This window comes from Mya arenaria, chromosome 17 (assembly GCF_026914265.1).
Source record: "Mya arenaria isolate MELC-2E11 chromosome 17, ASM2691426v1".
Lineage (NCBI taxonomy): Eukaryota > Metazoa > Mollusca > Bivalvia > Myida > Myidae > Mya > Mya arenaria.
In genome coordinates, this window is record NC_069138.1 from 1,756,504 (window position 1) to 1,897,500 (window position 140,997).

The 140,997-nt window shown below is 34.0% G+C and overlaps 6 protein-coding genes and 1 long non-coding RNA gene across 16 annotated transcripts in view; 5 read left to right on the forward strand and 2 right to left on the reverse strand.

Annotated features, from left to right (window-relative positions):
- Positions 1–3,055: 3,055 nt before the first annotated feature.
- Positions 3,056–11,986, reverse strand: LOC128223753 (uncharacterized). The gene is made up of 3 exons (XR_008259346.1): positions 11,847–11,986; positions 4,049–4,155; positions 3,056–3,155 (listed from the first exon to the last, which is right to left on the reverse strand). It is a non-coding gene; the product is annotated as an uncharacterized LOC128223753 (long non-coding RNA).
- A 26,274-nt stretch (positions 11,987–38,260) lies between these two features.
- Positions 38,261–40,812, forward strand: LOC128223744 (heavy metal-binding protein HIP-like). Its single transcript, XM_052933107.1, has 3 exons — positions 38,261–38,506; positions 38,921–39,108; positions 40,218–40,812. Exons 1-3 carry the CDS (start codon positions 38,326–38,328, stop codon positions 40,431–40,433), a joined length of 585 nt encoding a protein of 194 aa, XP_052789067.1. The 5' UTR covers positions 38,261–38,325; the 3' UTR covers positions 40,434–40,812.
- A 19,652-nt stretch (positions 40,813–60,464) lies between these two features.
- On the forward strand, positions 60,465–73,601 carry LOC128224316 (monocarboxylate transporter 14-like). The gene is made up of 7 exons (XM_052934129.1): positions 60,465–60,535; positions 63,451–63,611; positions 63,877–64,020; positions 64,470–64,617; positions 64,839–65,596; positions 66,194–66,335; positions 73,493–73,601. Exons 1-7 carry the CDS (start codon positions 60,519–60,521, stop codon positions 73,599–73,601), a joined length of 1,479 nt encoding a protein of 492 aa, XP_052790089.1. The 5' UTR covers positions 60,465–60,518.
- A 3,542-nt stretch (positions 73,602–77,143) lies between these two features.
- On the forward strand, positions 77,144–85,798 carry LOC128224317 (coadhesin-like). The gene is made up of 10 exons (XM_052934130.1): positions 77,144–77,165; positions 78,175–78,207; positions 78,708–78,743; positions 79,417–79,452; positions 80,377–80,490; positions 80,777–80,947; positions 81,277–81,447; positions 81,768–82,259; positions 84,423–84,481; positions 85,640–85,798. Exons 1-10 carry the CDS (start codon positions 77,144–77,146, stop codon positions 85,796–85,798), a joined length of 1,293 nt encoding a protein of 430 aa, XP_052790090.1.
- Positions 85,799–98,551: 12,753 nt separating this feature from the next.
- On the forward strand, positions 98,552–104,253 carry LOC128223738 (monocarboxylate transporter 14-like). Its single transcript, XM_052933102.1, has 6 exons — positions 98,552–98,805; positions 101,216–101,421; positions 101,639–101,782; positions 102,263–102,410; positions 102,600–103,279; positions 103,654–104,253. Exons 1-6 carry the CDS (start codon positions 98,789–98,791, stop codon positions 103,809–103,811), a joined length of 1,353 nt encoding a protein of 450 aa, XP_052789062.1. The 5' UTR covers positions 98,552–98,788; the 3' UTR covers positions 103,812–104,253.
- A 1,419-nt stretch (positions 104,254–105,672) lies between these two features.
- LOC128223737 (monocarboxylate transporter 12-like) lies at positions 105,673–121,143 on the forward strand. 10 transcript variants are annotated; one of them, XM_052933098.1, is made up of 11 exons: positions 105,673–107,088; positions 107,729–107,809; positions 108,245–108,405; positions 108,703–108,846; positions 109,269–109,416; positions 109,616–109,702; positions 117,474–117,634; positions 117,931–118,074; positions 118,498–118,645; positions 118,869–119,644; positions 120,750–121,143. In XM_052933098.1, exons 7-11 carry the CDS (start codon positions 117,535–117,537, stop codon positions 120,911–120,913), a joined length of 1,332 nt encoding a protein of 443 aa, XP_052789058.1. In that variant the 5' UTR covers positions 105,673–107,088; positions 107,729–107,809; positions 108,245–108,405; positions 108,703–108,846; positions 109,269–109,416; positions 109,616–109,702; positions 117,474–117,534; the 3' UTR covers positions 120,914–121,143. The 10 variants fall into 10 exon arrangements, with proteins under 10 accessions (XP_052789058.1, XP_052789057.1, XP_052789059.1 ...); XM_052933097.1 differs by having other exon boundaries at positions 105,673–106,814; XM_052933099.1 differs by having other exon boundaries at positions 105,673–106,814; positions 108,286–108,405.
- Positions 121,144–138,517: 17,374 nt separating this feature from the next.
- Positions 138,518–140,997, reverse strand: part of LOC128223746 (thrombospondin-2-like) — a gene marked incomplete at its 5' end in the record, with an annotated part of 6,941 nt that continues 4,461 nt past the window's right edge. Inside the window, 2 exons of the mRNA XM_052933112.1 lie at positions 138,518–138,591; positions 139,186–139,356. Of these exons, the coding sequence (XP_052789072.1) occupies positions 138,578–138,591; positions 139,186–139,356 (185 nt within the window). The remainder of the gene's footprint in view (positions 138,592–139,185; positions 139,357–140,997) is intronic.

The window sequence follows — 140,997 nt, forward strand, 5'->3', positions numbered from 1 at the left end:
GCTGGGGAGTTCGGGGGCATGACCCCTCAGAAAAATTTGAAAACCATGGTGTAATCTAGTGCATTCTGTGCGTTTCGATGTGCATTATTTTGTACTTGAAAATAACCAGTTTTTGGATCATGAAGTCAAGTTCGCAAACTGCTACTTCGGTTTTTTTTTTTCAGAACCATGTTTTTTTCAGCAGCGTATTCACGTATAGGCGGCTACACGCCTGTATGTTGTGCATATGAATGTATAATTTGGTTTATATGATGCATCCTTAATGTAACACCTCCTTGCTGCTACACCAATAGAAACGTCATTAGATATTAGCAGTAAAAGAACTAGCACTGACGTTCCCAATTTTCGTCTGGGTCATTTAAATAATAGAAAACAAATTACATGATAAACAAATTTGTTTTGACTTCTTTAATGAATTATATAAACACATTGTACAAACATATCATGACACTTTTAAACAAAAAGTATGGCTGTCAATTAAACAGTATGCTAGCTTTAAAGATTGAGGCAAACCATTAGAATTTTACAGCGGTCTTAAAAAGGTGTATTTAAAGCTGCAATCTCACTAATTGATCGTTTTGACTACCGGCACTCTTTTATTGTTGGTTTATAAATATACCATTTTTTTGCATAGAACCAATTTTAAGTGATATAAGACTACTGAAATAAGATCAGATTGCATTTTGTCATATTTATGGCTAAAATGATGTTTTATGGGTATAGTAGCAGTACGACCAATTTAATGTAAATGAACTTTTCGGCAGTCTTACCAAACATGTTTGATTGGTTCTGTTGTGAATTATCTAATATGACTGAATTAGAGGAATGATAACCAAATCAGCTTTTGAGACAATTTTTTTAAAGTGTCTAAAATGACAATCTGTGAAAGTGCAGCTTTAAGTTTTGATCTAAAGCTTCATTTACACATTGTTATATTATAAATAACTGTTAAAAGGTCTCATGTACAAAATAAGATATTAATTTTCATACAAATATCTAAAATTGATTAAAATAATAAAGTACCATTAACATATTTCTTAATAGTGCTGTTTCTCAACTGACAAAACCATTGAAAGCAATGATTTCAACTATGAAGTTAGTTTTAACTTTCAACTTTTTTATAGCATATATGCAACAAAATATACCAAAAATACAAGCCATAAACAATATGATTGTTCAACTTACATTGTCCTTGACCTTTTAAAATGACCATTTTCCTGTTCTGTCTATTTGTAAGTTGTGCCCTGAGGAATGAAGTATGACTGTATGAATCACAAAAAGCAATAAAAACACTAAAAAAATCCCCCATTACCCCTGTAATTTCTAATACAACAGTAAAATCAAGCAATTTTCAAGATTGATTGTGCTGCCAAATCAAAAACATGTTTGCCAAAACATTTAGAGCTGCATTCTTACAGATATACCGTTTTAACATCTTTTGTTTTGTCTTGGAATGAGCAAATTTTTGCGTAAATATCAGCAAACCAATGGTAAAAGATTGCTGACAAAACATCAAATCCCAGATTTCATATTTCCTTCGAAGATTAATGTTACTAACGGTTTAAGAAAAGTGCATAAAACATCAATGTTTTAACTTAAATAGAAAAGTCTGCGATTGAATATTTTGTCAGTAGTCTTATATTACTGGTTTCCATGCATTTTTCGCAACGATTGGATGGTACCCATCCAAAACAAACAAGAGGCCCAAAAGGGCCTATGCTCTACTGGCTGGGTTTGTGTGTTCAACATCACTGTTTTCGAAAAGAACCAACCCCTTATGGGTATCTGAATACTCAAAACTGAAGACTGTATCATATTCGCAAGCATTTATTACAAAACAGCATTTTTTTATACTATCAAGGCCTATCATCTAATAATTTCAAGGCCAATAATCCAGGAAACATGGGCAGATCAGGTTTTTGGAAGGAACTGAACTCTAATGGATATACTCCAAGACAAGGTTCATTAAGATACAATCAAAACTGAAGACTGTATCGTGTTACCGAGCAATTGTTTACTGACACACTATTTTTTTATTATCAAGGCCCATAATCTTGGCATTCATGGGCGGATCTGGCTGGAACCGAGCTCTAATGGATATGTAGATACTGTACAGGTTTCATCAAGTTACAATCAAAACTGAAGGATGTATCATGTTAACGAGGATTGTTTACTGACGCACATACTACGTACACATTACCATCGCATAAGCTCTTCTGGCCTTTGGCCAGTAGAGCTAAAAATGAAAAAAAGTTGTCAAAACCTCCCAAGTGTGAGAGTGCATCTTTAACATTTGAAAGTAACTCTGTTTGCCTCATGCCCCTAAACAAGGTTTAATTATATTCTATGAGCAGTGGGCTTGTCCCTGTATTTTTTATTGTATGATTGCAGTAATGGATACTGGTCTCATTACCTTCTGACAATTTTTCATCAATTTTAAGGAAACAGAAAACACATATTAAGCTCATATAACGCTGTACAAATTTAATCTATTTCATTACGTTGAGAAATAGTTTCTAAAAATATTAATTGTGGAAACATATCTTATTTAAATACATACAGGAAATGGCGACATCATTTACCCTTTAGTATGAAAAATGTAGTTTCCTGATATTTGAATAGCGGTTGTTTATTTAAGCATCTCAATTCATTCAACATACACATATAGTATGTATCAAGTTTCAAAGGAAACCAAATCATTGTAACAATTGTTTTCAAAGCAAATATTCACACTCTTGACAAACTTCTTTTCCTATTTTCAACTTTGAGACTTTTTGATGAGCCTGCACCTTCCCTCCTCTTATGCAGTGGCTTCAAGCAATAAAGCTAAAAGCTCAAGTTGCGCACTGGTGAACAAGACTGCTGTGTTGATAGTTAGTTGACAAACTGCACACTTGATGCCATAAATCATGTCCATCAACCTCCAGAATGAAGAAATGATGCAGCACAGAATTGATTTCAATTGGACCTCTCTGTACTTTCATCCCTTAAGGCCTTGTTGTAGTCAAAGACTATGTCTTAGTGTGCAGTGCGTGATCTTGAGAAGCCTAATCTGCTCGTCTGAGGAAGTAAGTCTGGCAGAATGTGAAACTCCTGTCTACTCATATGGCTAGACGCCTGTGATCTATGTCTTCTTGTGTGTGCCCAACCATCACCTGAAGAAAATTTAGAGGAAGTTAGTGCTTGATTACAAGTTAATGTGACAAAACAAGGTCTTTTATTTATGCCACCAAGATCTAGTATTCCAAGTGTCATATCTTGTATGTTAACTCAAAGCAATTGAGCATAAACTGTTTGGTAATTTATTTTAAGTCACTGCTTCCACTTATACTATCAGTAATATTGAACATGAACCGACTGACCCAAATATTATTCTAAATATTTTTATGTGCAGAAACCTTAATCCTATTAACCCAAAAGTAATCCAATTGTATGTCTTAACAAAACATTTTACAACAATATTTGTCAATTTAACTCAAATATTGATTATTGTTTTTTTGTCATACAAACAAAGAGATGGCCCTATATATATTGCTCACCAGATTTGAGAAAGGATTCTAAATAAGTTATTGTTTGAACACTTACTGGACACTTTTGGTCTGACTTTATAATGCAGCTGGTGAAAATATTAAATGTCCCTTTATAATGGACTTACAAAAACATTAAAAAATGTATTTGTTTAAAAATTACAAAGGGCCATAATTCTTACAAAATAAGTTTGTATTGAGCAGAAAAAAAGGCTTTGCCTAAAATACAACCTCAGAACTATATTTACAAGTAAAACAAAAAAATCTACAACTTGAAATATGTTTGCTATAATTCTGGTTTTGAGAGAGAATGATCAGAACATCTCACATTCACAATCATACTAAAAAATAATTTAGTTTTTTTTTTAATAAATTCTATTTCAAAAACACTGCAAAAGACAAGACACTTACATTTCAATTTCTTGATTTAATACATTGATGATTATCAATTCTCATGAAGCGAGATGGGTCTTACACTCTAACCAGTGCAACTTGCATGTTCTTAGTTGCTCATGTATTACCTTTTTTAAATTTCTCCTCTTGATCTGAGCCACGCCAAAATGATGGGAGATGCTTTTGTTGTCTTTTCCATCAGAATGTATAGTACCTCTGTGTTTCTGTTTATCTCCTGAAACAGTAATAGTTTATTAATAATAATAACAATAATAATAATTAGTGACTTTTATTGGAATTATTTTCACCGCTTGTGCCTTGCACATTGGGGAACAAAATTGACTTTCGGAAAAATACAAATTCAGGCCAACATCGATAATATATTGGTAAAATATACATATTTTATTTATAACAGTATGCAGTTGTTGTTTTTTCAAATACTACATAATTATATTATCAATGATGTTTCATAATACAATATAATTTATATAAAAATTGAAATAACACGGCATAGTTGTTGACAGAACATGAACAAATAAATGTGTAAGACTACTACTTTATGGGGTGTAAATAACTCAGGGCTTTCACTTTAGGGACATTTGAACACTTTTGATGAAGATCCACTACCACATCCACTAATCCCCCCCTTCTGAAACCATATTTTTTATTGATCAACATATGGTAAAGAAATTTGACAGATGGTAACCTTAGGAACATTTCTGTGACATTATTTTGAAAACAGGCCAGCAGGATCTGAGGAGAAGATTTTTCCATTTAGACATATAGCGAAAAGTAGCTCCGCACCCTACAGCAAGTTTTTTTATGAATCAATATCCGGTGAAGAAAATTCATAGAGGGTATTGAAACATTTTTTTGCTTCATATGAAGATAACTTAACTAGCTCTTCATCATATTAAATAAAAATTAGCACAGTCTATGCCGCACACACAGAGCCCCGCATTTGATCTTTTATCAAAGTTTGATTGAGAGTTTAGTTTCTTGGCACACTATGACAAGTCTTTACAGGTCTATTAAAGCTGCACTCTCACAGATTAATCGTTTTGAAAAAGTTTTTTTTTTTTTATCTTGGAATGAGCCAATTTATGCAAAAATGAATGGACACCAGTGATTTAAGAGTGCTGACAAAAAATCAGATCACCGATTTTAATTTAAAAAATGGATACTTGTGCATTTTTCTTAAACTGTTAGTAATGCTTTATGCCATTAAAATAAGTTTATTAAGATCTTATGTCAGCAGTCTTATATCACTTCTTTGCAGATATTTTGGCAGAAATTGGCTCATTCAAAGACAAAAAATAAAAGATTTGTCAAAATGGTAAATCTGTGAGAGTGCAGCTTTAAAGTGTTTGAGAAAAGTAATCACCTTATCAACACCAGTAAGAAAACAAATACAGGGCTCTTTGCAGCTGTATAGTCTGTCCTTAAGTTAATTCAAAACGGTGAAAAAAAATAAACGTTGTCTTCTGTTTTAACTTTTAAGTCATTCAAAGGAATATTGCCTACTGTTGCAGCATTTGTGACTGCACATATTAATGTGGTATACATGCACACACTGATATATAACAGTATTTGCCAACTTTGGGCTTTCACTTCTTGAACATGTTTTGAGTTTTAGTGATCTGAATAGGCTAATGTTTTTTATGACAATGATGCAGGTGATCTAAAACACATTTGTTTCATCAAAAGATCCAGGAATGAACAAATATTTTTTGTGTGAAAAAACAACAGTTCAATTCATTTTTTTTATGTAATTTAGTTAAAAACAAAATTTATTTAAGTTAACTATATATATCTCTATATAATTATATTATTTATTCCACAAAATATATTCCAACAGCAAATTTTAATGATATGCTTTTTTCAACCATTCCAATTTATTTTGTCAATAAGATCATTTAAACTATTAGCAGGCAATAACCACCCTTTAGTTGACTATATTTAATAAATATCAGTAGGAAAATGACCAACTAAGATCTTAATTATACACAGTAAAGAAAGTTACCATGACAATACTTGGTGCTTTTAGATGAAGGCAAAGATAACAGTCAGAGAGTTGCTACTGAAATATTTCTTATCAAAATTTGATCAGGGTCAGTAGCCTTCAATGATATATTATGTCATGGACCTATAAACTATGGTTTATAGGTCCGTGATTTATGTATATTGAATTAAAAATAAATAAAAATGTACATTAATTTTACTATATTCTTCTTTATATCTTAAATTCGGAACAATACAATTTTATTGTTTTATGTCACTGAATGCATGACTTGTGTTCTTTTTTAGTTGCTAAACTTTTAATACTAACATGCCACACATATATATATTAATGTTTTATGCAGTTTTCTCAAATCGTTAGTAAGGCTTAAGCCATTAATCATTAATTTCCGAACGAAATATGCCAATCTTTGATGTTAGCTTTTGTCAGCAATCTTCAATCATTGATTTGCAGATATTTACCAAAAATTTGCTTTTTCCAAGACAAAAATAAAAAAAGTTGTAATATTGGTAAATCTGTGAGAGTGCAGCTTTAATTTATTATAATTTGGCGATTAATTCACGTTTACATATCATATATGTATTTCAAGAAATGGAACTTGATTGGATATTTTAAATATCAAAATATATATTTGATAATCCTATGTGAGTGTCAACAATTATTAAAGTGTGTCAACGTTAATATACCATCCTCCACAGCTCCAACCCTGAAGAACACTCGCACAATATTGTCCCCCACCGCCACATTTTATAAGGAAAGTCCCAATAAAATTTAAAACATATGGACCTTAAAACTACTTGTGAATAATAATTTATAATTAATATACTGTCATTTAAACCTTAAAGTTTTTGAAATTATAATAGCTGCATTTTCCACATACTAATAAGTCATTTAAATAGCATAATTCTAGGCACCACCATACTTGTAAGTTTTCTTTTTCTAAGTCTAAATTTAAGTTACTATGAAACGGCCTTATTGTTTTTATGATCCTGGTGGGAAACAGTGACACCATTATGTGTATATCATAAACTTGTCAGACACTTTTAAATGTCCCCACAGTAGGACTGCAGGAAAAACCTTGACACTACCTAGTACAGAAAAGATGCTACACTAAATATTAAAAGTAGTAAGATTTCTGGTTCTCAAGCTCTTCAAATTTGTTTAAATTATTACATATAGCTCGATATTTTTAGAATCATTCAATTTTTAAATTATTATCAAAGTGAAGAGTTTGATAAAGATTTAATTTAATACTTTCAATCAATAGCCTTTTTGATACTATAAAATCTATTACTTTAATTATTTTTCCTCCAGAAACCATTCCCTTATATTATAACAAATTGTTCAATAAGTGTATGATTAAGTAAAATCTCCTATTATAAAGAGTACCATATATATTCATAAAAGAAACACAACTTTCACTGCACTACAATTAAAAAGACAAAGCATTTGCAAAGCAAAGCAGAACATTAGGTCTCTAGCTAACTGATATATTCACTTAATCATATGACTGAAAATTTTCTTTCTAAAATTTCTTTTTCTTCAACTTTCTTTAAAAATTCTAAAATGGAAAATATGACATATATATCTCTACTTCAAGAATAAAAAAAATATTTTTCAGGTAAAGAGTATGATTTAGATTTGAATTTTAACAACTTTTTTATGTAAAATCTAATATTTTTCATTGCCTTTATTCTTAAAGCAAACCCCTTAAATTTCCATTTCCAAAATCTCCAATTATAAAGAATTCCATATTCATTACAGAAACACTGTCTGTTTCACTATTAACTAGTCTAATAAATAAGCAAAGCAATTATTTAAACATAAAATGATATGATGATGTAATAAGAAATGCTAACAGCAATACCGGATTTTATTTACATTTAGAAATGGGATCAAAGATGAGACTTGACATTCTAAATGAATGAGAATGCTTGGAAAATGTACAGAAATATGGAAGATAGTTTTGTTTCTTAATGACACAAATTCAAAGTAATGTTCCTTTCTTGATAGGGTGGGACTAATTTAGCTCCGCCTAAAAATTGTTTTGTCATCAGATTAGGTATAACAAACAATCTGATTGGATCAAAATCTTGACCAGTATAATAAACTCTGAATGGAGGCATCCAATCAAAATCTAGTAATATTTCCATTTGTTTCCAATTGATTGCACCATCAGTGATTTACACAATCAGTGATTTATGGCCTTTTAACTTGTAATGGTCTAGTGGCAAGTGCATATATGTCTTATGTTAAATCATGTTTTAAGAGCTAATTAGAATTTTAAAGTCTAAGCTATGTGACAGAAAATTAAAACCAAAATCTTTTTTTGAATTGTAGTAACTGATTCTTATGCATTTGATGAGGTCAGACATTTTAAGATATATAATATTCTGTGGATATGTGTTGATCAAGCATTTAATAACATGCCACAAAGCAGAATATTTATTAGGTTATTTTTTTTTACTTCAGACCCTGGGGCAAGTTTGGAGAGTTGCACATAATGCTTAAAGAACTAAAGTGTTGGGAATCAGTTCCTGTTTGTAGTGTGTGTATACCACGTGATAAATTGCGTCATAAATGCTACGTCAGAAGGCAATATTTTGATTTGAAAAAATACTTTAAACGAAGATAACTTTACTATTTCTTCACCATTTTACATGAAACAAAGCGCAGTCTACGCCACCTACAGAGCCTTGCTTTCGGCCATTTACCAGAGTTTGATTGCGAGTTTAATTTCTTTAAACACTTCGACAAACCTTTTCACAATAAGGCCGTCTGACGGAGCACTGTCAAAACATGATTTTGAAAACGGGTTTGTCGAAGTGTTTGATGAAACTAATGACTTTATCAAATGTCGGTAATAAAACAAATGCGGGTATCTTTAAGCGGCATAGATTGCCCTTTTTTATTTAAAATGGTGGTGTAAAAAAAAAGGTATCTTTGATTTAAGTGTTCATTTTAAGCAAAATGTTGCCTTCCGACGTAGCATATATGACGTAATTTGTCACATGGTATACACACACTGGTTTGACTATTGGTAATCGGTTCCACTCACGTTGCTGTTTATTAATAGAAGAAATGTTTTTTGACAATACCTGGTACCGTACTTGTAATTTTATTCTTGTACAAAAACTCATCATCCTTTACTCTACTTATGTTAGGTAAAGGATTGAAAATGTCTAGTTATTGTATTTTATGGAATTACTTTTTTCCACCTGTACAATATAATTTGGGAAAAAAAGTTGACATTGGGAAAAATACAAAATCAGGCTTAAATATCTAATTTAGATTTTAATGGCAAAATATATCATCGAAATTAGAGTTCGGGATGAACAAGCCTGAATTATTACTCTATTGCTTGGCATATTTTTGCCCTGCTATATTACATTCAGAATTAGAACAAGCCCGGATGACATAATTTTCACCAGTGCAGGGTTGTGGGCTTGTGCTAATTCGATATACTACATGTTTTAAATATTTTTATGCATATATTATCAATTCTGGAAAACATAAAATATGGTGAAAACTGGACTAGTATTCTCTAGGGAAGAAGGCAGTAAGACAGTAAATTTCACCAAAAAAAACACACTATTAATGTTGTTGTTGCTTTAGCCATATTGTTAATGATTACAACCAAACAAAATTGACAAGATGAAAGAAGAAAAACTGATTTCAGGAACATACCAGTTATTTTTTCATTATAATTGATCATCAGAACATCACTAATTACTAATTAGTATAGTCTATCTATATCATTATTAAAAAAAGAACATGGAAATTATATTGATATAGTATATGAAACATATTACTTGAAACTTAATGAAATCTCAAAACACTGAAGTATAAGCAATAGTGTTGTGCCGATGATCAGTTATAATCGACAATTGATCGGAAAGGCCTTCATCGGCGACAATCGATAGTGAAATTTGAACAATCGATTATAGAAACAAGAGACGTAACCACTACCGACTACCAGTTAAAAGATTGTCTTGAAAATATATTTTGTTTCTGGTCAATACATGTTAATGTTGAAATGTTCATGTGGTACTATGTTGTGTTATCTAGTCATATTATCATGTCAGTAGCTCACTACAGTAGCTTATTACAAATTTTCTTTGTAATTTAACTGCAAAAGGATTGGTTCTCAACATCACACTTTTGTGGTTTTAAAATGTTATTGTTTACTTCTTATATCATGTAAGAATTTAGTTTTCTCAGTTTTCTGAAAGAAAATGTTCTTGTAAAACATACAGAATATTCAACTGCTTGTTTTACTTGTTACTGACTGATTATCAAAACGAAATTGATATTTTTCTTTGTGTTTACTTTACACATGTATTCAATACCGTACACAAAATTTAGAGCCTGCGGTCTCATGATCTGTAATAGTAACTTGTAAACACTAAAGTATAGTTGCATTCTGAATAAATAATGTAATTTATACAAATAAATGTACAAATAATATTGTAAGGGAACATTTTTTCTTAAACTGGTTCATGTAGTTTATCTATATGCCTTATATATGATGACCAAAGATAGTTAAATAATGATTAAAGCGATTAATAATCGATCATTGATTGTTTTCATAAACCGATTATCTAACGTAATATTTCAGTCTGATTCCCAACACTAATAAGCAATAAAAAAAGTCAATTGTATATATAATATATATCAACATCTACAGATACTTAGCCATAAGTTTTCAATTTTGGATAAAATTAACAAAATTAGAATTGCGTACCTTCCTGTGCACATCTGTTTAATGAAATGAATAAATTTCCTTTATCATTAAGTAAAACAGTTTTTAAAATAACAATTGAAGGATTAAAGTTTTGAGCTACTAATTGCATTACCATAGATCGACTCAAATTTTGACACTTTTGAAAGAATAACCAATAATAATTTCCAAATCTTCAAATGTAAAAGATCTACAGCATTCTTCCAAAATGGAAATATTTCATACTTGACTGAGTTCTTATTGAAAAATTGTCCCGAGGTAAAATGGTATTATTAAAAGTTTTAAAGGTGGGGGGGGGATTATTTTTTTGTGCGGGGGGGGGGGTTGTCGCCGGGTCCGGACCAATTAAGGTTCCAAAGTTTTAGAAGCCCTGATTAAAACATGTGCTTAACAATATTCCCAAATAATTTGGTACAGTATGACAAACAAATAAGCTCATGATTGTGACGAATTATTGTTTCTATGTCTGCATAAGCTCACGATTGTGACGAATCACTGTTTCTATGTCTGCAATCAATTTTTTGAAAAAAAGGTAAAAAAGTGTTATTGTTTATCCTTCAAACTAAATTCAATTGACACAAGTCTATTGCTAACTATTGCACCAGTCAATTGTAACCATGGCCTCCCCAGGTTCGGGGAATATTGGGGATTTTCGGTCCAGCCAACCCCGGCTTTAAAAAGCTACAATAATTAGCGATCAGGGATACTTTTTTATTATTTTGACATTTGTTATTAAAGTAAACCTGGGAGGAAAAGTGCGCCCCGTGTGGGGCTCGAACCCACGACCGCCGGAACACTAGCACGGCGCTCTAACCAACTGGGGTACCCGGGAGGCTGGTTCTAACCGACACTAACTACATTATGTATCCCTGTCTCGTGTCTGCCATAGTCTAAAAATCTTCAAAAGACTCGTTGAAGGCCATTTAGGTGGACTAACGCCTGCTTAAATTCCTTCCTTGCAGGGATGAACTGATGGTAAAATGTCCTCGCACCAAAGGGAACCTAGGTTACGCCCATTCCCGGGGAAATTTTGAGGGGAAAAAGCAGACAAAGCTTTGCGGAGGAATGTCACTATGTGGGGGGGCGCATACCTGTGCGTGATAGAAAATAACAAACAATTCTTATCATTTAAACCATCATGAAAACAAACGGCATTTAGACCTACCATACAGTTGTCTTCAATAAGTCCATAGCCCAAAATTTTATGATTGTCCATTTCAATCCATTTTTTACACGAATGTTCGTCTGAGGTCACCGGAGTAGGTCCTACTTGATTTGATGCTAAACCGGTTTAAGAAAATGTTCGTCTCCTACGCAGTAACCTCTATTGTACAGTAGCAAATATAATTTCCATCACAAAATCTTCGCCTAACTCTCATAAATGTGATTTAAAAATATGTTAATATTTAATCAACGTGTTTAACGATCTAGCATTCATCTTTGAAACATTATTATAGTATCTTTATCCTCCATTCACAAACACGTGGACATGATAAGAAAAGTACATGCGTATATTTGATAAACGAACAAAAACATGCAAACAGGTAGCAGGATGAAACAATATGAACAATATCATTCCTAATGCTTAGAACGTATACTTGATCAAAGATAATGACATTCAAGGCATGAGTTTTTAAACTACATGAATTGCGTGAAGGGCTATACACTTTTGCAAAAAAATACCCCTTGCAATAGTATTTGGATATATTTACTTCTTATTTATCAATGTAAAGCTATCATTCAGTTACGGCAGGTGTTCAATGTAACTGAGCACAATTTAAGAGTGTAAACGAATTTCGTCACTGCTTTTAGCTACAGCTCCTAAACCCTGACAATAAGTGAACCGAGAAAATGGCTCCTTTTCAAAGAATCATTTGAAATGGATGAATTCTGAAACAAAGAATGTTTGTTGAGCTTATTTTTTACAAAGTATTAAGTCAATACACAATATTAGAGAACATTTATAAATAATATCACTGACATAACAAATAATTGTTTAACCTATAATATGTTCGTGATAGTGCTATCATACATATAATTTTATATATGTACCCATTTGATATGGCAAGAAAAATAACATACCGTGAGTGATGGAAACGAAATAATAAAAAGAAGCCACTTTTGCATAGGATAAAAGACACACATCGAAAGGTTTTTTCTTTAAATTGGAGTGATCAAATTAAGTTTGTCACTAAGTCAACATAGTTTAATGTACCTACTGACAATATAAGATGGTGTTCTCTAACCTATTCGATTAAATGAAAGACACAAATTGAGCCCACCAGGAAATGAAAATTAGTAAGTTATTCTTTTTAAAAGTATTTAATATTTTCGAGCATCTAGGACCACAAGGTTTCAGAAAAGGATAAATAATTCGCAAATCTGACGCAGTTGTATATGAGATCACTGTTTTAGATTGCACACAACGTCACAAGTGAAAACACCGATGTAATACTCGAAATCAGGTAACATCTTGCAATGTTATTTTCTTGAATAATATACAATATTAAATTAATGAGCAATAATGTCATGACATGTATATATCCCCACTTTATTTCTCCCCAGCAGATGTTATACAGTGGAAGTCTCCAACTGGTGATTCCTCCAACTTCTGTGATCACCAACTTCTGTGATCTCCAATTGGTGGCTTTTATCAATAGAAATTGACTGTGGAATTCTCCAATTGGAATTTTCCCCAATTGGAGAGCCGTTTTTACAAAACCATAATTTTTTTATTATTTATTAGATTTTAATTATGTTTATGAATCTAGTACTACAGACATACATAGAAATGTAATTTTCTGTTACAAATTGTAATATTTGATTTTTTTCAAATTGCTGATTTTTTCCCCCGTTTCGGCTCATATGGAAAATTCTCCAATTGGAGTTTGACAAAAACCCGCGGGGGACCTAAAATCCAATTGGTGGCCAACGGGAGAAATCAATTTTGGAATTAAATTTTCATATTTCTTAAAACTTTTTTTTTAATTTTACTTAAAATATTTCTTATTTAATGGGCAAACTTTCTATGTGTCGCTTTTGAAGTTGATATCTAAGATAATAAAAAAACTAAGTTTGCAAGTAAACCGGATTTGCAAACTTATACCGGATGCTGTTATAAATAGACTGCACGGCATTCTATTACTAGTCACTTCAACACACTTGAAATGGTAAACGGGTTGATGGATGAAACTCTACTTTAATGTGAATAGTCCTTGTAATAATTCAATCCATTCTCATTTGTAATCTTAAATGTATATAAATTGCTAAGTTCCGAGGATAGTTGTTAATTTCAGTTAAGATCGTATTTTATTTTTTGAGCTTCACAGAAAAATATATGTTTATGTCATACACAAGTAGGTGTTTTAAGAGGTTTCTCAAGAATGCACATACTTCCGAAACATTTTAAAACTAGATCGATACTTTCCGTCCTTTTTTCACTGAAAACATATCGACTAAGATAGAACCACATCTTATTGCATTACAGCTGCTCAACTATTTATTACTCCTTCACCTGTTGCAACAACTGTTCGTATTATGCATTCTAAATATTGAACTACAATACTAAATAAAAGATGGAATTACATGCTCTGGTCCTTCTGTGCCGCAGTTAGGAATACGTTTATTAAATTCATAGCTTTGTAGGTCGCTAACGAGTACGATTCGTTGTAATAATGATAGCAGAATGGTCTTGTTTTGGGTTTTGATTTGCTGGAAGCAGCGAGAGCTCCGGGCGAAAATTAATTTAGTCAGTAAATGAGGTGCGAGTGAAGAGAAATGAATTAATGTTTAGTTGTTGTTGTTAAATAAATCGAAATACGTACCAATGTTTAGTAAGTTATATTTTATTACATTTTTGGTTTCTTGTAAATGAAGTTAATCTACAATATAAAAGAAAGGTTAATTAAGGCAATTGTTGATGGCTAGAGAACTTTAGAGTATATTTTTAACTTTAAGAATTTTAAATGTGATGAAAATAATTGCATTATTTTGATTGTTACTGTGTATATGATGTATGTGTCTTGATTATTGTGTTTGGGTTACTTTAGATAACCGTTCTTACGTTCCTACGTTCCAATTCGTTCTGTTACGTTCAATAGCGTTACTATGTGTTCCATATCGTTATGTTATGCTGACTGATTGGTTGTTTGATTGTATGGAATAAATGTGAACGAGTATATTAAAACGAGTTACGGTTTATTATGTGAAAAGAAGGTCAAGCGGTTTAGTGACTTCAAACCGCGATACCTTCAAACTTTTTTTTGCATAAGGCAGCCCTTAAATGTTCAGTTTTTCGATCTGTAAAGATTATGGAATCTACATTTCAAAACATGGTGAAAGACATACAAGTCTCGACGTTTGTTGTTTTTAGATTTTGATATTGTTTTTTTGCAAATAAAACCAAGTTTATGTGAAAAAAAATCTGGAATATTAACATCAAATATCGTATTTTAATTCTATTTTCAAGAACATCGAATCTTTAATACTTATTCCACAACGAACTATCGGCTTGACTTACTGATGTATCATATATTATAATTCTGATACGGGTATAAGTCTGCTCATTCTATGTAATGGGGCTACATTCCTAACTATACATTGTAACTATATATGTATATATCTATATTTTTTGTTCGCTCATCTTTGACAAGGATAAAAAATATAAGCTATTGCTAAAAATGAGACTTTTAAGGTTTTGTTTGGTCAAACCCTTTGCTTTGCGACAAGCAATATTCAAGTCTCCCAGATCGTAATAATATTTCTATTTCAAATGACCACGAACCGGGAAACCTCTTACGACATGAGCAATGTTTGTTACATCGCAGGTTAAATTAAGAAAAAAACATATATTTGAATGAATCTTCGTTTTGTTTTGAAGCTCATTTACCAATACGTTTGCATTTGATGAAAGTCTGGTGCTCTGTTACGTCAAATAATATTGGTTATTTTTGACAGTATTTGCGGGATCAAAACAACTTTATTGATAAAGCACTTAAAAGAGAAAAAGGCAAATGTGATTTTATCAGCAAATTGCTCAGATGCGGGGTAACAGACACCCGTCTCTGAGACGTTCTGAATAAGGATAAAACATATTTCAAGTTTATTGATAAATGACCTCATAAAGTTTTGTCAAAACACTGCAATTATTCAATATTATCAGTCTGACATAATACGACCAGCCTGGTAACGATTTGTTCAAATTCAGTCGACTCGTCAACAGAGCAGATGCAAACTTGTGTTAGTGGATGAGAGTCGAAATGGGGATAACTTTACTATATGGTAAATATTTATACTTTATAACATCAGCTGTTTAGTATATTGATAAGACTTTGTGGCACAAACTTTGAATTCATTTATAAGATAAGGAATGCAAACTGTTAACAAAATACGTATAAATCCGTTGTGTGGACATTGTACATGACGTATAATTTATCTATAAAATTTGTAACACGGAATTTCATGACAATTATTTATATTGTGATGTTTGTCCAGAGTAAAAGTATGTTAACATTAATAAATCATAGGCTTAATCATTTGTCAACGAATTGAAAGTACACAACAAATGTCCTTGGTGTTGTCCTAGGGGGAAAAGGTGAATAGTATAGGGATATTTATAAACAATAGTTTCATAATTATTGTTTTGTATTCAAAGAGTTAACTATAATTATCAATAACATATTTCAAGGTGTCTAATCTTGTTTTTGTTTCAGGATGCTTTGTTGTCTTGATGATTCATCAATGTCAAGGTATTCGACAAAAACATCTTGAAGAATTCAAAGAATATGATTGTAATTCTAACAAATCATGCTCTTGTAATTGTTGTGTTTTTTGCGAATATTGTTATCAAAACACGGTTAATATTGGCTGCATGTTATAACGATATCAAATTGTAAGATGAACACAAACATATACATTCTTTTTGTATTATTATCGAATGTTAGTCAATTGTGGATATTACCACATCTTAGCTTTCAATAATTTATGTATAATATATTGATATTATATATATACATATAACATGTGTTTTATTTATAATCTGCAAAACTAGGCTTTGATTTAAAATCAATCATCTTTTCAGTTTGAATATCGATTTTTTTTCCAGGGTTTATCGTAGACAACACGCCAAGTTCACACAACGGTATAATTCTTTGTTCACTTTAAACTTGATAGTGTTAAGCAGTTTGAAATATAAACATCCAAAGTTATTAATATTTATCCAAAATTGATGGTTTTTATGATTTACTTTATTTAAAAAACTTTTTTCAGCAAGCTGTTTCGACAGCAAGAACGATTGCGATTTTCTGAACATGACATACAGTATATGCAGCAATACACAACTAGCTAAGGAACATTGCCAACTCTTCTGTAATCTGTGTTATGCGGTTAAGGCCGAACAAAGCTTTATTATTTCTAAACATGACTTACAGTGTCTGCACAAATACTAGCTGACTAACATTGCCGACTTCTCTATAAACTATGTGACAACGTTTTTTTAACAGGCAGCAAATAAGCAAGACATTTGCGTAGCGAGTATTTTGGTAAGATGTCCTATTTAAAAAATTGATATACGGAGTTATTAAAGACAGTATTTCACTGATGCATAAGGTAAATCGTTTTGATATGTGAGCTTAAAAAATAAAATCATCTTTAATACGAGAAATTATGGTGTGTCTATCTTGGTTCAAAAAGGTGTTATTTTATTTTTAAAAATGGTCGCATTGTTATTTCAATCAAAGCTAAACGTTATCGTGTAAATCTTTTCGTAACGAATATCGTAAGCTTGCTGTTATATGACATTGAGCTTAAATAATCCAACAAATCCACTTCATTAAGTTTTGCACTTAAAAGTACTTTTCTTGTACCGCTTAAGTCGATTCTATTACGTCCGTTGTATTTTGTGTTCACCGCAGTTTTTTTTCTGTTTAAAATGCTTTGTTCGGTTTAGTGGTTATCTTGAGAAAATAGAAGTCGTATTTACGGTGTAGTTTGATGTGCAAAATTGAACGACTAATTATTATCAAAACGTTTGAAATTAAATTTCAGTCGACGGTCATTGGTCAGATTGGGGTCCATGGAGTGAATGCACCGTATCGTGTGGGAGTGGACCTAGGTCACGTGTAAGATCATGTGACAATCCTCCGCCAGTGCGGGGTGGAGTGGATTGTTTTGGTTCTGATAATGATCAAGATGTTTGCGTATTGGAGACCTGTCCGGGTATGTGAACAAAGTTCATGTTTACTTTTATAAATTAAAATCAAATATAATCTACCAATGTTTATGAAACAACCTCATTGTAGCAAGAGTTCGTTTATTTAACTTTCATATAAACTAACTCTAATTTGTGAAGTACACGGTGGTTGGAGTGGATGGACTGACTGGGGATCCTGTAGCGCCTCCTGCGAGGTCGGCCTACAGAAAAGAGACCGCAGTTGTAACAATCCCTTGCCTTCCAAGGACGGCAATCACTGTAACGGAGACAATATCGACTACAGGGTATGCAACGAAGCTCTATGCAAAGGTATGTACATTTAAGTGTGCAAGACATTCTAAAAGAGTATCATATACATTTCTGAATGAATACATAGGCTTATCGCACTTGTACGTACATGATTGCTCTTATTTTAACAGGTCCTTATAATCACAGCTGTATATATCGATCAAAATCATTTTGCAACACTAAAGGTGAGGCGGACTGCCGATCATTTGTAATACAAGTGTGTTTATGCCAGAGCATTATATTTGATTAAATATTCATAAGTCTGTTTATTGTAGCATAGTAAATTTGCACCCGAATCAGTATTCTAACCTCCAGATTTGGTTAAAGTTGTGAAACATGACTCGACGCGCGGGTATTATTCATATTAAATATTATTAAAATACAAAACAAATTTCAATATATATGTTTTTCATTCGTTTAGTACATGGAGGCTGGAGTGGATGGTCGGCTTGGGGATCCTGTAGCGCATCATGCGGTGTTGGCCTGCAGAGACGGGACCGCAGTTGTGACAACCCCTGGCCCTCGAAAGACGGCAATCAGTGTAATGGGGACAACATCAACTACAGGATGCGCACCGATGCGCTATGTACAGGTATGTCAACATATGGGTTTCAATGATGCAAAAGCATTACATGTCAGAGAGGATGATCCAGGGCATGTTCCATCTGCATTTAGTACACGGTAACATGTGCTTTTAAACTGGATTTAGTTTTCGTCATTTTATAAAGAGAACTGTGCTTTTAATCATTTAGTATTTGCGGAATTAAATGTTTGACAGTCTCTTGCAAAGCCAACTTATCGGTCAGAATTACTCGCACAATGTTTTGTAGATGGATGGGATAGTTGGTCCGATTGGAGTACTTGCAGTGAAACATGTGGAACGGGGCTTAAACGCAGGCAACGGACGTGTACCGATACGAAGGGCACGCAATTTGGCGGAGGATGCATCGGCAATGATCAGGAACAGAAGGAGTGTAACATTAAATCCTGTGACACCGTCGTTCTATTCTATTCGCATGGTCCTAGAGACATGAATATTTCGAGAAATGAAAAAATAATATATGGTAACGTTACAATTAATCGGGGTGGGGGTTATAATTCGTCAACCGGTCAGTTTACCGCTTCACACGAGGGTTTGTATTTGTTTACATCGCAGGCTTGTATATCTCCTGGAAAAAGCGCCTTTACGGGAATAACAAAAAAGGGGGTTGTACTTCAGACATCATTGTTAAATAATAAATATGACTACACATGCAACAGTATGCAAGCTGCCATAGAAATGCGTGTTGGTGAAATAGTCTGGGGCAAGGGGATAGATTCAGCTATTTTCTACGAAGATAATCATTTGCAATGTAGTTTTAGTGGGATGCTGATATAATACAACCATCAGTCATGCGGCTTTAAGTGGCCATCTTCTATCTTAGTGCATAGAAAATATATATTATAATATGTACAGTAGAAGCTCGCTGGTTCGTTATCGCTTGGCTCGATTTTCTTGTTTGCTTAAACGCAATGTTAAGGGCCGATTATATTTTTCTGTTTGTTAGCATTCCCGCTTGGCTCGATATTCGCGAGGCTCGATTAATTTTGGTCGGTCCCTTTGATATTGAGCCGACGGGTTTTAACTGTCGCTGCATTCTCGGTGAGCAGTAGGATAATGCAGTTTAAGTTAGCACGAATAGTTTCAAAGAATACGTCGTGTTACATAAGCCATGAAGGTATAGACACATGTAAACATTGATGATCTGTCGTTTGTGATAGGTTTAACCTGTGTATACCCTTTTGAATGGTTTTACTGGAATCAATACATAAGTAATATGTCCCCAAATGTATATAATGGACATAACTCGTTAGAATTTATTGCATTTTATATTTGTGGAACAATCACGTACATAATGCATTCATGTATAAACATATTAGTCGGCAGTATTACTTGCATTGTATGCATTCAAATGATTAATGATGAGTTATATTTACACTATTTAAACAGGTACATTTATAAAATTGCGTTCTTAATGAAATACTTCTTGTTGTGCTTCAACATTGTTCAATTTCAGAAGTCACATAAATATTTAGACCTCAAACAGTTATGGTGAAAAGACCGTTCTCTATGTTGATGCGGTCATATTGACAGATAACATCTGCATCTCTTCAATCATTTATAAAGCGCAACATTAACCTATATTAATGCTTTCTTACCAGAATTAATAAAATGAATATGAAACCACTGACAGATAGGCTTGACAGAGTATAAGAATATACTGTAGGTTGAAAGCGTTATGAATTTATTTTTAATATTATAGCTACACATAACAACGCAGCACCTATTTCGTACAAACTTGTTTAATTCAGCATTGTCATCAATAATTGAAACAAACGATTCTATAATTATTTTGCACGATTGTATGACAACATTTATTATGAAGGCAAAGGAAAAAGCAATCACAGTCCAGGCAATTTGTAAGTCCATTTTGGACAGCGTTTGACTGTTTCAAAACAACTTAATATCATTTTTATATTTATTGTATTCATATATACAGTATTTGTTATTTCGAAACAAAGACCGCCACGTTAACATATGTACCTATACCATGGTGCGCGTTTCCGATTCTATCTTAAACATTTACCATCTTATATATATGTACATCAATTCGTTGGTACATGGTGTCAAAGTAGTATAAGAACTGCAATGATGGAATATGCCTAAGTTTGGAAGAGTGCAATGTCCTTATTATTCAATTATTATATTAGTGCGGAAAAAGCAAAGCAATATAGTAAATTAATATCGTCGTAAACACCATGCATCATTAATAAAATTTAAGCTTATTGATATGTCAGGACTAATATTTATCTCTTCATCGTGTCTAAAGATGTGGATAAAACACATGATATATCACTGCTGTACAATGTAGCTATTTCAGGAATGCATGTACAATCACTAAGACACTTACATTCCATGCACGGCGCATTCAAATATATTCATTTGTCTTCCACATCAGCATCACTTTCCATCTCAAGGTTGATGAACATCATCACTTCTATAATTTACTATTGAACTGAGTTTCCTCTTTACACATTTACGCCACTACACATACAAATAATTCACATTTATTTCATTTTTAAATAACTATCAACTCACAAATGCCACTTTAATAAAATGTGTCCATCATGAAAAGTACTAAGGTCCAAACTAAAGATACAACCTTAACAATTCATTCGTATACACTAGCACCTAGCAATGTCATTGACAAACTAATATGAAGGTCGATCTGCCGTCATGATGAACTATTTCTGTCTAGAGAGTAGCATGGCCACCCGTTGTAACATTACTTGCATATACTCACGTGCACTGGACTATTTGCAATATTCGGTAAAATAAAGGTTTTTACATCATTTCTCATCCCGCTGCAATAGTTCCACCATATAATTGACCTTTACCATGAATGCTCGTCATTTCTTACATATGTGGGATGATATTCATCTAAACCGTTTGATTGTTTACTTCTGACACACAGCAATCTACACATTTCTGAACTATCTCTTTCTTTTACATTCACATTAAAATTGGTCGTAGAGAAGCTGCGTTTAGTTAGGCTTATTGTTTCTTATGTCTGGTAGCGAACTGGACAGAACATAAGTTTATAGAAACATGTTAATCCTTAAGTAAGTACATGATAAAATTAGCCCATACACCTTCTTAAAGGTAAGCCTTCAATTAAAATATTCATTATAACACTGAATCATTTCCCTCTACTACTACATCCGTTCTTTATTTTTTTCCTCTCGCTATTTCTTTACGGCACAGGCAATTTCTTATGTAGATACTTCTCTTTCATAGAGCAATTTGATCCCGGGATAACATGCTTTTAAATATCTACTGAATATACACATATCAAGCGAGGATCGGCTTGTTCTGATATTATCAGCACACCACTCGCCAAAACAAACGCTCGAAATCTCCTCAACATAAATTAGAGCGAACTTGGTTCTACCAATGACTTGACTCCAAGCACCCTACCACCGACCTCCCTGCTCCCCGTTTCTTCCTTTGTGTCAACGCCCATACTTCCTACGCATATACCCAAGTACTGATGGATAAATGTTGCATACACCTACCAACCTATCCATCGCATTGAAAAAGGCAAAACTATTCTACCGATCGTAACAGTCTTGATACCAGCATAAGCAGCTTGACAAAGTGACAAATGCAAGGCAAAGTATAAGTTCCAAGGCTTCCTTCACAATTTTGTCGTAATTATTTTGTTTTGTGCACAAATCGCTTGTTTATTGTTCATGTGTTATTTCCGCGTATAATTATGCTGAAACTTTGTGTATCTGTAAATGTTTTATAGAAGTACACATTGTTTAAATCATATAACTGGGTGACGGTGTCCTAAGCATGGAGTTTGAAAAAAAGCAATAACATAACTCTCAGCAACAGAACAATTCTAAAAAGTTATTGACTATTTATTTACACATTGCAATAAATGATAACTACATCATAGAAGAGCACATTTTAACAGTGATTTGACTAAATAGAATAATGATAATGATACGTGATCGTGTGATGAAGAAGTTCATCATTGATTATGTTAAAATTATATCAGATGTTTAAGCCAAGCCTGAGGTACGTTTCAGAGACGCCGTTAAGGCGATCTTAAGCTGATATTGATAGTACGACCAAAATCAACGATCGGCAACGTTTCAGAGACGCAACGTGCACCTGTGTTATCGTTAATTCTGATCGTAAACCTACGACCGGCTAGAGGCACGCGTAAACCTAACGATCAAGATGGCGGATAAACATTTATTCCATATCAAAGTATATGTTTACCTTTTTATAAACATTTGAGAGTTTAATATTGCGTGTAGCACGTTCGCTAGTGTGAAATTTGCATACTATGTCTGAAAATAGCTCAAAACGGAACGGAACTGTAGACGATGTAATATGTGTTAATTAGCTAATTCGCTGATATTGTGTTCATCTTTAACATGGGATACGATGTAAAAGTTGATTGGTTTCCATTGCTGTTTAACATGTCCTGTAAAACCACTTCTTGATTTTTACATGTTTCGGATGTTTTTTAAATTCTAATAAATAAATGCATGTACAAAAACAAATTTCGATGTAATATTTCCGGTCTTTGTGGCATGTAGTCAGCGAATTGTTGATCAATGTTACCATTTAATAATGTCATGATATAACATTCAATTATTTTTCTTACTGTTACACATCTTAATCAGATGCTTAGTCTTTAAATGTACTGTAATGTAAACAATACTGTCACAACCAATTAGTTGGTTTATGGGATAGTTTAATACTATGCACAATATCAGGTCACAATGTAATCATTTTAATGCATCACCACTTGTAACGGCTATTTGGTTTTACAAAGGTAGCATGTGTTCTTTGTAGAACGTTGCAGTTTATGTACATATACACATGTGAGCATTCACATGACAGAATACATCTTTGCTGCTTCAGTCATACCATTTGATGCAGTATGTGCAATAAAAAAACTTAAGATGAAAGATTGACATCAAAGTGTCATGGTGTTGATGGAATATGCTGTGCGCCTTTTTGACATATGGTGAATGATGGTATGGAAAGGGGAATTAAAATTTAATGCTTGTTTTATGGATGGTAATATAGGAATAATTAACATATGAACACATTGTCTTAAGGACGTTTATAGTAATTAAACTGCCAAACCATATTATGTATTTGCAATAAATGCACACTGTGTACAGATGCTAATTTATATTCTATGTATTCATTTTTCTTTTGCTTTGTAAATATCTGTTTTGTTGGTTATTTATAAAAATGCTATATTTTACAATTGTATTTTATATATTTTTTAACATAATTTATGTTGTTGTTGTTGTTTTAAAAATTAGATCTAAGAAGCATTTGAAATATATGTAATTATCATTGACAAATAGTTTGTAAACAACAAAAAAACAAAAAATCTTTCACCAAATCCATGTTTTTTTTAACTTGCACATAACTGTAAACCGATAAATTGAAAATTTAGACGACTTTTGTAAGATATTGAATAATGAAAGTTTATAAGAGTTTAGCAATTTTATTCCAAACAATGTTCAGGAGATGTTTCGATTCCCCAAATCTGTATATCACTTGCTTCGGTTTCTGATGCCTTACTACTTTTTGTCATCACATCAAATAAAAGCCATTGTTTAACATATTTTTGATTATGTGTTGATAATTGTTCCAACATGTTATTTCTACAAGGAATAGTTTTATAAATAAGGATCCATATTTCGAAAACATTAGTGTTTTCTTTTCAAAGTATTATTAGGGGAAAACAAACTTCATTTATCTGCAAATATTTTCGATGCTGTGTAACCGACACACGGTAAGGTATTCGGAGTTTGTTCTCCTTATGTACAAAGCAATTTAGATAACACAAAAACGAAGTGAAATTACTGCTGACTTCATACCACTTATGGGCAAGATATTAATGCCGTCTCATTAATTGAAGAGGAAACACAAAACAGTTTTATCGTTAAGTCCTTTAGATACAAGGCAACCGACGAAATAATAAATTACTCAGACCAATGTCGTTCTGTTGAAAGATGAAACAAATATACCCATTAAGTTGTAAAATTACAACTTCATTTTGTAAATTTAATATTGAGGCGGTTTGCCAAAATAGAGTCATTTGTCATCATTAACATACATAAATACAGATTACTGCTAAACTGATAACGTCATGTACAAGTATCATTCAAGTCTTCATCAGAACAGATGCAGAAGTGCGTTAGTGGATGAGAGTCAAAATGGGGATAACTTTACTACATGGTTAGTTTATCTTACGCTTTTATTGTATTCATTAAAATATATGAAAACATATCAAAGCATTTTGCATATAACACATTTAAATTTGTACGTATAAGCCGCTTTGTGGACGTTTATACTCCCGAAATTATTCAACAGTTGACGATGAAATTTCGTAATAAAAATTAAATTGTGGTATTGCTTAAAAACAAGCAGTAAGTTGATTTAAACATTAGTTTATCAAACGCTTAACATGAATCAATTATTTATTGTTTTAACTAAAGACGCTTTAAAAGCGAGATAAGGTTACTTACGATACAATTATGATAATCGCGAAACAGTTTTTTTTATCATCAACTAGTTATTACCATTATATAAAATCGAGCGTCATATAACAACGTGTGTAATCCTGTATTTGTTTCAGGAATCTTGGTTGCCTTCATGGTTCATCAATGTCGAGGTATGTTGAACAATACATAAGGGTAATGGAGCAGAACTTACATTAATTTCTTCATTTTAACTCGTCCATTTTGCTTTACTGGATTTTGATATATAGCAATATGTAAATTTTGTTGCAGTTCCCTTCCATAGGAACATAATTTTATTTGACCATTCCAACTTTATAAACAATGTTTGTGATATCAAGAAAAACTGCCGTGAGTTCTAGTGGTGTGATTTGGCAAAACAATGAAAAAATTCAGCTATGTAATTACTGTATTTTTAATAACTGTTTTCTTTAATACAGCTCAATGACTCAAATTTGAAGATATTTGTTTCAGTGTTTGTATAGCATCAATATATTTTCTTTCAGGTTTTATTGTAGGCAATTCACCAGTTGCACAGAACGGTAAGATTTTTTTTAATGAGATGTCATCTTTAAATGTGATAGTAAAATGCAGATGTAAGTATAAAAACGCATCGTTAATAATAATTATCTATATTTGCCCATTTTTATCATAAAAAGGGCATACGCATTCAAACAAAAACATCCTTTATTCGTTTCAGCAACCTGTTCTGACAGCAAGGACGTGTGCGATTTTCTGAACATGACGTACAGTATCTGCAACAATACACAACTAGCTAGAGAGCATTGCCAACTCTTCTGTAATCTATGCGATGCAGGTATTTACAGGCAGAAATTAAAAATTACATTTGCGTAACTGATGTTCGGCCTTTATTTGGGTAAGCAGACTCAATGTGCATCTTATACAATTTGAATTCGATAATGTTAGCGCCGTTCGCCAAAACTCGCTGATGTATTACAAATAGGTTTTCAACTGATGTTTGCATAAAACAGAATTTAAAAAAAGAGAGTTTTAAATGATACAATAACGTTGATTGTATCAGAAGGTCCCGTAAATATAAATCAACAATTAAAAAGGTGCGAATTTATGATATTTTTAATGCATTGTTGCCATAAGTGTTTCAATTTTACGTTAAAAATTGATTTCAAGTGGTTGATCATTTCCCGCGTTGTTGTGACGTCATTTGATGAAATATTTCCGGTTACAGTCGGTTCGTTCTATTTACATAATTGGTAAAAAAGGGTAACTGAAAGGTTTCCTTAAATGAAATGAAGTATAATTTTAACTATTCTTGAATGAGATAATGAACTATTGGTGTAAATATAAGTAATGAATTGCGGGATTGATGTCATTATCGGTGGTATGTACGCAATTTTGCTGGTAAAAGTACGCGTGGAGCCCTTTTGAATTCACACACTTTACCAGTTCAATTACGATTATACCCCTATAATGACATCACTCCCGCAATTCATTCCTTAAATATATTGTCGCACAATGTGGTCATTTAAAAAATTCAAACATTTAACGGTGTAATTACATTGTAAAATTAATTAATCCAACATTTTGTCAATATGCTTGTCACTTTTTAAACATCTTTTACCGCAAAGAAACTGTATTCACAGGTATTTATAAAGCTATGCCTAGTACCTCCCTTGTATTACGTTTGATCTCTTCATTTCTTTGTCCCATGAAATGCTTTCTGTGTTAGTGCATAACGTTATTCAAAAACAAACTTGTTGGCAGCTAGAGGACCATTTTGTAAAATGCAGATATGGAACTGGTGTTGTCTTTGGTTTTGCAATTTTGTATAATTACGTAATACCAATACGTGTTTCAGTCGACGGTCATTGGTCAGACTGGGGTTTATGGAGCGGATGCGACGTCACGTGTGGGAATGGAGCAAGGTTACGTGTTAGATCGTGCAACAATCCTGCGCCAGTGCGCGGTGGAATTGACTGTGTTGGTTCTGATAATGAGCAAGATGTTTGCGTACTGCAGATCTGTCCGGGTAGGTTCACAAGGTTAATTTCAACATATTATTCATCAATGCATACCTTTATGACATATCAGAACAAACACATGTGCACAATCAAGAGAAATGGATCAGAAAGCGAGAAAAATAAATCGGAGACAAAAACTATTTGAGAGAGTACAGGGTTATTACGGATTTAATTTAGAATTCATAATACGTATGCAGTAATAAAGTTCGTTTTGTCGAAGTAATAATATTTAAGTCGATTATAGCAAAGTTGTTTGCAATATTAAATCAACAAATCAAACAAATAAAGAGAAAGAGGTTTGACTGACTTACTTACTATATTAGAAGAAGGAATGATAAAGGGAAGCTTAAGATGGACTGTAATGTTAAATAAATGTCAAAACTTAAAAAGAGCTTGAAAAAAAACGAATAAATAACTTTGTCAGCTCGACTGCGAACATCGTTAATGTAAACTATCATGCACAATGATCGATAACTTTGAACCAAAGTAGAATATTTTAAACAAATAAAAATGTGTATATATACCAAGTATTCTTAATTATCAAATGTTTGACTTTTGTTAACACTTTTCGAATTTTCGCGAGTCCAAGCAAATTAGCACTGTTATTTAAGTAGGCAAGCCAACATCTGTCATGTGATTCCCATATTATATTTCTCTCACTTTTGATTTACACAAAGAGGTATAAAGGTTGTTTGGTTGGAGACTTTGATCATAAAATAATCTCGTCAGCATCCGAAATAGTTTCACCACTGAAGCATAATAACAAACGGCTAGAGCATCTGTGATCATAACTAGAGACAAATATGATTCTACTTTTTTGGTAAAACATATAAATGACACACAGATAATGAGAGCAAATGACTTGTGTTTCATATATTAAGATAAGGTCGGTATGGACACTTACGATTAATAAGTTTCAGGAGATAAAAAATAACCCTTTAAATGGTCGGGTTGTTTGAGGTAGTTTAAACCTATGCCCAACGAACATCGGGCGCTATATACATACACAAGTTTCATTTCAACCATTCAAACGAATTGAGATCGAAACAAACATTTCCACATCAGACAAATTCAATTGACTCGCCCGACAGCATCTATGAGAAGCCGGATTCATCCTCCAAGTCGATCAAGCATTACGATCGTGTAGGTCAACAAAGGTCACTTCAGTGCAAACTGTTCACATACATTTGCGTGCTTTCCAACCTCTAATGGTACGGAATTTGTGCTTACATACCTTAATACCTGATATCGGATATCAGCTCATTTGAGCATCGCTAAAGTATATGTAAATAAGATTTTTCAAAATTATAACTTGCTCAACCGGTATTTTTTCTCAATCCTAGAATATATTCATCAACAATAGCCTTTGTTTAATTAGTACACGGTGGTTGGAGTGAATGGACTGTCTGGGGAGCCTGTAGTGCATCATGCGAGGTCGGCTTGCAAAGACGAGACCGTAATTGTAACAACCCCTTGCCTTCCAAGGACGGCAATCACTGTTTCGGGGACAATATCAATTACAGGGTGTGCGACGAGGCTCTGTGCAAAGGTATATATCCACCAAACTCTAAAAGACGATCAAATAAACGTCATTGTGTACATAGAAGAATATCCCTATGATAAAAGTTTTGTGTTTACGATCATAAATATTTGTATCAAAAAGGTAAGGCGCACTGTAGGAAGCTTTTAAAAAGGTTATTTTAATCGAATTTAAAGCTTTTAAAGCTTGACAATAAAATTGTGCAAATGTTTTGATATTTGCTGATGTTACCGCCTTATCGTTCTGACTCTAGTGACAAAACGCTAGTTTTTTTTATATTTTTTATGACGCATAGTACATCGTTTCGATTCTCAAAGCATTGTAATACAGTCGAAGCCCGTCGACTCGAACTCGCTTGGCTCGAGATCCTCGTTGGCCCGAACTGTTTGTAAAGGACCGATTTCTGTATGCTGAACAATTCGAATTTTCCGAGGCTCGAGGTATTTTCCCCGGTCCCTTAGAGTTCGAGCCAACGACTTCAGTAGAAAGTTAAGTTACTGAGACATTGCATTGTGGAATACATTTGTTTACAATTTTGAAGACAGTAAAGCCGAAATAACGTCATCATTTAAGGAAACTATTATACGTGTTTACTTTATTCGGGATAGTAGGGATGAGAGTGAAGTTGTGCACACAAACTGATTTAAACCCTGACTAAAAACCCATTTTAGTGACCGTCCCAAGGCGGCATCTTACAATCAACACACCTATATTTTATATGGTATAAATGTATTGTTGTGTTCTTGAATGTTTCTTGTTTGTAAATATTTGTTTTGTGTTATATGTCTTTAGCGTTTACTCTGTGCCATTCAACGGGGTTTATGTTTCAACGTTTGGCTACTGAGCTTGTTTCTGTTGTTTTTCATATAATATTTTATATTGTTGCCATCTTCTTTTGAAATTAGACTTAATAATTTAATTTTACCTACGCATACTTATTTAACGTTTGGAAATAATCTTTGTCCAGGGTTTAACAATTAGGTAAAATGTAGTTCTACCGATATGTTGACATAAGAAATTTGCCAGTAAAGCTGATGTATGTGAACAATATCCGTTTTACTCATTCCTCAAAATTAGTTAAGGATAGAACAGATGACTTAAGAAAGTATTACAGTATATCGTGTATACAAGAATCAAACAAAAGTTACATTTAACGTATTTGTATTTTGCGTATGCCATTTCAACACAATATGTAGATATCGTGTTTTATCATTTAATTTTTACTAAAACAGATATCAACTTATAAGTGACTTTCAGATACATAGCGCATACATATTAATTAAAGCTTGTGTTACCATAACTACTTCAATATCAATTTTACTTGTTAAGTGCATGGAGGCTGGAGTGGATGGTCGGCCTGGGGATCTTGCAGCGCCTCATGCGGGATCGGCCTGGAGAGACGGGACCGCAGTTGTGACAACCCTTGGCCCTCAAATAATGGCAATCAGTGTAACGGGGACAATATCAACTACAGGGTTTGCACCGAAGCTATATGTACAGGTATATGAACATACAGGTTTCAATGTTAAGAAGACATTATCAGGTAGAGAGTATGAGCAGGGGAACGGTAGTTGTGTGTACGGCACTCTTCAATAGCTCTTGGCTTGTCCCTGTCTCCTGTTTAAGTTGTGCTATAAAGACAATGGTCCTTTTGGTGATTTAGTTTGTGTGGATTAAAATGTTAAAGAATCTATTCAGTTACCAAATAAGCGGTATTTGTTTATTACTCACTGTTTTGTAGATGGATGGGATAGATGGTCTGACTGGAGTTCTTGTAGTGTCACGTGTGGACCAGGGTTCAAACATAGATACCGGACATGTAACGACACCATTGAAACAATACTAGGTGGTGGATGCGTAGGTAACGATCAGGAATACACGGAATGTAACATGAAAAGTTGTGAAATGATTGTTCTTTTTTATGCTGACGGTCCTAGGAACACAAATATTTCTATTAATGAAACAATAGTATACTCATCAGTAACGACAAACATAGGTGGAGGTTATAATTCGACCAGCGGTGTGTTTATCGCTCCACATGAGGGTTTGTTTTTGTTTACATCACAGACCTGTATACAAGCTGGAAATTCAATATGGGTAGGAATAGTAAAAGATGGGGCTATGATTCAGGATTCAATGCTATCAAGTACAAAAGACGACACATGCAACAGTATGCAAGCTGCTGTACAACTTCGTGTTGAAGAACGAGTCTGGATTCAGGGGACATGGACATCTGTTCTCTTTGAAAATTATTACCGAAGGTGTAGTTTTAGTGGCATGTTGATACAATAAAACAACCAACTTTACTGGATCTAATAAATATGTAATTCATATCATCTTGCGGTACCTAGAATATAGCAAAGTAGTTACCTGTGAGCTATGGTATTGTGTCCTTTTAGTATGTAAACTCGAGCTGAGGTAAACATATCTATGTAAGCATCATTTGAATCATTATAGATAATTTTATGAATGATGTATCTATTTACTGTATAATAAATAGGACAAGCTTGTCCATAGTTCATTATTTGTTTTCCCGTATTGTTCTACAACGAGTAGATATTAAAGAATTTTTGCAAGAGCGTGCATGGAGGTGGCTGTGCAAGAGTCCTTTTCTTTGTTAAAACAGTCATATAGCAAAAACCAAAGCGTAACAATTTCAAAACTTGGTATCGGTGCGAAACAAAGAAATCATTTTAGGGTTACGTCATGAGGAAGGTGCATGTACCTCTGTTTCAATGATGTATCAGAGTAGGACAAAATATCGCAATGAAATAGGTCATGCAATTCATTTTAATTATTGGCTTGTATCGGTACTCGAATGTAACTTTTACATTTAAGAAAACACAGCGTTATCTTTTCAGCAAAATATAAGCTCGAAATATATATATTTGTATATGACCGCCAAGAAAATATTTGAAATTGTACTTTAAACATGGTTGATAAGATACTCATTATGTTCATTAAATAATATCAAGCGACATAAAAGTGTCTTAACTTGAAATTTTGATTCCCTTTCTTGTGCAAATCAAAAAATATGGTATTCATAAAGGCCCATATCGTGTTGTCGGCATTATTTAAATATGTCTTCGCCATTATTAAAAGATAACTTTCAAATTATAATTGATGAAGTTTCATTCTTTTCCAGATTTTTGCAATCTGCTGGCAATGTATTTTTTAGAAAACTATTTTGAAAAAAATCAAAGAGAATTCAGCAATTTGTAGAAATATGCATTTAATATGCAAAGAAGAAAATAGTTCGTGAATAACATCAGAGTGCAATGACAACCAGTTGGACATCAATATCAGAGGACATCTCTCACCGTTATGGTACGACCTTTCAAAGATCCAAAGCGATTAAACTCATTTATTTATGGACTATATTCAAATAAATTGGCATGTAAGCTTTTAAATACCTGTGATTTAATTACAAATGACGTTATGGTCTATATGTTTGATAGGCAAGCATGGTAAAGCCATGGAGACAATTTAATTACATCTCCCCTAAGTGTCTTAAAGAAATTTGAAGTACGGTAAAAGAGTTTATTGCAACTGCATCCGTTTATTGTTAATTGGACAATATTCATTAAACTATTATTATATTGCAGTGTACTTATAAAACTGTCGTTTTGAACGTTTTTAATTAATATATTTTATTCTTTGGTGTATAGCTTAAAAGTAAATACTGTGATGCAATTTTTTTTGTCTCCTTTAATATACTACTACATTTGATTATATATATTCATTACTAAAAGGAATTATGGCCTAATAATGTGGCTAACCCTGTACTAGGGTAGGTTTATGTTTAATTGACTTATATTTATGATATTCATGACTGTATTTATATTTAAGGTATTGATACTGCTGCAATCGTAGACAGGTTTTGTATGTATTTCGTTGTTTAGTACTTCAGTTTCGTATTTGGAGCACACCAGCCTGAGATTTGATATAATGTGATGTCCACATTGAAATTCATTAAAAACTTTGATGACCTGTGAACATTGTATTCTTTGGAAGTGTATTGTTTATTGATTATTATTATATTATGTGCGTAGCTTAAATCATCATTGTCACGACAAATTTGATGTTCAAATCCACAAATAAGTTAACGCATTACCTAGAAAATGCATGTTGCGTTGATTGTTTTAAGGTAATGACCCCATAATCAAGATTATTGAATGCACGTGAAGTATTTCTGTGCTGTTCGCTGCGTGACTCTCGCGCAATGGGCTATGCCTCATCCTTGTGCGTTAAAACATCACAATTCTGCTTGTTGCTGTATTTCTATTCAATTATCATAGTTCTTTTAAAATAGTTTACATAAAAATACGAAATGCGTTTCCTATCTCATAAAAATGCCGTCCTTATATCACGATATATTTAATTTTATACCAATATCCAACAACTAAACCATCGTACTGTCATAGGAGTATGTATTTGTACTTGAAGCTTCCTAATTATGCTTTGTTAATCAACGCACAAGTTTTATGTCATGTAATGTAATTATATTGAAGGTATACAAAGCGTACACGGTAAACGAAAATTCGATATCATTCGAGCAATCCACAGAAGTTGATTACATATTGAAAGTATTAATCGAGCATATGCAGAAATTTTATAACACTGTCTGAAGTTATACTGATTTATCATTGCTCGATTATAAAAAAAGTGTAATCTGAAGTGAAGCAGTCTAAAGTTCATATTGAGAGGCTACGAGAAGGTACACATGGTGGGGCTAAACATAAAACCTCTTTGGAGAGAGACGAACATTTACCACTAAACCACTCTATCTTTCTACTTGGTACATTTAGATGACCTTATACAAATGTTTAAAATTTCAGATATAAGTGACTAATATATAGTTTTGTGTCCTTAAATCTCATATAAAGGTTAAATCGACTACCGTTGTCGGTTGTGTGAAATTGATTTATTGGACAATTAAAATGAATTATACTAAAGGTTGTGAACTATAATGTAATGTTTAATTATACCTAAAGTTAGCACCAATGTGAATATATTATATGTATATGTCCCGATAGCTAGTAAGTGATTATTGTACAAAGCATGTGCAAGTTGAGGCCTTCATATTTGTTTGTGAAATTAGCTTTTACAGACAAATCTGAAATACCAAAACGAAAAAAAAAAACGCACATGAAATTAATTGTATTTATTTAAGCAAATAGAAATGTAAATCGGGGTAAGCATAAAGACATCTATTTTAAAGACTGTGATCCATGCGGCTCCTGATTTTTCTCTGAATGCTTTATCGATTCACTTTTGTGCTTAACCAAGTAGGAAATATGATGTCTGGCAGTACGTGATCAAAGCCACAATTGTGACATTATTTTGCCCCCTGTATACGTCAAACAATTTGCGATTCCGCCGTCATGCAGAAACGTCACTCATGCAGGAACTTTGACGACATGCAATAAGTCAACCAAGCCGCAACTCTGTCGCCTTGGAATACTTCACCCAAGCTGTAACAGTTATATATTACAGTTAAAATGTTGAGGTGTTGACTTTATATTGCTTTAGCGATCTTTCTTAAGGATATCTGAATGCATGCCAATGTTTCGTTTTTGTTTATTCTTAAAACAGGTGTTTACTAGATTTGCATTAAAGCTGCACTCTCACAATTTGAAAGTTTTGACAACTTTTATTTTTTATTTTAAATGTGAATTTGTGTTCTATGTCTTTGGCGTTTGCCCATTGCCACTAAACCGGGTTTATGTTTAAACTTTTTGCTACTGAGCATGTTTCTGTAGCTTTTGCATATATATTGGAACGAGCGAATGTTAGCGAAAATCCATGGAAACCAGTTACATAAGACTGCTGAAAAAAATCACAGATTTTTATATTTAAATTCAAAAATGATGTTTTATGCATTCTTCTTAAACCGTTAGTAATGGTTTAAGCCATTAAACATTAATTTTCGAACGGAAATATGAACATCTAGGATCTGATTTTTTGTCAGCAATCTTATACCATTGTTTTGCAGCAATAAATGCTCTTTCCTAGACAAAAACTAAAAAAAGGTTGTAAAAATGGTATATCTGTGAGAGTACAGCTTTTAAACATCTTTATCGAAATGCACAACTATTCAACTGCAATTGCATTACTGACGTTTTGTCCCCTGTATACAATGTTGAATTCAGAAGCACATATTTGTTTTGTTATGAATATGCATGGCTTATTTCGTTATGGGTATTTAGAAAACGTCTTTTGTGTGTTTTGTTTCAGAAATGGCAATTGGGCATAAAAGTGCAGAATTTGTAGCCGGCACCTTAGTTCGTATTAAAAATATATTTTGCAAATGACTAGTTGCTAGAAATTCGCTAATTTTGTGATTCCTTGCATAAAGTTTGTCTTCATTTATATTACAAAGGAAAATAATGGTATTTATAGCTCATGTGACCTACAGCTACGCTTAATCTGTCCAGCAATTCAACAAATAAATGTGGAGGTCTATACACAACGCATTAAGATAATATTCCGATTTATCGTTTACAGCCAAACACATCGACTCTAGTAGTATATTTCGATCTATCGCGAACTAATTTGGGACTTATATGTGAACTCGAGTATTTGGCAGTACCACCGGAATATTAGCTTAATTGTCGTTTCGAAATATATTTTCATAGCCTTCAATAGACAAGTCATCCTCGCTTATCGTGTTTGTAAGATGTGATTTGGTAGCTATAAAAGATATAATAGTCAGAATAATTGTCTTGGATGTATTGTATATTATTACGAATACTTCTCATACTTTGGAGCAAGATTGAGAAGTATCCGTTCGTAATGTTAGATGGACTCGGGTTACTTTCAAAATAACTACATAGTAACATCAGTAATTGTAGCACTATTGAAATAGATAATTATTCATGGAGTTTTAAATTTTCAGTTGTAATCATTTTATGTAAACTCGTGAATTAAAATGCCTTTTTTTGTTAATATTTCAGCCATTTAATATCACATTTCAGATAAGGCAGACACTTAAAGTCTCATTATGCTGAAGTGATGAAACTTGTTTTGCATGTATATTCAAATGACTTTTCCAGATCGTTTTGACTTTTTTAAACCCCCATAATTATAAAATATGCATTTTCCGAAAATACAGTTAGTATAAAAACTATTTTAGTTAAAGCGGTAAAGTCAAGAATAATTTCGGCTACACCTCCTGAACCTTTAGAGCACGAGGACTTTCATACATCTTATGGATATTTTGACATCTTCACCGTGCATTGATAACATCACGTGATAACGTCACAATTGACGCTAATATACAAATTGTTGTCAGAAAAAAACAATAATTTAGCAATTTTGATTAATATATTTCAACTCTATCTTTGTTTTACTTGAACATGATTGACAGATGTACGAAATGAAGTTTCATAACAAAGAACAATTAAAGATTATATTTAATGACATTATATCAAAATGTAAATAATCTCCTTCTTCATTTCGATATTTATATTTTAGTCAAACAATGACAAATATTTAATGAAAGTCATATGACCCTTATCGAGTTTAATAAGAATATGCTTTTTTTTGTAACACTTCGCGTTGCTGTCATCCCAAACACTAATTTAGTACTACTAAAAACTTGCAAAAAAGTACCACGAAAACCATTTAAAAAAGGCTGATAATTGCCCATATATGAGAGAGTCCCTTCAAATTAAAAAAAAAATGAGAGCGCACTTAACTTTCTCATTACCGATTTCAAATATGTGATTTTACACATGATGTGCTGCACTTGAGTCCAATGATGCAGTTAAAGGTCCATTGGTTTTTTGAAGTAATAAAAATAACTTTTAAATGATAACATAGTTGATTAAGGTAAGAATAATTGGGGAATTGAGGATATGTGTTGATTTTAATGTAAAATCTTATGTTATATTACGAGCGTCATATACAGTATAGTTTTTCTATGATCACGAGTGAAATTTATTAAGATCTTACACTGCAATCAACAGCTGTCCTGTTTCGGTTATGCTTATTTTTTTGGAGTTTTATTTGTATCTGAATTAATTTTTTAAATACCCCGTTATTTTTTTAAAAGAGTGTTTTCTAAGCCCTTACCCGCTGAACGTCCCTCACGCAAACTTATAGCTGATGACGTAGGTGTCAATTTTCTCTTTTTGGTACATGCATAACGAGTTATTTTTATAGTTAATTACTCACCCGTTATTTAGTGCAAACATTTAAAAAAAAATGAACTTTTATGAATTCACCTAATTTCGTAAAAAAAATAACTAAATTACTTTTAAATTAAACAGAGCATGAATACATGATCAAATTACTAAGCCGCTGTTAAAAAAAAGAATATTTGGAAGGGCGAACGTGTTAGCAAAACGATTTCGATAATCATTTGATCAAAACATTTTTCTTAGTTTTATACTTTGTTTCATGATACATTGGTGTTCAGTCATCCCTCACTGTCTAAGACCCGTCTGAATCGCTTGTAGACATATCGTTTACTAGGTAAAGAGTGAAGACCACGCTTCGTTGTTGACACAATTTGAGGCGTGGGTGGGCTAAAAATTATCTGTTTAGTGTTGTGTAAATTTTCCGTAGAATTTGTTTTAAGTATTACAACGACAAACAGTTCAAAACTATATTTGAATGGTGATATTACATCCTATTTATGTTCGAGCAGTTGTTTTTGCCTGTAATTTGTTTTGTATGAAGACATTCAACTTCAAAGATCGAAAAACGTTTGAAAAAGATGAATACCATTTTTCTTATAAAAGCTTATTTGTTAATTTCAAAATTTATCTTAATTACAATTACAACTAAATTTATTGTGATTCAGAAGATAAGGGTTTAAGTTCGAGGACGAGAAGTAGCTACAATGAATTCGAAAAGTAGATCTTAAAAGTTGATATTTCGTCTTATAATTTTGCATTTTCTCATCGAAAAGCAAGAAAGAAACGACATTACATCATACTTAAAGCATCTCAAATTAAAATAAACACAAAATATCGTCGGGAGTAACATCAAATATGTCTTATTATGTTCCAGGTATCTAGACTTCTTCTGATATATCGAAATCTGATAAAACGACCAATAGCAGTTGTTTTTTTAAAGTTATATGGAATGAAGAGACCATTTTTGAAATAAATAAATACTTACAATGTTTTGTATTGCCTTTTACCAGCATGAAAATGGCATCCCATCCGCAATGATGAACTCCTCGTGGAAATTTCATGTTTAAATGTCGTTTTGATATTATAAATCTAAACTGTATCAAACAGAGAACATGACTCAACACATATTTAAAATACAACAATCTTAGTTTATTTAGTTAGAGATGGTAAAAACGCTTTTTTTACGTAATTGTTTAATTATGCAGAACGTAGGAAATTATGTAAATATTGTGACCAAAGTGAGTTGAGGTAATGAAGATAAACCGCACACACAATTAATAAGATAAGGTTGAATGCAACACGTTTCACAACGAATTTAATGTTTTTAACATATTGCGTCGAGATCTAGTTATGCAAAGATGGCTACAAAACCTGTGTTGATCTGTTTATGCCTTTTTCTCATTTTACTGTTGCATTTTGCTCTCTCTCAGGAACCGGGAATATGTACATCAAGGTTTGATTACGATTATAAAATACTTAGAAAGCTTCACGACTTAGAAGTGGAAATTGAAGCCGTCAAACAAACATTACATGACAGAGGTAAGACAAATATGCCATAGGATAGTAGTAATTTGTTTTTCGTACCTTTCGCTGAAGTCTCAATGATATTGAGGATAATTGTTTGTTTCAGTTTAAGATATGCTATAGATATGTAATAGATTTCACCGAGTGAGCACGATAAGTAACATTTCAGGAATGGCTTTGCCTCGTGTGAAGTATTTACTTTTGGAGTTAACAAGATAATACATATTTAAATCGTACACTTTTTTTTCCTTTTATTGCTTGTCTAACAACAAAAACAAAGTTAAACTGAAATATGTTAGGAAAACAGCACGGAATTTGCACCAAATGACATCATACAGGAGACGTAATACAAAACTATTGTTTTTTAAGAAAAGTTGCTCTTAAAATATACATGTTAAAGGAACAATATTTTTTTTTTTTTGGTTTCAGTCGCATTTATGGCAGAACTATCCCACGATTTGAAGTCATTCACCAAAGGAGCAACGGTAGTTTTTGACCACACCATTCTCAACAACGGCAGTCGTTACAACCCTAGCAACGGCGTTTTTGTTGCAAAAGCTCCTGGTCTCTACGTCTTCCACCTCGTTGCCACGTCGAGGCCCGGGAGCGGCAACCATGTAAGTGAATTAACTGTTGACACACTGCTCCACTTGAAATTGTTTGACTTCCACAATGCAGAAGGGGGTGAGGAAGGCAAAAACATTAAATGTTTCAAAAGTTCATGTTTTGTAGTTTTGAGGAACCATCATTTCCGGGAGTAAAACATACATTTGTTGATGCCTCTTTGGGGTGAGTAAGGAGTATACCGATTTTTTTTCGAAAAATTCTGTCGACAGTGTTTTTTTTGTTTTGGGTCAAAATGTCCCAGACGACATCATTACCAATGTCTTGTGGATTTCTAATGATATTCTGTCAAATTAGGAAGAAATTCAAAATAATAATAAAAAAATGGTGGATTGAATTAATTTCCTTGTTAGAAAAATGCAAACACCTTTTTTAAAATAGCTTTCAACGCAACAAAGCCGCAATACCTTGTTTGTTTGGTAGAACTGATAATTTTGACACAGAAATATTTTCATTTTGTGCAAAGGAATTTCCGGAAAAAAAGGTAAATTCTGTTTGATTGTAAATATGATTAAAACTTCCTTCATAAAAAATGCTCATCTCCTTATTAAAGCTAATAAAAGCTACACATTTTGCAACAGATATATGAATTATTCTTGCTAAATATTGAACCTCAAAACTAAATGAAAAATGGATTTTTTTAATCATTTTTAGTTTTGAACCTTCAAACGACATTTGCACTGTGGAAAGCCCTCAATATTATTCGCAAATCTATTTCCCAAACTGTTTCTTTCAATGAAGTAAGTGAATTTAAATTACTTAAAAGTAGAGTCGGTCAATGAATTCGTTTTTACTTCTCCAAAACTCTTGTTCTTTTTTGCATTCGCGATACAATTGTATATAGCTTCAATGGTATAGAGCATGTTAAACCTAACGTTAATGAATTGAAATAATATGATCTATTATAGTAATATAGATAGACGGCTAGTAAACTTTCAATAGGCATCAATACCATTTCATGAAAATTAGTCGTTACATTCGCACCCTGTACGGTAGAGCCAGCCGAGTTCGAGTTAGCATGATTAAACAGCATTTGTAAATGATTAAGGGTTTTAAAGTTGCTATGGAGATCCACTATTATGTGTTGTAACATCAATTCCAGATTTTTCTTCACGTAATGAAGAACAACGAACAGGTGAACTACCTGTTTCTTGATAAAAACGTAGATTTCCATCACCATCGTTCCGTTCCGACTGTCCTTGAGATCGCAGCAGGGGATCAGGTCAAGGTCATCATCCATGGAAGTGATGGAACCCCTACTCTTGCCGGTTGTTGTTTCCATACACACTTTAGTGGGTATTCGCTCACTCTCAAATAAACAGGTTATGTGCATACGAAGCCACTGGCAGGTGACATTTACGTATATGGTTCCTTTTTTGCCTCGACAGGCATTGAAGCTTTGTGCATATTCAAAATTATTTGAGACCTTATATTATCAATAATCAAATGTTTTGAACAGGTTTGAGAATACGTAATGGTAAGATGATGCATGACTGAACAGCAGATATGGAATGTATGCGGGAAATGTGATTATATTTTTTCTTTATTTTAACTTTTGAAGGCATTCTATAATTAAACACATTATTCGTTGTCGATTGTAATTAAAAAAGTGCTTTAATTAAATAGTTTGATATTCATTTGACCAGAATGTGTCATTTATGTTTGCATTGGTTTAATAAAAACCCATAAATGTTGCATTTTGGATTTTGTCTGAAATTATACGTAGGAAATATTAATATCACATTACAATTGATGTATATCGCCATCTGTAAGAAATTGTTTGAATGTTATAGCAAATTTCAAACTTAACATTGACCGGTAATGCTTCATACTGTCCAATGATTTTTTATAAGTTTTTTCATTCCATTTTTATTTGGCTAACTGTTTTCGGTCTAGTTACCAGCGCTGTAAAAGAACGAAGACGTTTATTCAAAATCAAAAATGAATAATCATCAAAACACGATTTTCAGAGGAACTCTTTGACGTCAATAGTTATCTAAAGTTAATGCGCTTAATGAAGTCGGTATACACCGACTCACTTTGGTGAAATGTAAAAAAAGTGATTTCTACGTTATATTTTTCCACATACTGATAATTTTATGAATGAAAGAAAAACAATTATCAATCATGTGTATGTCTGGTCTGGATCGAAAACTCAGGCTCTCGGACGCGCTACGTTACCAGTTACTCGGCAAGTCTCGTGACCGACAAACGCGCGTGCCCTCGTGTCTTATTCCTCTATCCAGACCGGACAACCATGACATATACTTATAAAACCCCTAATCCATTCTGCGATCCTATTATTCTTTCCAGACCGGATACCCATGACAGATACTTAGTAAACCACAAATGAATAATCATCAAAACACGATTTTTAGAGGAACTATTTGACGTCAATAGTGATCTAGAATTAATGCGCTTAATGAAGTCATTGCAAATATTGTATGGCAGGAGTGGGTGCACCACCCTGTCAAACTTGTTAGTTACCATCTTCACACAGGAAAGTTTTGCTTGGCAGGAGAGGGCATCCCGCTTCATCATCTCTGTCTATTCTTAAATTTCAATAAATCAATCTCAACAAGCCGGGTGGTTATTGCACGACTTCCTGTCCATCCTTTTAGGCAATATCTCTGACACAGCCATGGTAGCAGCCCGCATCCGCCGCATACATTTTGTTTCATTCAGTTTAACACTCAGCAATGGTGTTGCTTCGAACTCTCAACTCCCGCATCCTCCCCGTTCTACGTATAAGATATAATATCTCACATTAATTATGTGTTGCAAAGCAAAAAGGGACGACACACACTTCGTTATAGTAATTCTGGCAAAACAGTGCGCCTTGTGTGGGGCTTGAACCCACAACCGCCAGAATACATGTATGCAAACTCAACCAACCAAGATAACTGGATGGCGGGTCATGATAAACACGACACTGACAATATTTTAAGTTCAATCCATCACGGAGATCCTAGCAAACGTATTAGTAATATTATCTCACAAAGGAGGTGTTACATGGCAAGAGTTGCTCGCTGCCACACGATACCCGTACATATTTAATTCATCACTCAGTCATGTTGGTGGCCCGTATTTACCCGATCTGTCTTGAAAGCTTCCTCTGACTTACTAAATCAGCCACAAAACAAAAGATATGAGACAAAATCAAAGCAGTGATTACAAAATAAAAATACCTATTACATGGCCAGCTCTGTTATGTATAGCAGTGTATGTATACCACGTGATAAATTGCGTCATAAATGCTCCGTCGGAAGGCAAAATTCAACTTATGACATATGAACATCATTAATGAATATATGAAAACAAAAGTATGTCTCCAAAATATGTAGAGTTATGATATATGTTTGTGTTAGTTTATCGAGAGCTTTCATATTCATTGTTTGCAAGGATACTTTAAACTATTTTGAGAAAAACTAGGGAACTGTATTTTGCAAATGGTTGTTTCAATTTGCATGTACATACTTAATATGGAAACGGCGGAGTTTGCCATGACGAAAACTACCGAGCGTAGCTTGGTTTAAACAATATTTATTTCAAAAGATACATTTAAGGAATACACAAGGTTAGAGCATAATCAATGATAAAAGGTTGTCTAACACACTTTCAAGCTACTTGTTATGGTATAAATGTTGTTTTGATTTTTATATTTTCTGTTCCGTTATAATTTTATGATTAAGATGAAAGGTGAAAGACAAATGAATGAATTAGCAAAATGCGTTGGAGATAGGATATAAGCAAAAGAGAGATAAACGTCAAGAAGCAGGAAGACATGACAGGGCATGTTCAGGTCAGGTCAGTTGTAGAATCTGGTTTGTTCTTATTATCTTTAGAAGATCAAAAGCGTTCAGATTGGCGAATGTTGTGTTGAACGTGATTGAATATCGTTGAGTAGGTCAAGTCCGTGGCTTTTTATTTAAACCAAACAGTAGTACTTAAAGTGACATAGGCATACCAGTAGACAGTTGGGCTATTAGATGATGCCTTTGTGCACGATAAATGGGGACAGGTGAAAAAGAAATGGTAGGTGTCCTCGATTTCACCACATTGACAATTTGGACTATTGATAATGTTGTTAGGGAACAAGTGTTCATTAAGATTACTACAATGCATCTACAGCCTTGCATGTATGACGCCCAATTTGCGATCGCCCTCATAGTAGAAATTTGGAACTGATTGTTTGTACTTGTTAAGATTGTATTTAAAGGAGGGCAGGGATGTCGAAGAAAGAACAGTTTTCGAAAGTGCATTCCATATTGATATTATGGTTGGAACAAAATATTTAAATAACAGCTGAGTTTTACAAGGAATATTACGAAGGTTGAAAAAATTCCGAAGATTGTAAGAGCTGTATCACCAACTCAGGATGGAAAAAGTACAGTGGGATAGGCTGAAGTAACAGAATGAAACATCTTGTAAAAAAGAGTGTGTTTATGTTTCCGCCTTCTCTCATTCAGAGATTAGAGTCCTGTTTCACTTTAATATTTGAAATGGAGACAAGTCGCGTTGCTCCGGAAATGATTCGCGCTGCCTCATGCTGAACATTTCTCTAGGTCCTCTTCGTCAGCTTGCGTTAGATTGTCCCAAACTACATCTGCGTATTCCAATAGCGGGCGAATAAATCCTTTATATAAGACTTCTACGGATTTGCGATCAAGAATGTATTTAAATGATCGCATGAGGTAAATACGTTGCCAAGCATTGGTTTTGACGGAGTTTATATGCTCATGCCATGAGCAGCTATTGGCGAGTATGACGCCGACATATTTATGAGTAGTAACTTCCACTATTTGAACATTATCCATAAAAAAGCGGATGTGCCTGTCTGTTTGTTTTTCAAGATATTAAAACTGATTCGGTTTTCGCGGGGTTAAATGATACAAGCCTCCTTTCTGTCCACATATGGATTTTGTTCATGTCACCATTTAGTTGCTGAGCTGCAGACAAAGGATTATTGACAATAATATACAGGGTAGTATCATCTGCAAAAAGACGTATTGATGATTTTATTTCCCGGACGATATCATTTATAAAGACGGTGAAGGGTAGGGGCCCAAGAATTGAACCCTGTTGAACTCCGGCAGATATTGAAACCGTATCTGAAATAGTACCAGACAAGACAACCCCCTGTTTTCTTTCACTGAGATAATCAGAAAGCCATAATAATATTGAACCAGAAATACCACTTTCACGAAGCTTGAAAAGTAAACCTTCATGCCATAGCTTCGCTGCGCTCTGAGAAAAGTTTATTCTTCAGCAATCACGCGCTCAATATGGTTTGTGAAAGGAAAAAGCTGGTACCATCACAATTACGTCTTTTTTCCAGACTTATAAAGTTTGCACTATTGAAAGGAAGTTGTGTTAACTGTAAACATGCAGCCTTAATGGATATCTGCCAAGTTTCGCGCGGTAAAGAGATTGTCTTATGTTGTTTTTTTGTATTGGAAAATTAACAACATTTTACAATTAAATCTTTATATAAAAAATGAGAAATAAACGTATTATTTGCTGGAATATTTGAATGAAGCAATTTCCGTTCCGAATAAGGTTGTTTATAAACATGAGGAGTGATACTATTTTATTGCACCTCTGTTAAAATGTAAATAACATGTGATATTTATATGAAACCGGAAACAAGGTAAATTATGTGATTTAAGGTGATGTGCGTGTATAACAAGGCCTATCCCGTTAAAATACCAATAAACATGAACAGCAACGGTAAGATACACGATTTTATATCAAAATAATGGGTATTATTTAGTAAAATGAATTTTTTGAAACGTGGAGTTTTCTAAAGTTTTTTAATGCCAACGTCTATTTGATAGCAATGAGTCCCACCGGGAGTAGGGGTTGGTATATATAATCTCTTTGCGTTCTGGTACCATATATTATTTGTGTTCTGTTTTACTCTTTACGTTTATAAACAAACGACATTGATACTTTATGCGGGGCTAATCTTGACCAGGTAGATTGATATCAAAGGAGAAAGAATGACAAAATGCGAATATTTTAATGATGCTATCTTTCAGATTGGTAAGCTAAAGCATATAGAATAGCTTATTAAGCGCACATTTATGTAAGCGGAATGTTTATATTAAAGGAGTCATTTTATCTGATGGCGAATTTATTTTGAAATTTGCCATTGAACATTTCTTATATATATATAATGTCTTGCCAATACAAATAGATATCTATAACACTAAATATTAATTGATACTTAACCTTGAAACATATTTGTCTCCATATTGAATTTCAGTGTCGTTATGATATGTATAAATTGACTATATCTGTAGTATGATTAATATTACCAAATATATGATTACCTTCACTTGTGTAACATGCAAATCTGATACTACTATCACTCTGTATAACATTGTACTTGTATGTTTTCACGAAAAATTATATAGCCAGACATAGCCACTAATGTTTTATACCGCGGTCTAAACAACGTAGTTGACACGGTGTGATTATGCTCCATTTTGTAGACGGGATAAAACAACAGTGGCCCTGCTAAGCTTTTATACATGTACATGTATATATGATTATTGTATTTCGTACTATTAATCAGTTATTTCGAATTCCTGTGCCCGATTACCAATATTTTAACATGCGTTTTTATATATCCTATTCATTTTGTTGCATACATTGTAACCTGAATTAGTAAATAAAACGAGTTTTATAATCCAACTAGCCTATAACAAGATCTGAATATCTGAAGGAAAAGATGCATGAAGGTTTGTTCTAACATATATTTATTCACTCAACCTGTAAGACATAGACACTCCGATGTAAATTTTAAGGTTACGTAACACCTGTAACATATCAGTGCAGCAGTCGCTTCGTCTAGCAATCCAGAGCTAAATACATTGTTTCGTTATGGGTTTATGTATAACTTAAATCATGTGAATGCTTTTTATACCTTGAAAAATAACTGATGTATGCTTTCTTCATCACCCAACACAATGTGCCTTTAACACTATGTTAAAGCCAGTTTATCACATTTCAAATAAATACTCGAAAAAAGCGCAGCGGAGGATTCATTGTTGAACCCCAAGGAAATAAACGACTGTTTCAGTTGGGAGGTAAATCAGTGAAGTCATTGTTGAAAGTCAGTCAAATGGTATTTAGTTTTAAATCTGATACACCTCTATTGTTAAATTCCACGAAAATATTTTTTGTCAATGCATGTAGATGAAATTTATATTAAACTATGCGATTAAAAAGAATATATTCACAACACGTGTGTCGCGACAACGTCTGCAACTCTAACTTAAATATTTGTATCAATAAATTCAAATCTGTTGAACTGTTATATTTGTTAAAGTTAAAGTTATTTGAGAGACGCGGGCTAATCATATCTGTAGCAGATCACTTGTATCAATAATATAAAATCTGTTGAACTGTTATACTTGTTACAATTAAAGTTATTTGAGTGACGCGGGCTAATTATACCTGTAGCAAATATTGCTAAAAGAGGATTGCAATTTTAGTCCTTTATATAAGATTTTTACAGGTTATGGTCCAACTGTGCTCTGGTAAGACAAACCTTTTTCATTACTTTTTTCATATTTATTTTCACTTTTTAAAAAAATAATGTGTTGAGCATAAACACTCTCCTTCGGGTTAACGTACTAGTACTGGTGTCATTATGAGATTGAGATCGAAATAAAAGTCGTAAAGATAAATGTAGGAGATTGTCAATTAACGCCGGTATGATGTTTTAAGCGATGTTCAAATGTAAACCATCCCAGGTTATTAACACGTAGCAAAGCCTGAGTTTCATAAGGGTAATGCTACAAGATTCTGTCTGCTCTTTTAAAATTTAAACATTTTATTTGAGCTTGATTTAGTTCCTCTTGCACAAAATATACAGCAGTAATTTAAAAGTGTGATGATATATTAGCTTTATTATATATTTTTTATCTTTTGAAGAAACGCTTGAGGCTTTGTCAATTATTGTCGATAAAAACGCCGATGACTGCCTGACAAATCATAGTTTCAGCCATAGTATCATGTATGTGCAGGTTAAGAGATACACACCGTTTAAGTAGATTGTTTATCCTTATAAGCGTACATTTTTTAACATATGTTTTCTACACCAAAGTGATATTTTTTTATGCTTTGTTTGATATTCGATTCTTATGATTTTACATTATATCCTGATTCATAAACGTTTGAGACATCATTAATTCAATATTTAAAGAATTACGTTTTTGTAAATTGATATATTTATATTTAAACGAAATAGATGAAGATAGCAGAACCCCGACTTTATTTCCTGCTATCTAGACTTAACGTCATCACTCACTCACTCACTCACTCACTCACTCACTCACTCACTCACTCACTCACTCACTCACTCACTCACTCACTCACTCACTCACTCACTCACTCACTCACTCACTCACTCACTCACTCACTCACTCACTCACTCACTCACTCACTCACTCACTCACTCACTCACTCACTCACTCACTCACTCACTCACTCACTCACTCACTCACTCACTCACTCACTCACTCACTCACTCACTCACTCACTCACTCACTCACTCACTCACTCACTCACTCACTCACTCACTCACTCACTCACTCACTCACTCACTCACTCACTCACTCACTCACTCACTCACTCACTCACTCACTCACTCACTCACTCACTCACTCACTCACTCACTCACTCACTCACTCACTCACTCACTCACTCACTCACTCACTCACTCACTCACTCACTCACTCACTCACTCACTCACTCACTCACTCACTCACTCACTCACTCACTCACTCACTCACTCACTCACTCACTCACTCACTCACTCACTCACTCACTCACTCACTCACTCACTCACTCACTCACTCACTCACTCACTCACTCACTCACTCACTCACTCACTCACTCACTCACTCACTCACTCACTCACTCACTCACTCACTCACTCACTCACTCACTCACTCACTCACTCACTCACTCACTCACTCACTCACTCACTCACTCACTCACTCACTCACTCACTCACTCACTCACTCACTCACTCACTCACTCACTCACTCACTCACTCACTCACTCACTCACTCACTCACTCACTCACTCACTCACTCACTCACTCACTCACTCACTCACTCACTCACTCACTCACTCACTCACTCACTCACTCACTCACTCACTCACTCACTCACTCACTCACTCACTCACTCACTCACTCACTCACTCACTCACTCACTCACTCACTCACTCACTCACTCACTCACTCACTCACTCACTCACTCACTCACTCACTCACTCACTCACTCACTCACTCACTCACTCACTCACTCACTCACTCACTCACTCACTCACTCACTCACTCACTCACTCACTCACTCACTCACTCACTCACTCACTCACTCACTCACTCACTCACTCACTCACTCACTCACTCACTCACTCACTCACTCACTCACTCACTCACTCACTCACTCACTCACTCACTCACTCACTCACTCACTCACTCACTCACTCACTCACTCACTCACTCACTCACTCACTCACTCACTCACTCACTCACTCACTCACTCACTCACTCACTCACTCACTCACTCACTCACTCACTCACTCACTCACTCACTCACTCACTCACTCACTCACTCACTCACTCACTCACTCACTCACTCACTCACTCACTCACTCACTCACTCACTCACTCACTCACTCACTCACTCACTCACTCACTCACTCACTCACTCACTCACTCACTCACTTACTCACTTACTTATTAACTCACTCACTCAATCACCCACTTATTAACTCGCTCACTCAATCACCCACTTACCCACTCACCCGCTCACTCACTCTACAATACAGCGAAAGCTCCAATGTACATGTTTATGTGTTTCTTGTTGTTAACTTTTGTTTAAGAACAAAGTTACTCTTATGTCGACATAAAGCGATAGGAGGATAAAAATAAGAATTAAAGAAGCAAAATTCAACTTGTTTCTTATTTCTTGATTCGTAAATATGCACAAATTCACAGCATACAGCAAATAAGAGCATTTACGTGAGCATGCATGTTTCTAACAGCTACCTTAAGCCATGTTTATGTTACGCATTAGTCTGTTCTTGTTACTCGCTGCATTCAAAAACGTCTTTATTATTAATATATGCAATAAAGAGCATGTATGCTGTTAACATACCCATGTTAATCGTTATCTTATTGCAATAAGCAGGACGCAAAAGGGAGTTTGCATTTATTTGCCTTATTAGGCAAATGTAATGAAATTTAATCCTTCTTCTTCTTCAGTACAGAATAACATTCATTTTAAAGTAAAGCAGCATATACAAAATTCATTTTATCATATCTAATATGACCTTCATTACACAGGACGTGAATAGGCCGGTTTCAAATTTCGTTTGCACAGTGAGAAATCTGAATACTTATTCCTTTTTGATGTATCAGGTTCGTATAAAAATAATGAAACCAAAGAGACTGACCTAAAATTAATCTGCCTTTATAAAATTTCAAAGTACAACTTGTACACGCAGCGAAGAGATAACAATAGTATAATATGTCACAAAACGGTTTAAGTTCCTTATATAACTATGAACAAGTTAACTGATTATGTAATTCCTTTAAATTTTGACATCAAACGACTGTTGGAGAAGTTGATATACGTTTCATATTCATGTTTCATGTAGCGGAATGTTAAAACAACGGAATTTTATCTTGACAGGCGAAATTCAATTCTGCCACACTTACTTTCTAAACACTATTAGAGTTAAATAACATACGGCAATGCTTGGTGTACCAATCCAGATAAGGACAAATTTTTGACGAAAATTACTCAATTTCCAAAATCTTCAAAATAAAAATAGTTTTTATATCTTGCTAAATATATTTTTTTTAATTCAACATTAATCTTCACAAAATAGATCTTAAGTTCGTACTATTTACCATTTACTGCACATATTCCTCCGCTAGAGCAAACGAGTAATATTTTCAGCCAAAACCTCAAGTCCATTTGGCGTCCTCCGATGTTTCGTTTGTAGCGTAAACTGTAGTCGCCCTAGTGCCCTAACCTTATCTCTAACACGCCCTAACGCCAAGAAGTGATACGCCATACAACCAATCTATGCCGTAACCATACGTAACACCATGCTCTTGGCGTTTGGACACTTTAGCTATAATATCAACAAAATGTAAAAGCGGCACACGACGTTTACACCACAGAAACATGCGCTAAATTTCATTTTTGCACCAGCGACATAACAGTTGTTTCGCTTTGCAGCACAGTGATTACTGCGGATTTAAATCAAGTGATAACGTGATTATGATCATAAGCATATGGCTTCATTTAAACAAACAGTATTCTTAATTATTTCAATTGATTGCAAACTTTTAGCTTAAAAACAACTGAATTTATTGAGACTAAATAAATGAATGCATAAATGTGTTTATTGGTTTGTCGAAACAATTAATATGTTCTATATGGTGGCAGGGATTTACTCAACACAACAAAGGAATTCACGGCTTAAAGGCCCGTTTTAAGTATTTTTCGACATGCCTATTCACAGATGTGCATCCCTTGTTAATTGCACTGGTCTCACAGCAGTTGTCATTTTTTTGTGTATTATAAAGTGATGTTTAATTGGGATGTTTCAGTTTGAATAGATTAACTGGCTATCTAATTATAATATGCAAGTATCATTTAAGTCATTGTACCAGTTGTACTTGCTTGCTGAATATTTTTTTTACAAATTTAGGTGTTTTCTTAATCAAGTTCGTCCCCATACGCGGGAATCGTTCTTGGAGATACTGGAACCTTTTGTGATCTTGATTTAGTAAGGAAGCGGCGAACGTAACCTGCACTAGTGCTGGATTAGGGTGAGAAATTTGATGATAAATAAATGACTTATTTCTATGTTATTTGTCCATGTAAGTATTTTGTCCGTGTAAGTGCAATCCTTAACTTCAAGTAACACTTTAGTATATATAATCGTTAATGTTCGTTCATGCCGTAACTGATGATACTAGGGGTATTATGTTCGTGGAATTTATACGTACTTAATTCAATATTGTATACCGCAAACACCTTAATGTACGATTTCTGTTCCTTAATGTCGACTGCCGAATGTATTCTCAGATGCCTTTTTCTCCGTAAGCATTATAGGAACGATAACGTTTGGTTTCTGCAATAAAACGAATTTAAGTATTTAAGCTAATTAACTTCATCGAGAGAGTCACTCACTTTTGCAAAACCATTTCAGTGAATACAGCAAGCCTTACCCTTGGCCTAAATTAACTAACGATGAAACGCCAACAGTGAAGAAGATCATAACGTGTACAGGATCAGAGAAAACTCTGGATTTATGTGACATTTCTGAGACTGAGTTAGACGGTTGTAAACCAGATAACGTCGTTAGCATTGAATGCAAAGGTAAACGCTATATAAAAAAATTAGCAGTATTTCTTTTCAAAATAAAAAAATAAATAAAAATAGTTCAATTGAAATTACGAGGACAAGCCCAGTAGCTAAGCGAAAATGCCCAGGCCTAACACTCACTAAAGGCAAAATGCCGAGGCCTTAACGTCACAATATGCACATAACTACGGCATATCAGTCACTGAACGAGAACCAAAAAATACGTTTGAAAGAAAAAAAAAATGAATGAAAAACATATTCATATTACTAGTCGAATATTGCTCTTGTTCAAAATTATGTTTAAAACACTGCTGACTGATCCATTGAGTATGATTGTTTGCTTGGAGACCCAGTATCATTTTAGATATCCTCAGACGAGGAATGACATTATCTGATAAACTAGTATTTTATATTTCTTGTATATTTTTTCATACATAAGACCCTTTTGAATGAACCACGAAATAATAAGATTCACCGTGCATATGAGTTACCTTAATCTCAACAATTTGGGATGTGAAAAGTAAAGTTCCTTTACAAAATCTCTTAGTTTTCAATCATTGTGGTCATATAACTCACATATATCTATGTGTGTAGAAGAATGCAGAAACTGTTAATGTCAAATATCTATTTAATTTACAAGTAGTGCAACAAAGCTAAATGTTTGCATCGTTTATTTAGATTTGGTCCATATTGCAACTTTGGTTAATCTAATCTAATTGACAGCTGGACCTATTAGATTGAATCCGTTAAACGATAATGCATATAAAGGAGAGTTCGAATATTTCAAGGACGGTTTGTGGTTGAGCATTTCAAATCGAACATCAAAAGTGACGGCGAAAAAACTTTGCGAATTTCTTGGATTTGGGTATGTGTGATTATTACATTTCCCGCTTGACTTTAAACTTAAAAGCAAAAATACATCAATTTCAGTATGAATTTAAAACAATGTATGCAACTCAGATATGTGGCTACTGAGTTTAATAGAATTTATACAATAATGGCTACATAACGACACAAACCCTCCCATGTTGGAATTCGTGCGATCGCAATGCACCTTGCAATATTGCTCAGTCTGCTTCTGCGGGATTTGCCCGCAGCCATCTTGCATTCAAAGAGCATGCACAAAAGACAAAATGCAATACATCCTTAAAGATCTCTATATAGTACGGTGTAAGGACTAGACATGTAAAACATTATTGGGCTTTTTAGGTAAGTTGGATCAATTTTCGAGCAAGAGATGCAAACGGGCATAGCTTTGTTTTCAGTGGACTGTAATGGAACTGAGGCAGACATTTCACAATGTCAGTGGACAAATGAAGATACTGACGGAGAAGATCGAACGCTGTACCTTTTCTGTTCGGGTATAAAATATTTCATATATTAGGTAGTTAGTTGTGTAACAAGATATCCATGATGTTTAACTTTATATTTAATTTCATATTTAACGTGGTAATTGATCTACACATAATTTTGAATTGCTAACGCTATGGCTAAAACAGAAGGCGTCACAGACAGTCCCTCGCCGCTTTGAACAGGTTGACAAAAGAGTTTTGACAAAATGCCCTATGCATTACTAAAGACCAGCATTTTAATAAGAAACATATAAGTGAAAAAGAAGAAGAAGAAGAAGAAGAAGAAGAAGAAAAAGAAGAAGAAGAAGAAGAAGAAGAAGAAAAAGAAGAAGAAGAAGAAGAAGAAGAAGAAGAAGAAGAAGAAGAAGAAGAAGAAGAAGAAGAAGAAGAAGAAGAAGAAGAAGAAGAAGAAGAAGAAAAGAAGAGGAAGAACTATACATAGCACGGAATAAGTGTGCAATTCCAAACTTCCATATTTATTTTCACTTTTTAAAAAAAATGTGTTGAGCATAAACACTCTGTTTGGGATTTACGTACAAGTACTGGTGTCATTTTGAGATTTAGATTGGACAAAAAGACGTAAAGAGAAATGTAGGAGATTGCCAATTTACGCTTGTGGGAAGTTAATAGCGATGTTCAAATGTAAACCATCCCAGGTTATTAAAACGTAGCAATGCCTGAGTTTCATAAGTGTTATGTTACACGATTTTGACTGCTCTTTTAAATTTCAAACATTTCATTTGAGCTTAAATTAAGTTCCTATTGTCCAAACTATACAGCAGCTATTAAAAACGTTTCTTGATATATAAGTTGAAATATCTTTTTTTTTATTTTTGAAGTTAAGGAAATACTACAGGATTTATCAACTTTTGTCAATATAAACGCCGATGCTGCCTGACAAATCATTTCAGCCATAGTATCATGTATGTGCAGGTTAAGAGATATAGTTTTAGTCGATTGTTTATCTTCATAATCTTACATGCTTTGACATACGTTTGTTTCTGCACCAAAGTGATATTCTTGTTATGCTTTGTTGAATATTCCTTTCTAATGTTTTAACATTATACATCCTTAAAAAACTCGTACGAATAAAGTGTGAAGCCGTTATTATGCTTTTCAGGTATGTTGGATCATCCTTCGGATATTGGACACTGTTCTCGGGTACAAAACATTTTTCACTGGACTGTAAGGGAACTGAAACAGATATTTCGCAATGTGTGTGGACAATGGGAGATAACGACACAGATTATACATCACTGTGCCTTTCCTGTTCAGGTAGGAATAATTTCGTATCTTGAGTAGATATTTATGTAAGAAATTCCATAATTTTTAATTTCAGATTTTTTTTTTTCACAATTAACATGGTAAGTGATATACATATTGTTTTGAATTGCAAGCGTTATGGCTAAAACGGTTGGTGTCATAGAACGTCCCTCGCCGCTTTCAACAGGACGACAAAAGAATGTAAACAATATTCCCTATCCCTGACATAAGTCACAAATCCGATTAGAAACATAAAATTGCCAACAATTAGAATAAATCAGCCCTATGTTAGCGCGAATGTTTTTCAAAGTTAAAACATCGATGTATTTTTACAAACTTTGTGTTGAGGTCCTTGGCATAGGCATCGTCGTGTATGGTGTTTACTTTTTGTCAGTTTTGATGATAAAATGCAACTAAACAAACTTGTTGCCATCGACAGCTTTTGCTATGATCTTATTCAAACGTACCATGATTGCCATTTAAGATTATGAAATAAAGGATGTCCGCCTACTTGGTCTGTCTGATGAAGTCGGGTTTGTTGAAGTCTTTGTTAACAACAATTGGCGGACATTGTGTAATGATGGCTTTACCAATTACTCTGCAGATATGATATGCCAATATCTTGGATTCAGGTAAAACTTTTAACCAAACTATTTGTAATTGAGCTGGTCATGTTATCCGTGCATACTGTACCTCGTCAATTGATTTAAGTTTGCTTTTTTTAATATTATAAAATTAAACAAAACACTTATGCTTATTAACGCTATTATCGAAGGCGAAAGCCGATTGCTTTCAATTTCGGGTATAAATTGTTTTAAGCTGGCCCTAGTTTTATAGACTTGATTAGGGCTGTATTTCTAATCGCATACCTATTTGCTCAGTTCTGCTTTTATAAAACAGGACTCTTGTATATTCGTTTCAGCAATTCGAAATGGTATACAACTGATTTGGATCAAACGAACAGTGATAATCATGTCGGGTCCTTGATTTGCGACCAAAATGATAGATTATTACGAGATTGTGAAATTTTACCTAAGGCATATTTTGTTTATCGATATGGTTCAACTACTGAATGTTCTGGCAACAGAATATCCATTGCATGTTCGAAAGGTTCGTTTCCATGGCATCTGAAGGGTATTACATAGATATTTATGTAACTCTTTTGAACAATTATTAAATGTTGCTGTATTGCAAAGTATATAAGCTTTCACCAAATTGTATACAGCTACATGTCCAATACCTGTTTGAGAAAAAAAGTTTTATCACTCATTATTTCCCAAATTTTAACATATCTGTCTCCTGCTTCCGATTTTCTGATTATTTAAATCCATAAACAAAACCGTAGCATATGGAACAATTGCGATGGTGTAGCCAAAACGTCCTATATACAATTATATTGTTTCAGAGACTGCTTCAAAATAAATTAAGATAAAGAATATATTGTATCAGTTTTTGTTTAGTCATAATTGATCTTACATTAAAGTACTCTTAAATATGTCTGGATTTAAACATCTTTACCTACCAGCAAGGGTAAAGTTGCGTACTCAATCAAAGACTGATAAAAATGACGTTTTATTCATTATATCTGCAGGTCAGCCAACAACCACTGTTTTGACATTAAAACAAACCAACAACGAGGGCCAGGATACATATATATAGTTGTGATTTTGATGTCCGTCATTTTGGGTCTTGCGTTATGTCTCCTTGTTGGAGGACTGTTCTATTGCAAGCGGACAGGTATGTATCATTTGTGAAAGTATCGGACAGATGCGATGAAACTACATTTGGCTATACATTTTTTTATATACAAATATATGTGTAACACGAAGGTAATCCAGACGGTGTTTACCACTTTCCAAATAAACCGGAGTTTTTCAAGGAATTAAAATAATAATTCTGAAACCTGAAATTAAATAAAACCTAGTATATGCAATCGCATTTAACACTGTATTTTGTTATAATGCTTAGACGTTATAGTTTTTACTTCTTCCTACTGAAATGAACTCATGTTGTTCGTATTTATTTTCACAAAGAAGTTAAAGAATACGCTACTCCTGCAAGGCCCCTACTATTTTGTATTCAATACAAATCTAAGCAATTTGAGTTTTACTTTTCCAAATAGGTAGACTTTGTTTTTCAAATCGACACCAAAACGCCAACGAGGAAAGGTATGATAACAATTCATTTATTTTGATGTTAAGGAGAAAATATATAAGTTAACACTCATCATTGATATGGTACATTACTAACATTCATGTATTGAGCAAATTTGCACAGTTAAAATGCCTTACGCAAATGCATTGGCTCCAAATTCACTAATGTCTTGAGTCTGGGTTTATGCGTCTAAACGAAGTTTATTTTTGAATGTTCGATTACAGTGCTTGTCTAGGTCATTGAGACTTAACTTCAAAATCTGTAAATATGAATTGTTAAATGGTTTGTCAAAAGGCAAGATATTATATTGATACCGTTTTGAAAAAAAAAAATAAAAAAAAACTCGAATCTCAAGTTCAGAATCAAGACTGTCCCTGGTCATATCAACCATGGACACAATTAAATTGTGGTGCAAGTGTGTATTCCTTTATTTGGTCCATGGGTCATATAAACAAACGTTCTCAGAAGACTCGAATGTGGTCATCTTTATTTTCTTTCAAATTAGTGATGGTAGAAGTGTTATAAACGTCCAAGATAGCATGTTTTACTATATGTTCAACTTTACTATTTCTTTCTTACTTACTAACCAACTTTAGATCAACATGTTATGCTAAAAATATCCAAATTGCTGAAAAACAATGATATTACACCGACATGCCTTCGGTATTTCGTTGCATAGACAGTTTTCATTTATTTATTTGATACTAGTTTTTGGTTGTTTTTTTATCACTGTCGCATTACAGGTGGATCTGAATTTGGCCTCAACGCACATAGTACAAGGCTTAGTCTGCCCTTGGTGTGAAACACACAATGTAACAACATAACATACAAAGGGCATAGGGCAAATATTTTGTATCGCCTTCTATTTCTCTGTTTAGGAAATGCTTTCACTTAGCAAGCTATACACTAAATGGTTGAATAAAATAGCGTTGTCAATAAAAGATGAAGTTACCGACTAGGAACGATAAAAAAAGCTTCTTTATCCCAAAATATCAACATCATGCTTTCAGAGCCCAACCGAATTCGCAGAATAAAACACAATCTGGAGGACGTTCGCCGGTGTCAGTTTTTAACAAAAGTGGTGAATGCAAAGGTGATGACGAAAAGTACAAGAGTTTTGATGACTCTGGTGATTTTGGACTGAATTCCCGGACTGAATATTATCAAATCAGGTATACAAACGACGGTAAAATGCCTACGAACGATTCGATAACGAATACTTCTGATGATTATTTGCAACTGGACATGGGGAACGTCACATCGGATGCAGATGTTCAGCTTGATGACGACGGCTACTTAAAACCCGTTCCAAAAGTTCAAGCAGATGGCCATGTTCCTGGAAAGTTATCTGGTTAGACCCATATACGGTTGTTTACTCGTTAAACATATGAAATTAGAATATTAACAAAAATGCATGTATCTCACTTGCTTAAACAATTAATATGGAAAATAAGATTCATCTACGTATACCCAGGCGTGGAAAAACACAACTTATATTCAACAGTTAAGCATACCTTTACTGACAGAGCGGACACATGCTAAGCCTACATATAATGGATATCTGTGTAACAAAAATAGTACGTCCTGTGTGCTTCTATGTATATATTTTTTGCATTGAACAACGGACACACAAGAGATGAAACATAGCTTTATTCCAAAACAATATTGTATATTAGTTTTGATTATTAAAAAGTAACTTTTATGTATTTTTATTTTATATAATAATGATTATGTGTGTTTTAATATAACGTCTGCATTATGCTTATATATTGCTCTCTGGTTGTTTAGTTCATGTCAAATGCTCATCTATATAGCCTTGTTGTTGAATATAACCTAAACGCTTAAGAACTGATTATGCAAAACATATATATATTTTGTCTGAAGACAGATCTGTGGAGCCATATTTAATCCCATTTAGCTTGTTAAGTAAGTCACGTGCAATCCAATAGAAACATGTACATAATAGCATAAGTGGATGATGTGAGGTAAATCCAGACAAACATTTGACTAACAAATGCTATTCATTTTCATTTATTTGTTTAATTTGTATCATCAACACTAAGTATTTTCTATGTATATATTCTGTTTGATAATATTCCTGGGTGTTTTCATACTATGGTTGTATTACAAGTTTGAGAATAACTTCATTTCATATGCTCATTTCATATGCGCAATAAAAAAAGCTGAATAAAACTTGCTTTCTCCAATTTATAGAGAATACATTGTTAGTGCCGTGGATGGAAGACATTTATCCGGCATGGGGGAAGAATCGGGTGAGCCGATTCATAAATTACCTTGAAATTATCAAGTATCTTTTAAACATAAGCGGGACAACTGTTTTGCCTGTTGACAATGACACATTTTGTGTCTAAATACCCATGTTTAAATGTGTCGAAAAATAGTTCTCAAAACTATTTATTTGTATTCAATACGTCTTTAGTCAAAGTCATTGCATTTTAATACTTCAAGATCTATTTAAAACATAAACATTTTTGAAAGTGCATAAATGTGGTTTAATCTCCAAGCATTATAAGATCATGTAAGACATATTTCTTAAGTCACAGGCTTAAACGTTCACGAGTGTTTACAAGTAAACGCTACGTGTTCAATGAGACTGAGAAGAATGGTTTAGGTTTTAAAGAAGGTCACCTCACATAAATCAAATTATTCAAATAGAAACAAAAAGTAAGGGTTAATAAAACGATCGGTTTAGGTTGAGATATTTCTTTAAAGCAGAAATGATTGACATTTGTTTACTATAACATATATACTACACCAAAGAGGCCAAAATAAATGCATATGGTAATTACACTAAAACTTCCTTATCATTTCAGTATGTTGGTTTCTTTTTAATTTTAGTGTAATTCCTACTTTGAATTAAATTTGTTACCGGTTATTAATCATCTGTATGGGGTTGTGATCGAAACAATTTTATATAATTCAATATGGTCGTTGATTAAATGCAGAACTGTCAACAAAAAAATCAATTTAAATGTAGAATCTTATTATAATCTTATATGTTCCGTTAATCTAGTACAAAATATTGAAAACATAATGATTAAACCATGTCTTTGTAATTTAATATTTGCGATTTTTGGATATTTGTTTATTGAAGAGATTTGCTATATTAAGTCATAAAACAATCTCATTTGTTGATAGTGCATACTTTGCAAACCGATATCACCGCCCTTCCGTCAGATCTTTTTAAACATTACACTACATTACATTACATTGTGAGCCGATACCATCGACATTTCCTCCAATTATCAGTTTAAAAGGGCTAGACACCAGAAAGTCCCTATAACGGTTAAGATAATATTTTGTCGCAGACTCAGCTAAGCTTACCCGTTTAAAAATAGCGCATAATGGTTTCCTAGTTTATAGTGTGTCTATATAGCATTTAAAAGTCATATGAATATAACGGATACATACACTGAATTTAAAATGGAAAAATACTAAAAAAACTGCGAAAGATACATGTGTCGTAAGCAGTATGATACATCAGTATGTAAGGTTCAATACGTTGTATATAGCGATATCAGTTTTATGAAAGTTCTTTAGAGTTTCTTTCCCTTTGTTTGTGTCTAGCCTTTTTAAGCACTGCACCGCAAACAACTATACTGGTGAGAACCGATCTCATATCCTACTCCTGAAATATTCCTTTACAACATGATTCCTGGTTAGAAACGATCTCATCGCCTCTTTTCCACCCATCATCTGCTGGTTTGAACAGATAGCATCGGTCTTCCTAAAACTAATTACATATGCTGGTAACAAGAACATTAAGTTACTTAATAGAATATGATGCCCTAGGACCCGAAATCAGGTGATGGTCGACATATATGTTGCCATCCTATTAAAAAGTACACGTTTTCCAGTGCTCCTAAATATCCTAGAAGGACAAAGGTCTTTTGTTTAAAGAGGGATTGAAATCACCATCACAAAAAAACTACTAAACTAATAAACACAAATACATAATAAAGATTCTTTTACATGTAACAAAACATCATTAATTTAGGTGACTATGCATCGTTTATTGTAGCTAGGTCTGTTTTTAATTTATGCATCACTGGTATCAAATGACTTAATAATAAATTTAATTTATGCAAAGTCATAATCAGCAATGGTCAATAAAGTGCACAATTGCATGCAGTTTATAAAGTGTCATAATCTGTTTGGGATTTACATCTGTACTAGTGTTATTCATATATTAACCGAGACTGAACAATGGTGTTTGCAGAAAGGTAAAAGTTTAGTGTATTATTGGAGTAATATGTTGCAACGTTATATATATATTCTTTTGTGATGTTTGACAACTTTTTAATTTATTAGTTTGAAGGTGTCAATTTTTGAAACTTGTCATTAGATACCAATTTTGAAAAATGGCTTGAGATTAATTTATCCGTTTATATGTTAGTTTTACTTTGTTCTTCATTATTTTTAAGTTGATGCTTGCTCCTTATAATTTTAACCTTATTAATACATATAACTGTTCGGACAAGTATGAGGTAATGTGCGCCAATTTCTCTATGTAAAAAGGAAATGACGTCATGATCATATTACAAAATTATGACGTCATTTTATTACTTATATTGATGTTTTAACCTTTGATGTACATGCAACTGCAATATATTAGCGTTTATTTGTTTTTAAAAGAAATTTAAAATTATAAATCATTCTTGTTTCATAAATTAAGTCATCAGACATTAATTAAAAAAAAAAAGTTTTTTAACCTGTCTGAAATAAATGTTTTATATGGCAGGAATACATGTTTTAACCAGTCTGAAATAAAAAGATACCCGTCTGTAGTGTATTTTTCAAGGTCGAACGCGTCAGTTCCGAATACAAAATGACTTATTGCAAAATATTAACTGAGACAATTAATTCGAACGGATGTATGCTATATCTAGTTAAACAATCGTTATAGTCAAACCTGAGTAGGAATATTTTAAATTTGATGTAAGGATGTATTATTATTTCTGGGCACGAATAATTTGATAGTATAAAAGGCCAGACCATTTTAATCTTTTCGTCTGACGGATTTACGAAAAGAACGAAATGGAGCTAGCAAGCGGGAAAACAGTAAATTTTCCATTACGCTTAAAATAGTAGCCAGCATAGGTGCACACATTTAGTTTCAATATATAATAATTAATAATAAGAAGGATGGTCGTAAACAATTACAACAAGTTTAAGGAACCAATTAGATATAAAAGCAACTTTATATACATCTTACAGTATTTTGGAAGTTGTCAGTGTCATAACTAAGCATTATTTTTGCAATGCGACATAAAACATGGTTTCACTTAAAATTGATATTTAGAACGCTGGTCGTGAACAATTACAACATAATGCACCCTTTAAAGTATAAGTGAAATCCACCACCAAAGTAGCATTTATTTATTTACACATACTTTAGTCTTGTGGAAGTTTTCAGGGTCTTAACGAAGTATCTGCTTGCGTTGCTACATGGCTTTATTTCGAAGATTTTTTTAAGAATTCGTGGAAGGAAAAAATGATAGCTCGGTAAAACAAACTTATTGTTTTTTCTTCATGTTCTTAGTATGGTATATACATAGAGGATACATTAATTTTGGTGTTACCAAATACCAGTCGTGATGCACCTTGCACTCGTTCATGCCAGGTACTCGTTACATTTAAGGTCAGGGTCAAAAGTTAAAATTAGCTGCGTATCGTATGTTGGTTGTTTGCTTATTAATTGCGCAAATTGAACTTTAGCTATTATTAAAGTTGCAACGGTTTAGAAAAAAACAAACAATGTGGGCCCAGGAGTCAAACATTGAATTTCATACCCTGTTTAGAGGATAAGATAGGGGCCAAATATTATTGGATGAGAAACACAAACCAAAAATAACTTCACAAACAGACCACAAAATCATCAAAATAGCAAACCCACTTTTCAGTACATAACTATAAAAGCAAGCTCGTTTTACTCTGCTTGTTTCCATGTTGATGCTGGCTGCGATGAGGCGAATATTTCTAATTTTAAAATAAGTGATAAACATTAGTCAATTTTGCAGTTAAGTATATAAGGAACTAGTTTAAACCCCTTATATAGTTGTAAACTGATTCTCTTTTTTTTCTCCGACCGTTTCGGCGTCGGTAATCACGTCATTTATTGATACGCATATTTTGATTTGTGTAGTGTCTGTTTGAGGTTTTTTGTACATTTGTCACTCGTTTTGCAAGACAACAACAAGGCCAAACGGAACACATATAAGACCCACAACTCTTCAATACAGCAAAATGATCAAGGCTAAGCAAATGCCAAACAATAGACACATGGCTGCTAGACAACACAAAGGTCAACTACAAATACCAAAAAGAGACACAGCGCAACAATATAACTTAAGCATCAAGACCTAGCAAATACAAAACAAGAGACACAGCACTGCAATAAAACACAGTGATCAAGGTTTATCAAACACTAAACAAGAGACACAGCCCTTCAATACACCACAGGGATCAAGGTCTATCAGACACCAAACAACAGAAAGAGAGAGAGAGAGAACGAGAGAGAGAGAGAGAGAGAGAGAGAGAGAGAGAGAGAGAGAGAGAGAGAGAGAGAGAGAGAGAGAGAGAGAGAGAGAGAGAGAGAGAGAGAGAGAGAGAGAGAGAGAGAGAGAGAGAGAGAGAGAGAGAGAGAGCACTGCAGTACAATACAAGGATCAGAGCCTGGCAAACACCAAAACCAAGATACACTGAGCTGCAAGACAACACAAGGATCATAGCCTAGCTAACACCGAAACCAAGATACACTGAGCTGCAAGACAACACAAGGATCATAGCGTAACTAACACCGAAACCAAGATACACTGAGCTGCAATACAACACAAGGATCAGAGCGTAGCTAACACCGAAACCAAGATACACTGAGGTGCAAGACTACACAAGGATCAGAGCGTAGCTAATAACGCAACCAAGATACACTGAACTGCAAGACAACACAATGATCAAGGCCTTGCAAATACCATACAACAGATACAGCGCTTCAATACATTCATATATGGGGATAAACCATTTTGAGGGTGTTCACCAAAGATATATAAATACATTCAAACTTAACAATTAAGCCTCATAAAGCCTAGAATCAACCTGTTTTGTCATTGTGTTATTGTTATTTGCATGTTTTCTACAGATGGCTAGTGTTTATATCTGCATTTCTGGCGAACTTGATATTGCTGGGTGTAATTTTCTCCATGGGGACATTATTGTCAGATATTATGGACACATTTAACGTATCCCGTTCCGACGCTGCACTTGTGCAGTCTGTGAACATTGCAGTCAGTCTTTGTTTTGGTAAGTTGAGTTTGTGTATTTAATCGAATAACCACTTTCAAAGTTTAACATTTTCATTTAATAAACAGTGAAAATTATAGCGTCACTCCCAGTGGCTTAGAGGATTGCGTTTAAAAGCACTAGTAACAACCAGACAAGCATCATGCACCAACTACTCATCAAATCGTCATTGTTAAGTATTACGATAACCGCATTTGTACTTTTGAAAATCAGAACTCAGAAAATTTGACAAAATTCAGTAAAGCTTATGAAGTTTATGTTCCAGGCGTCTTCCACGGAAGCTTGCTTCATAAGTTTGGTGTACGAAATGTTGCGTTGTGTCTTTCCTTCATCATATCCATAAATTTTGGCATCAGCTTTTTTGCTACGTCAATAACATTTCTAGTGATATCAATTGGAGTATTTGGGGGTAAGTACTGGAGAAAGGGACGGAGTCGTGTAATATACTTAAATTATTTTAATATTTGTTCGTCCGTGTTCTGTACATATGTTCAAGGACGGCATTTTTAAAGCGGCATTTTGTATTAAACACAAAATACGATATTTATTGTATCATCATCCATAACAGTAGAATTATTCCATGTGATGCCCAAATGTTGAAATAATTTTAAGCGATTTATTTTCAAAAGTATTGCTAAAAAAAAAATTTCAAAGAAAAAAAAATGTAAAAAAACACATTCATCTATTGATAAGTGATCGATTCAGATGTGTTTGTTATGTTATGTTATGTTTGCACAAAGATTGGTTTCAAGTGACCCATAGGTGTCTTGTAACTGGGCATAGCATTAATATATATATATATGGTCGGATATACCTTAAGAAATATGTGTAATTGTGTATCCTCTGTTTAATTTGTAGGTATTCCAGCCAGTGGTATTTTCATAGCAACTTCCTCTGTTGCCGGTCGTCATTTCCATGGCAAACAGGGACTATTTGTCGTATCCATTGTCAATGTTGGGTCAGGCCTGGGTGGAGTCATTTTTCCTTACGTCTTAAATTATCTGACGTAAGTGTTCACGAATTCATAGTATTGTTGCTGGCTTAATTAAAATATGCATAATCATGTTTACCTATACACCACAATAATATAATTATGGCTGTCGTGTTGAATTTTATAACGAGATGAACAGCAATATATTTCTTACCCTTCTCTGAACGATAAACCAATATGATAACTAATGCCGAGATCTGTTTGAAAACTTAGGAACACACACATCCTTGTTTCAGGGACAACTTTGGGCTACGGGGAACTTATCTGATTACTGGTGGGATTTTCCTTAATATGATACCGTTGTCATTATTATGGAAACCTCCTATAACAACGAAATCGAGGCCGTCAACAAATTTGCAAGATTTAACTGGTGTAGAAAATAAGGCTTATAAGGTCAGTAGCGGTGACCTTGATAATATACCAACGAACAATAGCGATGTTATTGCTATGGAATTAAAAAAAGAAACATTAACGTATGTAAAAAGCGAAATTAATACAGACAAAGGCGGCGAATATACTCTTTGTACTACAATGAAGAAACTCGTTGCAGACAAAGCTTTTATGTGTTTTGCATTTGGACTTGCAGCAGCTTACTCATGTATCACAGTATTTTTGGTGTATGTGGTCGACGTACTTCAGGACTCGGGGCTATCTGAAACCAGTGCTACTCTAGGTCTACTTTTATTGAACCTGGCAGGCATTCTTGGACGTTTTCTCCCAGGGTCTTTGACACAACTTAAACATATAACTGTGTTGACAGTTCCAAAAATTGCATGCATAATGATTATATTATCCCAGCTGGGATTAACACTACTTAATAGTACTTATACACATTTCTTGTCGTGCATAATAGCGGGAACAGCCATTGGAATGTTTGTGTCTACTTTTGGTGTAGTTACTTTGAAACTGGTTGGCATTGAGCGACAATCAAATGCAATGGGACTATGTTTAAGTCTCTCGGGGATAACAAATGCCATTTTGGGACCATTAGGAGGTATGTGCTTTTATAGACCAGAGAGGGGTTTCAAATAAGCCATAAGACTGAATGTGAAACTGCTCGCGGTGCCCTTTTAATTCTACGTAAACGCAATATAAATGCGATCAATACTTAACAGTGCATATCTTTTACATTTTGGATAACATTATATTATGAGAACATCTGATAATAATTAAAATGCTATGTGTTTCCAGTCGGATTAGTTTCTTGTTAAGGTATTCTATGAACAACAATGTACAGTTTGGTGCCTAGTGACCCCATATTATTTTGATATCATTTGAAAGGCTTAAATAGGGTCTATGTTAATATTGTAGTGCTATACATATCATTATGACGCTATTTTGGCCGAAAATATTGCCAACCCGTTCATTCACTTCCGAGTTTAGTTGAAACAAAGAACAACAAATGCAAATAACCATAGTTTTATAATATATTTTCGGTCATTATATTTTTATACTAGAAATAAGTAAGCACTAGACATTCAAGTGAAACCAATATTACAAAGCATCAAAATTGAACATTGCTACCAATGGCTGGATATTACAAGAACATTTGAACATCTGATACCATAAATGTAATCAATTTGGTTTTCAGGCTGGATCCGAGACAATTCAGGATCCTATATGATTCCCTTTCTACTTTCGGCCTCCATGGAAGTCCTGGCGATCGTTCTACTGATTATGGCTCAGTTTTTCCGATCCAAAGATCGAAATAAAAGAGCAGTGAACAGAAAGACGTCTGTGTTTTATAACACACGGTTTTGATGTGCATTGTAACTAGTTTAACGTCCTCAGTTGTATCTGTAATTATCAAACGGACACCAAAAGAAGGACAATCAAAGAAGCCAAGCAGTAACAAGACAAACCCAAGCCTCAAAGATGCACGTGACACACACACACACACACGCACGCACGCACGCACGCACGCACGCACGCACGCACGCACGCACGCACGCACGCACGCACACACACACACACACACACACACACACATACACAATTAGCAATGTGTTCATAATATGCAATCATTGTTTATCAGTCAAATCCAATTTATGTTGAATTAAATAAACAGGCTTATTGTGGTATATGTCTTTCAGTCTGTATATCATACTGAAATTCAGATACATGTAGCTGATTTTCTTCTGTAACAATAGTGTGTGTATGCTCACATAGTTGTAGAGTGATCATATGTGCTCTGTTGCTGATACTTTCCCTGTTAAAAATGGTCCCCGCTTGCTCACAAAATTGTACAAAGATCCTAGGAGCACCTTCTGTAGCCGATACTTTCATTGTTGCAATGGGCCAGTCGTATAAAATTGGATAAGATATCCGCATAATATTTTGGTTAGTTTGGAAATCAAGCAATATTATTTGTAAATTGCCATTATTGGATAAATATAAGTTGACCCATCATAAAAATTCCGACTATACCAGAGAATTAATCGGTTTGATACAAGAGGCTGCATATGTTTGCTTAGCAATACATTGTTCCTGGGTGTTCGCAGTAAGTCACGTTTTTTCGATAGAGGAATAAACGAACAACTATATACCGTTACTTTGGCTTCGGCGCGAACCCTGTAGTAAAGTGTCTCTCTATTAAAATTGTTACCATCCATAGAAGGTTTATGGGCTGTCAAAGCTCCGGTCTTATAGCGCATTGTTAAAAGTAACACAATGTTGATCATACTTCAACTATTTAATGTAGTGAATATATCAAGGTATAATAATACGTCGTACTCTGAAAATACAGTAATACGAATCATTATCATAATATAAAGAATTAATACATAGTAATTCACGTATATGCATAGTTAATAAGGTAATGACTTAAAATCGAATATTAGTCGAAACAAATAATTGAAGAGTTAAGCTTGGACTATCTTGTGGCCGCGAGCATTGCTAAAATACATAGAAAACTAAAAACAAAAAACAAACACATAAAACATAAGACTAACACAGCAACAACATATTTTAGATACCGGTTGTGGATCAAGAAGTCTATTGCAACTATATGTTGCTCTCTGCATCGTTTGCACTGTGTTAGTCCGTCTGGTTGTAAAATATGAAGCTGATTAGTGCGCATTAGAAAGTAATATGTATTCCGCCATGTTGAATTGTGAAACAATGAAATTACTACTGTTCAACAGAAACCATTAGCAATAAGACATGCTACAATGACACCTTTCTTGAACAATGTTCACATCATATAAAATAAATGTCACCTGTTGTAACCGCAGAAATCAGCTTAACAATGACATCTGAAACTCCTTCCAAAACTGTACAAACAATGGGTCACACCCGATGACAACAAAAGGTCATACAGGTCAATATACCTTATAAAACATCACTTATATTAAACCTATGGTCGAAGGTAAATGATCACAATAACATCACACTTTAGTGATGACCTGATTAGAAGTATACAATGTATACAATGTAAAAAGAGTATAATGAGTAGTGTACGGACGAAAGCTGGGCGTGTGGTGTATTGATCTTACTGCCCTTTGTGCGTTTTCTGGTTCAATCTAGCAGTCATTTTATTGGTTGTAGAATCTTTAATTTGACGAACATACAAACTCTTAAATATATGTTTATAATATCATAGGTGTTTTGGTATCGGTAATTTGCATTTACAAAGAACAGAACAAATAACTGACTGCCTACAATATATGTGTATATTGTTGTTTGTGTACTTTAAAACAAAAATATATCAGGTTTCATTAAGCTTTTAATTATAAAAAAATACATTTTTAGCAAGATTCATATCAAATTTGTTGACAAACCCATAACATAAGATTGTACCTTGATATTGGAAACCATGTCCATTTTAAAGCAGTTTGTATTAGTGCATTTATCAAAGATAACCAGCGCAGTATTGTAACTTATGCAGAATATTTATATTCCCTTTCTAATTATAGGATAAGTACATGTAAAATGAAAAAAAAAATGTTAAACCGTTCGAATTGAATTGTCAAATATTTCAAATAGTCTATAATAAAACGGATTTTGGAAAACTATGTTTGTCTAATTTGAGAAGAGATCCAACACGTTTGCTGTTTTTGGAGTTCTGTGCTTCTGTTCCATGTTCCTTGCTTGTGATTTGTTTTGTGTTCTATGTCTTTGGCCACCCCGTTTACCCTGTGCCATTAAACGGGGTTTATATTTAAACTTCTGGCTACTGAGCTTGTTTCTGTAGTTTTTCACATAAGTATCATTCTCTTGAATAGTATCCGTTACATTAATTTTGCCTTTCTGAACTCAAGTTAAAACGTTAGTGAACACAGAATCAGTATTCATGAATACTGCTAGCGCCATTTACTAGTGAGTCATTCTGTTCATACTTAAACCATTTACAGGTAACATTCATAACATTATGTATCAGAATTCATTCTCAAAACGAGCATCCAGATGTATGATGCGTATATAAAAAATGTAATATAATGTATTAGTAAACCTCACTTTTGTTTACAATAGTACAATCCTATTACCCGAAAAAGAGATATTTTGACTGTCAGAAACATTTTCAACCTTTTTGACACGTGACCAAGCAAAAAATTCACTGTCAGGTCATGTGCCGCAGTGACAATTTGAATGTCATATAAGGGCAAATAACTGCTTCAATAGTTTAGCTAAATCATGACGTGATTGCCTTCCTTATACACATACAGTAGTGACGTCACTATTTAATGTAATAATAATAATTATATATTATCGACTACCATTGGTCGACTGTTCAAGCATAACATACACGTTTGGGGACTTTACTAATTGTGCGGTCAGCGTTCTTGGTTAAAATCACTGACTATGAGATGTCCAATCAATAAGTAAATAAGTCGAGCCCATTTCGACAACACTGAAACCAAGACGCCCAATACATAAGTGAGCAAGTCGAGCCATTTCAACGTCAATGAAACCAAGACGCCCAATACATAATTGAGCAAGTCGAGCCATTTTGACGTCAATGAAACCAAGATACCCAATTAATAAGTGAACAAGTTGAGCCATTTTTACAATACTGAAACCAAGACGCCCAATACATAAGTGAGCAAGTCGAGCCATTTCGACAACACTGAAACCAATATACCAAATACATAAGTGAGCAAGTGGAGCCATTTCGACAACACTGAAACCAATATACCAAATACATAATTGAGTAAGTCGAGCCATTTCGACGTCACTGAAACCAAGATACCAAATACATAATTGAGTAAGTTGAACTCATTTCGACAACACTGAAACCAAGATACCAAATACATAATTGAGTAAGTCGAGCCAATTTCGACAACACTGAAACCAAGATACCAAATACATAATTGAGTAAGTCGAGCCAATTTCGTTAACACTGAAACAAAGATATCAAATGAATACACGAACAGGTCGAGCCCATTTCAACAAAACTGAAACGAAGATACCAAATACATAATTGAGTAAGTCGAGCCAATTTCGACAACACTGAAACCAAGATACCCAACAAATAAGTGAGTAAATCGAGCCATTTCGTTAACACTGAAACAAAGATATCAAATGAATACGCGAACAAGTCGAGCCCATTTCAACAAAACTGAAACGAAGATACCCAATGAATAAGTGAACAATTCGACAGAATTTTGCCAACATGTTTTTGTTTTTTTTTATTTCATCATGTAGATACTAAATTATCTAATTAATCTGTGCGTGTAATAAACGCATTCAAATATATTAGAATAAAGGTCCAAAAACGCACATGATGTGATACGATTCCGAGGATACGAGATACTTTATTGGTATTCATTGACAGTGGAGTTTAAATTGAAAAGATTATCAGGACCATGCTATTCGATTTTAAGTTAATACCTATGATACTGCGCGATGTTACATGTGTCACCCTGTGTGGGATTCTATTGATCATCTCGGAAATTGACAATTCGTATACACATTTAATTAAACCATAATACCCTTAGGTAACTATGATAATGTTTTGTATTTCAATAAAAATATTTTGAAAGATAGTACTGACCGAATAGGGTATTATCAATCTTCTTGAACATGACAGTACGTTTATACATTCCATGATACCACAATATCCTTACGGTGTTTAAAAGCATGCTCTGAATTTTAATTAAACTTTGGTAAGATATTCTTTAGTGCATGGGGTCCTATCAATCATTTTAAACATGACAGTTTTAATAAACAAAGGATTAAAATATAATAGTGGTATAAACTTTTTGTGTCGATTGGACACTAAAAAATAGAATACCATGCAAACGCCAAACTAGAAAGGAATCATGGCTGCTGGAATATTTAAGTTGCATACAGTCTTACCGGCGATTTATTTGTACAGTTAACCTGCAATTGCTCGAGGAAGCCGGGTACCGAGCTAATGTCTCGAGTGAACAACCAAAAACTCCATGATAGTATATTATGAAATGTTTCACAATGCATTTTCACAATTTGAAGTCGTAAGTTTACATCCACACCGATTACTGGCGGATAAAGCTTAAATTTTGCGTATTGGGCGTCCCACGGGTAGCGGCGTAAATAATACTAATTTCAAAAAGGGTGTTATTAAGAAAATAAATTAAAATGCTAATAGACTCCGAAAATAAGCATAACATAAACGAAACATACGATTTAATTCGGTCGGAGTGGATAATAAATACTCATCAAACGGAGCGCCTGACATTTTATTAAAACGCGATTTTTCGTTCACCTCATGTCCGTGTAGGATCCAAAACAGGATTTGGATACATTTCGTTAACGCTGGTTATACCCACGCAATTCCTTTTGAATTTATTTCTGTCTAAAATCGTCTATAATGCAACCAAAAAATGTTCACTCTTTAAAACAACGGATTCCTTTCCACATCTAAGATCATCTTGAATCGTCTGCTGAATAAATAGTGTCAGTGCATCACTTTTATCACAAAACTTAGTTAATCCGGATTATCAAATACAAATACCTCAAGCTGAGACATGAGTCATTGTTCTATTTTAATTTGGATACACTTCAATTTTATCAACAGCAAATCATTGACGCACAAATATGTTCACATTATTAAGATTGTTTGCATAGTAGTCGCCTCATGAAATTTAATTATGATAATATGTCCACTTATTGTCATAGGACGTTTAGCTTTGATTCATGCTAAAGTAATAATTTGTGCATATGGATATAATATTTACACTTTTCTATTTTATTTAATTCATCTTCAAACCAGAAGTACGTACCCAATTAATCTGCTATGAATCAAATGAAATCAATGTATTAATCATTTTCTGCCATCTTAAACGGCAAAAGGATTTTCATAACACTTAAACAAACGTCTTATGGTTAAACATAAAAAATTACACCGAAATTATTTTTGATTCAATTTTGAAAAAAATGGAGGCTTCTTTGTGAATTCATACATGTAATTAATGAAAAAAACAGCCTCAAAATACTAAACATGTATGCAACCAACACTTAGCTTATTTAAAAAAAGAAACAAGACGAGATTCATGTGAAATATAAAAACACATATTCATACCAGGAGAACAGCCAATAAAAAGATAATTAGAAAAGAAACAACTACCTAGATCAGCAATAGTAGAGGGACGGCGCAGTTATCAAGTTAACTACAAACAAACCCGGCTAGGCAATAAATCTAAATGCGCTCACAACAGCGACCCCTTACAGAGAATTATAGGGAAATAATGACGTCAGAGCTCGCAGGGCAATTATCGGAATAGTATAAATACTTAAATGCTCATGATACATTAATCATGGGTTTTAGTTTGCAGTAAATAAAATTATATCTATATTAGAATACAATTTAAATTAAGAACTAGAACGATATTTCTTAATTGATAACCAACACATGTCACATTTGTAAAAGAATCAGAGATACGTTATGACGACGGATGTGAGGAAGCCGCAACGATTCAAGTTTACCATTTCTCTGAAGGTTTGCAAGAGGAAGTAGAGTAAACTTTAACCATTACTTAGAACGGTCCGCGAATTGTTCATTTATTTAAAAGTATGGCAAAATCATAAGGCTGGATTATTCGAACTATTATTCGATACTAATATTATATTCCAGGATCCAAATATTTCGGCGTTGAAGGGTATAATATCTTTAGGAGTAAACAATCATTTTTCAGAATTTACATATGGGATCAGAATTAATCCTCCATTTCATGAGGGTAACCATCACAACAATTTGAACAGAGTCAGAAATAACACAGCTTTTTTCAGCGGTGCATTCCTGAGGCTGATAGAAAAAGGTCAGTTATTGCAAAACACATTTTCTATTGGAATGTAGAAACACTATTAATTAAGCTTTATGCGGATTTCTTACCGGAGTGTACTATTTCCCTGCGCCTGTACAATAGTGCGATAATGTTACTAATGTTTGTAAATAAATAGACAATCAGTGAAACACTCCATGATGAAATGACTAGAATGTTGCGTTTAATGTCATAACGTCGCATTTGCGTTTGCAGTTATGTCGCTGAAGTTATCTTAATTATACTCAGAGGTTGACCACAGGAATGATTTCAGTGTCAGCGCATTCGACAGTTAATATTTAGAGTTTTTGTCACATGATATTTCTGTTCCTGACGGTATGTTTATGTTTTTGAAATTCAGTTATCAAAAGAGAATCGTAGATTTGGGCATATAATTTAAGAACTTGCCACTATTGTATGATTCAAAACCTAGATACGCACTTCCATTTGCAAACAACATTCAACTCTTAAATAACATATATTGCATTAGAATGAATACTTTAAAAGAAGCAATTTCTTTTCATTAGAGTTGTATCATCGAATTTCCTTAAGAGCCATGTAAGTAATGTAAGTAATGAAAACAAAATATAACCATGTCTTGAAAAAAAATAATGTTCTCTTTAACTAAAATGAATTTCATTTCATTTCAGTCTTAACTGTTTCCCCTTAGAGAACCCCAAATATATTGAGAGCCCAGAAGACGAATGTGAACGTGTGGCCCGGATAAGTATAGATGGCTCGCACGATATGACAGAGTGAAAAGTACAGCTTGCTGTGAAATACCCTAATCTTGTGTTCATTGTGGTCAATGAGAACACTGGACATGAGTGGTTGAGGGTTATATACCCACGTGAACCTTAAGGATCGGATTACACATATATATGCCTTGAGGAATGAGGGCATGCTCGAGAACACTGATAATATAAATCCGACACTTACAGTACAAAACAACATAATTCATAAATGTGTATCAATGCTTCAATATTTTTTTCATGTTTTGTACGTTTAAATGAGCTATATCATCATGTTTAATCTTAAAAAAGCAACGTTGCTGTTATTAGGTACGAAGCTGATACCTGTTCTTTGATTTTATAAGCTTGTAAACATCAGTTATAATGGTACGGATTTTATTTTCAAACAAATCGTCATAGAAGTCATAATACTTGTATTATAACAACTTCAATGAAATGGAGAACCTGACCTTTGGGCAAATTGGGTAGCCAGAATCTCGACAAGCCTCATTACAGGCTTCCGCATGAGAGCTGGAGTCAAATCATGAAGGGTATATATATCAGACATTCGGTACACGCAGTTATGAACATTAGCGACCTTTACGATAATGATCATCTTTAAGTTCTAAGAATGGACATATGTAAATTATGAAGAGATGCGGAGTATACTTATTGTGAAATGTTAATGATAAACAGGGCGAATAAGTGCAGACTGTTTAACATGTATCAGCAAACACATTGATAAACCTATGTTTTTGCAACTTAAGAATAACTAAATTTCACCACAATACACAATATATGGACTCTAAATAACCTTGAAGTGTATCAATATTAAAATCATTTAAGTTGTAAATGTGCCTCAGATAATAGTTCTTGTATACTCCTGCATGTGTGTGCTACTCAAGATAAATAGACTGCACGGCATTATAATACTAGACACTTAAACACACTTGAGGTGTTATCAGTGTAAGCGTATGAAGTGGTAAACGGGTTGATGGATGAAACTCTGCTTTAATATATATAGTCCTTCTAATAATTCAGCCCATTCTCATTTGTAATCGTGCATATCAATTGCTAAATTCCGAGGATATTTGTTCATTTTCGTTTAAGGTCGTATTTTATTTCTAGGGCTTCATAGAAAAAAGTATTTTCAAGACAAACACAAGTAGATGTTTTGGGTGTCTCCAGAATCACATGTACTGTTTTTTGGGCACATATTCCGATACATCTTAAGAACTATATCGATACTTTCAGTCTTTCTTTCATCGAAAACGTATTAACAATGATATAACCACAATTACATTTGATTGAAAACCCATATACTTGAGTATAACTGATGTTTATAAGCATTTTCTCATACGTTACACATAATGAAGGCAGACAAATGCTTGGAATTATAATGCATCGTAGTATTTCATTCAAACATCCGTCAATATGAAGAAGATGACCGAGCAATTGCTAACAATTCTTCCTTTTCCTGTTTAAACCCAATTATTTAAATGCAATATAATTGTGGACAAGAAAGTTCAGTAATCACAGGACAAGAGTGGTTGAGGGTTAAATAAACACATGTTACTTAAGGATCGGACTACAGAAATGTCAGAGGAAGCAGGGAACGCTGGAGAACTCTGATGATATCAATACTCATGTGAACAACGACATAATGAAAGCTCAGTAGCCAAACGTTTAATCATCAACCCCGTTTAATGGCACAGGGTAAATGCCAGACAAAGAACATTAAAACAATAACAAACAAGAAACACGGAAACAACACATTGCATATATACTATATAAAATCATAAGTATGTTTATCAAGGATTGTTACAAACCCCAATTACTTAAATGATTATGGATCCCAACTATATATGCAGACGGAGGAATACAATTCAGATTACCTAATGCAAAACACTCTCGAAAGATACGATGCAGTTATTGTTTGAAACTATGAGCATCACACACAGTATGCCTTAGAAAATAAAAGCTTTCAGGCTGTGTCATCATAGAGTTTCATAATAAAAAGCATCACTGTACTGAAACTAGAAACAAATAAAGAAAACATTATTATAAATAAAAAAAACGACATGCACTAGCTAAATTTGTCTTCCAAATGATTACCTATGTAAACTATTTGAAGAAAAAGACGTCACATACCGGAACATTTCCATCCAGCCAAAGAAGATTTTAAAGATAACTTGAATCTGCAAAATGATCATAAAATCAAAGGAATAAAAGGTGAGTTATGTAAGGACGCTATATTCAACCTAATATATTGTTTAAAAATCATTTGCAAAAACTAGAAAGCAAGTAATCTTCAAAGTATATACACGGTTTGTATAAAATCCAAGCAATTCATTGAGTCTATCTTCCCAACTCACTGCTGGAAACATTTTAATTTTACGAATTTTCTTTAAAACATCACCATAAAACTCGGGATAAGCATTACTATTAGCAATCAGCGAGTTAAGACTACTATTGTACTTTGATATAAAATAATAATGGTCATTTACAAATTTTGAGAAAGTTTTCCTAAATTTATGATATCTGAAATCCTGTTTTAGAAGTTTTTCCGTCATATGTTTACTGCGAGAGCTATATTTTTTGACATCTGTACATATTCCAGCAAATCTGATCAAGTGTGCAATAAAACACTAGATGATGGTGAACTTCTCCATTTTAAGAAGGGTAATTAATTATTTTAAAATTTATATCATCAAACTAACTTGATAAATACATTGAGTAAATATATGCATGTCATTGGCCGAAATAACAAAGAGCTTTTTCATATTTTGTCAATACTGTAACAATGCACTCTGGTAGGGAAGCAACATTAACCTTGAAATGACCTTAGTAATACAAATACAACATCTTTGCTAAATGTGTGATTTATGGCGGCTATCTTAGACACATGTTTTTTATCGACAACATTGGGATCATTAAGTGAAAAAATCTACACAATTTCGACAACGTGTGTTTTATTTCGTCATGATAATCCTCACTAAAATACCTCGACCATAATGTTTTATGATCAACAATAAGTGTTTAGAATTTACGCTTCCATAAAATTAGAGTAAACACCCAAAAAACGCACATTGTGTGATAACATTGCGAGAATACGAAAAAAAACAATATTATTATTCAGTGTTATTGGAATTCAATAGTAATAACAACCAGGATATGTTTTGTAAGATAACATTGCAAAAATGCGAAAACTAAATGTTATTTAATGACATTGGAATTAAAATGGTAATGACAACCATGATATTGTTTTTAATTTAAAACTTTATTGCACGGTGTTACTGGCAGTCACACTGCGGGGTATGTTTTCAATCGTCCTTAAAATGACAATTTACTGACATCAATATCTTTAAGGTTTTGCATTATGCCCTTGAGATAAACAGGTTGCATTTTGACAAACATATTTGGGTGGATAACCGAATAACCGTATGGGGTTCTATCAATTATCTTAAAAATGACGTTTACACAGGTGTATCGCAATGTACTTGTATCAGATTTCTTGTCACCGGACACTATAAGAGAGTATACCATGTGAACGTTACACTAGAAGGAAACATGGCGGCTGGACAATTCACGGGTATGTATTAAAATGTGCTTAACGCGTTAATGGTCATGAATAAAATAAAAGTCTTAAATGCACTTTACTTAAATATTGTTAAGGCTATGTATAGATATACGTATAACTGTATTGCCGTTAAAACATACCGCAATTATTTGCAATTGATTTAAAAAGCAATTGACGCAATTGCTCTTTCAACCTTTACTTGTAGAATCATTTTTATTCGGCTAAATCTCTTTCCTTGAGCTGTGCATGTCATTCTAATCTTATACACTGTTCACATACCTGTATGACCTTTTGCACAAAACGAAGACCAAACGTACCCGTACAAGTAGTGCTTAAGGACCGTCACATCAATTTCTCTCTGTTGTTTATGTAATTCAACTGCTTCTCTCTTAAATTAGTATCTTAATTTGGTTTGTATTGTATTATTGTATATTTGTAATATAATTGCTTGTACCTGTTTTTGTTTGTTTTCTATTATAGTTTATTTGTAATGTAACTTCTTGTCCCTGTATTTTGTAGTGTATTATTGTACATTTGTAATTTAATTCCTTATCACTGCATTTTGGATAACATAATGGTTAATTTGTAATTAAATTGCTTGTCCCTCGGATTTGTTATATATTATTGTATATTTGTAATTCAATTGCTTGTCCCTGTAGTGTGTATTGTATAATTGTAGATTTGTAATTTATTTCCTTGTCCCTGTATTTTGTTTTGTATTTTTGTTTACATGTATTTGTAATGTAACTGCTTGTCCCTGTATTTTGTTTTCTATTATTGTACATTTGTAATGTAATTGCTTGTACCTTTATTTTTTATTGTACAATTGTTTATTTGTAATTTGATTGCTTATCCCTGCATTTTGTATTATATTATTGTACATTTGTAATTTAATTGCTTGTCCCTCGAATGTTTTTTGTAGTATTGTATAATTGTAATTTAATTGCTTGTCCCTGTAGTGTGTGTTGTATTATAACTGTATAAGAATGATTCTAATAACAAATATATTCCTCTTTTCCAGCATGCATTTTACTGCTTGTTGTATCAGTAAAAGGTATGAAAATATTGTTAACTACAGTTTTGTATTCGCAAACAAATATTCTTTCATTAAAAGTAAACCAACTGGGTTTTCAAAAGAGTTATGTTTATCCATTTTGTTATACCATTTATAGGTTTACATTGCACAGTTATGTGACTTTCGTATAAAAATTGACCCCGTATTATGTTGGCAATATAACAAATAGGTTTGCGAGTAGATAACGAATATTTTAAAATTATCTTGGAAAACTAAAACAATTGGTATGCCTTGGAAGGATTCAAGATAGTTTTTTTTTAATATTTTAAGGTAACCAAATAACAAAAGTAGATTTTCTACAATTCCTTTGCTTTCATTTATCCTACGTACTAGCAAACACCAGACAATAACACTTGAATCAAGCCAAATATCAAATGGAGTCATCAGGCCTTAACGTTACACATAGTTACCAAAGACATGATAAAACAAAAACAAAACACTCGTACTCTGGTAATTTAAAGGGTATTCCACTCTTTCAGGCTTTGTGGTTGACGAGGCGATGACAACGCCAAAAGGTTGTTTTAATGTATCTTACCCTACCCGTACAATTGGATACTTTATTCAAACTATAACCAAGTTAAAATTGTGTAAAAAATATTTGTATTCTTTAATTTAAGGTTGGGATAATTTAAAATAAAAGTTGTTTTCTTTCTCTTTTTAAATGTTGGAAACAACATCATTTGCGCATTCAACCTTTAAATACATTGTACATATAGTAAATTATATTGTTAACTAGAGTTTTGCATTCAAAAAATATATTTCTAAAAAATAAACCAACTTATGTTATATCCATTTTGATATACAATTTATAGGTTTCCAATGTACTGTGATGTAAATTTCGAATAAAAAATGACTCCATATTATGTTGACAATAAACAAATATGTTTGTGAGTAGCTAAATAATATTTTAAAATTTTACTGGGAAAGTTTAACAATTGTTATGCCTTGGAAGATTGCAATATAGGTAATTTCAAATTTAAGTAAAATGATAACAGAAATATGTTTTCTTCAATTTATTTGATTTCATGTACGCTACGTATTAGCAAACACCAGACAATAACAATTGAAGCGAGAGAAATATAAATGGTGTCACCATACCTCAACGTTACATATAGTTACCAAAGGCATGATAAAACAAAAAAATATCACTCGTACGTCGTTGATTTAAAGGACATTCTACGGTTTCAGGCTTTGTGGTTGACGAGGTGATGACAACACCAAAAGGTATTTGTTTTAATATATCCTACCTTAACCCATACAATGGGGTATTTTATTCAAACTATAACCAAGTTAAAATGGAGTTAAAGTATTTGTATTCTTTTTAATAACATATCACGTTACTTCACTTTTTGGTATGGTTCTGATATTGTGTAATCAAACTTACTGCACGTACGTCGTCTTTTTTGATAATGTAAAACAGTGTTTTACCTACCGTTAAAAAGCCGTAATCCCATCATTTAATCGATTAAGTTATTTTGATCCGATTGCGGTCTGTTTGTGTGTGTATGTGTGTCCCTCTCGTTCAAGTTCTTTTCGGCAAGTTCAAAGGATTACACATAGGTATGATTTAACATGTAATTACCTGCTTATATGGTAAAAGTCCGAGTGTGTACAACACGCTGTTACAGTTTCCAATGTTAACAATGAGCTAACCACATTATATTTGACGTAAAATATCAATAAAGGATTACAGTTGAGATGAGTGAACTCACGTTCCATAAAAAGTCTATTCCTAAAAACCCGAATCATGCCTTCAGGTGATGAAGAATGAAGTATCTATACCTTGAAAACTTTTAGTGCATTTTTACAATGTTACGCTATGGAGTAATTGGTGTCATAAATGGTAAAAGTGGCATCGTAGATAGACTATACTATCATCTGAAAATAGGTAATTCGACTATCATTTATATTACGGACTGCAATTGGCAACGTTTCCACTAATAGAAGGTTTACCTTAAACGTATAAATACAATAGTTTAAAACAGAGCTTCTGTTTGCAAATATTGTCTTAGCGAGACATGCACATTTTTCCTAGGGCTTGGACAGCTAACACGCCTTTTTAATCTCTTCTGGGTGACCATAGATGTTACATATTCCATTGATGTGTAATAACCCTGCATTACTATCCCGTACTTTATGTTTCCACAGTCAATTGCGTCAACACGGATAATTGCGATTTTCTTAACGTGACATACCACATCTGCAACGACGTTCAGCTTGCCAAGGAGCATTGCAAACTCTTTTGTCGGCTTTGTGATGCAGGTAATCTATGTGCATTTTACTACAATAGATAAGTGACCTAATCTGAGTTAAAACAGAAAACATAACGCACAGCAATTAAAAGTACCGTCAATACAATAATTCTGTGACATTAACTATTAAGATGAATAAGTGGAAACTGTCCTGAAAACATTTTCGAAAGCGCCTCGTTCCGTAGCAGCTATGATATATTTTAAAATGTACCACATCAACACTTTGCACTTCAGTTTAAAAAATCGGATTAATAATTAAACACAATTCGCCTTCATTAACTCTTCCTATTTTTCAGTCGACGGTCATTGGTCAGACTGGGGTCAATGGAGCGGATGTGACGTTTCATGTGGAAAAGGAACTAGGTCACGTGTCAGATCGTGTGACAATCCCGTGCCTACACACGGTGGGGATGACTGTGCAGGTTCCAAAGATGAGCATGACGTTTGCGTATTGGAGAGTTGTCCGGGTATGTATAACTTTGTGTTGACGACAATCGGTTATTGTAGAATGTTTAGAAAGCACAGTGATATTTAACGCAGTGTTCTCGATTCTCGGTCTGAACGCTTTTAAATGGAAATCATTTTTAACCAATACATTTATATTATATATATATTCAGACAACATCACGTAGTATCGTGTCAATGAGCGTAATTATTAAGAACACGCAAAAACGTGTTCTTCATCAATCTTATGAACGTTTAGATGTAAACTCGATATTTAATGGCAAGACAACAATGACTACATTGAAAACATTATTTTTGCTACTATAGCATTTAAATTACTAATTCAATCAAGTACATGGCGGCTGGAGTGGATGGACGGCCTGGGGATCATGTAGCGTCCCCTGCGGAGTCGGCCTTGAAAGACGGGACCGCAGTTGTGACAATCCCTGGCCCTCCAAGGATGGTAACCACTGCAACGGGGACAACATGAACTACAGGGTGTGCGCCGATGCTCTATGTACAGGTTTGTAAATATACAAGTGTTTATGACAATCAGTTCGAGAGTGGGTAACGGTATGTAAGTAAATGGGAACATGTGCGTTTAAATGAAAATTTGCTTGACTTGTCTATGTTGTAAGTAGTGATGGCATCACGGCGAGGTCAGGCAGCCAATGGGCGCGCGTAGATCTTGATAAAAAATAAATAAAGAAACATTGTCTATGTTGATTCCAATGTTGAATACAAGTATGGCCGTTTAGGCAATAGGGTTTTTTGTGCATTTTAGGTAGGGCAACTTTTCTTATAAAATATACTCGTTAAGGGTATCTTATTCTCTACATGTAGATGGATGGGACAACTGGTCCGCTTGGAGCTCCTGCACTGTCACCTGTGGACAGGGACTGAAGAATAGACACAGAGCGTGTAACGCCACAATGGGGACTATGTTAGGCGGAGGATGCATCGGCAACGACCAGGAACAGATAGCGTGTAATATGACATCTTGTGATGTTGTTGTTCTGTTTTATGCTCGCTCTCCTACAGACAGGTCGATTTCTTCTAATGAAAAAATAATGTATGTGACAGTAACGACCAACAAAGGTGGTGGATATAATTCATCAAACGGCGTGTTTTCTGCTCCACACAATGGTTTGTATTTGTTTACATCACATACCTGCGTTTATGGTTCTAATTACGCGTATACAGGAATAGTAAAAGAGGGCACTGTGCTTCAGCAGTCAGCTTCAAGAAGCATAAATTACGAGGAGTGCAACAGTATTCAAGCTGCAGTCGAACTTGGTGTTGGCGAAAGAGTCTGGGTTCAGGGAACTAGTACAAGTACGCTCTATGAAGATAGTTTCCTAATATGCAGTTTTAGTGGGATGTTGATAAATTAAACCGCCAGTCTTTATGGTTAATCTGAATGCTGAGAGCTTTCTAATTAGTACACATAGCTTAATTTCGAACGGTGAGCATTTGGACGCATTTGGAACTATTTGTTTGCAGTAAGTTCGATATATAATACAATTTTGAAGTTGTTTTACCTGTACTTGTAATAATGAGATAAATATAAATGATATCATTCTATTTATATATATATATATAAGTTTTAAGTAATTGATGACGGAATAAGTTGGTATTTCGTTGACTGATTACTTGTTTGGATGTTATGTAACGAATATTCGTTATTAAAACACACTGCTTCTATGTTTCATTTTATACGCCTTTCTATATCATAGTTTATGTATTGTAATATTTGATCATTTTGACATTCTTTACACAATTGGTTTGCTGAATAAAATATTGTTTTTTAAAGTTCTTCTTCATTGTTCAAACGTCATTTAAACATTTAGACCGTTTTAGTTCGTTTGTTAATTAAGCCTTGCATCACAGTAAAGTGTACAAGATACATCGTAGCCATACTCGAAATGCTATCGTTGCAGATATTCGAAAAAAATAAATAATCACACTGTTCTATGAAGATTATTCTAATAAGTTGTTCAATACAATTCACCAAAATATTTATAATGATTTATGTAAATGCAATATTGATGCCAGTAACATAGTAAACGCAAACTACAGTGGTATACGCGGAGTTTTATATGTACTTGGGCAACCATGGAGTAATCCTATATACGACCAGAAGAGTAATTTCCGTCGATGATTCAGTGAAAACCTCCATCCGGCTAAATATGCCATTAAAAACCAATGCTTAACTTTAAAAAAAATACCAATATTTTTTTAGCCATATCGGTGATTGGGCATTGCCCATGTTAATTATCTAGCTTCATAGAACTAGCATACATACATCCTAGTTAAATATCAGATCTCGATATAACACCTTATTCAAAAGAAAAATAAAGCATTCAAAAATGAACACAGGTCAGAAGAGGCATTTTTTGTTGGAAATTGAAGATATATGTGCTATTCTTGTTTAATTACATAGCAAGTTAAAACTTATTTCAATTAACAGAAGTTTTGCTTTAACGATACACAAGTTAACTTACCTTAGTGGTTCTTATACTTAAACAAAACCAAATAAGCCACACTTTGGCAATATATAGGGGACATTATCATTTTTATTCATTTATCATAAACCCTGCTATTTATTCCTTTTGTTCGGTTTAAATTTGATTTAATGTTACCGCTGTCTGTCAAATGTCTAAATATTGAATATCTTGGGCATATGAATATGTAACGTATTTTTGTGTTTTGAAGTAATGGGAGGCTACTCCAGCGAAACAAGTCAGAAGTTACAGAATTCGCTTAATTGAGCAAAATAAGAAGGCAATGTTTTATATATCAGCAGAATATACATATTGTTAATAAGAAAATAATTATTAAATGTCACAGCACACAAAACAACAAAAATAAACGATGCTAATTTTACGTGTATAAATAAATCGTCTTTTCCGGAAGAAGTAAGTCGGTTATTTTAACATCAACGAGTGTTCGCAGGATATTTTGACGATCATTATATAAACGTTTTATGTTAAACGTTTCACGTGTTTATTTGATAAAACGCCTTTTTCTATACATACTATTCAATGTCGTTATACACTTATATATCTAACATATAATTTGAACATATATGGATATGACCACAATAGAAAGAAATTAAACATAATATTAAAACTTGCAACATCCAATATATCAAAGATGACTGCAGTAGTAATATCGATACGTTAATAAAAATCATAATTTGTCAAAGCAAACGATAAAACAATGTAAAAAACTCTAAGTCGGTAAACAATAAAATATAATAGCTGACATTTCTTATCCGAACCTGTTTTAAAACAAGTCATAAACCGTTAAATAGTGAGTTTTGAGGTTTTTCTTGAACACATCTACAGACACAGACTACTAAATATACAACTGCAGGTTATTCCATATTATTGGTCCGATTGTGCATTTTTTTGTTAAATTTTAAGCAACATGTTAAAATGAAAATAAATCTGTTCCACTCAGTGTGAGATTGCTCGTGTAATGTTTCTTTTGTAGGTTTCTCGGTGAAATATATTGCTTATGAAATAGAACAGTTGATGGACACGCATTCAATGGTACAAAAATTATTCGTTCCATTTGTTTGAACTTGAAACATCAATGTGTGTGTTATGATGAATATCTTGCTTAGTGATCTGGATATTTAAGTATTGGTTAAGGTTATAAACTATACCTGACATCGACTTACACTGTATATAATCATTAGTAACCAAAAACATAATATCAATGCATATCCAGATAGATGTTTTACTGATTCACGACATTCAAACATCTTATGTTGATAGTCACTTATTTCATTTGTTACCAGGGCTTTTGCAATGACTTAAACATTTATGATCAGGTAAATGCAGATATTTATATGTAAATATATGTAGAAGCTTTAAAGGGAATGGCGATCGCAAAGGATTTGGATATAATAGTGCCCACTGACATTGATTTTTGGATAAGTTGAATGGAAATAAATTTCGTAACCTCCATTATGTGCAGTGAGGAGAAAAATACAGGGTGTTAGAAAATAAAAAACACGTTACAAAATAGAACGACTCAATCTGATTTAGACCGTATCCTCAATACAGTCCGCAGCAACGAATATCGTTTGGCTGAGTCAAAATGTATGTACAATTATACATATTTAAAGTAGATAACATAACAGAATTATGCAGCAACCACCTTCATATGATCTATTTGACTGTCGTCCTTAATAATTAGATCAGCAAATAGTTCGGATGCGGTGAAATAGATACACCCGACTGTGCGTCGCTTCGTTCAAACTAGTTATAATAAAACATTAAACGATGTATTTAGTAAGGACTTCACAAAGTAAATATAATTGTCAGGTGCTATGTCAAAACACTTTGGTAAGTAAAGATTAACAGTAAGACAAAAACAACACATTCGAATTGCCTGATAACGATATTTCATATTCATTCAAATCACGAACAGAGCAGAAGCATTGGTGTGTAAGTTGATGTCAGTTATAAAGGAGAGAACTATTCTGACCTAACCCTAACACTAACCCTAACGCTATAAAACAGGCATGTTAATCATGGATTGTTAGGTAAAAGTCATATCAGTTTAGCGTCAAGGGTAGATAACTAACAATTTTGATAAAATGTGATACATGCTGTTAATAGTGTGACTGGTTGTGTGAAACTGCGTGCTTAATTAATAGCGACGCAAATATTGTTTCGTTTTCTTCAATTTCTTAATTTCAGTCGACGGACATTGGTCGGACTGGGGTTTATGGAGCGGATGTGATGTCACATGTGGAAATGGATCTCGGTCACGTGTCAGAACATGTGACAATCCCGCAGCTGCGCATAGAGGAGTTGTCTGTGTCGGTTCACACAATGATCAAGATGATTGCGCATTAGAAACCTGTCCAGGTATGTGCCAGAATGGTCATATGTGATGTTTTAATCAATCATTTTGTCAATAACGATTGATTAGTCTTAAGAAAAGTTGTTAGGCTGGGAACTATTGCAATATTACACGTGGAAATGAATGCACATTTTTCAACTTTCAGTCATTTTTGCAAGAACACGGAGAGCAGTACTAATTATCCTAGCGTCGTTGTCAGGGTCCGTGTCACACCGAGGTTTCACCTGTAAGCATATTGTAGTTAATATTTCATCTAATACTTAATGTTTTGCGATGAACATTAAGATAAATGTGTTTGCATTGGATAACTCTGTGTTTGAGTCTGATAGTCCTATGGCCGAGGCGGCTATGCTACTGCCACCGGATGTCCCTGCGCAGCCCGTGTCCTCTGAGTCCGCGGTGCCCGTATCTGCGAAGCCATCATCGGATGCCCCGGGAGTACTTTCGGTCTCACAGGATAATCACGCGCCAGCCATCCTGTCTCCGGATGCTGTCATAGACTATTTGAGGCGAGTCAACAACAAATTAAATACTGTAAACAAACGTTTAGATGCCCTGGATACCCTTGAAAAAAAGGTCAGTAATTTTGAAATCGAGATGAAAAAAAATGTGGACTTATGTGCATGACCAAAATAAAAGGGTGGACTCTAAAGTTATTGCCGTTGAGGACCGTGTAAAAGCGCTGGAATATAACCTAGCAACAACACAAAGTGAGCTTGATCAAGTTCGTAATGATAAGATAAAAACCAGAGACGAACTCATTTATGTAAAATCGCAATCGATGCGTAACAACTTGGTGTTTGGCAACATTCCGGAAGTACGGTCTGAATCTTGGGCCGAGAGTGAAACCAAACTGCGCGATTTCATAGTAAACAAACTGAAAATTGCTAAGAACATTGTTGATGACATACAATTTGAGCGCCTGCACAGAATGGGCGATTTCTACCCGAACAGCAGGTACCCCCGGAAGTTGGAAGCCAAGTTCTTCAGCTTTAAGGACCGCGGGATCGTGCGACGTCAACGCGAAAATCTGCATGACACTGAATATTTCTTGCATGAGCAATTTCCCCCTGAGATTTCCGCTCGTCGTCGTGCGCACATGCCAGCACTGAAGGCGGCCAAACGCCAGGGTAAACGTGCATGGCTTTCCTACGATAGACTTTATATTGACGGCAAGCCAGTTTACACCGACCAGCAGCGTGGTGGGTCAGAGGGCGCCGGCACCGGAAGTAGGACTGGTAACGCTAGAGCTACTGCCACGGAGACGACGGCCCACGAGACGGACGGACGGAGGGCCTCCCCGGCAACGGACGGTGCGACAGGCGGGTCGGCGTAGCGGCATGAAGAGGCTGGGCTATCCATTATTTCATGGAACGTTAATGGTCTAAGCAACAAATTGTGCGACCAAGATTTTGTTGATATGATTTGCAAAAATGATATAATTTTCTTATGTGAAACTTGGGGTAATAAGCAATCAAAATTTGAAATTAATGGGTATAAATGCTACAATTTTTTTCCGTAAATTTCAGAACCGTCGGGCAAAAAGGAATAGTGGGGGTGTTGTTGTCTATATTCGAAATAACATTTATAAAGGGGTAACTGTTGTCAGAAATCATCACGATACAATAATATGGTTAAAATTAAAGAGACAGTATTTTGGCCTAGAAAATGACATTTATTTAGCAGGAGTGTATATTTGGGTTGAAAATTCGCCAGCTTATAATTTAATTAAAGAAGATTTATATGACATAATACATAATGATGTGCATTACCTTCAAAGTTATGTGGTGACTGGAATTCGAGGGTCGGAAATTGGTGTAAAAAGGATTATATCGAATGTGACAGAATTGTTGATAATTTAGACTGTGATGAATACTGTCCGGATTTACCTATTTTTCGTTATTCAAAAGTTCATGTTTGCAACAATTTCGGAATAAAATTGCTTGATCTTTGTAAGTCGACATCATTACGTATTGCAAATGGTCGATTGGGTAATGACTATGGATTAGGGGATTATACTTATTTGTGCACAAATGGTTCGAGTGTTATTGACTATCTTTTGATAGGTGACCAGTATTTTGACATCGCACACAATTTTACTATTTGTCAATTCAATGAATGGTCTGACCATGCACCTATAATGTTTTGTATACCCACACAAATGTATAATCATGTTGTTAATACTGAATATGTTCGAACTAGAATAAAGTGGAATAATGATTTGCACGCCGAATATAGGCGAAATATAACTGCAAAATTACCTGCATTCAACTCTATAATCCATGATAATTTGTTAAACAGTAAAGATGCTATCAATGCATGTTTAAATAAATTTACCGAAGTTATTGTTAATGTAACGGATCCATTATTTTGTAAAAGTAAAGTCTGCTCTGAAAAAAATTATAGTGAACATAATTTTAGTAAAAAGGCAAAGTAATTTGATGACCAGTGTAGAAATGCCAAATATATTTATCTGAAGTCATTAGGGAAATTTAATGCATGTAACAATGATAGCAATAGACAAGATTTGTGTGTTAATAAAATGGCATACAAACGTTTGATTAGAATCAAACGCCGTCGATATGAACTAAATAAAATGAGAAGTATTGAACGTCTTCGGCATCAAAAGCCAAAACACTTTTGGAACCATTTTAGTAAAAAGAAGTCTGTTAATAATGATATTTCTGTTGAACAATTTTATGAATATTTTTCTAATTTGAATGATAATATGCGTAACGCAGATAATGTAAATGCTGGAGATTTGTAATAACCATAACTTTGATGACGATGATTGTTGTTTTGAAGAATTAGATTTTCCAATCACTGTACGGGAAATTGAAACTATCGTAACACAATTAAAGAAATATAAAGCCTTTGCAAGTGACAAGCTGATTAATGAATATTTTATTGCATCGTGTGATGTGATATTTTGGCTTCCCATTTAGTTGATATTTTTAACGTTATTTTGAATACCGGCTATTTTCCCAATCAATGGATGGAAGGTATAATTATACCACTTTTTTAAGAAAAATGACCCCAGTGATGTGAATTATTATCGGTGTATTACTCTTGTAAGTTGCTTTTCAAAGATTTTTACTGGTATTATAAATAAACGAGTCTCAGATTGGGCCGAAAATAATGATGTTATAAGTGACGCACAATTTGGTTTTAGGAAGGGACGGTCCACTGTGGACGCAAGTTTTGTACTCAATGCTGTTGTTAATAAGTGTCTAAACGACAATAAAAGATTAGCATGTGCATTTATAGATTTTAAAAAGGCCTTTGATAGTATTTATAGAAATGGTCTATGGCTAAAATTATACACGTTAGAAATTGGTGGAAAAGTATTACGTATTGTTAAAAATATGTATGCAAAGGTCAAAGTGCGTGTTAGATGTTGTTCTTCATATTCGGATTTTTTCGAATGCTCTGTTGGTTTAAAACAAGGCGAAGTTATGTCCCCTTTGCTGTTTTCTTTGTTTCTAGAAGATTTAGAGATATTTTTGCAAGATGATATCAATAGTGGTATTACAGAAGATGATAAATTATTTATATTAATGCTATTTGCTGATGATATGGTTATACTTGGCAAAAATGTTGAAGAATTACAAAAAAGTCTTAATCTTTTATATGAATACTGCGAAACATGGGGACTAGAAGTTAACCCTGATAAAAGTAAAGTCATTGTGTTTAGAAAAAGAGGCAATGTTAAAGTTACTGAGAACTGGCTATATGGAGATAAACCTTTAGAAGTTGTAGATAATTTTAATTACTTAGGCACTGTATTCAACTACACCGGAAGTTTCGTTCTAAATCAAAGCACTTTAGCTGGTAAAGGTCTAAAGGCATTAAATGCTTTGTTAGTGAATGTCAAACCTTTTATACTTAAGCCAAGTACTATTGTTTCAATATTAAATTATGGATGTGAGATATGGGGGTTTAGTAAAAATAAGGAAATAGAACGTATACATTTGAAATTCTGCAAAACAATATTGCATGTTAAAATCTCAACTTGTACAGCAGCTGTGTATGGCGAGCTAGGTAGATACCCCTTGTATATTAATAGATATGTTAGAATTATCAAGTTTTGGTGTACAATATTAGAAAGTAATAATATTATTGTACTGCGTTTATATGAAAGTATGTTGGTTGATGTTGCAAGAGGTAAAAGTAATTGGGCATCAAATGTAAAGACTTTATTAGTTAATGCAGGTTTTACGGATATCTGGTATCACCCAAATGGCACGAATGTAAAATATTTCCATGTATTATATAAACAAAGATTGATAGACCAGTTCAAACAAACATGGTTTAACTCTGTACATATTAGCCCTTTTTTATTTATGTATAGAGAATTAAAACATATATTTGAATTTTCAGTTTATTTGGACAATGTACCGAAAACATACCGCATTGCTTTTATAAACTTAAGGTTATCTTCACACCCTTTACGTATTAAAACTGGCCGATACGGCAATGATATAATAAATCATGAGCAACGGTATTGTTTAATATGTGGTTCTGGTGATTTGGAAGATGAGTATCATTTTGTCTGTATTTGTAAAACATATGAAAATATTCGGAAAAAGTATCTTTCGAAAACCTACTATGTAAAACCAAGTGTTGTCAAATTCATTGAACTTTAACAAAAAAAGTTAATACTAATGTTCTCCTACGGTTGTGTAAATTTATTCATGAAGCATTTGCTATACGTTTTTAATAGTGTTAACATTGTAGTGCAATAATAGAAATGGATTTAAATTGTTCTTTGTTGGATGAATAACGTAGCAGTCCAACCTCTTTTGATATCGTTATTTAAGCATACATATGTGTAATAATTTTCTCGTTCATCTATATACTTAATATGCAATTTATTGATTAGAAATGGTTATGTCACGTGATATATAATGTAAATTTAACTTATCATGTAACAAGAAACAATATGTTTACGTTACTTAATAAATATGTTTGAATTTTGAATCTTGTGTTTAGCCATATATCCTACCTATTTAATCACGTATGATTATTATATTTTGAATATGATGCAAATTATGGCCCTTTATTATTCAAATAAGAATTTCTGATTGAGATTGTGCATGTCATTACATATCAATACATCAGCAAGTTCTTTTTGCATTGAAACCCTATACAGGGCTTTTCAATCTACTAATTTTGACCAAATAATTCAGATTATTATCAAGCGTGAAATGCAAACTCAGGGACTTTATTATTTGACCTAAGACTCCTAATAAAAGCGGCGAAATCATCGAGCTCGCTGTAAGGAAATATGTTATTTTAACCAGTACATGGCGGCTGGAGTGGATGGACGCGATGGGGCTCCTGTAGCGCCTCATGCGGAGTCGACCTGCAGAGACGGGATCGCAGTTGTGACAACCCCTGGCCGTCCCAGGACTGCAGCGCCTGTAATGGAGACAACATCAATTACAGAGTGTGTGCCTATGCTTTATGCGCAGGTATGTGAACAAACAGGGCTCAATGGTATGATATCAGATAGAGAGAGTAAACAGAGTGTGGAAGTTTAATGGTGCATGTGCGTTTAAACTGGATCTTGCTGATCCATGTAGTTAATATTGTTATATCTATACGAATGTAACGCAATCTATCGAGTAGAAAGTTTATTGATAAGGGTTTTGAAATCTCTGCTTGTAGATGGATGAAAAAACTGGTCCGACTGGAGCTCTTGCAGTGTCACCTGCGGACAGGGGCGGAAACATAGACACCAGACATGCAACGACACGATGGGGACAATGTTAGAAGGAGGATGCATCGGAAACGACCAGGAAGGGATGGAGTGTAATATGAAATCCTGTAACGCTATTGTTCTGTTTTATTATCACGCTCTTAAAAACAAGCTTATTTACACAAATTAGAAACTAGTGTATGGGGATGTAACGACAAACAGAGGTGGTGGATATAATTCATCTAACGGAGTGTTTACCACTCCTAACGAGGGTTTGTATTTGTTTACATCGCAGATCTGTCTTAACGTTGCAAACGCGTATACAGGAATAACAAGGAAGGGACACTGCTTCAGGCGTCAACATTAAGAGTTGCAAATTTAGACACATGCAACACTTTACAAGCTGCAGTGGGACTTCGCGTTGGTGAACAAGTCTGGGTCCAGGGAACAGCAGAATCTAGGCTCTTTGAAGATTCTCATCATATATGTAGTTTTAGTGGGATGATGTTAAATTAAACCGCCGAACTTGCATATTCGAACTGAAATAGCTTTTGAAAGCATGTCTTTCTATGAACATATGGAGTCCATAACGTAGCAGTTTCGCCAAAGAATATTGGATTTTTTATTTATAAGTATGCTCGATTACCTGAAACAAGTTTGGTTAAAGTTAGTTGGAGCTTTATATATAGCATATTTTATAAATAATTACAAAAGTAAATCAGTATTAATTTATTGAATCATATGATAAAATTACACGTTTGAATGTTGTATAACGTATATCTTGTTATTAATTAAATCCATGTTCACTTATTCACAAATGTAGTTTATTATACGCCTGTCCATATCGTGTCATATGTCATAAAATGTTAGAGGAAGATAACGTTGTTTAAACAAATGCTTTGCGAAATTAAAGTTTTGTTCTTCAAGATTATTATCATAGTTCAAAATTCACTAAGACATTCTGACCTTACACCGCTATCTCCGACACACATATCAGAGATTAAGTGAAACAGTATTTGAATGTGTACTGGCACAAGTGAATAATGAGGTTGGCCAAAATAGCCACTTGCGAAATATATGTGTCCATGTGAACCAGTAGGATTGATGAATCACCTCTCTCGTGATTTTGTATTTTTTCGTTATCATTTACCTTGCTTGAGCCTTCTCAAACATTCATGATGCAGATAACAAATAGCATACGCCTACTGGATATCGACTACATGCCCTATACGTACACAAAGTACCAATACATGGATGACGTAGAACACACGAAGCAGACCATATGTTCACGTGCCTGTACATGTAGCGTTTAACAACCTCTCTGTTGGTCATATCATACTAGATGGGTAATGTATGGTGTCTAATAACGCTTTATCTCTTGCTTATGTTTGTCTGAATGTTATGTTAAATGAACATAGTTTAAGTTAAGTCTACATGGCTTGTCCCTGTAGATTCCAATGGCAGATACATAATTGATAAAATACGAGCAAATTTATGCACAAATGAATAAAGACCAGTGATATAAGACTGCTGAAAAAATCAGATCGCAGATTTTTGTATATGAGTTCACAAATTGATGTTTTATGCATTTTTCCTAAACCGTTAATAACGCTTTAAGCCATTAAACATGTTTGAACAGAAATATGAAAATCTGCGTTCTGATATTTTGTCAGCAGTCTTATATCACTGGTTTGCAGATATTTAGGCAAAAATGGCTCATTCAAAGACAAAAAAAATCAGGAAAAAAAGTTGTCAAAACGGTAAATCTGTGAGAGTGCAGCATAAAAGGTTTGAAGTGGTTAGCAAACTATTGACAAACATACTTACATGAATTTCGAGTCTTAGGTGAAATATAATTATCATAATCTACAGTTACAGAATAAAACAAGTATCTGTCTAACATTTTATGATAAATAAGTGGAATAATAAACTAGAGACATATCTTAATAAACTACAAACCATATACATATTATTATATGATAAAAGTTATCATAACATGTATGTCTGTCTTGGCAAAAGGGATTATGGAGCAACATTTCAATGAAGTGTTATTCTTCTTATTATGTTTCTGAAACATCCAAGGTTGTATTTTAGAGTAGGTAAATGTTTACATCATTTCGTACATAACAAATCCAAACTTATTCAAGTAAAGCAACAAACCTTTTATGTTTGACATTTTGTCATTTTAATCACTCATGGAAAGCGGGGATTTAATCAATATATTTTTCAGAATACATGAACCCAAGGGAGTTTTAATCATAAAACCATGCTGTTTGATGTCATCTATGATTATGCAATAATACATACCGTTGACGATGCATATAAACAGCTTTTTTTAAATATGACCGAGTAGGCTTTATTCTAATCTGGAGTTTCCAAAGTGGGATGATATATAGCCACATAATTGTGCAGTAAGCAAAACTTTATAGTCCTTTTTAAATTGACTGTTGTGGATTTAATTGTGCATTAGGTGTATATTTTTACTAAGGCTTTAATATGTTGATCGATGAATGGTTAGAATTAAGTTTATTCTAGTAGAAGAATATATAATTATATATTTTGTCTGGTCGTTCGAAATCTTTAATTATGACCTTGTTTTTTTTAATTTTGAAACGTACTTTTAGATATCAGTATTGAAATATGTCATCTGATATCAGTATTGAAACCGAATTTCAAATATCTGATTTAAAACACGTCTTTAGATATTTGTTTGACAACATGTCTTCAGATATTTGTTTTAAAACGTGTCTTTAGATATCTGCATTGAAAGATGTCTTCAGATACCTGTTTTGAGACAAGTCTTCAGTTATCTGTTTTGAAACTTGTCTCCGGATATCAGTTTTGAAACAGGACTGTAGATAAGTGTTATATATTTGAGAAAACTACGAGCTTGAAACCGAGAGAACCACTGCGGAGACCTGTTAAGGCTACATGTGTGTATTAGAATATCACTTTCACTTTCTTTAAAAAGTTCTCCTACTAGGAACATTATACTTAGACGTAAACATTTTCGCTTCACAAACTATATTTATCGTGTCGATGTCGGACATCAAATTTATCAGACCATGACGAAGCTGCGTTCAGTATTTTTAGTCACCGCGCCAAAACACATTCTTTAAACTAAATACATGAAACTTACAGCCATGACTGCAACATTGTGCAATATGAGTTCAGGTTTGTATCGTTTGATATGTAGTTTTAAATTTTAATGTCAAGGATAACAAAGTTGAAAAAGTAGTCCATATAATTATACAAAGTAGGTCTTATTAAATGTTACAGAATGTCAATCAAATAATTCAAACTACAGGGGCATAACCAGGATTTGGCGTTATCGATGAAACCGTGCACTACCTACTCAACCGGAATTGGTTTTCATGATTTTGAATCGCGTTTCTGAAGACGAGTTATCCTTTTGTTATTTTATAAAAGTGGTTAATGATGAATATGGGGATGCGGTGCATAAGTGCAATAGTTCGATAGACATAAATACGAACATATATGCAATATATGAATACATTTTAAGCATAGAATAATGTATCATGGTTATTCCTTTTGGAGAATTGAATTTCAGAATGTATCTTAAGGCCTGTATAAGGTTATTTGGCATCATCGTTATATGTAACTTTTGTTTAGCCTATTTAAAATTGTTGCCATGAAATTGATGTGAAATTGTCAAAATGATTATTTGGTCAATATGGCCTTTTGATGAAAAATTTGTTTGAATGAAGAACGAGAGTGAAACAATGATTCAAGCGTAAAACAAATACTTCATATCATTTAAAAAACTTTTAAGTAATTCTTTCTTACTCATTCTGTAAATAAAACGACTCGACTGTAACCGAAAACATATTATCAAATAACGTCACAATTACGTGGGAAAAGAACAACCACTTGACATCACTTTTAAATGTAAAATTAAAATACTAGTGGCAACGCAACATTTAACATATCGTGAATTAACACTTTCTAAAATTTCACTTACTGTACCTACCAACACAAAATAAACAATAACAATATATATTCATGTATATGGTTATGCAATGAATTCCGATCCGAACATATCCGAAGATGTTGCGTTCATCGGATGATATTCGCAATTGCCGAACGACAGTTCATTTACGGAATGACATTTCAGGTGTATTTACATTATGTTAAATATCATTATTCAAATCAGTTTGAAAGAAAATATAATTTTATTTTTCATTTTTTATTCAAGCTGATGCTTCCTCAGAAAATATTAAACGTTTTAGCTTTTTATTTATTGCAAAATATTTTAACTAGTGTTAGGTTATGTGAATAAACACTGGTTCAATCCCTAAGTAAACTCGTGTTCAAGTATACTCATGTTTCATTGACTGTCCAAAAGCGTAGATCTCGTCATGTATTGCTAATGCCCATTTGATGCGGTCGTGATGTTTGTACCTTGGTTTTTTTGTACAGTGTAATGTTCCTTGGGTCCGTTCGCTATCTGGATAACTTTATTTGCAAGGTCGATGGAAACTAAGTTTCATCTTCTATGGTGTTTAATCCTGTTCCTGGGCATCCATCAACAAAATGTCAATAAGTTTAAAATTAAAGGGGCTAGTCACCAGATGATTCATAAATCGGCAAATACAGTATTTCCTTAAAACAAGCCTAGAATAAATGTGAGATAGTAAGAGGCCGATGATACATGTATGTCACAATACATGGTTAGGATAATAAACGCAACAACCATGTTGCTGAATTTCCTGTGTGTACCCGTTTGAAAGGTATTCAATTTACGTAGAATAATTGGGTTATGACAATTGTGTAATATGTTATAAACACATGAACGTATAAACATTAGTTTTAGAATTATTTAAATGATTAAATAATTTAAATAATCAATAATGCGAAATGTTTGGAAACAAGTTCGTGTTACAGGGACACCCTTGGGCTACGGTGAACCTTTCTGATTACTGGTGGGATTCTCCTAAATATCACACTATCGGCATTGCTATAGACGCCACCTATTACATAGAAATCGAGGCAGCCAACAAATGTGCAAAACTTGTGCGATGTTAGCGCTATTGGGATCGAAAATGAAAACATGACTTTTGTGGAAAACGAAGTAAACACCGGCGGTACTGACAGAGATACGCTTTGTACAGCCATTAAGAAACTTGCAGCAAACAAAGCCTTTGTTTTCTTTGCATTTGGACTAGCAGCAGCACACTCATGTGTCACGGCGTTCGTGGTATACGTGGTCGACGCGCTTCAGGATTCCGGACTGTCTGAAACCAATGCTACGCTGGGTCTACTTTTATTGAACCTAGCAGGCATTATTGGACGGATTCTCTATAACACAATTTAAATATATAACTGTGTTGACAGTTCCAATAATTGCATGCATAATCGTAATTTTATCGCAGCTCGGATTAACACTACTTAAGATAATTTCAACAAATTTCCTGTTGTGCATATTAGCGGGGACAGCAATTGGAATTTTTGTGTCTATTTTTGGTGTGGTCACGTTAAAACTTGTTGGCATTGAGCAACACGCCACTGCAATGGGACTATGTTTAAGGGGATAACGAATGCCTGTTTGGGAGCATTAGGAGGTTATTTGATATTTTAGGCCTGATATGATTTTCTATGCATTCAGTTTGTAGATTGTGAGGACTTAATGTCGAGGATAAAGATGTAAAGAAATCCGTAGACCTCGTTGACACCCATTTAACATCTCAGGGTTCTTTGAAAAAATGCTTCTATGTGTACGTATATACGTATACATGTGCGTGTCATTAACATTCTGGTAAATGATACAGGTATTCGTGGGCATTTTCAGATGTTCCGTTATTTAATGTACCCCCTACTATTTCGTTATATTTTCAACGGGTTCAATGATGACTATATATAGATGATAATATCATGTACACCCTGCTTAGGCCTTTGAAGAAAAAAAAACTGTTCATTTACTTCCGATTTCATTTGAAATAAGAATACAATAAAAATTGCCATTGCCATAACATTAACTGTAATTTATTTTCAATAGTTATTTACATATACTTGAAATTAATAAGCAGTACCTTTTCCGGTAATACCTAAATAGCCAAGCATCAAAATATAGCATTACTGTCTGAATTAAAATGCATATTTTTTTTTATCTGATATCTTCATTGGTAGTTATCTGCTTTTCAAACTGGATGCGAGACAAATCAGGATCTTATACGATACCCATTCTGCTATCGGCCTCCGTGGAAGTCCTCGCTATCATTCTACTCTCAATAGCACAGTTTTTCTGATCGAAAGATCTAAAGAAACTATCAGCGACCAGAAAGATTTCTGTTGTTTATAACACACGAATTTAAGTGGCGCTTAGATAGGTTTGACGCCACTAGTTACTAGAACACTAAACATAAATATATGAGAGACACACATAGCACTTACAGAAACACAAAGGACAAATAAGCAATAAACACAAACTTATTTAAAAAACAACAATATTACCCTGTTATGTTAACCAATGAATAATGAACGCGTTACAACAATCGACGTCTTGCACAGCTGAACTGTTACAACTGTATGCAACAATGTGCTCGATGTGCATACAGATGTTTATATCTGATGATTGTGCACAATTGTAATCGACAAGGGACAACAAAATACTGCAAATGACATCAGTAAAGATAGTGTCATTTACCGTTTGAAAATTACTTTGCAAATAACAATGTTCGCATGAAGATAATGGTGTTACAATTAATCGCGTATGAGGATAAGTACATTACAGATAAGGCACCATTTTTCGAGTGATTTTACCTGACATGGGCTACCGAAACTGTGTGGAGTATCGGTGTCAAATTATACTGTCCAAAGTTGCGAAATTCTGAATTTCATCAGAAGAACAAATCTGAAACGCTATCGTGTATTCATTTAAAATAAATGTTTAGATCTCCCTTTAAACACCTTGCAATGATCTGCTAACCAAGTGTGAATATTGCGTGTCATTCTAATATATCATGGAAAGCGATGTTTTGATATTTATTTGTTTTCAGAATATTTAAACGCAAGGAATGTGTGATCATCTAATCATGCTGTTTAATTTTAGCTCTCATTGTGCAGTATTTAATACCGATGCATATAAACTGTTGATTTATAAACATGTTTTAGTTTATTTTATTCAAAGCTGGAGTAGTATATGCTAGGATGATTTATAGCCACTCAATGAGCGTTTAGCGAAACTTTGCGATCAGTTATGCGTTAGTTGCTTGGGACGTAATAGTGCATTAGTGGTGTATTTCTATTTAACAAATACTTAAAAATGTGTCTTGATGAAAGGTGAGAATTAAGTTTATTGTAGTTGTAGAATAGAATAATGTATTTTTTCTGGGATTTTGTGATATTTTATTATGTTTTTATATTTAAATATTGAAACGTATCTACGTGATCAGTTTGAAAAATATCTTCAAATTCAAATTTTGAAACACGTCTTCATATATTATCTACTTTAAAACATGTCTTCAACTATTTGTATTGAAATATGTCTCCTTATACCAGTTTTGAGAAATGTCTTGCAATATCTGTTTTGTAAAAGGACTTCAGCCGTATCATGTCATACATGTCTTTCGATATCTGTTTTTAACATGTCTTTATATATATGTAATTAAACATGTCTTCGGATATCTTGTTCAGTATTTTTTTTATCTTTTTATTATTTAAAGTAACTCTTACATTGTACAAGAATAAGGGTTCATGACTCAAAAACGCCATTTGATCGAATGCCATTATTTCTTGCAGTGTACGTAGTGAAAGTATCCAATACTTTTATCAAAAACATGTTAATAATATTTGAATAGCAAAATGAAAGAAATCGTGTAGAAATTTGGAAATATTTTGCGATATTAGTTTATGATTGAATAAAGTTCAATGTCATCGCTCATGACTGTATAGAAATGAAATGAAAACCTGTCGCCAAATTCGAATATTTTGCGATTTTTGTATTGAATATATAAAAAAGTCATTCAGCCTTAGCTAGTGGAATAATGTGCACTATAGTTAATTCACAACTTTAATACTCATTCTGTGCTCCGGATATTAGTTGAATCGTTCGTTATTGCAAATGAAAAACGAAAATTGTTTCAAAATTATTCAACATTGAAAAGTGACTTTGCAACCAGCAGTCACTAAGTCGGGTTGGTTTTATCATAAGAAGTTATTTGTGTTTGTTTATTTTTACCATTTGTTTCTGGTTGCAAAAAGAGCAGGGTGGTGCTAAAAGATACCTTGCTATGTGGTACAGGATATTTTCAGATGATAAATCCCCGTATTGTATGACACGATTTGTATTGCTTAATGATGGTATGGTTATTAGATCGCGGTTTTCGTAGGCATATACTTGAATTAATTTTCTGCTGTAATAAAATGAATTGTTATTATAATGAAGTAATAATCTCTTTTGCAAAATGCAAAGTAATAATAAAAGTTAAAAACAATTTTAAGCGTTAATTATTTTTATATTTATACCTTGGAATTACTTTAACGGCAAGTGACAAATTTCAGAAACGATAACGTATTTACTTATTTTATTCACCTTAAATTAAACACATCACATTGGTTCAGCCTACTTGCACATCGGCTTTGCTTAACAGACAAATCACAATAACAAAATCAAAATATAAATCTCTTCGTTTCGTGACAGTAAAGTCAGTGTAAATGCATTAGTTGTGCATCGTCAGTTGAACTGAAATTAAGATTGCTGATGTAAAATCGTAATTCGCTTATATATGCATTTGTATAAAGACCGAAGTTAACAAGTTATAAGGACGGAACGGTTTAATTAAAAGTGATAGGTATTAGAGGAGGTTTGGTTTGAAGAACCGTTTAACTACTACTGAATATAAATTATGGAAACATTTGGGTGCATTAAGGGCCTTCCACATTGCAAAAACTGATGGGGAAGTTAAACCATTAGAACGTTTCCAAAAGTCATGTTTAATTTAGTTTTGGGTAGCGATCTTTTTTGGGAGTAAAACATACATTTTTGTGATATTCCTTGGGAGTATTAAGGAGTTAAACAAATTTTACATTTTTTTCAGATTTTGGATCAAAAAGCTTTACATTATTTCGGAAAGTCTTTCGCCATTATTATTTTGTTTTTGCGTAAAAATATTCACGGAATACCTATTTATTATCATGAATAAGATGGCGACTTGATAAGGAGACACCCTAGGACTCATTTTGAAATATGGCAAGGGTTTTTTGAGGGCAAAACTATATAGTCATATAGCAAAAGAAACGTGTCCCACCTGTTCACCAATAGTTTTACGAACCAAATTAGCTTGAAGGACTTCTGACCTTATGATCTTTTCTAGGAAATTGATTTGAAATTTGGATAACGGTTTCTACTGGGAACATTTCAAAGATCGAACGATAACTTGAAACTGTCCAGCGATTGGCCGTTGAATTCAGTGTCGTTTTTACATAATGTTCAATTTTATAGGTGAATCACTTTAAATGAAAGTTTTGTTTTATTTTCCATCGTTTTCTAGTTGATGCTCGTTCCGATAAGACTTACAGTTTTAGTTTGTATGTATTGATAAATGTTGGGACTAGTGTATGATAATGTGAACAAATACTAGTTAAGCTCCTCAGTGGAATCGTATTCAAGTGATGCTATGTTTCCAAGTTCCATGGCGTAGATCCCGTCATTTATTGATTATGTTAATGTGAAAACCTGTTTGTGTTTAAGCCGGTGTCAGCGTGCCCATCAACGAAATATGTATGTGTTACACAGATGGCTAGTCTGTACAACTGCACTCCTCGCGAATCTGGTAGTGCTGGGCGTAATGTTCTCGATGGGGACATTATTGTCAGATATCACGGCCACATTTAACGTTTCCCGTACCGATGCTGCACTTGTTCAGACCGTGGCCATCGTTGCTGGTTTGTGTGGTGGTGAGCTTCATTTAATCATTTAATTGAAATATTGACTTTCCAGTTATGGCTTTTTAAATAGTAAATCAATGGAAACTACAGCGTCAAACGTAAACAACAAAAAATCATACATACATCAATAAATAATTGTTAAAACAATTGCATTGGCATTCTCAACATCCGAAATCAGAACTTGATTCAAGAAATAAAGAAAAGGAGTATTTCTTTTATGTTCCAGGCGTCTTTATCGGAAGCTTGATACATAAGTTTGGAGAACGAAACGTTGCGGTTTGTCTTTCCTTCATCTTGTCTATAGGAGTCGTCATCAGCTATTTTGCTACATCAGTACCTTTTCTGATGATATCGATTGGATTACTTGGAGGTAGGTGGACAAAGGGAGTAGGCTACTGAGCTTGTTTCTGTAGTGTTTTTTTTTTCACCTAAATATTTTAATCAACATTTGATTTTCTTCTAAGATGGTGTTTGTCCGTGCACAGTACAGGTGTTTAAAGGAATAATTATTAACGCTTTATACGGTGTTTTTTTCTTCAAATAAGTTAAATAATTAGATTGTTTCCCCGTGGCGCCCAAACGTTGACATTTTTAAAGAGAGTTCCCATTTCATATAATTGTCTGAAGCAACATTTTTGAAGACGACAAACCTGTAAATAACAAAAATGATCAATGAGAGTTTTACCTAAATATTGTTTTTATTTATATGTGTGAACAAGGATTCGTATTAAACAATTTTAAAAGTCTGACTAGTAGTCTAGTATTTTGTCATTACATAAACATAAATAGGGTGGGAATAATATTTTAATAAAATTGTATAAATGTGTTTTCTCCGCTGATTTTGTAAAAGGTACTTCAGGCGGTGGTATTTACATTGCCGCTTCCGCAGCGACCGGTCGGCATTTTCATGGCAAACAAGGACTATTTTTTGTTTCCGTTGTAAATGTTGGATCAGGCATGGGTGGAGTCATTTTCCCATACTTCTTCAATTATTTGACGTAAGTGTTTACCTTGATTTAAACAAAAAACATCATTTTGACCTATACACCTGTACTTAATCAACGTATATTAAGTGGATTATGACAATCGTGTTATGTGTTACTGCCACATACATAATTAAACATTTTTTTAGACTTTTATAAACGATAAAAAAGTAAACATTTCCAACTTGTTGTTTTGTTTTACAGGGAGAGGTTTGGGCCACGGGGAACATATCTGATTACTGGTGGGATTCTTCTTAATATGATACCATTTACATTGCTATGGAACTCCCCGATTACTAAGAAACTTACGAAGCCAAAACACGAGCAAAACGTGTGCAATGATAATGCTATTGAAATGGAAAGCTTGACATCTGTTAAAAGCGAAGTTAAAACCTGTTATGCTGACAAAGATACGCTTTGCGCAGCCTTTAAGAAACTTGTTACAGACAGAGCTTTTGTTTTCTTTGCCTTCGGGCTTGCAACAGCATACTCATGTGTCATGGTGGTTAACGTGTTCGACGCGCTTCAGGATTCGGGACTATCTCAAACCAATGCTACACTAGGTCTACTTTTATTGAACATATCAGGCATTATTGGACGCATTCTTCCAGGCACTTTGATACAAATAAAATATATAACGGTGTTGACAGTCCCAATAATTGCATGCATAATGATAATTTTATCACAGCTCGGAATAACTCTACTTAGTAGTATTACTACAAATTTTCTGGCATGCATATTAGCTGGAACAGCAATTGGAATGTTGATGTCTTGCTTTGGTGTGGTCACTTTAAAACTGGTTGGCATTGAACGACACGCAAATGCAATGGGAATATGTTTAAGTCTCTCCGGGTTAACAAATGCACTCATGGGACAATTTGGAGGTATGTGAACTTTTTGACCTGATATAATTTTCTATTTACCCATTTTGCATAAAGTAAGAAGTGAATGTCAGAGATAAAATTCTGAAAACATCCAGAGTCTTTTTTATCATCCCTTTAAAGGTTGTTGTAACACATTTAAGCAATTCATTCGCTCCTGTTTTCAATTGAAATGAAAAAGAAAATTACAAATTGCCATTTCTATACCTGTATTGTTTCTGTAATTGAATTAACAAACTAGATATAAATAATCAATACATGTTCAGGTAATACCAAAATTACTAAGCATTTTTATTTAGCCTTATGTTTAAACGCTGGATGAAATTAAAATCGTACTTGTTAATTGGATTCCTAAGTGGAGTGAACCTACTTTTCAGGCTGGATACGAGACAAGTTAGGCTATTATACGATTCCATTTCTACTATCGGCCTCCGTGGAAGTCCTGGCGATCATTCTCCTCTCAATAGCACAGTTTTACAGATCGAAATATCCAAAAAGACTAACTGATGAACTGAAAGATGTCTGTGCATTATAACACACGGTTTTGATTTGCACATGCACTCGTTTGATGTCATTAGTTACACTTGGATACTTACACGGAACATCAAAGTATCCAAGAACGTACTTGACAAGCTCGACCAAAAAAAGCTATAAATGACACACGTACCATTAGCACTGTTTTCCTTATAGTCAAAAATCGTGTATCATTTAAATTCAACGAGTCATAGTTTATTCAAATGCATCAAGGCCAAAGGCTCATGAGTATCAATCCATGGAATTCATAATCCATATAATTATATTAAATGATATCAATCGAACGTTGGGTCACAATATACGTGAATACATATGAACTCTAAGATCAAGCCAACGGGAAAGAATACATGCTTTACAGGTACAATAATATAAGCGCTACAAACGTCATGCAAGAGGCACAATGTTGTAAGCAACACACATGCAATAAAAACAATGAAAATCGCCGTTGTGAATCGCATCGACACTCTCAAAACTCAGAACTTCTGAGAACAAAATAAAGTAAAGCTATTTTGGTTTAACCAGTATTTATTGCAAAAAAAAAACATTGAATAAAGTAAAAAAGCATTTGAACTACAGAAATGCATGATATTCATACAAAATAAGGACTGATGGAGCACATTAACAGTGAGTAAATTACGTAATTGAGAATTAACCATAGCAGTCACGTTTGAGATTCCTAAACGTCAGGTGTATAACTTTTAATCTATTTTACAAAGATTTTGCAGGACCATTCATAATACTTATATCATAAAAAAATAGTTCTCCTTTCTTTCTATTATAGTGCTTTATCATTTTTTTCTACACAAAATATCCTGTAACCTTTCTATCTGGTGCAGCCTTTATAGTGACCAGATTCAATCATACGTCCTCAACGCTGAGCAAAGGTAGATGTCCTAATGCAAACTAGTCGATCTATTTTCCCGTCCTATTATTGTTTAACGATATGCTGCAACCCTCAATCAACAAAATCTCTAGCTTGTAGCTCGAGTAGCCTTTCAATGCTAGCAGAACCTGACACAACTACAGGGTTGTATATGCTTTCGGGCATTTTAACATCAATTAGGGATCTTCATTTTCAAATCAACTAGCTTGCGTTGGCGGCAGGGCTGTTTCTACCGAACAGTAGGTTTCTGCCTCAGATCATCTTGTAAGTGAGGTAAATGTCATTAATTGCATGTAGCATTTTCAAGCAGGAATAGACGATATCAAACTGTTTGTTTTTTAAAAACATTTTTTATTTAACAGCCAATATACTTCCTGTAGTATTTCATTGGTAGACCCATCGATAGTGGTGTGGTTTACTGATCAATTCGGATAGCAGATGATTTATATTGGTACACGAAAATGCAACTACATAATTTCAACTTTCACTTCGTAGAAACTCGCCACGGCTGGGTCTGATATGGTTTTATTGTTTGTCATATATTTTACAACTTCTGTATGTTTGTATATTCCCAGGTTTATATACTACAAACTCCAGTATGTTCAAATCTGTAAAAAAAAAAACGCTTTATCGAATACATCATTTTCTAAACATCCCGCATATGTCCAACCATATGCTCACTGTAACCCTGTTGGTCCAACCTCACACACGCATGAATACTATTTAGGAACCCAGAAACAACATTCGATTGTTTAGATTTATACAAATGAGAACTCTGCTTCGCAATTTTAATTGATTAATTAAGATATGTTAACAAAACAATGAAACATTAACATATAGCAGGTAAGCATAAAGGTCATGAAATAGTATTTGTCTTTGTACTTGTACATGTAACTACTGGAAAAATTAATATTGAAGTTGGCCTTAAATGGCGCCTGCGAAATGTCTATCCCCATCTTTACCTGATGTTTAAACGTGTCCGGTATGCTCGTATACTCCTACCTTTGTGACATGTATCACAAATCGTACATGCCTCCTGAATATCGAATACATGCCTTAAACGTACACAAAGTATCCATATCTGTATGTCGAAGTTCACATAAAGTAGACCGAACGTACACGTGCCCGTAGTAGCATTTCACTTCCTCTCTATGACGTAATGTTATGAGTTGGGTAATATATGTTGCCTTACAACGCTGTATCTGATGTTCGATGTTATCGGATTTCGACATATGTGCCTTTCAACATGAACATATGTTAAGTTAAGGCTACATGGCTTGTCCTTGTAGTTTCCATGGTTTCATACATAAATGTTCCGATAAAAAATAATGTTAGGCGTTTCCAAGTTCTAACTGTCTCGAAGGCTGTGTAGGTCCTTACGTTCCTGCAAAGACGACTACTCGACATATTTTAGGAAAACAAAATGATGTACAATTACATGATTTGTATGAATAATCAATTGCATGTAATTGAACCTTGAATGTTTGTAGCAGTTATATCAGAAAGATATTGAGAAACGTGAGAACATGAATTATGAAAACTAGGTCAAATGTCATAAGTTACTGTTACATATTAAAATAAGTGTCTGCATTACAAAATTATAATGTTATATTAGTGATATAGTAAAGCTGAGAAATATCCTTATAGATTATAAACAATACTCATGTATGATTAAAATAGCATACAATCTACGCCTCTAACGTAGCAACAATTATATGATATGCCGTTCACTTTAAAACGTTTTCTGAACGTATAAAAACCGTGTATTAAAACAAATTTGATTAATTAACAAGTTGTTTACCTAAACTATTCGTACATTACAAAATTAATTAGACGAGAAAATCCATCAACCTTTTACATTAAACAGTGCATCTTTAATGTGGTACAACGTTTGAACTGTTGCAAATGTACGTCATATGTTCTTTTATTCACTTATACACCGATGCATTTACGTTGTAGTTTATTACAAAATAGGATTAAGTTAGGTTTTATTAAACATGTAGTATTATATACTAGGATGACAGACGTTGAAATCATTATTACATTAACCAGTGGGGATTTAATTGTGCATTAGACTTATATATATAATTACCAAGACTTCATAATGTTGCTTCATAAAAGGTCAGCATTAAATGTATGGTTGAAGTAGAATATAAAATATTGTATTTTATCTCAGGTCGGTCGGGATCTTTGATATTTTTTTTTTAATTTTCATCTTTGAAACGTATGTTCAGAAATATGTCTTCAGGTAGATTTATTATTAGAACATGTTTCCAGTTATCTGCTTTATTTTTTTTCACAAAAAATATTGAGCGCGTGAATGGTGGACACCAACTTTTATCAGAACGTGACGAAACTGCATTTAGTGGTTTTCGTCATCACCAAATTGTGTAGTGTATGTATACGTTCGTCAAGTTTGTATTGTTGTTTAAAAGTTCAAATCACTTGTCATTATGTTATAAAGTGCATTATGTTTGAGGAAGCTGTATTTAGTGTTTTAATTTTAATGTTTGACAGCTGCTTCTACACCGTCTACTAAGTATATGTTTTTGTCATGTATGACCCTATATATTAATGGCAGTTCACATGAAACTGAGTTTGAACTGAAGGAAATGACGCATGCCGCATCATTGTGTAGGTATTGAAGTGTATATATCGAATATAGACTATCAACTTCACATAATCATCAATCTTTCCATAATTCTATTGATTCAATATCTTAAGGATACTTTCTTACTCCCAAGTAAGAAGTAACACAATTAATAGAAATGTTTTAAATTTACTGAAAAGCATGAATAAATATACAAAATTATTCTAATGACGGATACAGTCTTTACTTTAAAAGAAAGGTGCAGTTAACACGGTAGCTTTATTTTATGAGACGATAGTTGATCACTGTAAATGTTTTAGGACCCTTCAATCATTAAATATCCGTGCGCTTGCAGCTATAAAATACACGGCTACAGTCTTGTTTTTAGTAATTAATTAATTAGTAAAAGGTTTATCACTCAAAATCTATGTACTTTGTAATTCAGGTGCATATATTGATTTTGAATGCGAGTGTAAATTTGAAAATTCGATGGAAATTTACATCTTAAACGGTAGTCAAAGGCCATGTAAGTATACCAAGATTACTATATAGAATTAAGTTTATATAAATATGAGATAGAAATAGCACACATCTATATACTTTCCTTTGTTACTCTTTGTTCAATTTTAAAGTTGGTCGTGAATATCACCATAAAAGGAATAAAACAAAATTCTATTGTTTTAGCCTTATATTATAATGTATAATCAATGAATTGGTATTTAAATTATAAAAACTCTACTTCATGTTTGTCAAAACATTGATTATAATTGAAACGAATTAACATTGAGTACACGATTGGCTAATTATCACATTATATCTTCATAGGTATAGTATAAGATTTGTATGTTATAATGCCTCAAGGGACTAGTTTTAAGTTACGTGTTTAAATTAAAAGGCCCATAGGGCCAGCACTTCCTTGCTTTATTTGATCGTATTTCTGTTCTATGCAATTGATTTACAGATGGCTAGTTTGTCTATCTGCGTTTCTCGCGAACTTTTTAGCGCTGGGTGTATTTTTCTCGATGGGGACATTGTTGTCAGATATTATGGACACATTCAACGTAACCCGTGCCGAAGCGGCACTTGTAAAGTCTGTGGGCATCACAGTTAGTCTCTGTTTTGGTGAGTTTCATATGTGTCTTTTATTGAAAGAAATAAGTTAAAAGTTTTGGCTTTTTTTAATTATTTAAATCCTTGAAACTATTAGGTCATGCCAAGTGTCCTGCGGTATTGCGTTTAAAAGTACAATATTAACTGCAAATCAAACATCATGCACGGGTCACATCGCTACAAGGCAACACACATAAAACAAATATGAACATGGCTTCATTGTTGAATAATACGAGAACCCCATTGGCACTCCTTAAGATCAGAAAGCTTGAGAACAAGTAGTAATGCTTTTTGTCGTGTCTGTTCCAGGCTTTTGCCACGGATGCTTGGTACAGACGTTTGGTGTACGAAATGTTGCGATATTTCTTTCCTGTTGCATGTCCGTGGGTTTTGGCATTTGCTTTTTTGCTACGTAAATCACATTCCTAGTGATATCGATGGGATTATTTGGATGTAAGTACTGGAAAAAGGGATGATGTCGTTTGATAATTATTCGATTGTTTTTCAATTTTGTATTCATTATATATATTTAAGGACGGCATTATTAAAAATATACATTATTTTACGCAAAATAAGTTATTTAATAGAATCATTTGCCATAAAAGCAGACTTATTTCTTGTGACGCCAAAACGTTATTATATTATTTGACGATTTGTATTTCAATATATTGCATACAAATGGTATTTGAAAACAAAATAAAGTCATGTATAAAAATCCTGCAACAATTTGCATTTAATCGTTTTACAATGAATTTTGAATTGAGAGTTCGCATTAAGAATATTAAATGACCCAAACGTGTCTGGTTACTAGAGATTGGATTTACATATTGTAAGTTGAAACCCTCAGCAAAATTGCTTTTCCTCTGTTTTAATAGGTATTCCTGTCAGTGGAATTATCATAACAAGTGCCGCTGCTATTGGTCGTCATTTTCACGGCAAACAGGGAATATTTTTCGTAACCTTTATCAATGTTGGATCTGGCCTGGGCGGTGTATCTTTTCCTTATCTTTTTAATTATCTGACGTAAGTTTTTACGTATTCCGAGTAATTATGTGATTGAACAATACACAGTAATGTTGACATATACATCTGTATTCAATTAGGCATCCTCAGTATATAATGTCAGTCATGTTACATTTTATAGTGACATGAACAACGCTTTCTTTCTTCTCATTATTACATCTTACATCTTACTACATAAATTTTTGATTTAATGTTTCAGATAGTATTTTGGGTGAACATACCTGGGCACAGCACAGCATGCAGCTCTTACACATCCTGTTGCAGTTATAGCATAACAAAGGTGTTGGTGAGCAATTAACTTCGCATTTCATTCATTTACTTAACAACGTATTGATAATATAAAGGCATTTGATTGACTTAAATATATCCATTCTTCTCTTTCTTTCTACAAGTCCCTTGTGTCTGTTTTTCACTTTGTCTATGAGTCCATCGGTATATTATAGCCCTATTATACCCCGGTGTTATTTATATATTTTGTAAAAAACAACAAAAAAAACAACATAAATCTGGGTCAGATTTACTAGGATCTTTTTGTCTTACTTCATACAGATAGACACATAGTTGTTTAGCTTTTAGCAAAGATTAGTGTTTACACTATGTACGTAGAGGAGAGATTGCAGTTGAGCATAGTAGTAGTAATGTATGTAGTATCTAGGTCTCTTAAGTAATCATTTTTATTGCAATATTTTTCTTGTTTCTGAATACTGATCTTTTATTTTGAAAATACAAGAACAATATTATTTTGAGAGCGCTCTCATAGAAGGTATTGTGAAGGTTTTGAAGTTAATTAAATAAAATAAATTTTCATTTAATGAATTCAATTTACAGTATAATTTAAGTTTGCAAATCTGGTTATTTAATTATACAGTATACTGCACACACTTGGTCATCTTCATAGTGATACATATATTCATTGACATAATAGTTTTACACATTTATTTAGTGATAAACATTGTCAAACCATTTGATAACATCAATAAATAACAAAGTGTTGATTTTAAACACTTAAAATTCTGAATTCAATACAATTACAATTATTTAAATTCATTCAAACTCGTAGTCATATATGTACCCAGTTTGAATAGATTCCAATTTTCTTGTTCATACAACTTGAACATTTGGAAATATTCACTCAGTTGTTGATAAAATGGACACTACTGGTGAAATCGCTGGGATCAAAGATGAGGAGCTGAATTATTTTGCAGAGCAGCTACGAAAATCAGGGAGATACAGGGTATTTGAAACTTCTAGCACTCCTCGTTTTGATGCAGACACAACTCGTGTCCTTACGCCAACTCCTGAGAAAGTTGTGCGTCATTTGCGACAGTTTGATTTTGATACAGAGTCAGGTGGAGGAGCTCGCCAGAAACTTCTTTCTTTTTTCTCCTAACAATCCATTTCTGGATGACAAGCCTAAACCAGTGGTTGCTGCTGTTCAGTCTTCATTTCAACCACCAGTTACTCGCTGAGATTCTGTTTTTGATCCTTTTGATTCACTGAAGATTACGAACGATCGCAAAGATAGCGCATTCAAGGTTCCAAAACTTGTTGAGTTTTCTGGTGAGAAACCAGATGAATTTGACCTTTGGTTTTATGATCTGAAGTGTTTGTTGCGTAGTCAGGTTTATTCTACACCAATTATTGTTGAAGCCATTCGAAAGAGTCTTAAGGGTAGGGCTCGCCTGGTACTTTTACATGTTGGCGAGTCAGCCACTGTAGAAGATATTGTTGATGAACTGGAGGCTGTCTATGGGAATATTCACTCCAGTGAGAAACTCAAAGAGAAGTTTTATAATGCAAGGCAGGGAGCTGGTGAGTCGGTTGCTGAGTATAGTCTTCGTTTAGAGCAGATCTTGTCTAACATCACCCTTGATTCAGCAACTAAATCTGAAATGCTGCGAAACAGATTGTGGGCTGGGTTACGTAACTCTGAGCTGCACAACATGTCTCGATATAAATACGAGACTGCTCTTGCTTTTAACAAATTCCGCAATGAGCTACGGCAGATGGAGTTGGACATGCAGCCAAAGCAACAGATTGTTCAGCCTGCTGTCCAGCAAATGAATGTAGTCGAGAGCAGATTGTTGCAGCAGATGCAAGATATGACTGCAGAGTTCAAGTTTTTAAACACTAGGGTGTCTAATATAGAGAAAGACTAGTGTCATCAAGAAGGGACAGAATCAGCCCAATACAAACATAAATGCCCCAGCTTCTCCTGTCAATGAGAATAAGCCTGCGGTGGGTTTAAACAGGAACGGACCTTCATCGAAAGGGAGCCGATAGTAGGTCTGGTACCCATTCACACAGCGCCCTTGATTGGTAGACCGAATGAGACGACTATTCTTTTGAATGGCACATCCTGTTCTGCCTTGCTTGACACGGGTTCAATGGTTACTACTCTAAGCCAACGTTTTTATTGCTCTCTTTACCCTAGGCCTACACTTTATAGTCTAAAAGATTTTGAACTTGATATTTCTGGTGCAAATGATGCGAAGGTTCCATATTGTGGATACTGTTTGATTGATATGACATTTCCGTCGCTGGATATTGTTCTTGTTTCTGTACCGGTACTGATCATACCTGATACAGCTTATTCATCCAGTGTTCCTATGCTGGTAGGCACCAATGTTATCAACTATGTCAAGTCATCTTCACAATTACAGCATATGCCTCCTGTATGGCAAGATGTATTGTCTTCCTTGACAACAGTTACCACACTTTCTGTGAAGGCATTTTCAAAGAAACCGATCATAATTCGGCCGAATGAGACTAAGACAGTTTCCGGTTTGGTCAGAGGAGTGGGAGATTTTACTGATGGCATGACGGACAATGACGAGCGGTCACAAGGATTGAGTGTTAGCCCCAGAGTTGTTCGGGTTAATCCAAATACGTCGTTCAGTAAGATTCCTGTTAGAATTTGCAATCTCTCTAATAAGACTTAATCTATCATTCCCAAGTCTGTCATTTGCTCTCTTCATGAGGTCGATGTTGTAAAGAAGGTTGATCCCTCGGAGGCTTCCATTCCCAAAACACGTAACGCTGATAAGACTCTTGAAGAGCTAGGCATTTGTGTCCCCAGGGGTACATTGACACATGGTGAGCAGGAACAGGCCAGCACTTTTCCTACTCGGTGGAAACACTTGTTTTCAACAGACATTACTGACTTGGGTTGTACTTCTTTGGTTCAGCATGAGATTAACCTTACAGATTCTACTCCATTCAAAGAGCCATATAGACGGATTCCACCTGGGATGTCTGAAGAGGTGAGGGAGTATTTGCGTGAGATGTTAGATGCAGGAGCTATTCGAGAATCTAAATCTACTTTCTCTTCCAATGTGGTTCTGGTTAGAAAGAAGGATACGTCTTTGCGTTTCTGTATTGACTTCCGGCGCCTTCATTGTAAAAATATTAAGGCTGCTTACGCTCTTCCTCGTATTGATGAGACAATTGCCGCTCTCGCTGGCTCCAAGTATTTCAGTAAGCTTGACTTACGTTCCGGCTATTGGCAGGTTGCCATGAAAGAGGCTGATAAGCCCAAGACTGCTTTTTCTGTGGGGCCTCTCGGCTTCTTTGAGTGTAACAGGATGGCCTTTGGTTTAACCAACGCCCCAGCCACATTTCAGCGGCTCATGGAACGTAACATGGGAGAACTGCACTTGAAGGAGTGTCTCATCTACTAAGATGAAATAATCATATTTAGTGATTCTCTTGATAGTCATTTTAGACGTCTTAAATCTGTCTTTCAGCGCTTGGAGTCTGCTGGATTGAAACTGAAAGGGAGTAAGTGCGAGTTCTTTCAGCGAGAGGTTAAGTACATAGGTCATGTTGTGAGTGAGAATGGGATGCAGACAGATCCTGAGAAGATTGAAGTATTGAGGAGGTGGAAGGTGCCCTCTAATCTGAAGGAGTTGAGGAGTTGTCTCGGATTTGCGGGGTATTACAGGCGGTTCATTTCCCAATTTGCCCATCTCGCCAAACCACTCAACGATTTGCTTGTTGGGGACAAGAAGGAGAAGAAGAAAAGCAGAGAACGTCAGCCTTTGGAGTGGGGTGAAATCCATCAGAAGGCATTTGAGATCATTATCGATCGTTTGTGTTCGGCTCCTGTTCTTACATATGCAGACTTCTCTAAGCCATTTATTCTCAACAATGATGCAAGCAGTCTTGGAGCTGTTCTATATCAGAAAGTTGACGGGGTTAAAAAGGTCGTCGCATACGCGTCTGGTGGGTTACGCGGTGGTGAACGCAACTACCCGGCTCATAAACTTGAGTTCTTGTCACTCAAATGGGCTGTCGTGGACAAATTTTACGATTACCTATATTGTAATGATTTTTTCGTTCGCACCGAAAATAACCCCTTGACCTATGCGTTCAAATCAGTGAAACTTGACGCTTTGTCACACAGATGGTTAGCAGCGTTGTCAGCCTTCAATTTCAATATTGTCTACCGTTCAGGAAAAGAGAATATAGATGCAGATATTCTTTCCCGTCTTCCTGGTGTGAGGAGAACGTTATGTTTGCGGACGTCATCAAAGCTTTGTTTGATTACCATCTAGTGAGAGTTTGTCCTATTACTGAGTGTTAGTCCTTCTCACAAACGGCAGCTCAGACCCCAAGGGACGAGGTTGATCCTGACACTCCATTAGCTGATACTGATTGGAAGGTTGAACAGGCTCGGGATAGAGCTATCAGTAGGGTGGCAGAAATTTTGAAGTGAAGTTCTAGACTGACTCGGCGCCAGATGTGCTTAGAAGATGAGTCAGTCAGGAAATTGCTGAGGGAGCGTTATTCTTTCGGGATGGTTTGTTGTACCGTCATGGTATGTCAAATGGTCATCCTGTTGACCAGTTGGTTGTTCCAGACGTCTTTTACGATAATATATGTGCGGGTCTACATGATGAGGCAGGTCACCAGGGCAGAGAACGTACACTTTCTTTGATAAAATCTCGATTCTTTTGGCCAGGTCTCGACACGTTTGTTAAAACACGTATCAGGCTCTGTGAGAGGTGCATTTGTCGTAAGACAAGAGAAAAGGTCTCTGCAGAATTGGTTTCCATCATTGGTTTTCACCAATGAGAAATGAAACAGCTCGGTCCACTGCCAAAGCGCTATTTGAGCAGTTCATTGTACATTACGGGTTCCCAAGTCGTCTACATAGTGACCAGGGACGCAACTGAGAGTGTTATTATAAGGGAACTTTGCGACATTGCAAAGGTCGAGAAAAGTCGTACGACCCCGTATCACCCACAATGCAACGGCAACGCCGAACGTTTCAATCAAACACTTATGAACATGACTAGGACACTCGATGATGAGAGAAAACAGATTTGGAAAGCCCACTTACCAGCATTGATACACGCTTACAATGCTACTCGGCATGAGAGTACCGGCATGACGCCATACTTTTTGATGTTCGGTAGACATCAGAGACTAGCAATAGATGCGTTCTTGGGCATTGAGCCAGATTTTTCTTCTTCAGATAGGTCAACTTTTATTCAGAGTATTCAGGAGCGTCTTGGGTTTGCCTACAAAGCTGCGACTCGTGAGGCTTGACGCCAAGCTCGTCGTCACTTAAACTAATTTAACATTAAGTGTTATTTTATGTCATTAAAATATACATAACAAATAAGAACGTAGGCAGAAGACTATTCCTGTTTAACGCCAAAAAATACATGATAAATTATAATTCAACTGATTAGTCATATTTGACCCTGGATCTAACATCTTCATATATTGACTTAACTATAATATTTTTCTTCTAATGACAAATTTAATTCAGTTATACAACATGCTACCGCTTACAATATAATTAAATGCAACGGTGAAGGCAACAAAAGCAGCAAGTATATTTCTATTATTGTTTAACAAATGTTCTATTATTACGTGTGATACAACTACATTGTCTACAGTTCCCATCTGCTTCTAAAGCCAGATTGAGCCTCAATATACACATTATATTTATCAGTCCAAGTGCTAGGTCTATTATATATAGCTTTTGTAAATAGTTTTGCAAGTGTATTTAACAATGTAATCCCTCTGTAATTACTTGCAATTTCATAACCACCGTTTTTCTGTAACGGAACAATAAAACTTTTAGATCAATTTTCTGTGAAGTATTGCATATTAAATAATTTATTGAAAGGAGTCATATCGGGCGTTATTTGACAGATGACCTAGAACAAATCGCGTATAAGAACATGCACTTACAGAAAAGCTACGAATTTACAAGTAATTATCCTAACATGAACTACCAATAACTTGGCTGAGTAGCTGACAGTGTGAAGGTATCCGAATAATGCTGTCCAAAATTTCAGCACAAACCAGAAAGGTTATTGTGCATTTAATAACACATAACAATAAACAGCTAAACAAATATGAAGTCAAAATGTCATTATAATCTATCATTGAAAGCGAGGTTTTGATAAAATAATTCAGAATAGATGAACGCAAGGTAGAAGTGATCATCCAACCATTTGGTTGCATCTCAGTTCGTTTGATTATGCAAAATTTAGTACCGATACATACAAATTGTTGATGTTTAAATATGAATCAGAAAGTGTTTGCTTTTTCAGACCAATAGTTTTACATACTAGGATGATAGAAAGCAACAGAAAAGGGTGTTTATTGAAACGTTCAACTTATTGTTACATTATCTGTTGGGGATTTGATTGTGTTTTAGTTGTATAAAATTACAAAGGCTTTATAATGCTGCTTGATCAAAGGTTAGAATTAAAGTTATAGTTGTAGAGGAATATCAAATAATGTTACACAGTATTTTTGTCTAGTCGATTGGAATCTTTGATTTTGTCTTTATTTTTTCAGTTTTGAAACTTTATTATTTATTATAGTAAAGTTTAGACATATCTTTATAGATTATTTACAATATTCATGTATGATTAAATTATCATACTATCTACGCATTGGCCGAATTGATCATGTTAAAACAATTATATTATATGCCGTTCACCTTAAACCATTTCCTTTACATCTAAAAACAATATATTAAACAAATTAAACAAATTATGTTTGAGGAAGCTTTAGTCTACTAAATATATGTTTTTGTCATGTATGACCCTATATATAAATGGCAGTTCACATGAAACTGAGTTTGAACTGAAGGAAATGACGCATGCCGCATCATTGTGTAGGTATTGAAGTGTATATATGGTTAGTATAGACTATCAACTTCACATAATCATCAATCTTTCCATAATTCTATTCATTCAATATCTTAAGGATACTTTCTTACTCCCAAGTAAGATGTAACACAATTAATAGAAATGTTTTAAATTTATTGAAAAGGATGAATAAATATACAAAATTATTTTAATGACGGAAACAGTCTTTAATTTAAAAGAAAGGTGCAGTAAACACGGTAGCTTTATTCTATGAGACGATAGTTATTCACTGTAAATGTTTTAGGACCCTTCAACCTTAAAATATTCGTGCGTTTGCAGCTATAAAATACACGGTTACAGTCTTGCTATCAGTAATTAAATAACTAGTAAAAGGTTTATCACTCAAAATATATGTACTTTGTTATTCAGGTGCATATATTGATTTAAATGCGAGTGTAACTTTAAAAATGCGATGGAAATTTACATCTAAAACGGTAGTCAAAAGCAATGCAAGTATACCAAGGGTACAATATAGAATTGAGTTTATATGAACATGAGATAGAAATAGCACACATCTATATACTTTCCTTTGTTACTCTTTGTTCAATTTTAAAGTTCGTCGTGAATATCACCATTAAAGGAATAAAACAAATGCTATTGTTTTAGCCTTAATTATAATGTATAATCAATGAATTGGTATTTAAATTATAAAAACTCTACATGTAGGTCAAAACATTGATTATAATTGAAATGAATTAACATTGAGTACACGATTGGTTAATTATCACATTATATCTTCATAGGTATGGTATAAGATTTGTATGTTATAATGCCTCAAGGGACTAGTTTTAAGTTACGTGTTTAAATTAAAAGGCCCATAGGGCCAGCACTTTCTTGCTTTATTTGATCGTATTTTTGTTCTATGCAATTGATTTACAGATGGCTAGTTTGTCTATCTGCGTTTCTCGCGAACCTGTTAGCGCTGGGTGTATTTTTCTCGATGGGGACATTGTTGTCAGATATTATGGACACGTTCAACGTAACCCGTGCCGAGGCGGCACTTGTACAGTCTGTGGGCATCACAGTTAGTCTCTGTTTTGGTGAGTTTCATATGTGTCTTTTATTGAAAGAAATAATTTAAAAGTTTGGGCTTTTTTAATTATTTAAATCCTTGAAACTATCAGGTAATGCCCAGTGTCCTGCGGTATTGCGTTAAAAAGTACAATATTAACTGCAAATCAAACATCATGCACGGGCCACATCGCTACAAGGCAACACACATAAAACAAATATGAACATGGCTTCATTGTTGAATAATACGAGAACCACATCGGCACTCCTTAAGATCAGAAAGCTTGAGAACAAGTAGTAATGCTTTTTGTCGTGTCTGTTCCAGGCTTTTTCCACGGATGCTTAGTACAGACGTTTGGTGTACGAAATGTTGCGATATGTCTTTCCTGTTGCATGTCCGTGGGTTTTGGCATTTGCTTTTTTGCTACGTCAATCACATTCCTGGTGATATCGATGGGATTAGTTGGAGGTAAGTACTGGAAAACGGGATGACGTCGTTTAATAATCATTTGATTTTTTTTTCAATTTTGTGTTCATTATATATATTTAAGGACGGCATTATTAAAAATATACTTTATTTTACGCAAAATAAGTTATTTAATAGAATCATTTGCCGTAAAATCAGACTTATTTCTTGTGACGCCCAAACGTTATTATATTATTTGACGAATTATATTTCAATGTATTGTATACAAATGGTATTTGAAAACAAAATAAAATCATGTATAAAAATCCTGCAACAATTTGCATTTAATCGTTTTACAATGAATTTTGAATTGATAGTTCGCATTAAGAATATTAAATGACCCAAACGTGTCTGGTTACTAGAGATTGGATTTACATATTGTAAGTTGAAAACCTCAGCAAAATTGCTTTTCCTCTGTTTTAATAGGTATCCCTGTCAGTGGAATTATCATAACAAGTGCCGCTGCTATTGGTCGTCATTTTCACGGAAAACAGGGAATATTTTTCGTATCCTTTATCAATGTTGGATCTGGCCTGGGCGGAGTATCTTTTCCTTATCTTTTTAATTATCTTACGTAAGTGTTTACGTATTCCGAGTAATTATGTGATTGAACAATACACAGTAATGTTGACATATACATCTGTATTCAATTAGGTATCCTCAATTGGTAATGTCAGTCATGTTACATTTTATAGTGATATGAACAACGCTTTTTGTCTTCTCAATATAGGAAGAATCAATCCTAATTAATTTGAGAACAAATTAAAATCTAACAAACACATACATCTTTGTTTCAGGGACACCTTTGGGCTAAGGGGAACATGTCTGATCACTGGTGGGATTTTTCTTCATATGATACCATTAACATTGCTATGGAAACCACCTATTACAAGGAAATCGAGGCAGTCAACAAATTTGCAAGATGTAGCTGGCGAAGATAATAAGGCGTATCATGCTGGTAGAAGTGAACTTAATGATGCAGATCAAGTTTGGAATTCACGAACGAACAAAAGCGACGTTATTGATGCTACACTTACAAATCAAACATTAACATCCGTTAAAGGCGAAAATAATACAAGCAATGGCGACGGAGGTGCGGTTTGCACAACACTAAAGAAACTTTTAGCAGATACAGCTTATATGTATTTTGCATTTGGAATTGCAACAGCATACTCATGTAACACAGTGTTCTATGTGTATGTGGTCGACGCACTTCAGGATTCGGGGTTTTCTGAAATCAATGCTACGTTAGGTCTACTTTTAATGAACCTAGCTGGCATTCTTGGACGGTTTCTTCCAGGCTCTTTGACACAAACTAAACATATAACTGTTTTGAAGATTCCAATGATTGCATGCATTATGATAATATTATCGCAGCTTGGATTAACACTTATCAGTAGTGTTTTTACAAATTTCCTGTCGTGCATTTTAGCGGGAACAGCAATTGGAATGTTTTCTTCTACTTTTGGTGTGGCCACTTTGAAACTGGTTGGCACTGAGCGACAAGCCACTGCAATGGGAATTTGTTTAAGTCTCTCGGGGATAACAAATGCCGTTTTGGGACCAATAGGAGGTATGTGATATTATAGACCCGAGATAATTTTCCGCGTAGCTATTATTTATCTCGTTAAGAAGGAATGTCAGAGATAAAGATGTGAAAAATGTTTCCCCTTTGACAAAATATTTTGATATCACTCTTTGTATTTTACATATTGGTGTTAATTGTCTATCACTTAAGTTCATTTTCATTCTTAATATAGCCATTTAACATACGAAACTTTTTGAAACGTATGACTATTAGTATAACTTTAAATATTACATTTGCCATAGTCCATGGTATATATAATATTTGACAATCATATTGTATAACCCACAAGAGATTATCACGTCGTCGTTTAATTCAATATTGCGCTTCGATTCGATTCGAAAAGCCCGACGTTTAGGAAATTAGTTATCCGTTACACAAAAATACGTTTAAATTTAAATACTCAATTTCAGAAGATACTGCTATCTTTCAATCGTAATAAACAATTATTTAAAATGTACATATATGTATTGGCTGCATTTTTACTTTAGTTGATACTGTATGAACGCGCAATGGTACGCGAGTAAATTCAACTTGCTCGCGTACCCTGTTGCGTTCATACTGCAAAAACGCAATTAGATTGCGATCAACACTTAAAACATGCGTGTCCTTTACATTCTTGTTTAACTTAACAAACACAGTATATAATCTAGACCTCTTCAGGTAATTAAAATACTATGTGTTTTCAGTCGTTTTAGTTTATTGTTAAGGAATTCTATGTACATTAATGTAAACTTTTGAAGCCTGGAGACTCCATATCATGTTGATAGCATTTGAAAGGGTTTACTTATAAATATGTAAATATTATGCTGCTATGCATATCACGAACACGTTATCTATTCATTCGAATGATGCAAACACATTCATTCAATTCCGATTTCAATTTAAAGTTCAAAAATACAAATTGCCATTACTTAATAATTATCTGTAAGAAATGTTCGGTAATATTCTTTTCATACAATACATCAGTAAGCAATATACTTTCAAGTAAAACCAATAAGCATTAACATTGAGTTATATTTCCAATTGTTGCATGAAACTAAAAGAACATTTGTACAGCGGATACCGTAAATACGAATAGATTGCTTTTCAGGATTGATCCGAGATAAAACAGGATCTTATACGATTCCGTTTCTACTTTCGGCCTCAGTGGAAGTCCTAGCAATCGTTCTACTCATAATGGCACAGTTTTACAGATTCAAAGATCGAAGATCAGCAGAAAAACAGATGCCTGTGTATTATAACACACGGTTTTGATGTGCATTTCAACTAGCTTGACGGATGTTTTGAATATTTTCCATATGGACGAAAAGTGGACACCTAAGCAAAAAAATCAAGTACTTACTAGACAAACTCGAACAGCAAAACTACAAGAGGCAAATACATCATTGGACACTCTTCAGTGTATTAATATTTTGTTTGTCAAAAAATGTTTAAAAAAAATATAAAAGAAATGTTTTATAAATTTAAAACAATAAATATATAATTGGAAATTAACAACTTACCGTTTATTACCGGTTATCCCGTTTATCAAACATTTTACTGATCTTTGAAGCTGAATGTTCGAACATTTGTTTTCATACCAAACAAATTACAGACAAAAACAACTGTTCGAACATAAATAAAATTTTATATCATCGTTCAAATGTATTTTGAACTGTTAACCATTGTAGTACGTAAAATGAGCTTCCTGGAGAATTCACACATCAATTTACAGATAGATCCGATATTTTTTACCCCACCCACACCTCAAAATGTGTCAACAAACTAGCATGGCATTTACTCTTAATATCTGGAAAACAAACATTTTAAAGCGAAACAGACTGGTCTCTGACAGTAAGATGACTGAATATTAACTTACTATAAAAACACGCGTACATGCAGCCTAGCTTAAACTAAGAAAAATGGTTAAAATCCAATGAGTATCCACATTTGTTTTGCTAACACATTTGACCTTCCAAATTTTTATTCTTTAAATAGCGGCAGAGTAATTTGGTTATGATTCATGTCCATCTTAAAATAAAAAGTGTTTTCATTATTTTTGGAACATATGTGCACTAATAATACTTCATTGTTTACTGTTCATAAAGCTTATAAAAAACGAGCGAATATTAAGCTATAAGAATGAATAGCAGAGAACTATTTCTCAGCAAACCGAAAGTAGAAAAGTTGACAGCTATAATTATGCATGAAAGGCGCCCCACGGGTAGCGGCGTAAAGCCCACCCTTTTTAAAAAAGGGGGTAATTCAGAAATAAATAAAAAACAAATAAAACTCCGAAAATAAGCATAAAAGAAACAGAAAATTTGTTTATTTCAGTGTAAGATCATATTTTATTTCACTCGTGATCATAAAAAAACTACATTTTCACTCGTGGCTTCGCCACTCGTGAAAATATGTTTTTCTATGACACTCGTGAAATAAAATATGATCTTACACTGAAATAAACAAATATCCTCTATAGCCTTTCTAAATACAATGTATCGGCTAGTGGGATTATTCTAATTTATCGTGTACGGTCCGCTAAGAACCATAAGAAGACACTTTTCAATAGCTCTGCTGGGGTAAAGTCGTATAATTATTATGTAGCAGAAAGAAACAACTGTACTAAATCAACATTTAATGGCCGATAGAGATGCAAAAGTCGATTGAAGGACCAAAATTTAAAATGTATAAACAAGTCGTTTTCTAATAAGCTTTGATGTTCAATATTCAACAACAGCATGATTCATATATCCGTTGCAATATGAAAAACTGTGATTTTGAGTTAGCAATATTTACGAAATAACATTTTGGGAGATATTTTGAAATCAAAAACAAATTACGTTATCCCGTAAATGTCTTAATACAAAAATATATTTATGAGTCAAATTTATCGGAACTGCCCAATCAACAATGTCTTCAGGCTTTTTGTTGATTGTAGCTGTTGTAAAAATGGTATATGCGTTTTTGTAACCCGGAAATAAATTTCATCCACTATTTTTCAGTATGTTTCCGAATAACTTTTTTATTTGACAATATATCACAAAGAACTCTCAAGACAATGTTGAATGCGTAGTGTTTGGCATTTTGACACAAAAACAAAGTAACAATGTCGACAGACTTTTCCGAGATAATGGAAATGCTTTTTGATTCGAAATCTGATAAAATCTTATTTTGTAAAATTTGTTTATCTCCTTACTACCCCAAAAAATGTCACCAAGAATATATGTTTCACCCCTAAAAAAGACCGTTCCTCAAAACTAAATAAAACATGAACATTTTAAAATTTCAGCTTTTAACCTTCCCTACCCACTTTTGCATTGTAGACGGCCCTTAAATAGAGATGCTTTAGCACAAAACGACACGGACGTTCTGAATATGATACTTGATACTAATACGAGAAGCGAAACTTATAAAGTAAAATGAAACAATATGCTATGTTATATAAGTTCATGTGCACATTCAGATCCTCAGTTTGACCGATGGTTTAACATATCCTTGTAACACATTCAGATCCTCAGTTTGACGGGTGGTTTAACATATCCTTGTTACACATTAGATCCTCAGTTTGACGGATGTTTTAACATATCCTTGTTACACATTCAGATCCTCAGTTTGACGGATGGTTTAACATATCCTTGTTACACATTAGATCCTCAGTTTGACGGATGGTTTAACATATCCTTGTTAGACATTCAGAACCTCAGTTTGACGGATGGTTAAACATATCCTTGTTACACATTAGAACATCATGTATAAAACGCATCGTTGAATGGAAATGACTTATACAGTGGTCATATTGTATAATAAAATTATCGAAAAAATAGCATATTGAATATTAATGACCAGTTGGGTTTCAATTACATTGACCAATGTCCATCAAAGAAGTTAGGGTGCGCTACAGTCAGATATTGTGTGAATAACATAGGATAAATGCATAAATTACATACATTCGGAACTCCTCGGCCATTTTATTCGAAAACAACCTCGGATGTATATGGACGGTTTACATACTCAGAATCGGTATGTTAAAGTCCGCTGCAAGTAGATCGCGTATTTATTTTTTAGCAGTTAAACCTAATGACTTTTCCCTATGAAATCTTAATGATGATTGCAATAATACTCTTAACTGCAGCTGGCAATCAATTTAAACTTAGTTCAATAAATGCAAGCTAAAACACTGCATTTAATTGATGATATAAATGACATAAACATTTACGGACTTCTTTTACTGATGTACAGGCATACGTCCGAGGTTGTTTTCGGAAAATGGCCGAGGTGCTCGGAATGAAATTACATACACAATCGTTGTTAAAGTGTATGTGTGTTAGACTACATGCTGCTATTAAAGTGTGAGTCCATTACGTAGCACTATTTGTTTCTGTATATGATAACTTATAAAGATGCATGACATGTGATTTTCTTCGTAACATTCCATATCTGTACTTTTAATAATTAATTTCCAAAATAGTTTTCTCAAACGTGCCACCCTTCTGATTAAGTTCTTCAGATATCACTGGTGAAATAATTCAAAGACTAGTTCATTTTGTAAAGAAACTGTATTTTCTCCACACATTTTGCCCTTAAAACCAACGGAAAATGTATCAGTTAACTCTGATGAAATCCTCAGGAAATTGTCTTTAAAGTATACCATGATTTATTTAAGATCAATAACTTATAGAACATGCTTTGACTTTGACAAATACATGAACATAACATAGCGGATTATTTAGGTCACCATGTAGATAAAATTAGATTATTAAACAATAAAATTCTAAAGATAGAATACATCTATTATGAATATAAACATGTGATACATGTAGTTGTATGCTACATTGTGACAATTGAAATGTCCAGATCGCGAATATATGGCAGTTTAAGCGAAAGTTCCATTTATCAAATGAATTAGTATTTTCAGATTATATGGCAGTCACTGCAATAGTTGTATGCTTCCTTCTTGCCTATAAGCGTGTTCTGACCACGGTTGTGTGGTAGTTTTACGGATATATGTAGTTGTACGCTACCTTGTGGTAATAAGAATATTCAGATCGTGCATTAGTTGCAGTTTTAGCGGTAGTTGTATATTCCGTTTATGACAATAAGTATGTTCAGGTCGCGGTAATATAGCAGTCTTAAAGTTAGTTGTACGCACCCTTCGTAACAACGAGCCTGTTCAGGCCTCGGATAATATCAATCTTAGCGATAGTTGTGTGATCCTTTCACGACAACATGCCCTCATGAAACAAACGACACGGACGTTCTGAATATGATACTTGATACTAATACGAGAAGCGAAACTTATAAAGTAAAATGAAACAATATGCTATGTTATATAAGTTCATGTGCACATTCAGATCCTCAGTTTGACGGATGGTTTATCCCCTAAACATACGTTTTATAAGCATATAATTTATTTGTACGAACTAACTGTGTAGCAGACAAAAACAAGTGTAACAATTCAATATTAAATTTGATGAGTTTTAGCACATAATTTACTCGCACATATGTAATAGATAAAGTACGAGTTTTCTTCAAAACAGTCCTATTACAGACATAAGAAGCCGTTTCGCTAGAACAACAAGTTTTTTTGAGGCGAAGCAAGGATAAACTAGGTGTTCGTCCTTGCGGAACGGTGTTTTACGTCTGTAAGAGGACACTTTGAAGAAAAAACGTGTAACTGTATATGACTTATTAAAATAAGTGTATTGCATATATTAGGGAGCAAATAAATGCATTAATAAATAAATAAATACAGATTTAAAGATAAATAAACAGAAGTATTTTTTTCCGAAAGATAAACATATGATTATTACTGTAGCCTTTCTAAATACAATGTATCGGCTAGTGGGATTATTCTAATTTATCGTGTACGGTCCGGTAAGAACCATAAGAAGACACTTTTTAATAGCTCTGCTGGGGTAAAGTCGTATAATTAGTATGTAGCAGAAAGAAACAACTGTACTTAATCAACATTTAATGGCCGGTAGAGATGCAAAAGTCGATTGAATGACCAAAATTTAAAATGTTGAAACAAGTCGTTTTCTAATAAGCTTTGAGGTTCAATATTTAACAACAGCATGATTCATATATCCGTTGCAACATGAAAAGCTGTGATTTTGAGCTAGCAATATTTACGAAATAATATTTTAGGTGATATTTTGAAATCAAAAACAAATTACGTTATCCCGTAAATGTCTTAATACAAAATATATTTATGAGTCAAATTTATCGGAACTGCCCAATCAACAATGTCTTCAGGCTTTTTGTTGATTGTTGCTATTGTAAAAATGGTATATGCGTTTTTGTAACCCGGAAATAAATTTCATCCACTATTTTTCAGTATGTTTCCGAATAACTTACTTATTTGACAATATATCACAAAGAACTCTCCAGACAATGTTGAATACGTAGTGTTTGGCATTTTGACACAAACACAAAGTAACAATGTCGACAGACTTTTCCGAGATAAGGGAAATGCTTTTTGATTCGAAATCTGATAAAATCTTATTTTGTAAAATTTGTTTATCTCCTTACTACCCCAAAAAATGTCACCAAGAATATATGTTTCACCCCTAAAAAATACCGTTCCTCAAAACTAAATAAAACATGAATATTTTAAAATTTCAGTTTTTAACCTTCCCAACCCACTTTTGCATTGTAGACGGCCCTTAAATAGAGATGCTTTAGCACAGAACGACTCGGACGTTCTGAATATGATACTTGATACTAATACGAGAAGCGAAACTTATAAAGTAAAATGAAACAATATGCTATGTTATATAAGTTCATGTGCACATTCAGATCCTCAGTTTGACGGTTGGTTTAACATATCCTTGTTACACATTAGATCCTCAGTTTGACGGATGGTTTAACATATCCTTGTTACACATTAGATCCTCAGTTTGACGGATGGTTTAACATATCCTTGTTACACATTAGATCCTCAGTTTGACGGATGGTTTAACATATCCTTGTTACACATTAGATCCTCAGTTTGACGGATGGTTTAACATATCCTTGTTACACATTAGATCCTCAGTTTGACGGATGGTTTAACATATCCTTGTTACACATTAGATTCTCAGTTTGACGGATGGTTTAACATATCCTTGTTACACATTAGATCCTCAGTTTGACGGATGGTTTAACATATCCTTGTTACACATTAGATCCTCAGTTTGACGGATGGTTTAACATATCCTTGTTACACATTAGATCCTCAGTTTGACGGATGGTTTAACATATCCTTGTTACACATTAGATCCTCAGTTTGACGGATGGTTTAACATATCCTTGTTACACATTAGATCCTCAGTTTGACGGATGGTTTAACATATCCTTGTTACACATTCAGATCCTCAGTTTGACGGATGGTTTAACATATCCTTGTTACACATTAGAACATCATGTATAAAACGCATCGTTGAATGGAAATGACTTATACAGTGGTCATATTGTATAATAAAATTATCGAAAAAATAGCATATTGAATATTAATGACCAGTTGGGTTTCAATTACATTGACCAATGTCCATCAAAGAAGTTAGGGTGCGCTACAGTCAGATATTGTGTGAATAACATAGGATAAATGCATAAATTACATACATTCGGAACTCCTCGGCCATTTTATTCGAAAACAACCTCGGATGTATATGGACGGTTTACATACTCAGAATCGGTATGTTAAAGTCCGATGCAAGTAGATCGCGTATTTATTTTTTAGCAGTTAAACCTAATGACTTTTCCCTATGAAATCTTAATTATGATTGCAATAATACTCTTAACTGCAGCTGGCAATCAATTTAAACTTAGTTCAATAAATGCAAGCTAAAACACTGCATTTAATTGATGATATAAATGACATAAACATTTACGGACTTCTTTTACTGATGTACAGGCATACGTCCGAGGTTGTTTTCGGAAAATGGCCGAGGTGCTCGGAATGAAATTACATATGCAATCGTTGTTAAAGTGTATGTGTGTTAGACTACATGCTGCTATTAAAGTGTGAGTCCATTACGTAGCACTATTTGTTTCTGTATATGATAACTTATAAAGATGCATGACATGTGATTTTCTTCGTAACATTCCATATCTGTACTTTTAATAATTAATTTCCAAAATAGTTTGCTCAAACGTGCCACCCTTCTGATTAAGTTCTTCAGATATCACTGGTGAAATAATTCAAAGACTAGTTCATTTTGTAAAGAAACTGTATTTTCTCCACACATTTTGCCCTTAAAAACCAACGGAAAATGTATCAGTTAACTCTGATGAAATCCTCAGGAAATTGTCTTTAAAGTATACCATGATTTATTTAAGATCAATAACTTATAGAACATGCTTTGACTTTGACAAATACATGAACATAACATAGCGGATTATTTAGGTCACCATGTAGATAAAATTAGATTATTAAACAATAAAATTCTAAAGATAGAATACATCTATTATGAATATAAACATGTGATACATGTAGTTGTATGCTACATTGTGACAATTGAAATGTCCAGATCGCGAATATATGGCAGTTTAAGCGAAAGTTCCATTTATCAAATGAATTAGTATTTTCAGATTATATGGCAGTCACTGCAATAGTTGTATGCTTCCTTCTTGCCTATAAGCGTGTTCTGACCACGGTTGTGTGGTAGTCTTACGGATATATGTAGTTGTACGCTACCTTGTGGTAATAAGAATATTCAGATCGTGCGTTAGTTGCAGTTTTAGCGGTAGTTGTATATTCCGTTTATGACAATAAGTATGTTCAGGTCGCGGTAATATAGCAGTCTTAAAGTTAGTTGTACGCACCCTTCGTAACAACGAGCCTGTTCAGGCCTCGGATAATATCAATCTTAGCGATAGTTGTGTGATCCTTTCACGACAACATGCCCTGGTCTCCAATATATGTCAATCGCAGCGATAGTTTTTTCAGGTCGCAGTTATATGGCAGTCTCAGCGATAGCTGTATGCTTCATTTAACACAATAAGCAGCTTCAGGTCGCAGTTATATGGCAATCAAAGCTATGATCGTATGCTTCTTTCATCACAGTAAGCATTTTCAGATCGCAGCTTCAGGTCGTAGTAGCGATGGCAGTTTCAGCAAAAGTTGTTTGCTTCCTTCATCACAATAAGCAGGTTCTGGCCGGAGATATATATGGCAGTTTCAGCAATAGTTGTTTGCTTCCTTCATCACACTAAGCAGCTTCAGGTCGTAGATATATTGCAATTTCAGCAATAGTTGTTTGCTTCCTTCATCACAATAAGCAGCTTCTGGTCGTAAATATATGGCAGTTTCAGCAATAATTGTTTGCTTCCTTCATCACAATAAGCAGCTTCTGGTCGGAGATATATGGCCGTCTCAGTGATAGTTGTTTGCTTCCTTCATCACAATAAGCAGCTTCTGGTCGCAGTTATATGGCAGTCTCAGTGATAGTTGTATGCTTCCTTCAACACAATAAACTGCTTCTAGTCGCAGTAATATTGCAGTCTCAGTGATAGTTGTATGCTTCCTTCATCATAATAAACAGCTTGTAGTCGCAGTTATATGGCAGTCTTAGTGATAGTTGTATGCTTCCTTCAACACAATAAACTGCTTCTAGTCGCAGTAATATTGCAGTCTCAGTGATAGTTGTATGCTTCTTTCATCACAATAAGCAGCTTCAGGTCATAGTTATATAGCAGTCTCAGCGATTTTTGTATACATCCTTCATCACAATCAGCAGCTTTAGATCGCAGTTATATGTCAGTCTCAGCGATAGTTGTATGCTTCCTTCATCACAATAAGCATGTTCAGGTCGCAGTTATATTGCAGTTTCAGCAATAGATGTTTGCTCCTTTGGTGACAATAAATATGTACGAGTATGTGGCAATCGTACTGATTAATGTAGTCGGATACTAAAAGTTCAGGTCGCGGATATATGTTTTTCTCAGCAATAGTTATGTGATCCCTTTATGACAATAAATATGTTCAGGTCAAGATGGCAGTTGCAGTCTCAGCGATAGAATATTCCGCAACATGTCGCATGTTCAATATTGATGGTTAATTGCCTTCTTTCATAGAAGAAAGATTTTTTTTTTTACTTTTTTGAAATTCGTTTGAGCACGAACTTCAATTTGTAATAAAAATCAGTAATAATGGAATTGTTAACTCAGTATTAACAGGTCAGTCGATTAATTAGTATGGGCAAAAAAGTGGTACTTTACCAGTATATAATTTCTCAATTATTTTTAATTAACAAATGTGAACATAGAATAACAAAATTATTAAGAGGGGCGTATCCAGGAAATGACGTTGAAAGGGGCGTCACAAAGGGGCATCACTATCGCTCCACCCTCAGCAATGAATTTAAATCTATTCAATTTAAAGTTATAATAATATAATAAATGTTTGTATGGGAATTACATCCAAATCGAAGATGTAAATTATTCTAGCTTGAAATTGTGTATTTTGAGCGTATGATATTACCCTAATACCCTTTCATCCGCTAGTGATAAGTATAATAATTTATTTCCGGATAGTAAAACAAAGACATCTCACTACCAAACAGCACATACTTGTCAAGTTAGCTCATTATGTTAGTAAAAGACACATACTAACAGGACCAAGTTAGCTCACGATGTTAGTAAAAAGACACAAACTAACAGGACCAAGTTATTTCATTATGTTAGTAAGAAGACACATACTAACAGGACCAAGTTAGCTCACTATGATAGTAAGAAGACACATACTAACAGGACCAAGTTAGCTCATTATGATAGTAAGAAGACACATACTAACAGGAACAAGTTAGCTCTCTCTGATAGTAAGAAGACACATACTAACAGGACCAAGTTAGCTCACTATGATAGTAAGAAGACACATACTAACAGGACCAAGTTAGCTCACTATGATAGTAAGAAGACACATACTAACAGGACCAAGTTAGCTCACTATGATAGTAAGAAGACACATACTAACAGGACCAAGTTAGCTCACTATGATAGTAAGAAGACACATACTAACAGGAACAAGTGAGCTCACTTTGTTTGTAAGAAGACACAAAATAACAGGACCAAGTTAGCTCATTATGTTAGTAAGAAGACACATACTAACAGGACCAAGTTAGCTCATTATGTTAGTAAGAAGACACATACTAACAGGACCAAGTGAGCTCACTATGTTAGTAAAAAGACACATACTAACATGACCAAGTTAGCTCACGTGGCTAGTAAGAAGACATATACTAACATGACCAAGTGAGCTCACTATGATAGTAAGAAGACACATACTAACATGATCAAATTAGCTCACGTGGTTAGTAAGAAGACACATACTAACATGACAAAGTTAGCTCACGTGGTTAGTAAGAAGACACATACTAACATGATCAAGTTAGCTCACGTGGTTAGTAAGAATACACATACTAATAGAACCAAGTTAGCTCACTATGATAGTAAGAAGACACATACTAACAGGACCAAGTGAGCTCACGATGTTAGTAAAAAGACACATACTAACAGGACCAAGTTAGCTCATTATGTTAGTAAGAAGACACATACTAACAGGACCAAGTTAGCTCACGATGTTAGTAAAAAGACACAAACAAACAGGACCAAGTTAGCTCATTATGTTAGTAAGAAGACACATACTAACAGGACCAAGTTAGCTCACGATGATAGTAAGAAGACACATACTAACAGGACCAAGTTAGCTCACTATGATAGTAAGAAGACACATACTAACAGGACCAAGTTAGCTCACTATGATAGTAAGAAGACACATACTAACAGGACCAAGTTAGCTCACTATGATAGTAAGAAGACACATACAAACAGGACCAAGTTAGCTCATTATGTTTGTAAGAAGACACATACTAATAGGACCAAGTGAGCTCACTATGATAGTAAGAAGACACATACTAACAGGACCAAGTTAGCTCACTATGATAGTAAGAAGACACATACTAACAGGACCAAGTTAGCTCACTATGATAGTAAGAAGACACATACTAACAGGAACAAGTGAGCTCACTTTGTTTGTAAGAAGACACATACTAATAGGAACAAGTGAGCTCACTTTGTTTGTAAGAAGACACAAAATAACAGGACCAAGTTAGCTCATTATGTTAGTAAGAAGACACAAAATAACAGGACCAAGTTAGCTCATTATGTTAGTAGAAGACACATACTAACAGGACCAAGTTAGCTCACGATGTTAGTAAAAAGACAAAAACTAACAGGACCAAGTTAGCTCATTATGTTTGTAAGAAGACACATACTAACAGGACCAAGTTTGTTCACTATGATAGTAAGAAGACACATACTAACAGGACCAAGTTAGCTCACTATGATAGTAAGAAGACACATACTAACAAGACCAAGTAAGCTTACTATGATAGTAAGAAGACACATACTAACAGGACCAAGTTAGCTCATTATGTTTGTAAGAAGACATATACTAATAGGACCAAGTGAGCTCACTATGATAGTAAGAAGACACATACTAACATGACCAAGTTAGCTCACTATGATAGTAAGAAGACACATACTAACATGACCAAGTTAGCTCACGTGGTTAGTAAGAAGACACATACTAACAGGACCAAGTTAGTTCATTATGATAGTAAGAAGACACATACTAACATGACCAAGTTAGCTCACTATGATAGTAAGAAGACACATACTAACATGACCAAGTTAGCTCACTATAATAGTAAGAAGACACATACTAACAGGACCAAGTTAGCTCACTATAATAGTAAAAGAAACATACTAACAGGACCAAGTTAGCTCACTATGATAGTAAGAAGACACATACTAACATGACCAAGTTAGCTCACTATGATAGTAAGAAGACACATACTAACAGGACCAAGTTAGCTCACTATGATAGTAAGAAGACACATACTAATAGGATCAAGTTAGCTCATTATGTTTGTAAGGAGACTCATACTAACATGACCAATTTAGCTCATTATGTTTGTAAGAAGACACATACTAACATGACCAAGTTAGCTCATTATGTTTGTAAGAAGACACATACTAACATGACCAAGTTAGCTCATTATGTTAGTAAGAAGACACAAACTAACAGGACCAAGTTAGCTCACAATGATAGTAAGAAGACACATACTAATAGGATCAAGTTAGCTCATTATGTTTGTAAGAAGACACATACTAACATGACCAAGTTAGCTCATTATGTTTGTAAGAAGACACATACTAACAGGACCAAGTTAGCTCACTATAATAGTAAGAAGACACATACTAACAGGACCAAGTTAGCTCATTATGTTTGTAAGAAGACACATACTAATAGGACCAAGTTAGCTCACTATGATAGTAAGAAGACACATACTAACAGGACCAAGTTAGTTCAATATGATAGTAAGAAGACACATACTAAAGGACCAAGTTAGCTCACTATGATAGTAAGAAGACACATACTAACAGGACCAAGTTAGCTCACTATGATAGTAAGAAGACACATACTAACAGGACCAAGTTAGCTCACTATGATATTAAGAAGACACATACTAACAGGACCAAGTTAGCTCACTATGATAGTAAGAAGACACATATTAACAGGACCAAGTTAGCTCACTATGATAGTATGAAGAAACATACTAACATGACCAAGTTAGCTCATTATGTTTGTAAGAAGACACAAACTAACAGGACCAAGTGAGCTCACTATGATAGTAAGAAGACACAAAATAACAGGACCAAGTTAGCTCATTATGTTAGTAAGAAGACACATACTAACAAGACCAAGTTAGCTCATTATGATAGTAAGAAGACACATACTAACAGGACCAAGTTAGCTCACTATGATAGTAAGAAGAAAAATACTAACAGGACCAAGTTAGCTCATTATGTTTGTAAGAAGACACATACTAACAGGACCAAGTGAGCTCACTATGATAGTAAGAAGAAAAATACTAACAGGACCAAGTTAGCTCATTATGTTTGTAAGAAGACACATACTAACAGGACCAAGTGAGCTCACTTTGTTTGTAAGAAGACACATACTAACAGGACCAAGTTAGCTCATTATGTTAGTAAGAAGACACATATTAACAGGACCAAGTTAGCTCATTATGTTAGTAAGAAGACACATACTAACAAGACCAAGTTGGCTCATTATGTTTGTAAGAAGACACAAGCTAACATGACCAAGTTAGCTCATTATGTTAGTTAGAAGACACATACTAACAGGACCAAGTGAGCTCACTTTGTTTGCAAGAAGACACAAACTAACAGGACCAAGTTAGCTCACTATGTTAGTAAGAAGACACATACTAACAGGACCAAGTTAGCTCACGTGGTTAGTAAGAAGACACATACTAACATGATCAAGTGAGCTCACTATGTTAGTAAGAATACACATACTTATAGAACCAAGTTAGCTCACTATGATAGTAAGAAGACACATACTAACAGGACCAAGTTAGCTCACAATGTTAGTAAAAAGACGCATAATAACAGGATAAAGTTAGCTTACTATGTTCGTAAGAAGACACATACTAACAAGATCAAGTTAAGCCCACTACGTTAAGACACGATGTTTTACTCACTATGTATGCTATAATACATTGTTACAGGATCAAGTAACGCTTTCTTTGTTCGTATTAAGACACATTATAACATGATTAAGTAAGCTCACTATGTTTCATTAAGACAAATTTTAACAGCATCAAGTTAAGCTTAAGACACATTTCATCAAGATCATGTTACACTTACTGTGTTTGTATTAAGTCATATTATAAAAAGGGTCGTAATAAGCTGAAGAAACATTATTACAAAATCAAGTTAAGCTTAAGTTCTAAAAACATCATAACACAATCAAGTAACGCTAACAAAACATCATAACAGAATCAAGTTACGCTGAAGAAACATCATAACAGTATCAGGTTTAGCTGAAGAAACATCATAACAGAACCAAGTTAAGCTGAAGAAACATCATAACAAAATCAATTCAAGCTGAATAAATATTTTGGCACAAACAACTACTACTACTACTACTACTACTACTACTACCACCACCACCACTACTACTACTACTACTACTACTACTACTACTACTACTACTACTACTACTACTACTACTACTACTACTACTACTACTACTACTACTACTACTACTACTACTACTACTACTACTACTACTACTACTACTACAACTACTACTACTGCTGCTGCTGCTGCTGCTGCTACTACTACTTCTACTACTACTACTACTACTACTACTACTACTACTACTACTACTACTACTACTACTACTACTACTACTACTACTACTACTACTACTACTACTAATACTACTACTACTGCTACTACTACTGCTACTGCTACTACAACTACTACTACTACTACTACTACTACTTCTACTACTACGAGGACGACTACTACTACTACTGCTACTGCTACTACTACTACTACTACTACTACTACTACTACTACTACTACTACTACTACTGCTGCTACTTCTACTACTACTACTACTACTACTACTACTACTACTACTACTACTACTACTACTACTTCTACTACTACTACTACTACTACTACTACTACTACTACTACTACTTACTACTACTACTACTACCTACTACTACTACTACTACTACTACTACTACTACTACTACTACTACTACTACTACTACTACTACTTCTACTACTACTACTACTACTACTACTACTACCACTACTACCACTACTACCACTACTACCACTACTTCCACTACTACTACTACTACTACTACTACTACTACTACTACTACTACTACTATTACTACCACTACCACTACCACTACCACTACCACTACCACTACTACTACTACTTCTACTACTACTACTACTACTACTACTACTACTACTACTACTACTACTACTACTACTACTACTACTACTACTACTACTACTACTACTACTTCTACTACTACTTCTACTAATACCACTACTACTACTACTACTTCTTCTACTACTTCTTCAAGAGATAGAACAGATTGATTAACTCTATTTATATATTCATATAACACCTATATATTTATAGAACTTTATATAACTTTCTTTATCCATTATGAGTTGAGGGCAGATCGTGAAGAAAACTGGTCACTACACCTAAGCACAGTTCAGTCAATGCTACTATTTTCTGCCCAGTTTGATAATATCAGTTACCTTCGTTGGGGCTCTGTGTACCTAGAAGACACGAGAAAACTTCAAGAGAAATCATAGAAAGTCCATGAAAAATTCCACCAAGGACAGTTCGTTGTTTAGAGAACTCCAGGAAAGTTTAAAGCTGTTGGTGCTGACCAATGTCTTGAACAGACAATAAACAGGTCACAGAAAAGCAGCGGAAGTATTATTGGAAGAGTAGCACAGTGGGACATAATATAACATGAGATGATGTCCGTCAGTAGTATCCAAGGCGAGCTCAGTGGTTCAAAGCCGTATTACCACGAATAAACAATCACTTTTGAGTTCAGTGGTTCTTAAACTTTAGCAAGAGAAGCAAATGTTACTGACGATGTAGCCTATGTACAGATGTATGAAAATCCAGTTCAAGCAACAGTAATACCTGAGCCAGTATTGCACAATATCATAACCCAGGAGATATAATAATAGATTGTTGAATTACCTACGGTTTTGGTTATATTTCACTTATAAATAATTTTGAGTTTTTACATGTAATAGAAATTATGACAAAAAGTTGTGCTAGAAACTTTTTTGTTTTATACATATTCTATTTTACGCAATATCAATATGCAATATGAAACACGGCACTCCCATTGAATAAGAATAAATAAGATGCCGAAATGGAACATATTCCTGGTTAATTGAGTTAAGGCCATTTTTAAATTAAATTACCCCACCCACTTTTTGAGATTTACAAATGCGAATAACCTACCGTTTATTTTCATTTTCAAAATATCACTCGAGTTGATAAAAAACTAGGAATGGTTTTGTTTGCATGCATTTTGCAAAATACGTGTAGTTTATACAATCCTAACAGAATTCAGCTTTTAGGGGTATTTTTTTTCTTCTTAAAAGCGTGTAATTAAAACTAAACATTATAATGTGCTCTTAATTAAAATTGAATAAATATTAATCGATTTTATGACAAATCATGTTGAAAAAAACAAAACAAACACTAGTTAAGAAAAATATGTCTTAAAACAGTGACAATTACGCTTATTTGAAATTTGGCTCATTTTCATGTCAAATTACCCCACCCACTTTTTTAAAGCTTTAAATTACACATTTGATCACAATATTTATATCAAATGTGACCTAATATATTCTCAACATTTCAAGTTATCACATTAACAAACATAACCATTAGTTTAGCATATAACTTGCAAGTAATTTATTTATTTATTCTGGCACTTATGCAATTGTCTAAATGATTCGCTACTGCTCATGAAAAACACAAATAGTGCAAACATGTGAAAAACATCTAGTGTATAATTAATGGGTAACTGTCGCGTGCAATTGACCTATTCGTAACAGTTTCTGTAATTTCCTTCACAACTCAAATTTTACACTTGCCAAGGATGATAGGCAATAAGTGAAACAAATATCAAAAAAGTTGAGTGTACCCTTTGCGACCTTTAAATATAAACGTAACATTTGTGAGGAGAGATGCTTCGGCAGAACTCATTCATATTAAATGCAACAGACACAAAAATAGGCACGCAGTTCTCTTGTCACTTAATGGATATTTACCTTTGAATTTCAGTCAATGGTGCATGGTCTGAATGGTCAGTATGGGGAGCATTAACACAAACTTGTGATACAGGAGTTAAACAAAGAGGTCGGACATGCGCAAACCCATCTCCGGCCCATAGTGGTCAGGACTGTGTTGGAAATTCAACGGATGCAGCATCTTGTATGATTCAAGAAACTTGTATGTATATTTTTATTTTTACTAACAGTATGACCATAATTGAGTAGTAACTAGTTAAATGTAACATGTAACATGCTGTTGTTTTTGTTTAAGTAGCGGAAGAGGTAGTGGTTGTGGTGATGCAGGTGGTTGCAGTAGCAGTAGCAGTAGCAGTAGCAGTGGCAGAAGTAGTAGTAGTAGTATGAGTATTAGTTTCGGTGTCGCAGTTGGTGATGGCGGTGTTGGTGATGGCGGTATTGTTGTTGCCATTTTGGAAGTTAACACATTTTTACAATTATGTGCTTCGAATACAATCATTACACTATGGACATTGCTTGAACACTAAGTCACTTGCTGATACAAATACCGCTCATGCTTATTTCAGTCCCCACTTATGATTGTATTGAGTCAAATAACGAAATTGCAATATAGTTTGCTAGGACATGTGCTTTTAGAGGCCATGATATCATTTCCCCGGTGGGGGTTAAATTCAAGACCCCTGGAAGAGAGGCTGAAAGATATACCAACTCATTTATTCCACTGTTTATGAACAGTTGACAGAAACTGGACTTTGTGGAGTTATTAGTCCCAATGCTCAGTGTCTTGTATTATCGGAATTTGGGCACGCCATCGCGCATGGTCAAACCTGTCACCGACATTTGGCGGCAAAAAATGTGTTGGGTCAAATTCTGAACATTTGAATGTCACAGTTAAGCAAATTGCCCTTGTTTTGCAAAGGCCTACGTTAAGCAAATTGCTCCTGTTTATCAAAGGCCACCATTGAAAAAATTGCCGCTATTCATCAAATGCCATTGTAGAGCAAATTGACAAACACTGAGCCACGCCCTATCACAACTTCGCAGACAGCCTGACAATCAGCATGTCAGACAGACAGACAGACAGACATACCACAGGAGGCAAGCATGTAAAAACAGGGTTTTTTTTACGGTGAGAAACTGTACTTGAACAATTATCGTTTTATATACTAAAAAGAAGCAAACATAACAAGTATGTAGGTTGGTCCGGATACCATGTTCTTACTTAACGCCGGCTTCGTTTTGCCTGCATTGACGTTAACTGGAGCGCTCTGTAAAAACAATAGTAAGGAGTCTTAAGGAAGCAATAAAATATCGAAAAGATGTTCCAAAAAGGAGAAAAAATGAAAGTCAGTACAAAATCGTCCGAGGGATATAATAAAGACTAAGTCGGGGGAGGATGGAATGTGGTGGGTCTAAAAACGTGAAACATTTTTTTTCCTTAAATGGGCACAATATAGTTTGATGCCAGATATTGTTTTCATTATTTTAGTGAATTAATATGCTTAACTCATTTGACTTGAATGATCAAAACAAACAAAAACATGATTTCTGTACAGATAAAAAATATATTTTAGCACATTTTTAACAGGGGAATTTGTTGCCACGTAGCTTTTAATTGAATAAAAAACACAAATATTTATGAAGCCTAATATTTTTACCTGTTCACGAGTGTTTTGAAATTGTTCCTTTTTTAATTGAATTTGAAAATCTATTTTATCTATCTAAATGACATATTACACAGTTTGTTTCTTTGTCTTCATAAAATGCATGTTGCCGTTACTTCTTAGGCATGGTAGGCCAAATAGGAATCCACTTTGGGTTAAATGATTTTACTAGTACCTACTACATTTTTTTCTACCTACTTCTGCAAATGGGTTCTGTGCAAGATGTCGTCTGGTGATTAGTCCCTTTACAATTCTGCCCGCCAAAGGTCGGGGAAGGGTTTGCACATGCTCGATGACGCGTCTGAATTCCTGTTCCGCAGGTAACCGAGCACTGGGTCCAAAAACTCCATAAAGTCCAGCGGCCGTCAACTGTGTGAACACATAAAGAATAATGGTTTGCTTCGGGGCATTATTTTAACAAGTTAAATTTACAAAACTATAGTATTATTTATCGGTAAACTTGTAAACTCTGGTAAGTGTTTAAGTCTATTGCGTGTTCATTTTTGTTAGCAATCAGAACACACGTTCTCCTAAAGGAAAATATGACTGCGGAACACATTTTAAAGCAACTGTGCACCAGATTATCAATTTGCAAGAAAAAAAAATGTCGAAAACTGTCATAAACTTGATATTAATGTGTACAATGGATTGAAACTTACTAACTGAAGTTCCAACTTAATTACAATCTATTTAAGTTTACCAGTTACTTCGTATTTTTCCATTAAAAAAGATAACTGGGTTTGTCTACCTAGTATAATTCATTCATTATGCGTTATTGGCTAGTGGATGTTATCACGTGATATTACCGTGTTATGGGGTATAGCTTAATTATGTCACCTGATTAGAGTAAGCCGTCGTAGCTCAGTGGATACGACGCTGCACTGCAATTTTAGCGACACGGGTTCATCCCCGGTCTCCGACAATTTTTTTTTTGGGGGGTACTTTTTTTACAATTATGATATCAAAGCGTTACACATTCTATTAAATAATTGTCCTGGGATTCGTTACAGAAAAAAAACGTTTTTGGTGCCAATCTTGTGTACAGTCCCTTTAAGGTAGACAAACGTTCACTGCTAACAACATTTGCATCAAAACATAAAATTGATAGATTAAAATAAAAAATACATGTATGATTTGCCTGTATTTAATCTTTAAATAAATTGTTAACATTGTTAACGACTTTGTCAGTTTTAATCTATAAATTTTCTACTATCTACTACTGGGCTGGTCCCTGTAGTTTTCAATGAATTATTGAATCATTGTAATGCACATATATTCTCAAACACGTATTGCCGGAAAACAAAATAGTGATATTTTTATATCCTTGGCGGTTTGTACCCCACCCCTTACAATCACAGAGCTACCCTTTAAGGAAAGTCATGCATGATTATTGCAAAATATTTCTTATTTTTATGTGGAGTTATCAAGGTCGAATCGCCCCTATTGGCTGCATTATGGCTTGTGACCCCCGTGTGATTCGCAGTCAAATCAATACATGAACACTTGAATCAACATGGTGCCATACCCTAGCTCTTTGCGAAGAGACCTTTTAGTTCTTAAACGTGTTTGGTGTAACGCACCGATACACGCGATACAACTTTCTTGGCTTGATCCAGTACTGATTCCACCGTTATCCAAGTTCTACCCTGTAAATGCCGAGCGCTAGGAAAGGGATCTTCAGGCAACATGGTACCATGCGTTGACGTCTTTCGACCAATTGTCGACCATACATGTTATAAACTGCGATCTTATCTGAGGTTGAAGTTCACAGGTGGTCAAACGTAATTTATGTTTGCGGAAATTTAAGTGAGGAAAATCTTAGAAGCGGAACAAAGTTGCAGTTTGTGAAAGTATTTTCGTGTTTTGGGATATTTTGACCTGGTAAGTAAGTTTATATATCATTTATCGCAATATAAATATGCCTACCCGATGGCCAGACGTGTAAGCTTCTCCCTGTGAGAGTGAACTAAAACATATTTCCATCCCAATGATTCATAATTTATAATAGAT

What these genes read in the sequence shown, in the direction of transcription:
- LOC128224316 (XM_052934129.1), top strand. An exon ending in TGCAGTCAGTCTTTGTTTTG is followed by an intron (nt 63,612 to 63,876) that starts GTAAGTTGAGTT and finishes TTTATGTTCCAG; the next exon opens with GCGTCTTCCACGGAAGCTTG. An exon ending in ATCAATTGGAGTATTTGGGG is followed by an intron (nt 64,021 to 64,469) that starts GTAAGTACTGGA and finishes TTTAATTTGTAG; the next exon opens with GTATTCCAGCCAGTGGTATT.
- LOC128223738 (XM_052933102.1), top strand. An exon ending in CGTTGCTGGTTTGTGTGGTG is followed by an intron (nt 101,422 to 101,638) that starts GTGAGCTTCATT and finishes TTTATGTTCCAG; the next exon opens with GCGTCTTTATCGGAAGCTTG. An exon ending in ATCGATTGGATTACTTGGAG is followed by an intron (nt 101,783 to 102,262) that starts GTAGGTGGACAA and finishes ATTTTGTAAAAG; the next exon opens with GTACTTCAGGCGGTGGTATT.
- LOC128224317 (XM_052934130.1), top strand. Translation starts at nt 77,144, where the DNA reads ATGGCGGCTGGACAATTCACGG. An exon ending in GGCGATGACAACGCCAAAAG is followed by an intron (nt 78,744 to 79,416) that starts GTTGTTTTAATG and finishes CTACGGTTTCAG; the next exon opens with GCTTTGTGGTTGACGAGGTG. An exon ending in GGTTCAGGGAACTAGTACAA is followed by an intron (nt 82,260 to 84,422) that starts GTACGCTCTATG and finishes TTTCTTTTGTAG; the next exon opens with GTTTCTCGGTGAAATATATT.
- LOC128223744 (XM_052933107.1), top strand. Translation starts at nt 38,326, where the DNA reads ATGGCTACAAAACCTGTGTTGATCTGTTTATGCCTTTTTCTCATTTTA. An exon ending in ACAAACATTACATGACAGAG is followed by an intron (nt 38,507 to 38,920) that starts GTAAGACAAATA and finishes TTTTGGTTTCAG; the next exon opens with TCGCATTTATGGCAGAACTA. An exon ending in GGCCCGGGAGCGGCAACCAT is followed by an intron (nt 39,109 to 40,217) that starts GTAAGTGAATTA and finishes CATCAATTCCAG; the next exon opens with ATTTTTCTTCACGTAATGAA.
- LOC128223737 (XM_052933091.1), top strand. An exon ending in CACAGTTAGTCTCTGTTTTG is followed by an intron (nt 117,635 to 117,930) that starts GTGAGTTTCATA and finishes TGTCTGTTCCAG; the next exon opens with GCTTTTTCCACGGATGCTTA. An exon ending in ATCGATGGGATTAGTTGGAG is followed by an intron (nt 118,075 to 118,497) that starts GTAAGTACTGGA and finishes CTGTTTTAATAG; the next exon opens with GTATCCCTGTCAGTGGAATT.